Source organism: Hemitrygon akajei, chromosome 15, assembly GCF_048418815.1.
Source record: "Hemitrygon akajei chromosome 15, sHemAka1.3, whole genome shotgun sequence".
Lineage (NCBI taxonomy): Eukaryota > Metazoa > Chordata > Chondrichthyes > Myliobatiformes > Dasyatidae > Hemitrygon > Hemitrygon akajei.
In genome coordinates this window covers 30,152,625-30,296,803 of record NC_133138.1, presented here as the reverse complement: position 1 = coordinate 30,296,803, position 144,179 = coordinate 30,152,625, and the positions used below count along the sequence as shown (strand labels likewise).

General features: G+C 41.6%; 2 protein-coding genes across 3 annotated transcripts; one reads left to right on the top strand and one right to left on the bottom strand.

Moving 5' to 3' along the window:
* Positions 1–14,655: 14,655 nt before the first annotated feature.
* On the bottom strand, positions 14,656–60,203 carry LOC140739247 (uncharacterized). Its single transcript, XM_073067375.1, has 7 exons — positions 60,120–60,203; positions 55,243–55,342; positions 54,548–54,889; positions 45,871–46,140; positions 22,405–22,512; positions 20,012–20,110; positions 14,656–17,529 (listed from the first exon to the last, which is right to left on the bottom strand). The coding sequence occupies exons 2-7, from the start codon at positions 55,328–55,330 to the stop codon at positions 17,504–17,506; spliced, it is 933 nt and encodes a 310-aa protein (XP_072923476.1). The 5' UTR covers positions 55,331–55,342; positions 60,120–60,203; the 3' UTR covers positions 14,656–17,503.
* Positions 60,204–79,004: 18,801 nt separating this feature from the next.
* Positions 79,005–139,533, top strand: LOC140739578 (uncharacterized). Of its 2 annotated transcripts, XM_073067974.1 has the most exons (8): positions 79,005–79,090; positions 99,905–100,004; positions 106,925–107,266; positions 111,400–111,669; positions 126,363–126,470; positions 131,656–131,709; positions 137,919–137,962; positions 139,176–139,533. In XM_073067974.1, the coding sequence occupies exons 1-8, from the start codon at positions 79,034–79,036 to the stop codon at positions 139,245–139,247; spliced, it is 1,047 nt and encodes a 348-aa protein (XP_072924075.1). In that variant the 5' UTR covers positions 79,005–79,033; the 3' UTR covers positions 139,248–139,533. The 2 variants fall into 2 exon arrangements, with proteins under 2 accessions (XP_072924075.1, XP_072924076.1); XM_073067975.1 differs by lacking the exon at positions 137,919–137,962 and having other exon boundaries at positions 139,176–139,261.
* Positions 139,534–144,179: the final 4,646 nt, after the last annotated feature.

The following is a 144,179-nucleotide window of genomic DNA, read 5'->3' as shown; positions in this document are numbered from 1 at the left end:
TGCTGGATATGGGGAGCCAGAAGTTGTAGAGCAATATTGCACAATACAGGCACTTTGGCCCAGGATGTTCTGCTCACCTTTCAGTCTACTCCATGATCAATCTAATGCTTCCGTCCTGCAGAGAATTCCTTTCGTCTTTCATTATGAGCCTATCTAGGAGTCTGTCAAATGTCCTTACTGTGTCTGACTCTATGACAACACATGGCAGATCTTTCCACACACCCACTGGTCTATGACTGAAAAAAATCTCTGAGATCCCTATACTTTCCTATCATCACCACTAAATTGTTTCCTCTTGTATTAGATATTTCTGCTGGGAATCCATTCCATGTTTTAGTGATTACTCAGCCTCACCAGTGTCCATTGTTCCAGAACAATAATACTCTGGAAAGCAATGGAAGGCATCAGAGTAAATTGATATTTAATTTGCATATATATTGGTTAGAAGCAAGGCCTGCAAGTGGGCAGAAGAACCAGTTAACATGACTTGATATGGTGGTGTGTTGCTCTGTAGTGTTTGGCTTTTTATATCTACCAAAACATTTCTTTTCCTCTCTGCAGGGCTTTTCTGTGTTAGGACCGTATGTTTTTGTTTTTGTAACTGGGGGGAGGAATTAAGGAAAGCTTTTAAAAATACCATTATAAAATGAGCAGCTTGTGGAGTCTCTCTCTTTTATACTCTATGGAGAAGCATTTCGACTTTTTTGCCGAATTTTGGGCTTTTTGGGGTGGTGGGAGGATTGGAGTTAGTTTTGAATTATAGGATTAACTGCAGGATTGATTTTAGTTTCCTTTTTTTGTATTTTTTTCCGATTATGGAGTTCCGGAGCCTGCATGTTTTGTATATGGTTATACTTATTACCCCTAGTTTTGATTGGCCTGCGCTGGTATGCATGTATTTATGTGTTAAATAAAATAATTTTTAAATGGTGACTAAACAGATAAACATTACAATTTGGAATGTACGTGGTTGGAATCACCCTATTATGCGAAAGAAGACTTTAAAATGATTAATCAATTCCAACCCAATATAATTTTTGCTCAAGAATCGCATATCAAAACGGGCAATCAAAACAGATTTTTTTAAAATGTGGAAGAACCTTCAATTTCATGCTACTTGTCAAAATAGAACAAAGGGAGTATCTATTTTTATTAAATCTATTATTTTATTCATCGAAGAAGACAAAGTGGCAGATATTAATGGTTGATTTTTAATTGATAAAGGAACAATTTGTCATAGAAAAATTGTTCTGGTTAACCTATATGGAGCTAATGTAGATGATCCTTTTTTAAAAATGTATTTGCTTTATTGCTGGATTTGAACAAATATATGTTATTAATGGGTGGTGATTTCAACTGTTATTTAAATCCTTTGATTGACAAGAGTTCAACAAATCAGCAGCTTCCAAGTTGTACTGCATCACTTATTAACTCTTTTTTAATTGATTTTGTCCTGGTTGATATTTGGAGACATTTGCATCCTAATGAGAGAGATTATTCTTTTTTTTTCACATGTTCACAAAAAATATCCAAGAATCAATTATTTTATAGCTGATTCCTGATTTTTGTCCAAAGACTAGAAATGTGAATATGATGCTATAGTTCTCTTAGATCATGCACCTTTAAGTTTAGATTTTGAATTGCATGATGTTGTCATTGCAAATTTGCCTTGGCGTTTTCCAGAAAATTGATTACAAAGTTCAGAAGTTTTGTCAAATTTATTGAGACTCAGATAAAAGATTCTGTTCTTTTTAATATTACGGAAGATGTGTTGAAATTGATTATATGGGACACATTTAAAGCATATTTGCGTGGTCAGATAATTTCCTGTTCAGCTAAGCTCAAGAAACTAAACAAAAATAGAGTTAGATAAGACTTCCAAACAAATTAAAGACTTGGATAATTTTTATGCAATCTCTCCTAGCATTTTTTTTCAAACAAAGAGTTGAACTCCAATCACTATATAATTTATTATTAACTTATCCTATTGTAAAAAATTAAAAATTCAATTTTATGTGTTTGGAGATAAAAATAATAAGCTATTTGCATCTCAAAAGCATCTAGAGCTAAAAGACAAATTTTAAAAATTTGTAAGGGAGATGGTAGTTTAGCATGTACTTATGAAGATATTAGTAAAATTTTTCAAGACTTTTATATTGAACTTTATAAATCTCAGTTTCCAGTTGATTCTTCTAAAATGAATGCCTTTTTTTAACAAAAGATTGATTTTCTTTGAATCTCCGTTGAAGATCAACGAACTCTTGATGCTCTTATTACTGAAAACGAAATTCAGAAAACTATTTCTTCAATACAATCTGGTAAAGCCCCTGGAAAGGATGGTTATTCTGTAGGATTTTATAAAAATATTGAAAAATTGCTTTCTTCATATATGTTAGAAATGCTTGAAGATTCTTTTTTGATAGGAGAGTTACCTCCCACATTTTATGAAGCTTCTATTTCTTTAATTCTTAAAATAAAGACCCTACGGACTGTGCTTCATATGGACCTATTTAATTATTAAATGTGGATGCTAAAATTCTTTAAAAAATAATGGCTAAAAGGCTGGAGAATTTTAGAGCAAAAATTATCCCTCAAGACCAAACAGGTTTTGTAAAGGGCCATTAATCCTTCTCTAATGTTATATATATTCATCCTTTTCTAAGTCTCCCCAATGTGTTGTCTCTCTCGATGTTGAAAAGGCACTTGACAGAGTTGAATTGAAATACTTATTTAATGTTTTAGAGAAATTCAGCTTTGGTATTAATTTTAATAAGTCAATCAGAATCCACTATTGCTACTGTTATTACTAATAATTCTCCTTTTTTCAGCTTTCGCGGGGTATGAGACAAGGATGTCCGTTAAGTCCTTTGTTATTTAATTTGGTGCTGGAATCCTTGGCTATTGCACTTCGTCAAGCTAAAGATATTCATGGAATTCTCATACATGGGACTGTTCATAAGATCTCCCTTTATTCTGACGATTTCTTAGTTTATATTTTGAATCCTGAAGAATCCATTCCTAGTTTATTGAAACTATTAAACAATTTTGGAAAGTTTTCCGGATATAACCTAAACCTTCAGAAAAGTGAATTATTTCCCCTAAATGATTCTGCTTCTATATATGATGACATTCCTTTTAGAGTTCTGGACTCATTTAAATATTTAGGTATTATTATAACTAAAAATCATAAAGACCTTTATAAAGCTAATTTGGTTCCTTTAGTTGATTTTATGCAGCAATTATTTTGTAGATGGAATCCACTTACACATTCAATGGCCGGCCAGATGCATGCAATTAAAATGATGATTTTACCAAAACTTTTATATGTATTTAAAAATATCCCTATTTTTTTAACTAAGAAGTTTTTTCATCAGGTTAACTCTATTATTTCATCTTTTGTTTGGAATAATAAAAGACCAAAAATTGGTAAATATCATTTTCAAAAATTAAAAAAAAGATGGAGGTCTTGCTTTGCCTAATTTAAGAATGTATTATTGGGCTGTTAATATACGTTATATGTGTTTTTGGTTATATTGGGCTGATAAAAATGAACAACCACCTTGGTCTAATTTGGAATTGAATGCTGTGAAACAGTTTCACTTAACCTCATTATTCGGAGCTTCTCTACCTGAACAACTGGCCAAAATTACTAATTTAAATTTATACCCTGTGATTAAGCAGTCATTACGAATTTGGTTCCAGTTTTGTAATTTTTTAAATCTTAAAATATGTAGACTTTTTAGTTTAATTTATCAAAATTATTTATTTAAACCTTCATTCAGTAACCCTACCTTTCTTCTTTGGAGGAATAAAGGAGTTTATTCCTTCATGGATCTGTTCCAAGATGGCCGATTGATGTATTTTGAGAAATTAGTAACTAAATACTTTCTCTTGTATTCATATTTCCTGCAATAACTTCAGGCCAGAGACTTCTTACCAGAATATTTAAGTAATTTTCAATATATACAGGATTCTGACCTGTTAGATATTATTTTAAAAATGAATCCTTCAGTGAAGGGTTTTATCGGGAAAATTTATAATTTATTGTTACAACAGCACAATTACCCTTCACTTTAGATTAAGCAAGTTTGGGAGAGAGAGCTTAACATGACCTTGATAACAGAAGATTGGTTGCGGATTTTGAAGTTGGTTAAGTCTTCTTCGATCAGTGCCAGTCACTCTTTAATTAAATTTAAAGTTGTACATCATTACTATTTGACAAAGGAGAGACTGTCTAAAATGTTTCCTAATGTTGATAGTCAGTGTGATAGATGTAAAACTGAGACAGCCACATTGACACATCTGTTTTGGTCATGTTCTGTATTGAAACATTTTTAGGAGACTATTTTCTATACAATTTCTAAAGTTTTAAAAATTAATTTACAATGTAATGAAATAACAGTTTTATTTGGTATAATCCCTCAAAATATTCATGGTATTTCTCCATCAGACCAACATGTTACATTATTGGCCAGAAGGGCTACTTTGTTGAAATGGAAAGATGCTTCTGCTCCTACTTTGATACAATGGTTTTCTCAGGTGATGTTATGTCTTAGTTTGGAGAAAATCAGAAGTTGAACTTTAGACCCTCGATTTGAATTTGAGAAAAGTTGGGGCCCACTACTATCATCTGATTTGAGTTAACTAAAGTGATTTCCTTCCAAGTTGGATTTGAGTTGGCGGATTGATGTTTCCCTTTTATGGAAGATTGCAAGATGTATAGCTCTGGGGTTGTGCTCCCAAAGGGTTTTTTTTTTCTCATTTTCTTTCGGTTATTAGTGTTTTTTTCTTAGTTATGTTATATACCCCGTAACTGGGTTTACAGACCAGCAGAAATAGAAGAATCTGTTGGAGTCTGGTGGTACCGAAAACTAAAGGTGTTTATTAGTAAACTACACAATACAGTATCAAAAATGCAAATATATATATATAAAACAGGTTAGCAATAATAAACATAGAAGTATAGGAATAATAATAATAATAATAAACAAGTTCTATCAATGTCTAGGGGTAAATGAATTGTCATAAGAGAATATAGGGTTCAGTTCAGTTCAAGTGTGCTGAGGTAGTTGCGGTTGTTGTATTGTAAGTTGTTAGAGAGAGAGAGAGCGAGCGAGCAAGAGATTGAGCAGCTGCAGCCAGCAAACCTTCTGTTGTATTCTGAATCCGTCATATCATTGTGGTCATTCGGTTATGACCCCTCCATTCTTGGCTAGACCGTTCTTCCGTGGTGGACTCATCACTCTGGCATGAGTGGACACACACAAGCCCCCACCGGTCCTGCCGTCACACTGTCAGCTTTGTGACCGATCTCCTGATTCAGTTCTTGAAGCCCCCACCTTCCTGTGGGTGCACAATACTCGGTCAGTGTCCACTGGTGTGTCTGAGGATGTCTCCCCACACCTGTCTTTTATCCCCACTGACGGGGTATCAGCCATCCATCACCTCAAAATGACGATGTCCATCAAATCAGGCCATTCTGGCTGTCTCCTTAGGAATGTTAACGAGCAAAGTAATGTCCTTGTAGCAAAAGGTAAACAATCCAGGAAGAAGCCATAATACATAAATCAAATGTGTCTCTCTCTCTCTTATCTGCAGCAGATGTTCCTGTCTCTGTACTTCATCTCTCTCTCTCTCATTAGCAGCATATCAATAGTAATAGTTCATAGTTCTCGGGGGGGGGAATGGTTAACTCTGCACCCCATTTCCATCAGATCTGCTCAGCACTCATAACAGTTAGTAGGGGTTCTTTTTTTTTCCTTTTTTCTTTCAAAAATATTCTTAACATTTCATTTTTTTCTTCTTATTATTGATATATTGCTTAGCTTTATTAATCAGTTACTTGCTAATTTAAATCTTCATTGTATATAATGACATATTGACTTAATGTATCTTTTTTGTTGATCTTCAATAATAATTAATAAAAAAGATTTTAAAATGAAATGAATAATCACTCCTCATAGTTACAAATCATTGTCTATTTTAAACATATTTTTTATGATCACAAGACCCAGCTGGACATTAAGATCTTAAAGTACTGCAGGTCTACACCATCAGTAAGTTGTTCATTGGTGGAGAAACTGAATGATCTGGACATAGTGCATGTTGTGTTGCTGCCTGTATCAGAGGCATCGAAGAAGTCAGTCTAACAGCAAGTGGTTGTCTTAACCAATTGACTTGTGATTGCTTGACCCTGTAGTATATTGTTCACATGGAATGTGGCAAGTCTGATTCACTGTTTTTTTAGGAATTGGCAGGGGAGAATGGTGGGATAGCTGCATGGCCTTGGTCGTAGCGAGGACTATGCCTTAGGCTGCAGTGTCACATGTTTTACAGCCGCCCGGGGAAGAGGCATCGAAAGTTAGTGCGCTCACCAGAGGTAGTGTGGAACAGCATTCAAGCTGGAATCAGTGCTGCCCCAGTGTTCACTTGCCGGAAGTCAAGCTGTATTGTGTTCATCTGCAGGGTGCTTCAACATTCATGGACTCAGGGTCTTGACTATATATATCTTTTGTGAGACTGTATGTTACTGATATCTTATATGTGCTTGCTATCTTATATGTGCTGTATGTGCCCTCTGCTGTGTCTAACTGTTGGGACTGTTGGTTTTGCACCTTGGCTCGCAGTTTAGCTACATTCATGAATATCCATGTATGGTTGAATGAGCTTGAACATTGCAAGAGGGTTCAGTGGATCGTAACAGAGGGGTGAATTCTGCTCCTTGGACTTCATCTCGTTGGTTCACAGACAACATGAACCCCTCTATACATGCTCCAGAAACCGCCTGTTTCTCCTAAAACAATTCAAAAAAATTGTTCCAAACAGATCAGCACACCAGGTCAATGTGGTGGATAACTTAAAGTTAAAGATTAGATTGAAGATTATCTTTGTCATGAGTACACTGAGTTATTGAAATATACAATCAATTGAGTATTTGTGTAAAATCAAATCAGGGAGAATTGTGCTTGGCAGTGCAAAGTGTCGCCACACTTCTGAGTCTAACACAATAGGATGATTTGGCAGATGAATGTGCGACTGAGGAACTGGTGCAGGGGCCAGGGCTTCAAGGGGGACCAATATCCTTGTGGTCAGGTTTTCTAGAGCTATTAGGGAGTGTTTATACTAATTTGGCAAGAGGATGGGAACCAGAGCGATAGGGTTGAAGATGGGACAATTGGTATACAACTAGATGCAGTGTGTAGTGAGTCTGGTAGGGCAAAACTGCAGTCAGTGAGATGAGTTGCAGTGTATCATAGGGACAAAATCAAAAAGGGTGATGAATACACTGTGAAGTGTTTTATTTGAATGCACAGTATACAGAATAAGGTAGATGGTCTTGTAGCATAGTTAGAGATTGGTATTGGTAGGTATGATGTTAATGTCATCACTGGGTCATGGCTGAAAGAAGATCATAGTTGGGAGCTTAACATCCAAGGATACAGATTGTATCAAAAAGACAGGCAGGGAGGCAGAGAGTGGGGGATGGTAAAAAAATGAAATCAAATCATCAGAAAGATGTGACATGGGGTTGGAAGGTATAGAATCTTTGTGGGTAGAGTTAAGGAACTGCAAGACCCTGATATGAGTTATATACAGGCCCCCAAACAGTAGCCAGGGTGCAGGCCAAAAATTACAATGGGAGGCAGCGGGAGATAGAAAGCACATTTCAAAAGAGCAATGTTACGATAGTAATAGGGGATTTTAAAATACAGGTAGATTGGGAAACTCAGGTTGGTGTTGGATTCCAAGAGAGAAACTTTGTAGAATGCATATGAAATGGCATTTTAAAGCAACTTTTGTAGAGCCCACTTGGGTTCTGGATTTGGTGTTGTGGATTGAACCACATTAGATTAGGGAGTTAAGGTAAAGGAACCCTGAGGAGGCAGTGATCATAATATGGTAGAATTCACCCTGCAATTAGAGAGGGAGAAGCTTAAGTCAGATGTATCTGTATTACAGTGGAGTAAAGGGAATTTAGAGACACAAGCTCGACAAAGTTGACTGGAGTGGTGCATAGCAGGGATGACGGTAGAAGAGCAATGGCTGGTGTTTCTGGGAGAAATTCAGAAAGTGCAGGATAGATACTAGATACTATCCTCAAGAAGAAGAATTGTTCTAAGGCAGGAAGATGAAACCGTGGTTGACAAGGAGTGTTAAAGCCAACATAAAAGCAAAAGGGAGGGCAGATGATAGAGCAAACATTAGTGGGAAGTTAGACAATTGGGAAACTTTTAAAAACCAACGGAAGGCTGCTAAAAAAATCATAAGGAGGGAAAAGATGAAGTATGAAGTTAAGCTAGCCAATAATATCAAAGAGGATACAGTCTTTTCAGATATTCGAAGAGTAAAAGAATGGTGAGAGTAGATATCAGACTATTGGAAAATGATGCTGAAGGGGTAGTAACGGGGAACAAGGAAATGGTGGATGAACTGAATAGGTATATTCCATCAGTCTTCACCGAGGAAGTCACTAGCAGTATGGTGGAAGTTTGAGTGTCAGGGAGCAGAAGAGAGTACAATTGTTATTACTAGGGAAAAGGTGCTTGAGACTGAAAGGTGTGAAGGTAGATAAGACACCTGCACCGATGGACTACACCCCAATGTTCTGAAAGAGATAGCTGAAGATATTGTGGTGGCATTATTAATGTTCTTTCAAGAATCACTAGATTCTGACATGGTTCTGCAAGACTGGAAAATTGCAAATGTCACTCCACTCATCAAGAGGGAGGGAGGCAGAAGAAAAGAAATTAAAGGCCAATTAGCCTGATTTCAGTAGATGGGATTATGTTAGAGTCAATTATTAAGGAGGAGGTCTCAGGATACTTGGAGGCACACAATAAAATAGGCAAAGACAGCATGGCTTCCTTAAGGGAAAGTCTTGCTTGACAACTCTGTTAGAATTCTTTGAGGAAATAACAGGCAGGTTGGACAACGGAGAATTGGTGGATGCAGTGTACTTAGCTTTCAGAAGGCCTTCGATATGGTGCCACACTTGAGGCTGCCAAACAAAATAAAATAATCCCATAGTATATTACAGGAAAGATAGATAGATAGATAGATAGATACTTTATTCATCCCCATGGGGAAATTCAACTTTTTTCCAATGTCCCATACACTTGTTGTAGCAAAACTAATTACATACAATACTTAACTCAGTAAAAAAAAATATGATATACATCTAAATCACTATCTCAAAAAGCATTAATAATAGCTTTTAAAAAGTACCCAGACAGTGGAAAACATCTTGTATTGTCCCGGTACCAAAGAAACCACAACCAAAGGAGTTGAATGACTTCAGACCTGTTGCCTTGACGTCGCACGTGATGAAGACCATGGAGCGGCTGATAATACAGAATCTGAGGCCACAAACCAGGCACGCCCGGGATCCGCTTCAGTTTGCGTATAAGGAGAAGGTGGGAGTGGAGGATGCTATCACGTATTTGCTGCACAAATCACTCTCTCACCTAGATGGGGTCAGTTGTGCTGTGAGGATTACATTCCTTGACTTCTCTAGTGCCTTTAACACCATCCAGCCCAAGATCTTAAAGCACAAACTAACGGAGATGGGAGTAGACTCTCACATGGTGGATTGGATAGTGGACTACTTGACAGATAGACCTCAGTATGTGCGGTTGGGAGACTGTAGGTCTGACACAGTGGTTAGCAGCACAGGAGCGCCACAGGGAACCGTACTCTCTCCGGTCCTGTTCACCCTGTACACATCTGACTTCCAATATAACTCGGAGTCCTGCCATGTGCAGAAGTTCGCTGATGACACGGCCATAGTGGGGTGTGTCAGGAATGGACAGGAGGTGGAGTATAGGAAACTGATACAGGACTTTGTGATATGGTGCAACTCAAACTACCTGCGTCTCAATGTCACCAAGACCAAGGAGATGGTGGTGGACTTTAGGAGATCTAGGCCTCATATGGAGCCAGTGATCATTAATGGAGAATGTGTGGAGCAAGTTAAGACCTACAAGTATCTGGGAGTACAGTTGGACGAGAAGCTAGACTGGACTGCCAACACAGATGCCTTGTGCAGGAAGGCACAGAGTCGACTGTACTTCCTTAGAAGGTTGGCGTCATTCAATGTCTGCAGTGAGATGCTGATGATGTTCTATAGGTCAGTTGTTGAGAGCGCCCTCTTCTTTGTGGTGGCGTGTTGGGGAGGAAGCATTAAGAAGAAGGACGCCTCACGTCTTAATAAGCTGATAAGGAAGGCGGGCTCTGTCGTGGGCAAAGTACTGGAGAGTTTATCATCGGTAGCTGAGCGAAGGGCGCTGAGTAGGCTACGGTCAATTATGGAAAACCCTGAACATCCTCTACATAGCACCATCCAGAGACAGAGAAGCAGTTTCAGCGACAGGTTACTGTCGATGCAATGCTCCTCAGACAGGATGAAGAGGTCAATACTCCCCAATGCCATTAGGCTTTACAATTCAACTGCCAGGACTTAAGAACTTTTTTTAAAGCTATTATTAATGCTTTTTGAGTTAGTGATTTAGATGCATATCATATTATTACTGAGTTAAGTATTGTATGTAATGAGTTTTTGCTACAACAAGTGTATGGGACATTGGAAAAAATGTTGAATTTCCCCATGGGGATGAATAAAGTATCTATCTATCTATCTATCTATCTATCTATCTAAGTCCTGGCGGTAGAATTGTAAAGCCTAATGGCATTGGGGAGTATTGACCTCTTCATCCTGTCTGAGGAGCATTGCATCGATAGTAACCTGTCGCTGAAACTGCTTCTCTGTCTCTGGATGGTGCTATGTAGAGGATGTTCAGAGTTTTCCATAATTGACCGTAGCCTACTCAGCGCCCTTCGCTCAGCTACCGATGTTAAACTCTCCAGTACTTTGCCCACGACAGAGCCCGCCTTCCTTACCAGCTTATTAAGACGTGAGGCATCCCTCTTCTTAATGCTTCCTCCCCAACACGCCACCACAAAGAAGAGGGCGCTCTCCACAACTGACCTATAGAACATCTTCAGCATCTCACTACAGACATTGAATGACGCCAACCTTCTTAGGAAGTACAGTCGACTCTGTGCCTTCCTGCACAAGGCATCTGTGTTGGCAGTCCAGTCTAGCTTCTCATCTAACTGTACTCCCAGATTCTTGTAGGTCTTAACCTGCTCCACACATTCTCCATTAATGATCACTGGCTCCATATGAGACCTAGATCTCCTAAAGTCCACCACCATCTCCTTGGTCTTGGTGATATTGAGACGCAGGTAGTTTGAGTTGCACCATATCACAAAGTCCTGTATCAGTTTCCTATACTCCTCCTCCTGTCCATTCCTGACACACCCCACTATGGCCGTGTCATCAGCGAACTTCTGCACATGGCAGGACTCCGAGTTATATTGGAAGTCTGATGTGTACAAGGTGAACAGGACCGGAGAGAGTACGGTTTCCTGCGGCGCCCCTGTGCTGCTGACCACCGTGTCAGACCTACAGTCTCCCAACCGCACATACTGAGGTCTATCTGTCAAGTAGTCCACTATCCAATCCACCATGTGAGAGTCTACTCCCATCTCCGTTAGTTTGTGCCTTAAGATCTTGGGCTGGATGGTGTTAAAGGCACTAGAGAAGTCAAGGAATGTAATCCTCACAGATACCAGCATAGATGGAGAGAAGGAGTAGCAATAAAGGGGACCTTTTTTTGATTGGCTGCCAATGACTAGTTGTTTTTCTCATGAGGCAGGGTTGGGACCACTTCTTTTTATGTAATACTGTGTGTCAATAATTTGGATGATGGAATTCATAGCTTTGTAGCCAAGTTTGGTGATGAAATGAAGATAGACGGAAGAGCAGGTAGTGTTAAGGAAAAGGGAGGCTGCAGAATGACTTAGACATTTTGGAGAATTGGCAACAAAGTGGCAGATGGAACATAGTGTAGGGAAGTGTATGGTCATGCACTTTGGTAGAAGGAATAAAGGTATAGACTATTTTCTTAATGGGGAGAAGATTTAAAAAAATCAAAGGTGCAAAGAGATTTGGTAGTCCTTTTACAGGATTTCCTCAAGATTAACTTGCAGTTTAAGTTCATTGTGAGGAAGGCAAATGCAATGTTAGCATTCATTTCAAGAAGACTAGAATATAGAAACGAAGATGTAATGCTGAAGCTTTATAAGGTACTAATGAGGTCTCACTTCTAATATTGTGAGCAGGTGTGGGCCCTTTATAAAGCAAGGACATAGTTAGAGAGTGTTCGGAAGAAGTTCATGAGAATGATTCCAGAAATAAAATGGCTTTTGTATGAGGAGCATTTAATGGCTCTGGGCCTCAAATTGCTAGCATTTAGGATATATTGTATGTTGAAAGTCATAGATAGAGTGCATGTGGAGAAGTTATTTCCAAATGTGGGGGAGTTAGGACCAGATAGCACAGCCTCAGAATATAAGTATGTCTATTAAGAATTTCTTCAGCCAGAAGATGGTGAATCTGTGGAATTCATTGCCACATGCAGCTGCACAAGTCCAGTTCATTGGCTGTATTTATGGTGGAGTTTAATAGGTTCTTGATTCATCAGGGTGTGAAAGGTTACAGGGAGAAGATAGAGGAACTGGGTTGAGAGGGAAAATGGATCAGCAAAGATAAAATGTCTCAACAGACTTTATGAGTCAAATGGCCTAATCCTGCTCCTATATCTTATGGTCCTATTGTCTTATGCCCACAACTAATAAATCAATGAACATTTAAATTATTTAATTAAATTATTTAAATTACCTTGTGAACTTTATTCTTTGTCAGCTCTCATGGGTTCTTGCACTTTCCAGCTACTTGGTCATTAAGCTGAGTTTTGCAATTGCATTAATCTGCTTTGCAAGTTGATTCAGCATAGTATATATTTCAAATTTTTATTTATTTATGTAGAAATGCAGTGCAGAATCGCTTTCCTGGCCCACAGAGCTGCACCCCCCAGCAAACCACTGATATAATACTATCCCAATAAAAGGACAATTTAAAATTGCCTATGAACCTACTGAAGAATTCTGGAGTACTTCAAATCCTAGGTTCTTATGGAGTCAGGGATGAGGCATAAAGCATGGCACCTAACATAATACAGCTACTTTTATACCCAAGGTAAAGACAATTGCACAGATAAGGATAATCCAATTAGAAAATACTGTAATGAATCAGTCAATGTGAAAATACCCCTTCACAACAAAGAAGCTAAAAAGCTTCCAGAATTATACTTTGGACAGCCACCAGAGGAATATTAAACTATCATACATGTAAAGATTACTTAGAATACAAGCAGATAATTAAAGTTAAATAGTGAAGTTCAACAATCCTCCCTTTGATTCTAAATTCAGGAGGAGAAAAACTTTTGGTATCTACTATATGTGTAAAGCAAGCAAAAGCTACTTAGGTGATGAAACATCAAAGGATATCTATATTTTTCAAAGTATTATACTATATTATACTATATACTATAATTTGCCATCATATTTGACCTAATAAAATGAACCACTTCACATTTATCTGGATTGAACTCCATCTGCCACTTCTCAGCCCAGTTTTGTATCCTATCAATGTCCTGCCGTAACCTCTGACAGCCCTCCACACTAACCACAACACCTCCAATCTTTGTGTTATCTGCAAATTTACTAACCCAGCCCTCCACTTACTCACCCAGGTCATTTATAAAAATCATGAAGGGTAAAGGTCCCAGAACAGATCCCTGAGGCACACCACTGGTCACTAACCTCAATGCAGAATATGACCTGCCGACAGCCACACTTTTCCTTCTGTGGGCAAGCCAATTCTGGATCCACAAAGTAATGTCCCCTTGGATCCCATGCCTTCTTCTTTCTCAATAAGCCTCGCATGGGGTTCCTTATCAAATGCCTTGCTGAAATCCATATACACTACATCTACTCCTCTACCCTCATCAATGTGTTTAGTCACATCCTCAATAAAATTCAATCAGGCTCATAAGGCACAATCCGTCTTTGACAGAGCCATGCTGACTACCATCCAGAGCCATGCTGAAATAGATGACGAACAACAAACTGCCCTGCACTGACCCCTATGGCATTTCACTACTCACAGGCCTCCATTCAGAGAAGCAACCCTGTATTACCATTCACTGGCGTCTCTCACAAAGCCAATGTCTGATCCAGTGTACCGCCTCTTCCTGAATGCCAAACGACTGAACTACTTGGCTAGTCTTCCATGCGGGACATTGTTAACTGCGTTACTAAAGTCCACATAGACTACATCTGCCACCTCGTCTCCATCCACTTTACTGGTAACTTCCTCCAAAAAATGAATAAGACTTGCTAGACATGACCTGCCACGCATGAAGCAATGCTATTCTTAATCAGTCCATGTCTACCTAAATACTTTATATATCTAGTTTCTTAGAATAACTTCCAATAACTTTCCCACAACTGATGTCAGACTTACCAGTCTATAATTTCCTGGTTTATGTTCAGTGCATTTTTTAAGCAGCAGAACAACATTGGCTATCTTCCAGTCCTCTGGCACCTCTCCTGTTGCTGAACGTGTTTTAAATATCTCTGCTGGGGCCTCAGAAATTACTGCACTTGCCCCCTGTAGGGTTCAAGGGAACATCTTGTCAGGCCCTGGGGATTTATCCACCCTGATTTGCCTCAGGGTACCAAGCACCTCCTCCTCTGTAATTTGTACAGTGTCCATGGAATTGAAGCTGCTTTGCCTCACTTCTATAGATTCTGTATCCAACTCCTGAGTAAATATAAATGCAAAGAATACATTTTAAATGAAACTGTCTGTGATTTGGACAATGGGATTAATGGATTTGTGGCTAAATTTGCCAAAGGTACAAAGATAGGTGGAGAAGCAGGTAGTGTTCAGGAAACAGAGAGCCTGCAGAAAGACTTAGATAGTTTCGGAGAATGGGCAAAGAAGCGGCAGATGAAATACAATGCTGGAAAATGTATGGTTGTGCACTTTGATGGAAGAAATAAACGGGCAGTCAATTATTTAGATGGAGAGAGAATTCAAAACGCAGAGATGCAGAGAGACTTTGGAGTCCTTGTGTAGGATACCCTTAAGGTTAACCTCCAGGCTGAGTCAGTGGTGAGGAAGGAAAATGCAATGTTAGCATTCATTTCAAGAATTCCAGAGCAGGGATGTGATGCTGAGGCTTTATAAGGCACTGGTGAGGTATCACTCTGAGTATTGTGAACAGTTCGGACTCCACATTGGAGAGGGTTCAGAGGAGGTTCACAAGGAAGATTCCATGAATCAAACGGTTACCATACGAGGAACATTTGATAGCTCTGGGTCTGTACTGGGAAAGGATGCTTCCACAATGGGAAAGTGTAGGACAAGAGGACACAGCCTCAGGATAGAGGGGCTTTCATTTAAAACAGAGATACAGAGAAATTCCTTTTGCCAGTGGGTGGTGAACTTGTGGAATTTATTACCACAGGCAGCTGTGGAGGCCAGGTCATTGGGCATAATTAAGGCAGAGCTGATAGGTTTTTGATTGGACATGCATTAAAGGTTATGGGGAGAAGGCAAGGAAATGGTACTGAGAGGGAGAAAATGGATCATCCATGATTGAATGGCAGAGCAGGCATGAAGTGCTGAATGGCCTAAATCTGCTCCTTTGTCTTATGGTCTAATGGCGTTTTAGTATCCAACAGCCTTAGAAAGAATCGTAACCCTTTCAGGTCTTGGGAACAGGCAATTTCATAAACAATTCTGCTCTTCGCTTATCAATTTCTCTTTTTCTCGGTGTCAAGGTCATTCCCAAATAACTAACTTCTTGTTTCATCACCTGTGCTTTCTTAGGGGTTACTTTTACTCCCAATGCATGTGTAATAATTGCAGCAGTTCTGTCAATAGCTGATAATGTTCCTGCTTGCTTTTAGTCTGTAAGATTAGGTCATCTAAGTATTGTACCAAGCACTCAGGCTTTGAAAACTGTTTTAACCCTTCCCATAAACTCTGGTTAAATATAGATGGGGAATTATGGAAACCCTGTGGTAGGGCAGTCCATGAATACTGCTGTCCCTGAAAGGTAAATGCAAACTTGTATTGACACTCTCATTCTAGTAGGATAGGCAAAATCCATTATTTACGTCTACAATTTGAACCACTGTGCTCTTTCATTCTGTTTGACCATGTCTCTGGGTTAGTTGCTACAGTTGTGGTGGTTAACAGAGTTACTTTATTTGGTTCTCCATAGTCTATTGTCAACCTCCAGCTACTCCAACTGGTTTCCTTACTGGCCATAAGGGTGATTTATTAGTGGAGGTTACAGACCTCAGAACCCCTTGTTCTACCCCATACTCCGTATTACCTTACGTACATCTTCCTCTGCTTTTTTTGGGAGATACATATGGTGAGAAGGCAGGGGAGTGGGAAAGACTGGAAGTATTAGATCAGACCATGATTAAATGGTGGAGCAGACTCAATGGGCTGAATGGCACACTTCTGCTCCTATATCTTATGATCTTAAAATCTCCCCCATCTATTTTGGTTTCACACATGGATTACCATTCTAGTCTTCCAGAGGACCAGTTTTGTCCCTTGTAATCCTTTTGCTCTTTGCATATCTGTAGAATCCCTTAGGATTCTCCTTCACCTTGTCTGCAAGAGCATCTCCATGCCTTCCTTTATTTCACTTGCATTGTTTATACTCCAAAAGCACCACATTTGTCTGAATTGTGTACACCTGCAATGCACCCCCTTTTTTCTCTTAACAAAGGCCTCAATATCTCTTGAAAAACCAAGGTTCCCTCCAAGGTTATGTTTAACTTTTGCTCTGACAGGCACATACAAGCTAAGTACTCGCAAAATTAATTTTTGAAGGCTTCCCACTTTCCAAGTACACCTTCGCCAGAAAACAGCCTCTACCAATCCACACTTGCCAGATTCTTGTCAGTCTAGTTTCCATTTTTGGCCCATTGGTCATGATTATTTCCCTATCAGCCTCCTTGCAGCTGAGCCCAATCCTATACTGAATTCCGCTTAAGCAATCTTAACAAAGGTTCCAGACTGTAGGTGCAAAACCCACCTGAAATAAAAAGTCAGTCCCACAAATCACCTTGATATCACAAGTGACCTGGACTGGAGTTTCCATTTCTTAATGAAATCTATTGTTCATTGTTATAAATATCAGATGCCAGCTGAATAGGCAGCAACGTTACCTACAATGTTCAATTTGCAAAAGTCCGTGTTTTCCTGTTACAGAGTGTCAGCAGGAGACAAATAAAAATGCTGAAACAATTCAGATAATTTATTCTCACTCGCAGGTGTTTACTCAGGAGCGCAGACACCCTGCTTTAAAAACTTGGTGCCAAAATTACGTTAAAGCCGAGTATGGACAACAGACAAAAGCTCCGCAGTGGTTCTCACGTTAAAAATACATTTCACAAAAATGTTCCATTCTGGAATGTCACCTCTGGAGAGGAATTTACTCCTCCTTGCCATTCTCTGTGGATCTTTCATAATTTCATTTTTAGAGTTTGTTCAGAGATGACAAATGAATCATTTTCCTATGAAAGACGTGGGGTCTGAAAGAAGAAAAAATATCTGTTATTTTTAAACAATTTCTAATGTTATTTGCTTACCTCAAGAAAGAGTTGAAAGTTAGTGGAAGTTTCCAGAAATTAATATTTTAGGACCTGGGGTTTTCCCACCTGTATTCATTATATCTGACACTCGATTGGTCAATAGAGAACCATGACTTTGCCCTGTGATAATTGCAAACAAAAATTAAAGGATGCTATGGTGGATCACACCAACAAAGGAAGAGTCAAATTAAATAGAAATGTCAGAAACTTACTGCATTTCACATTTCCTGATAAGTGATCAGCTTGGCAAGGATTTCCAGAAAACAATTGTAATCTGTGTGACTGAGCTGCACACAGACCATTGCATTTATACAGTGTTACACTTCTGTAAAAGTTCTTCCCTGCCTGTTCCAAAGCTGACTTTCCAGATGTCTTCCACATCACAGGACTCTTCCAACAGACTTTTTTAAAATTTTGACCCCATGCCTTCCTTTTCCAAAGCTGTGAACTCCATTTCTGGACTTCCATTGAAATAATATTGTCAGTAACAGATCCAGTGTTGACATTATTAACTTTCAGGCATACCCGAACTGGTCAGAATCACATTTATCTGAAGTTACTCTTTGCCCAAACAAGGCAGTGATCATTGTCTTTGAGGTAACTACACTTTCAGACAGCAGTCAGACATAACCATATTGAGTAGAGCATCATTCCATTTAACCCTCTTTGCCTGGATACTGGATTTAACCCAAATTTTATTCACTGAACATGTGCTGCATTGCAACTGATGCCAAAATTGTCTATTATAATTGTGGAATTGAGTGAAAATACCTGAAAAGCAGCATTCTGAGATTTTGGACACAATGTCACACAGTAAGGAAGAACCTGTGTTGTTCCTGTCAGGGTCTGCACCAGGAATTTGGAAATCTTATGTCATTGCCACAGTGATTGCCAGGAAGGGCACCAAACCTTCAAACTCTGCCTTTAGCAGCCACAGAATAGCCACATGAAAGGCTGTCATGGGGGTGAGTGAAAATGGTGGTGAGGAGGGACAAGGTGATGTCCTGAGTGTCTGAGCACCCCATGTGATGATCTATCCCAATCCAACCATGTGCAGGGAGTGGACCTGTGACACAGTGAGGTGTGGGTTTATCAGGGAACAGAGATCACAGCCTGTGTTTGGAACAAAAAGGATTTGAACTGTGAAGCGATGCTCCTGATGAAATTTTCATTGACCACTGGGGCTGCACATGTCGTGTATCAAGGTCACAGTGCAGACCCTCTGATCTCTCATTGCCATTAGTTATATTAACAATGATGCTTTTTATATGTGACTGATAATTTTATTAAATATTTGGAACATTTGTTATTCACTATCTGGTGTCTTTTTATCTGGAGAGCCGATGGATCTGAAATGTGTCAACTAGAAATTTTGACCTTTGAGTTTAGTGTAACTAAGCCATCACACACTATTATTTATTTATTTATTTATTGAGATACCGTGTGGAATTGGCTCTTCCAAACATTCAAGCCACACATCAGCATCCACTAATGTAATCCCAGCCTAATCTCAGGACAATTTACAATGACCAATTAACCTACCAACTGGTAAGTCTTTGGACTGTGGGAGGAAACCAGGGCACCTGGAGGAAACCCATGCAGTTGGAGGAATGTACAAAATCCTTATGGGCAGCTGTGGAAATTGAACCCAGGTCATTGGTACTGTAAAGTGTTTTGCCAACAACTACGCTATCATGCCTATCTATCAGCTTTGGTATGTTTTTGATTACTAGATACAATTAACTTGGGTATGTTCCTTATTAACTGAGTAGAATCTTCTATGTGGTAGTGTGCTGGGATAGTGGCATCAGCATGGGAGATGTCAACAGGCTCAATAAATTGATTAGAAAAGTTGGTTCTCTTATAGGAGTCAAACTGGACACACTGGAGGCTGTAGTAGAAAATAGGACCCTATGGAAAATCCTGGAAATAATCCCCTCCTTTTAGACTGTTTGAGGTAACTTTTTAATCTTTCTTACTCTCTTCTAATAGTTGTGTATCCGTGCACTTGTAATGCTACTGTGACACTGTAATCTCCTTTGGGATCAATAAAGTATCTCTCTATCTATCTAATATCTGTGAAGAAATTTGGTCATTAAAATAAAAAAAAGATCATGGAGGTTTAGATGACGTAGGAGTTTATCTGAATAAAGACACAATGTTGATGGGTGTTCTGGGATTCCCATGTCACACTCACACCCCTGGTTTCTACAGTTCTCTGAACTATTTCTTACTCAGACTCAATTCTGAGTTCCTCCAGAAGTTTGCTTTTTCTTTCTTGGTTCCATCATCTGCTGTCTCTTCCTTTCCAAATTGTTTGTGTTTGACAGATAATTTTAATTACAAATGGGGGACAAAATTACCATTAACAACTGGGATACAAAGTTTGTAAAATTTCTCATACTTTTTGTCTCAGAGTTACCTTGCATCTGCTGGATTTCCTGAAGATTTGACAGTCGGTAAGATTCATTTTCTCTGCTTCCATTTGAATTTGGAGATGTCTGCCTTTGTTTTCTCAAACCTGTTTGGAGAGAGGGCACCTCAGTCAGTTTTCCATTTAACTTCCTACATTTAACAGTGAATTTTGCATTTGTGCTCCAAAGTCCCTGACTCTTCACAGCATTCATCAGTGTCCTGCCATTCACATTATGGGTCCTATCCTGGTTTAAATGTTGAAAACACAACTCCTCATATTTATCCAAGTTGAAGACCATTTGCTATTCCTCAACCCATCTTCTCAATTGATCACACTGTATTTCTAATACTTGTAACCTGCTTCATTATTAATAATATCACCGAATATAGTAACATCAGCAAACTTGCTACTTTTAAATTCACATCCAAAGGAGTTACATAACTAATAAACAGAAGAGGTCCCAATACTGACACCTGGGCCACCACTCTAGAAACAAGTGTCCAGTGGAAGAATCAACCATCAATCATTATCCTCTATTTTCTATCATCAAGCCAATTCGGAATCCAACTCACTCGCTTCCACTGAATCACCTATAATCTAAACTTCTAGATCAGGCTGAAATGCATGAATTTATCAAAGGTATCACTAATAGACAACATCCACTGTCCTCCCTTCATCTATCCCCTTAGTTACCTCTTTGAAGACTGCATTAGATTCCTCTGACATGACTTCCCATTCACAAAACTACGCTGACTGGGCATTGACTATTCAAGTGATGGTGGATCTTGTCACTCAGAATTCCTTACAGAAATAACCTGACAAATCCAGTCAGGCTCAGGTGTCTGTAGATCCCTGACCTGACTTGGTACCCTTTTTAAGTAATGGAACAATATTAACCACCCTCTTGTCTTCTGGAACATTGCCAGCAGCTATACTGAAGCAAATATCTTAACAGGGGCCTCCACAGTTTCTTCCCTGACCTCCCATAAAGATCAGGGCTGCACTTGTTCAGGCCCTGGAGATTTTCCACCATAATGCACTGCAATGCTGCAAATACTTCCTTCCTCAGAACATGCATCAGATCCAAGATTTCACTGCTTGAAACTTCATTTCTCTGGCATCCATGACATTCTCCTACATCAACACTGAGGAGAAAATAGAAAATAAAAGAGTCGACCATCTCCTCCAGCTCCACATGTAGGAAACCCTAATGATCTTCATGAGGACCGTTTCCCTCTGTGGACACCATTTTACTGTTAATATAATTGAAGAAGCTCCTGGGATTATTGTTAACACTTCCTGCCAATCCACTCAAATTCCTTTTTTTGTGGCCTCCTGCTTTCCTTATTAAGCATTCTCTTAAAAATTTTCTATCCATCAAAGGATTCATTTGTCGTCATTTGATAGGAAGATGCTGCCAGAAGATATGACTCTAGATAGAATTTTGTTAAAACTTCCTAACTTGACTGCCAATGCTGTTGCATTCAATGCTGACTGGCAACTCCTGCAAACACTGCTGGTGACAAACTATATCAGTCTCTGCTGCTCCTTTGGTTTCATCAGATGCATGGAGAGGGGGAGCTTGCTGAATTGGCAACAGCTTGCTCTCCATGTTCTACAGTCAAGGCTTGCATATCTATACAGCTGAGATGCAACATCCATGTTTGACCTTGAGTGATGGAGTCTGCATAAAAGCCCTCCACTTACCAATTTTCCCTTTGAGTTTGAATAGAGACAGCTAGACAACTCCAGCTAGATCCAACCTAATGCCCTCAAAGTGGGCCTTGACTCAGTTGAAGACTTTAACTTATTGACCCTGTTCTATCTTTCCCCATAACGATTTTAAAATAAAAGATTTATGGTCAAGTGACACAAAGTTTTCCCCAACTGCCACTTCACTTACTTGGCCTAGCTCGTTTCGAAGAAGGAGGATCAGTATTTCTCTGTCCCAAGTATGTTCTTTTATAGATTGGGTGAGTAAACTGTCTTGGATACACCACACAAATTTGGCTCCATCCAGACAATCTGCACTCTGGGTGGCCCAGTCATTACGGGGAGAACTGAAACCTCCTAGAAGAACTACTAGTTCTCATGATTCTGCCTGCAGTTTCTGTACGCATCTGCTCTTCAAGTTCCCTCTGACGATTGGAGGTTGGGATGGGGAGAGTCTGTAAACTTGCTGCAACAAGGTGACCATCCCATTCTGATTTATAAATTCTACCCAAACACGCTCATTGGATGATCCACCAGAATATCCTCTCTAAGTATTATGGATATTTTATCTCTTATCAAAAGGCAACACTCCCTTCATTCCGGTCTGTTCCTCTGTTATGACTAAATTGGATTTTGGTAGTCTTTTGAATTATGTTCTGTATTAATAACCTCTTCATGCACCTTACCTGAAATCTTATACATTCGTCGACAGAACACCACCGTCAGAATAGTGAAAATGAGAAGCACCAGACTCCTGGTAATAACAAGAATGATGTGTTCTGAAGCGAAATCATCTGTCAGAGGATAATCATAGATGTCACATTAATTTTGCTCTTTTTTGCATTACTTATTAATTTCATAGAATTCCTTATTGTAACTTACAGACTATTTTATGTATTGCACTGTATTGCAATAAAGCAACAAACTTTATATTATTCAGAGATGATAAAACTCATTCTAATCAAATTCTGATCTGACTTCACATGGAGTGAAGTTAATAAGTTGATGAGATAAAACATTCAATCATTCCCAAAGCAATCTGCCTCTCCAATTATATTTTGACCAATTCTTTAAAAGGGCGAAGGGTACATGTTTGCCTTATATTTGAATTTCACTCATCCTTATAAAAAAAACTGCATGACAGTGTACCTAAGTGAATTAACATATAACATATAACAATCACAGCACAGAAACAGGCCATTCCGGCCCTCCTAGTCCGTGCCGAACTCTTAATCTCACCTAGTCCCACCTACCCGCACTCAGCCCATAACCCTCCACTCCTTTCCTATCCATATACCTATCCAATTTTACCTTAAATGACACAACTGAACTGGCCTCTACTACTTCTACAGGAAGCTCATTCCACACAGCTATCACTCTCTGAGTAAAGAAATACCCCCTCGTGTTTCCCTTAAACTTTTGCCCCCTAACTCTCAAATCATGTCCTCTCGTTTGAATCTCCCCTACTCTCAATGGAAACAGCCTATTCACGTCAACTCTATCTATCCCTCTCAACATTTTAAATACCTCGATCAAATCCCCCCTCAACCTTCTACGCTCCAATGAATAGAGACCTAACTTGTTCAACCTTTCTCTGTAACTTAAGTGCTGAAACCCAGTTAACATCCTAGTAAATCGTCTCTGCACTCTCTCTAATTTATTGATATCTTTCCTATAATTCGGTGACCAGAACTGTACACAATATTCCAAATTTGGCCTTACCAATGCCTTGTACAATTTTAACATTACATCCCAACTTCTGTACTCAATGCTCTGATTTATAAAGGCCAGCGTTCCAAAAGCCTTCTTCACCACCCTATCTACATGAGACTCCACCTTCAGGGAACTATGCACTGTTATTCCTAGATCTCTCTGTTCCACTGCATTCCTCAATGCCCTACCATTTACCCTGTATGTTCTATTTGGATTATTCCTGCCAAAATGTAGAACCTCACACTTCTCAGCATTAAACTCCATCTGCCAATGTTCAGCCCATTCTTCTAACCGGCATAAATCTCCCTGCAAGCTTTGAAAACCCACCTCATTATCCACAACACCTCCTACCTTAGTATCATCAGCATACTTACTAATCCAATTTACCACCCCATCATCCAGATCATTTATGTATATTACAAACAACATTGGGCCCAAAACAGATCCCTGAGGCACCCCGCTAGTCACCGGCCTCCATCCCGATAAACAATTATCCACCACTACTCTCTGGCATCTCCCATCTAGCCACTGTTGAATCCATTTTATTACTCCAGCATTAATACCTAACGACTGAACCTTCTTAACTAACCTTCCATGTGGAACTTTGTCAAAGGCCTTGCTGAAGTCCATATAGACTACATCCACTGCCTTACCCTCGTCAACATTCCTCGTAACTACTTCAAAAAATTCAATAAGGTTTGTCAAACATGACCTTCCACGCACAAATCCATGCTGGCTACTCCTAATCAGATCCTGTCTATCCAGATAATTATAAATACTATCTCTAAGAATACTTTCCATTAATTTACCCACCACTGATGTCAAACTGACAGGTCTATAATTGCCAGGCTTACTTCTAGAACCCTTTTTAAACAATGGAACCACATGAGCAATACGCCAATCCTCCGGCACAATCCCTGTTTCTAATGACATCTGAAAGATCTCCGTCAGAGCTCCTGCTATCTCTACACAAACTTCCCTCAAGGTCCTGGGGAATATCCTGTCAGGATCTGGAGATTTATCCACTTTTAAATTTCTTAAAAGCGCCAGTACTTCCACCTCTTTAATTGTCATAGGTTCCATAACTTCCTTACTTGTTTCCCACACCTTACACCATTCAATATCCTTCTCCTTAGTGAATACCGAAGAGAAGAAATCGTTCAAAATCTCTCCCATCTCCCTCGGCTCCACACATAGCTGACCACCCTGATTCTCTAAGGGACCAATTTTATCCCTCACTATCCTCTTGCTTTTAATATAACTGTAGAAGCCTTTCGGATTTACTTCCACCTTATTTGCCAAACCAAACTCGTAACTTCTTTTAGCTTTTCTAATCTCTTTCTTAAGTTTCCTTTTACATTCTTTATATTCCTCGAGCAATTCCTTTACTCCATGCTGCCTATATCTATTGTAGACATCCCTCTTTTTTCGAACCAAGTTTCTAATATCCCTTGAAAACCATGGCGCTTTCAAACCTTTAACCTTTCCTTTCAACCGAACAGGAACATAAAGATTCTGTACCCTCATAATTTCACCCTTAAATGACCTCCATTTCTCTATTACATCCTTCCCATAAAACAACTTGACCCATTCCACTCTCTCTAAATCCCTGCGCATCTCCTCAAAGTTAGCCTTTCTCCAATCAAAAATCTCAACTCTAGGTCCAGTCCTGTCCTTCTCCATAATTATATTGAAGCTAATGCTATTGTGATCACTGGACCCGAAGTGCTCCCCAACACATACATCTGTCAGCTGACCTATCGCATTCCCTAACAGGAGATCCAACACTGCCCCATCTCTAGTCGGTACTTCTATGTATTGTTGCAAAAAGCTATCCTGCACACATTTCACAAACTCTAAACCATCCAGCCCTTTTACAGAATGAGCTTCCCAATCTATGTGTGGAAAATTAAAATCTCCCACAATCACCACCTTGTGTTTACTACAAATATCTGCTATCTCCTTACACATTTGCTCTTCCAACTCACGCTCCCCATTAGGTGGCCTATAATACACTCCTATCAGTGTTACTACACCTTTCCCATTCCTCAATTCCACCCAAATAGCCTCCCTAGAGGAGCTCTGTAATCTATCCTTCCAAAGCACCGCCATAAGATTTTCTCGGACAAGCAATGCAACACCTCCTCCTCTGGCCCCTCCTACTCTATCACACCTGAAGCAACTAAATCCAGGAATATTTAGTTGCCAATCACACCCTTCCTGCAACCATGTTTCACTAATAGCTACAACATCATAATTCCAGGTATCAATCCACACTTTAAGCTCATCCACCTTTCTTACAATGCTCCTAGCATTAAAATAGATACATTTAAGATACTCTCCACCTCCTCCTCTCTTTTCATCCCTAGCAATGCATTCAAATTTATTATCCTTTTCTTTCTTCTCCCCTACAACTTCGGGCTGAGCGCATCCCTCCTCCATCACCTGCCTGTCCTCCCTCACACACGGTCTACTTACTTGCTCTACTGGTGAACTAACCTCCTCTCCCATAGTTTCCTCAAATTGATTTCCGCCCCCCCATCTTACTAGTTTAAAGTCTGCCCCGTAGCCCTAGCAAACCTCCCCGCTAGGATATTGGTCCCCCCAGGATTCAAGTGTAACCCGTCCTTCTTGAACAGGTCACGCCTGCCCCAGAAGAGGTCCCAATGATCCAGAAACTTGAATCCCTGCCCCCTGCTCCAATCCCTCAACCACGCATTCATCCTCCACCTAATTCCATTCCTACTCTCACTGTCGCGTGGCACAGGCAGTAATCCCGAGATTACTACCTTTGCAGTCCTTCTTCTTAACTGCCTTCCTAACTCCCTATACTCTCGTTTCAGGACCTCTTCCCCTTTCCTACCTATGTCATTGGTACCTACATGTACCACGACCTCTGGCTCCTCACCCTCCCACTTCAGGATATCTTGGACGCGATCAGAAACGTCCCGGACCCTGGCACCAGGGAGGCAAACTACCATCCGGGACTCCCGATCACCTCCACAGAACCGCCTGTCTGAACCCCTGACTATCGAGTCCCCTATTACTATGGTCCTCTTTCTTCTATCCCTACCCTTCTGAGCTACAGGGCCGTCCTCTGTGCCGGAGGCCCGGCCACTGTCACTTCCTCCAGGTAGGCTGTCCCCCCCAACAGTACTCAAACATGAGTACTTATTGTCAAGGGGTACAGCCACTGGGGTACTCTCTAGTACCTGCCCCTTCCCCTTCCTGACCGTGACCCACCTATCTGCCTCCCGTGGCCCCGGAGTGACCACCTGCCTGTAACTCCTCTCTATCACCTCCTCACTCTCCCTGACCAGGCGAAGGTCATCGAGCTGCAGCTCCAGTTCCCTAATTCGGTCCCTCAGGAGCTGCAGTTCGGCGCACCTGGCGCAGATGTGGACGTCCGGGAGGCTCGGAGACTCCAGAATCTCCCACATCCTGATGTGGATCACAGGTGCTTGAGGGGTCCTTACTGCCGATGTGTGAATGGACAGCTGGTATTACTGGAGCAAAGGTGTGCGGTCAGACACAGCGAAGGCACAAGTATTCCCATTTGTAGTGGCCTTTGGTGAAGTTATTGTGACTGCCCTGGACAGTCTACTCAAATCAATATCCATCACTCACATTTCCAATCGCACAGTCCTGCTGATGTTGTAGGGATTGAAAAGGGACAAAGCTATTCAAATTAGGTTTAAAAACAATTCCCACAAGTTTTGCAACTGGCCATTGACTGGTTATTGGACTAATTGCAGTGCCTATTCTGTGCAGTAGAAATAGGTAAAACCTAATTTGCGAACAAATATATCACACTTATTATCAAGGTCTGGCAAAACATGCTTCTGACTCTGACATTTCAAATCTAAGGGTTTTATATTCTTTAACCAATACCATGGAATAGAGAAAGACTTAATTCCACTCCAGGACTTGATGTGACTAAGGAGGCCACTGCAGAAACCACAGACTCTTCAGCAGACATGTTATGAGCTACCTGACATGTTGGTCAGTGAGTGGTCTCTGAGGAGTTCTACTCCTTCCATTACTTACACAGAGCTTCTGTTTGCAGCCAGCACAGGGACCTGAGGTTCTCAACTTTCTCCACCTTGAGCAGCCATGGGCCAGAGTCCCGAGAGTACAAAGTACAAGGATCAAAGTAAATTTATTATCTAAGTCTGTATATCACCACATGCTACCTTGAGATTCATTGCCTTGCTGGTGTTCGCAGTAGAACACAGAAATACAATTGTATCAATGAAAAACTACAAAAGATGACATAATGGAAATAATAATAAATATGTAAATAAATAAATAATATAGAGAACATGAGTTACAGCGTCCTTGACAGTCAATCCATAGACTGTGGAATCTGTTCAGTGCTCAGGTGATTGAAGTTATTCAGCCTGGTTCAGAAGACTGATAGTTGTAGGGTAATAACTGCTGAACCTGCTGGTGTTGGACCTACGGCTCCTGTACCTCCTGCCTGATGACAGCAAGAAGAAGAGACCATGGCCTGTACGGCGGGATGCTTGATGATAGCTGCTGCTGGACAGTGCTCCTTGTAATGTGCTCAATTGTGCAAATGCTTTGCCTGTAATGGACTGTGATGCAAAGGGGATATTAGATCTTCTCAAGGAGCATTTAAACACAGACTTCAATCAATCGCTCTGTCCACTTGGAACCCTCTTCCCCTCACGAAGCTCAGCAGACAGTGTCTGTTTCAGATGGTGTCAGATGCATGATCAATATGTGCAGCTCTACAGATTGTAACTCATGGCTTAGTGGGATTGTGAAAGTTAATACCGTAGATTCCGGATTTTAAGCCGCTACTTTTTTCCCACATTTTGAACAGCTTTGAACTTTGCGGCCTTTAATCCGGAGCGGCTAATACATGATTTTTTTCATGCCGCCTCGTAAACATTTTGCCTCATAACAGTAGACCAATAAAATTGATGAGTAGTTCACAGAGGTCCAATGAAATTGTACGATAAATCAAGCGCACTTTCACAATTAAATTATTGTAAATCAGTCATTTGTACTCACCCTCATCAACATGGAAAACACTCGAAGCATTGTGCTGCCTTATGGCAGTTACTTAGTTTATAATATTTTCGCTTAGTAATTCATTTTCTAGTTAAAGTTAGAAGAGTTTTAACTATATTTGTTTTCTGTACTACATCGCGGGATGCTATGACGTCACACCCGGTTTCGCGGTGTCTTGTGGGAAAATGCCGGTTTGCGATGAAACGGGACGGAGGGAGGGAGCGCATTACGCGAGCGGCTTTGGATCTGAGCGAACGCTGCTTTTAAGTTAAAGGTGATCAATAACTTTTCCTGGTAGGCTGCAGTATATATATTTTTTAGGAGATATTGGAATGTTGTTCAGTAAAGAAGTATACGCAACGTATATTTAAAAGTAGCCGCGTTACGGGCACGGTTCGAAAAAAAGCATTTGCAATATGTATTTGTTTTTGTTACCATATGGATTTAATTAAAAGTTAAAAAAATCCTCACGTGTAATATCTTTCTGTGTAAATATCTCACATTACAACGTGGGACACCTGCGGCCGAAAATCCGGTGCGGCCTAAAATCCGGTGCGGCCTAAAATCCGGTGCGGCCTTTACAATTAAAAAATTGATTTTATTTCTAAAATTAGAGCCAGCGGCTTTTAATCAGGTGCGCTCTGTAGTCCGGAATCTACGGTAAGTTGTGAGCACTCTATGCTCCATGTTGGTGGAGGAAGCACTTGTGGGTTACCCCCAGCAGAATCCTGAGACGCAAAAGCCCGTCGTCATGCAAGGCCACTAAGAAGATTTAAAAAGCAAGGACTTTCAGTGGGAGATTCATTTGGGAGAAAAGCACAGACGCAGTAGCTCGTCATCGCGCAAGATCGCTGAGAAGATTAAAATACGAGGAGTTTCAGCATGAGATTCATTTGGGACATGAGTGCAGAGGCTTGGCATCACACAAGGCTGCTGAAAAGGTTCCAGGATAAAAAGGAGACACTGCCTAGCAGAGTGGTTGTCAAAGGAACGGTCAACAGAGTAGCGTGAGACAGGGTAGCAGGGCTTTGGTTCATTGGGGCTTCAGCGAGGATGGGCCTAGGCAAAGTAAGGAAATAAGGTACCTTCATTTCTCTTTTTTCCTCTGACTAAAGAATTGTGGGTATGACTGCCAGGCCAGTTTTCTGCTCTGAGTGTCAGCTATGGGATATCCAGGAGACTTCCAGCCACTCTGATGGCCACATTTGCGACGGGTTCATCGAGCTGCAGCTCTTTAGAGATAGAGTTAAGGAACTGGAGCTGCAGCTCGATGACCTTCAGCTTGTTAGGGGAAGTGGGGAGGTGATTGATAGGAGCTACAGGCAGGTAGACACACTGGGGCCACAGGAGACAGATAAATAGGTGAGGAGAGGGAAGGTAAAGCATCAGGTAGTGGAGAGCACCCCTGTGGCCATTAGCCTTTACAATAAGTACTCCATGTTGAGTAATGTTGCTGGGGACAACCTACCTGGGTTGTGTGGCTGTGCCTCTGGCACTGAGTCTGGCCCTGTGGCTTAGAAGGGTAGAGAACCAAAGAGGCTGGCAGCAGTATTAGGGGACTCTATAGTTAGGGGGACAGATGGCATTTTTGTAGGTGAAAAAAGAAGCATGGATAGTAGCTTGCTTCCAGGTGCCAGGGTCCATGATGTTTTTGAATACGCCCACAATATCGTTAAATGGGAGGGTGAACAGCCAGAGATCATGATACATACTGGTACCAATGACATAGGTAGAAGGTCCTGAAAGCAAAATACAGGGAGTTAGGAAGGAAACTGAGAATCAGGACCTCAAGGATAGTAATCTCGTAATTGCTGCCTGAGCCATGCGACAGTGAGTCTAAGAATAGAATGAAGTGACAGATAAAAGTTTGAGATATGTCTATTTTAAAGCAAAGAGTATCATAAACAAGGCAGATGAACTTAGAGCGTGGATCTAAGAACACATAGAACTCTATGTTGTGGTCATTATAGAGACATGGATGTTTCAGGGACAGGAATGGCTGCTGAGTATGCCAGGCTTTTGATATTTGAAAAAGAACAGGGAGGGAGGCAAAATTATCCACCATTGTCCCTATACCAAAAAAGACCAAGGTAACATGCCTGAACGATTGACGTCCTCTCACACTCACCTCAATAATAAGCAAATGCTTTGAGAAGTTAGTCAAGGACTAAACCCACAGCTTGCTTCCACCCAAACTGGGCTCCCTACAATTTGCCTACTGACATCACAGATCTACAGACGACACAATAGCCACTGCTCTACATACCGTCCTTACATATCTAGAGAAGAAGGATGCTTATGTAAGAATGCTGTTCTTGGACTATATTTCAGCATTCAACACCATAATTCCATCCCGGCTCGACAAGCAGCTCAGAGATCTAGGCCTTGACTCTGCCTTTGCAGCTGGATCCTGGACTTCCTGTCAGATCACTGGCAGGTGGTAAGAATGGGCCCCCTCACCTCCAACCCTCTGACTCTCAATACAGGAGCCCCTCAGGGCTGTGTACTAAGTGCCCTCCTTTACTCCCTGTATACCCATGACTGTGTTGCCTCCCACAGCTCTAATCTGCTAATTAAATTTGCCAACGACACTACATTGATTGGGCTAATCTCAAACAATAACGAAGTGGCCTACAGGGCAGAAGTCATCTCTCTGACACAGTAGTGTCAAGAAAACAATCTCTCCCTCAATGTTGCAAAAACAAAGGAGCTGGTTGTAGACTAAAGGAGGATTGGGGATGGGCTAACCCGTATTGACATCAATGGATCTGGGGATGAGAGGGTAACCAGCTTTAAATCCCTTGGCATCCACATGTAAGGACCTCACACACTCTGTACACACCAGTTGTGTGGTGATAAAGGCACAATGCTGCTCACCTCTGACGGCTGAGGAAATTTGGTATGGGCCTCCAAATCAAAGAACTTTCTATAGAGGCACAATTGAGAGCATCCTGACTGGCTGCATCACTGCCTGGTATGGGAACTGTACCTCCCTCAATCGCAGGTGGGTGGTGCGGACAGCCCAGTGCATCAGTGGTTGTGAACTTCCCATGATTCAGGACATTTACAAGAACAGGTGTGACAAGAGGGCCCGTAGGATCATTGGTGACCCAACCACAATCTATTCCAGCTGCTACTATCTGGAAACAATACTGCAGCATAAAAGCCGGGACCAACAGGCTCTGGGACAGCTTCTTCCACTAGGCCATCAGACTGACTACCTCACGCTGATTTGAGTGCACTTTTATGTTACATTGACTGTTCTATTTTATTATAAATTATTTTAAGTTACTATGATTGCACATTGCACATTTAGACGGAGACGTAACATAAAGATTTTTACTCCTCATGTATGTGAAGGATGTAAGAAATAAATTACGCCAATCAATTAGTGTCAAAGGTGCAGAAAGGGAGGAAGTCATGGAGGGATAATCTACTGAGTCAGTGTGGGTGGAAGTCAGAAAGAGGAAAGTGGGCAATAACTCTACTGGGTGTTTTTTATAGGCCACCCAGTTGTAACAGGGATATCGAGGAGCAGATAGGGAGGCATATTCTTTAGATGTGTAATAATAATAATAATGTTGTGATGGGAGATTTTAACTTTCTTAATATTGACTGGTATCTCCTTAGAGCAAGGGGTTTAGATGGTGGAGTTTGTCAGATGTGTTAAGGAGGGTTTTCTAATGCAATACATATATATATATATATATAATCCAATTAGAGCAGAGACTGTTCTTGATCTGGTATTGGGATGGGAGAGCATTTTGGAGATAGTAATCACAACTCTATCTCCTTTACCATAGTGATGGAGAAGGACAGGAGCAGACAATTTGGGAAAATATTTAATTGGGGTAGGGAGAAATATGATACTATTGGGCAGGAACTTGGGGCATAAATTGGGAGTAGATGTTCTCAGGGAAATGCATGGCAGAAACATGGCAAATGTTCAGGAAACATTTGCATGGTGTTCTACACAGGTATGTTCCATTCAGGCAGGGAAAGAATGGTAGGCTGAAAGAACCATGATGTACAAAGGATGTAGAAAATCGAGTTGAGAAGAAAAGAAAATTTTACAATAGGTTCAAGAAACTAGGTACTGATGGAGCTCTAGAAAAATACAAGTTTGCAAGGAAGAAACTTAAGAATGAAATTAGGAGAGGTAGAAGGCCATGAGAAGGCCTTGTCAAGTAGGATTAAGTAAAACCCCAAGTCATTCTATAAAAATGTCATGAGCAGGAGGGTAAGCTGTTTGGGAATAGGACCAATCAGGTGTGATAGTGGAAACATGCCTATGGAGTCAGAGGAGGTAACAGAGGTACTTAATGAATACTTTGCTTCAGTATTCACCAGAGTTTGCAAGGGAAAAGGACCTTGGTAATTGTGGGGATGGCATACAGCTGAATGAAATGCTTGAGTGTATAGACATTAAGAAAAAGGGTATTTTTATAGCAGTGATACCCTATGTATGTATGCTAGTTACAATAAATGCAAAGTTGAACTTGACTTCCTCCATATCAGAAATGTGCTAGGCCCTTATATGACCTGATTTTCAGAAATGAAAGCATAATTATTCCTAAGTGGTGAAGGAATAACATGTTAATCATATTAATTTTGCACATCTAGGAGTGATTAGTTGGCTCACTGAGAGAGGTGTTCTCTAATGATTGTGAATAAATGGGAGATCAGGATTTATGTGCTGAGATACAAGGTCTGCAGATAACTGGAAATGAATGACAGAGCAACAGAGAATAAGAGGTGACCTGATAGAGATGTATAAGTTGATGAGAGGCATTGATCATGCAATTAGCCAGAGGCGTTTTTCCCCAAGGCTGAAGTGGCTAACATGAGGGGGCATAGTTTTAAGGTGCTTGGATGTAGGTACAGAGGGAATGTCAGGGGTAAGCTTTTTCCCCCACACAGAGTGGTGGGTATGTGGAATGCACTGCCGGTGATGGTGGTGGAGGCGAGTACAATAGGGTCCTTTAAGAGACTCCTAGATAGGTACATGGAGCTTAGAAAAATAGAGTCTGTATGGTGCTGCAGATCTCTATGCTCTATGTCCTATGTTCTAATTTTGGCTTGTGATGCAAAAGATGCATTTCGCTGTGTGTTGATGTGCATGTGGCAAAGAAAGGCAATCTATTTGATGCATTTTGCTGAGACTGCCTTGGAATTGTACTTTGAAAGGGTGGTCCCACCCAATGACAAAACAAGGATCATCCAATACCAACCCCATTGTATAACACTGTCCACAGATAATAAAGGTTTATAATGATACCTGAGAAAACACAGATCACTTGCCAAATCTCAGAAGTCACCTCTCAGCTAGGACAGACCTTGGTGATGAAATTCATGACTGCTTTCTACGTACCAGCATAACTTTTGGTCAGTGGTTTCATCTGAGTGGTTTCATCTACCCTTCATCTGGATTACCCACAATAGAGGTAACTTTACAAGCATAAGATGGACCAGAGATATGAAAGAAATGTCTAATATTTGAAAGAAATCTCTAATTGTAGTAGGACATGTAATGAGGCAAGATATTAAAAAGAAAATTAAAATATCATTAAAATAAATATTAAAATATAATGAGTTTCCAGTACAGATCTCAAAGACTTGAAGCTAAGTCACTTACTATTCACCTGAAGATGATATGGAATAAAAACCTTGTGGCTGTTTTGATGAAACAAAACACACATCCATTTTCTTCAGACTTTATTGTCTTTTGGAATAATCAGCTGAAAAGAGTCGCCTTTATTCTTCTGTTCTGTGAATATTTTCTTTGTTTTAATATAATTTTTATTAAAATTTTAAGAGTCTTACATAGAATGAATAGAATAATAGAAATGAAAAGTAATATCAACCCTCCCCCCTCCCCTTAACCTTTTCCCCCTTAACATCCCTATCTAAAAAAAAAAGAAAAAAGAAAAAAAAGAGAAAGAAAGAAAGAAGGAAGAAAGATTGCCTGGATATCGGAAGATCCCCACATGCTCCATGGAGTTCAAAATAGCTTTAGTATATATCTTTGTTTATTTTTTCCCCAAATAGCTAATAATTTTATCTTTGAAGGACCTATATATTTAATCCTATCTTTTGTAAATAAGGGTGCCAAATTTTCAAGAATATATCATATTCATTTCTTAAATTATAAGTAATTTTTTCAAGTGGAATGCAGCTAAATATTTCATTATTCCAACGGTCCATAGTTAAGTATGAATCTGATTTCCAAGTAACTGCAATAGCTTTTTTGGCTACTGCCAATGCAATTTTTATAATTTTTTTCTGATACTTATTCAATTTAGGTTTCGGTATTATCCCTTCAATATCGCCTAATAAAAATAATATTGGGGTATGTGGAAGTTGTATTCCAATAATTTGTTCCAGTAAAAGTCTTAAATTTATCCAAAAAGGTTGAATTTTAAAACAAGACCAAGTACAGTGTAAAAAAGTACCAATTTATTGATTACATCGAAAACATTGGTCAGATAAATTTGGGTTTAATCTATTTATTTTTTGTGGTGTAATATATAATTGATGTAAAAAATTGTATTGTACTAATCTAAGTTGGACATTTATTGTATTGGTCATACAAATACAGGATCTTGATAAATGGATGATGTTACCAATAACATTAGTAGGTAGAGTTAATGCTGTAAAAATGAATATATTTCCTAGATTACAATATTTATTCCAAATATTACCAATACAACTGCCGCAGAAGTTTTTTCAAGAGTTGAATAAATGTGTGAGGAAGTTTCTTTGGAAAGGTAAGATGTCAAGAATATCGTTGGAAAAATTGACATGTACATTTGACCTAGGAGATTTACAACTCCCAAATTTTAAGAATTATTATAAAGCAAATCAACTTAGATTTATTGCATCTTTTTTTGATGAAGATAAACCAGCATGGATTAGAATAGAGCTAGATAAGATAGGAGAAAATATACCAGAAGATTTTATATATAAATGGTAATCCAAATGGAAACACGAAAAGAAAGAATCTCTTATATTAAAAGATTTGATTGATTTATGGAATAAGATAAATGTTGATGATCAGATAAAGAAATCTTTATTAGTAAAGAGAATCCTAATTCAAAATAGACTCATTCCTTTTACAATGGATAACCAACTTTTATATAACTGGTTTCAAAAAGGGATTAGATATATAGGTGACTGTTTTGAAGGAGGTATATTCATGTTGTTTGATCAACTAAAGAATAAATATAAAATATCGAACACCACTCTTTTCTGTTATTTTCAATTAAGGGCTTATTTAAGAGATAAAATGGGTCAAACAATGTTAATGCCGAAGCCTAATGAAATAGAAATTTTAATTCAAAAAGGAAAAATTTAAAAAATTACTTCTTGTATGTATAATTTGATTCAAAAACAGACAATTAAACAAGTAATTCATAAGTCAAGACAAAAATGGGAAACTGATTTGAATATTAAAATTGATGAAACAAGTTGGTCAAGACTATGCCTTGACAGTATGACAAATACAATAAATGTCTGTGAATATTTTCTCATCCACAGTTTCACCATCACTGTTGATCCAAACCAGTCTCATTGATTCACTGATCTCAGACTCAGAGCAGGTAAGGGTAATGTTGCCTGAAGCAGATCACAAATCATATGGATCACAATAGATGTGTCTGCTGTAAAATTGAAAATGGAGCTGGATGCAGGGTCAGCTTTGTCTGTACATAATTCCAGAGTCTGACTACAACAGACTGTTTTCAATGCTGCCATTAGAGAAGACCTCAGTGATGTTCCAGACCTACACAGGTAAAAAAAGTATCTCCCGAAGGCAAACTGAAAGTGAACATGACTTACGGAGGCCAAACACAGCAATTACAGCTTCATGTATTGACAAGTGGAGGGTCACTGCTTTTCAGATGTGAATCGTTGAGAAAAATCCAACCAGACTGGCACACAAATAAAGCTCTCAGTGTGACATCAACAGGCAACGGCACCCAAATGGTTGCACTGACCAGAGACTGGCGCAGCTGTTTAATGCTAATGAGAAGGTGTTTGAGAAGGAGTTTGGTGAGCTCAGTGGCATAAAGGCCAGAATTGAACTGGATGAAGCAGCAACACCAAGATTCCATAAAGCCCATCCAGTGCCTTACGTGATACATCCATAAAGTGGATGCTGAACTTCAGAGCTTGGAGGCACCTGAAATTCTCTCCACGGTTGAGTGGATTGATTAAGCTATACCCATTGTCCTGGTGATCAAGAAAGGGAAAGACCAGAGCTATTCTCATAAGTGTGGATTTCAAAGTGAGCATCAACCCAGGGCTGCATACTGCGCAGTATCCCCTGCCATGAATAGAAGACAGTTTTGCATCTTTTGCAGACACAGAGGGGTTTTCAAAGATTGACTTGTCACAAGCCTATCTGCAAATAGAGATTGAAGAGTCAAGCAGGAATTTCCTCATAATCAACACTCAAAAAGGACTGTTCCAATATAACTGGCATCACAACAGCTCCAGCAATTTGGCAAAGAGCAATGGACCAAGTGCTCCAAGATATCCCAGGAATACAATGTTACCTTGGTGACATCATTGTGATTGGCAAGAATGATGAAGAGCATCTACAGAACCTTGGTAAAGTGCTTTCCAGGCTGAGTGTGTATGGTCTGCGAGCAAAGAGAGAAATGTGAGTTTTTGTTTTGAAGAATAAATCTCATATTGTGAAGATGTCATTGACAAGTGGCTTACGTAAGTCACAAGAAAAGACTGAAGCAGTGCTACAAGCACCCAAACAGGATATGTGCCACTACTCAGCTCATACTTCTACCTCTGGTTTCTCCCAAACATTGCTACAGTGCCGCATCCATTAAATGCACTGTTACAGACAGGAGCAAAGTGGGAACAGGCAGAAAGATAAGAAAGCATTCAAGGAAAAAAACAGACTAATAAATCAAATGAATTTCTCACCCATTATGACCCATCTATGTCCCTCAGACTAGTGTGCATTTTATCCCCTTATGGCATGGGGGCCGCTTTGTCACACATTATGAAAGATGGATTTAAATGTCCGATTGTGTTTGCATCCGGATGAGCACAGAACACAACTACACCTAGATCAACTGAGAGGCCCTTAGTCTAGTATGGAGAATAAAGAAGTTCTACCACTACCTCTATGGGCAAAAATTTACACGAGTGACAGATCACCAGCCCCTTGTGTCCATTTTCACAATACAGGAAAGGAGTTCCAGTGATGATTCCTACTTGGGTACAACGTTGGACACTGTTACTAGAAGCCCACTCTTATGACACAGACAGCAAGGGTACCAAACAGCAGAGCAATGCTGACAATTTATCACATATTTCACTAAACAGTTCAACCAGTTGCCAGGTGAATCAGCAAGAAGCTTCGAGATAGGACAAGAAGTCTTAGGGCATAATTACCAAGAAGACAAGTAGCTACTCGGTAGGGTAGCTACAAGAACTGGACCATTGCTTCACCCAGTGGATGTTGGAGATCAAACATGGAGATGTCATATGGACCAGATATGGATAGTCAACCAAAGAACACACCTGATTCGATTGCATCAAACAAGACAGGCACATAACAGTCACTGGACTTAGGAGAAACTTTCTGTCTACATTTTCAGACCTGAGAAACAGTTGCATTGCTTGTGCGGTAAAGGGGCCATTCAACTGGCTGAGATAATTTGGTTAAGGATGGGGTGAGTTGTGAAGGGAGGGCTTTCAACTTTCTCCACCTTGTGTGCCCATTGGCCAGAGAATCCCAAGAGTTCAAAATTGAGTGCTCAAAGTAAATTAATTATCAAATTACCTATATGTCATCATATACTACCTTGTGATAAGTTTCTTGCACACATTCACAGTAAAATAGAGAAATACAAAGTAACCTGTGAAAAACTACCCTCAAACAGAGAGTGACAAACAACTAATCTTCAAGACAAACTGTGCAAGTAATAAAAAAAATCAGGAAATACTGTAAATTATACTGAGAACATGAGTTCAGTCTTCTTGAAAGTGAGTCCATGTGCTCTGGAATCAGTTCAGAGTTAAGGTGAGTGAAGTTATCCACGCTGGTTCAGGAGTCTCATGATTGAAATGTAAAAACTTTTCTTGAACCAGATTGTGTGGGATCTAAGGCTCTAGTACAACCTGCCTGATGGCAGCTTTGGGAAGAGAGTATGGCCCGGATGGTGGTAGACCTTGATGATAATGCTATCTTGTGGCAGTGCTCCTTGTGAATGTGCTCAGTGCTGAGGAGGGCTTTACCTGTAAAGGGCCGTGATGTAATGGGGACGTTGCTGCTTCTCAAGGAGCATTTACTCACTAACTTAAATCACTCCCTCTGTCCACTGGGTGCTCTCTTCCCCCACAGAGCTCACCATACAGTGTCTGTTCCAGGCTCTGATGTCAGATACATGATCAATGTGGGCAGCCCAACAGAGCTAACAAAGTGTAACTCAGGGCTCGGTGGTGATGCTGACCTGAGAGAAGGCACTACCATTGGTTCACTGATCCTTCTAGTGAGTTCCAGTGTTTGGGACATTAAATAGTGGCTATCATAATGCTTTACAGCACCAGTGAACAGGGTTCAATCCTGAGGCTATCTGTAAGTAATCTGTACATTCTCTCCATGATAAGTGTTTCTTCGAGTGCTCCAGTTTCCTTCCACATTCCAAAGATATATGGGTTAGTAACGGTTAATAACTTGTCAGCATGCTACATTGGCACTGGATAGTAGTGGACTGGCAAAATAGAAAGCTGAGAAGCAGGACATCGAGGGTAGTAATTTCTAGATTGCTGCCTGTGCCATGCACCAGTGAGAGTAGAAATAGGAGGATTTGACAGATAAATGCATGGCTGAGAAACTGGTGCAGGGGGCAAGGCTTCAGTATCTTAGATCATTGGGAGCTCTTCTGGGGGAGGTATGACCTGCTCAGAAGTGATGGGTTGCACCTGAACCTGAGGGGGACCAATAAGCTCATGGGCAGTTTTGTTAAAGCTGATAGGGAGGGTTTAAACTAATTTGGTGGGGAGGGGGGAGGGAGGACCAGAGTGATGGAACTCAGGATAGGACAAATTGTAAAAAAATACAGATAACATGCAGTCAGACTGTCAGGGAAGGAAGGCAGATGATGGGACATAGTCACAGCCAATAGGGTGAGTATCAGTACAGTAGGGATGCAAGATCAAAAAGGGCAGCAAATATGGTACTTAAGGTGTTGTATCTCAATACGCGGAGTACCAGAAATAAGATGGATGACCTTGTTGCACTATTACAGACTGCCAGGTATTCAGTGATGGCTGGGTATGATGTTGTGGCCATCACTGAATTGTGGCTGAAGGATGGTTGTAGTTGGGAGCTGAATGTCCAAGTTTACATGTTGTATTGGACGGATACAGGCAGAAGGTAGGAAGAGGGGGGAGGCGTGGTGCAACTGGTAAAGAATGGCATCAAATCAGTAGAAAGATGTGGCACAGGATCAGAAGATGTTGAATCCTTGTGGGTTGAGTTAGGAAACTGCAAGAGGAAAGGAAATTGATATACAGGCCTTCCAACAGTGGCTAGAAGGTGGACCACAGATTAAAACAGGAAATAGAAAAGGCAAATCAAAAGGGCAATATTATGATAGTCATGAGAGATTTTAACATGTAGGTTGATTGGGAAAATCAGTTTGGTAATGGATCCCAAGGGAGTAAGTTTGCTGAATGCCTAAGAGATGGCTTTTTAGAGCAGTTTGTTGTTGAGCTTTCTAGGGGATCAGCTATACTGGATTGCATGTTATGTAATGAACCGGAGGCCATTAGGGAGCTTAAGGTAAAAGAACCCTTAGGAACCAGTGATCACAATATGATTCAGTTCAATTTGAAAATATGATAGGGAGAAAGTAAAGTCTGACATAGCAGTATTTCAGAGGAGTAAGGGAAATTACAGTTGTATGAGAGAGGAGTTGGCCAAAGTAAATTGGAAGGAGCTGTTGGCAGGGATGACAGCAGTGCAGCAATGGTGTGCATTTCTGGGAAAAATGAGGATGGTGCAGGACATGTGCATTCCAAAAGTGAAGAGGTACACAAAAGGCAAAATAATACAATGATGGCTGACAAGGAAGTCAAACCTAATTTAAAAACAAAAGAAAGGGCATACAACAAAGCAAAAATTAGAGGGAAGATTGAGGATTGGGAAGTTTTTAAAAACTGACAGAGAGCAACTAAAAGAATCATTAGAAGGGAAAAGCTGAAAAATGAAAGCAAGCTAGTAAATAATATCAAATGGTTAGTGAAAGCTTTTTCAAGAATGTAAAAAATAAAAGAGAGATGAGTGTGGGCATAGGACCGCTACAAAATGAGGCAGAAGAAATAATAACTGGGGACAAGGAGATGGCAGATGAACTAAATGAGTATTTTGCATCAGTCTTCACTATGGAAGACAGTAACAGTATGCCTGATGTTGTAGTGTGTAAAGGAAGAGAAGTGGATGCAGTTGAGAAGGTGCTCAAAAATCTGAAAGACCTAAAAGTTCATAAGTCACCCGGACCAGAGGAACTGCAACCTAGGGTTCTGAAAGAGGTAGTGTTAGAGATTGTTGTGGCATTAGAAATGATCTTTCAAAAATCATTGGATTTTACATGGTGCCAGAGGACTGGAAAATTGCTAATGTCACTCCACTCTTTAAGAAAGGAGGAAGGCAGCCAAAAGGAAATTATAGACCAGTTCGTCTGACCTCTGTGGTTGGGAAGATGTTAGAGTCAGTTGTTAAGGATGAGGTGATGGAGTACTTGGTGACACAGGACAAGCTAGTACAAAATCAGCATTGTTTCCTTAATTGAAAATTCTGCCTGACAAACCTGTTGGATTTCTTTGAGAAGATTACAAGTAGGATAGATAAAGGGGATGCAGTGGATGTTGTACATTTGGACTTTCGGAAGTCATTTGACAAGGTGCCACTCATGAGGCTGCTTACCAAGTTAAGAGCCGATGGTACTACAGGAAAGTTACTAACATGGTTAAAGCATTGGCAGATTGGAAAAGGCAGCGAGTGGGAATAAAAGGATCCTTTTCGTGTTGGCTGCCAATGATTAGTGGTGTTCCATAGGGGGCAGTATTGGGACCACTTCTTTTATGCTGTATATAAATGATTTAGATGATGGAATAGATGGCTTTGTTGCCAAATTTGCAGATGATGCGAAGATTAGTGAAGGGGCAGGTAGTGTTGTGGAAACATGTAGGATGCAGAAGGAATTAAACAGATTAGGAAAATGGGCAATAAAGTGACAAATGAAATATAATGTTAGAAATTGCATGGTCATGCAGTTTGATAGTGGAAATAAATGTGCGGAATATTTTCTAGATGGGGAGAAAATCTAGGAACCTGAGATGCAGAGAGACTTGGGAATCCTTGTGCAGAACACCCTGAAGTTTAAATTGCTGGTTGAGTCAGTGTTAAGGAAGGCAAATGCAATGTTAGCATTCATTTCAAGAGGTTTAGAATACAAGAGTAGGGATGCGATGTGATAAGAAAATATGTGGTGATTGTGGCAGTGGGCCTGGTCCAGGAATCCAAAATGGAACGTCTCCATTTTGCTGTCATTACTCAATGTTGTCTTGACTCCATGAGACTCCTAAGAGACTCTGTGATGCAGCGAAAAAGGACGTTTCAATATTGATTCTGGGGACACAGAGTTTTCCCATGGTCCATATTACAATCCTGTTGGATTGGGCTGTGGAATTGTTATTTTTCTTGTAGTTTAACCAAGTTGTTATGCTTGTTTGTATTTTTATTAATCACTTGTATACATGAAGTGTTCAGTGGTTAAAGTTGACTCTATTTTTCTGGAAATTTTTAGTTTCAGAGGCAGATATCTTGAATCTGGCCATTTAATTGGTCAACTGTTAAATTATTGGATAAATTACAATTTCAATGGAATCATTGGTTTGGAATAAGAAGACCAGATCAACTTTGTTCACTCTCTTTTTTCCTTAGTTTCCCTTCCTCTGCTGTTACCCTGCTCTTCTCTTTTCCTCGATCTCTCACCACCCTTTTCCCCTTGTTTCCTTTGTTCTTGAAACATTTAATTAAATGTTTAATTAAATCTTTTGAACTTACAGTCCTTTAACATCATGGACTATGTTTACTGTGCTCATAGTCTGTTTTTTTTAAAATCAATTATGCTATTGTTTGCACTGTTGTAACTATATGTTGTAATTATGTGGTTTTGTGCAGGTATTGTAGCTTTAGTTTTTGGTTTTGTTTTTGTCTGGTGGATTTGGAGCTCCTTTCCAGGGAACGCACTAGACGGTAGCGCGATATTAATACACAGCAGCCTCTCCGGTCTCTGGATTGGGGATTGCCAAATGTTATGTGGATTTTCTGGTGTAGTCTGTTTTGTCATATGCTTTTGTGATATCATTCTGGGGGAACGTTGTCTCATTTTTTTTACTGCATTGCATTTGTGGTTTCTAAATGACAATAAACTGAATCTGAATCTGAAATATTCATAAGCAACAAATTCTATTTTTCTTTAACTTCTGAAGAATATTTGGATCACATCAGCATCTGGATCAAATAGCCACATAGAAGAGCTTCCCACACAGGATATAAAGAGTGGTCACTGCTGGCAAATAGAACAATTGAGCTGGCTTGGATCTGAGCAACTCCCTCTGAATTGAATTGAATTGACTTTATTTCTTATATTCTTCATATACATGAGGAGCAAAAATCTTTATGATATGTCTTCGTCTAAATGTGCAATGTGAAATTTACAATAAATTGTAATAAATAGTATGCACAACAGGACAGTCAATATAGCATAGAACTACAACTGTCTCAGCGTGAATTAATCAGTCTGATGACCTGGTGGAAGAAGCTGTCTCAAGTCCTGTTGGTCCTGGCTTTTATGCTGCAGTACGGTTTACCAGATGGTAGCAGATGGAACAGTTTGTGATAGGGGTGACTCGGGTCTCCAATGATACTTCAGGCCCTATATACACACCTGTTTCTGTAAAAGTTCTGAATAGTGGGAATTTCACACCTATAGATGCGCTGGGCTGTCCGCACCACTCTCTGCAGAGGTCTGCGATTGAGAGAAGTACAGTTCCCATTACCAGGGAGTGATGCAGCCAGTCAGGATGCTCTCAATTGTGTCGCTGTAGAAAGTTCTTAAAATTTGGGGGCCCATACCAAACTTCCTCAACCGTCTGAGGTGAAAGAGGTGCTGTTGTGCCATTTTCACCACACAGCTGGTGTGTACAGACCATGTGAGGTCCTCGGTGATGTGGATGGCCAAGAAACTTAAAGCTGTTCACCCTCTCAACCCCGGATCCATTGATGTCAATAGGGGTTGTTAGCCTGTCTCCATTCCTCCTGTTGTCCACAACCAGCTCCTTTGTTTTTTGCAACATTGAGGGAGAGTTTTTTTTCTGGACACCACTGTGTCCGGGTAATGACTTCTTCCCTGTAGACTGCCTCATTATTATTTGAGATAAGGCCAATCAATGTAATATCATCAGCAAATTTAATTAGCAGATTGGACCTGTGGGTGGCGACACAGTCATGAGTATACAGAGAGTAAAGGAGGGGGCTTAGCACACAGCCATGAGGGGCACCTGTGTTGAGGGTCAGAGGGGCAGAGATGTGGGAGCTCACTCTTACCACCTGCTGCCGATCTGATGGGAAATCCAGGATCCAGCTGCACAAGGCAGGGTCAAGGCTGAGGTTTCTGAGCTTCCTGTCAAGCTTGGATGGAATTATGGTGTTCAATTCTGAACTGTAGTCCAAGAACAGCATTCTCAGGTAAGTATCCTTCTTCTCCAGATGTGTAAGGATGGTGTGTAGAGCTGTGGCTATTGTGTCATCTGTCAGTTGGTTGTGTCGGTAGGCGAATTGTAGTGGGTCCAGTGTGGGCGGTAGCAAGCTGCAGATGTAATCCTTGACCAGCCTCTCAAAGCATTTGCTTATTATTGAGGTGAGTGTGACAGGACGCCAGTCATTCAGACATGTTACTTTGGTCTTTTTAGGTACAGGGAGAATGGTGAATGTTTTGAAGCAGGAGGGCACTCTACACTGGGAGAGGGAGTATTCCCTAACCCTCTCACTCACTGTCACACAGAATCAGAATTTTGTGACCATCAACACAAACAGTCCAGACTGGTAAACACCCTGAATCATGTGGAAAATGCAAAAGGCTGACGAAAAGAGAATCTGATAGGAGAGGAGACAGGATCATTGGACAATGGGAAGGAGGAGAGGCACCAAGGGGAGTTGTTAGCAGGTGAGGAGAAGAGAAAAGGTAAGAGGGGTTCTAGAGTGGGGAATGGAAAAAGCGGGAAAGGGAGGGGGGATATTACCAGAAGTTAATAAATTTGATATTCATGCACTCAAGTTGATGCTACCCAGATGGAATATGAGGTATTACTCCTCCATCCTTAGCAGCTTCATCGTGGCAGTGGAGGAGGCCATCAACCAAAAACCAACTGAACATGGACAATTGGAGTGGGGACTGTAATTAAAATGGTTGGCCACCAGGAAATCCTGTTTTTTTTTGTAGATGGAGCAAAGGTAAAGTGGTTCCCCAATCTACATCAGGTCTCACCAAGGCAAAGGAGGCCACATTGAGAGCACTGGGTATATCAGACAACCCCAACAGGTTAGCAAGCGAAGTGCTACTTCACCAGAAAAGACTTTCTGGGGCTGTTAATGGAGGTGAATGGGCAGTTATAGCAATTTTTCCACTTGCAGGGATAAGAGCCCCATATCCTGTCTCTGTTACTTCTCTCTGTTCACCAGCTGCCTTCCTCCTCTCTCATTCCAACCTATTCCAACTTTCCCTTTATTCCTCGTTATTATTCTCCATCCCTTTGCCATTCACACTAAGCAATACTCTGCTCTCCCTCTTCCCTTGGTTCTGCTCACAGCCAAATGCTGCTCTGAAGCCTGAGTCCACGGCAGATACATGACACAGCGTCAGGACTTTGTTAGAAGTATCACTGAGGGAGAGGGGACAGTTTGTTTTGCAGTGTTGACATGTGAACCACGACCCTAGTGCTGAGCATGTACAGCAAGTGCTGGTGGTTGTCATGGTGACTCCACTTTCTAAACAACATGATGCTGCATCAGGGTCTCAGACTGACATATTGAAGGACTGATGCTAAATTAAACTAACAAAATGTTTTAATGATCTGCTCTAATGGAAGTACCTCCCTCCTGTGTGCTCTAACTGTCACAGCCACAAGCTGACAGTTGCTGTACAGAGAGACTTTCTGGAATCTTCTTTCCATCTATTGCTGCAATTTACACAGGACAGTAGATCATGGACTATAATCTTTCAAGGGGTTCACTCCCAAAATTACATGAATCACTTATGATACAAGTGCAATTTTAGTATCCAACATTTGCTAACAATACTTACACATGTCTACAGTAAAATTTGCTTTGCTTGTGAAAACAATGTTTCCGTTTTCCCGCACTTCACATTGATACAACCTCCCATCCTCCACTGTAACGTGTCGGACCATCAGATAGACGGTGTTATTCAGCCGGATCTGATCAGTATTTCTCCTGTTCTGCTGGGATGAGCCCACTGGTTTCCAGCGGAGACTGACAGTATCTGGGAGTCTGGAGATGGTACAGCTGAGGGTGACGTCACTGCCCTCCACAGGTCTCTGTGGACTCGCCTCAACTGAGAAACAGACCAATGAGATTCAGAGTGAGTGGTGACATATACAGTCCAATGATCCTGCTCAAACTGAACTCAGGACATAGCCATCAAGGAAAACTGCAGATGCTGGAAATTTGAAATAGAAACTATTTTGATGATGTGTCTTTGATCTGAATTATTAATTTTCCCCTTTCCACTAGTGCTCCTGATTGGCTGAGTTTTCCAGCATTTTCTGTTCTGAGCTCAGAATGTTTCCGTTCTCCACAGTTCTGCAGTATGTGTGCATCCAAGTCATGGAATATCACAGCAGGGTCATTGAAACTCGGCCCAGCTCAAGCTGGATTAGTGAGGCAGAGCAGAAACCAGGACCTTTCCCTTGAACCTGCTGGTGTGTCAAAGTTCAGCTCAGGGACACACCATATGAGGGGTTTATGGCTGTCGACACCCCAGTGGGAAGGTGATGGAATCTCACCAGGGGAGGGTGCACTGGAAATGTAGCGACTGTCTTACCAAGATTAACATATTACATGGAAAAGGCACCAGTCTGACTCTGTCCTCAATGTGTCAGCACACTTTAATAAGTCCACCTGACGACACATGCCTAGGAGACTGTGGATAAACTTGACATCTACTTAAATTGGTAAGCTGCCGAAATATCCCTGGACAGATCTCCAATCATTGAGCCTCCATGAGGAAGAGCTCTTCAGGACAGGCTGGCTGTTTTCTAAATGCCTGCCCTGACTTTCAAACCCTCCTGGAACAGAGTAATAAATAATGAAATCCAGGAATGTGTAAGTTAAGGGACATTCTGCTGTGGAGAATTCAATCTGGTGCAATTTCACTACAGGATCGATGGTCTGGGGCCAGTTCTTTGGTCAGGATAGCACTTCAGGACCCAACTCTATTGTTCCTTAGTCTGTCCGACAGCAGCAGATAATGAGTCGGAGGAACTCAGCAGGTCAGGTAGCATTTCTGGAGAGAAATAGTTGTTGACTGTGCATTTCTCTGCATAGATGCTGCCTGACCTGCCAAGTTCCTCCAGCTTTTTGTGTATTTCTCCAGATTTCAGCAGCTGCCGTCTTCTATTTCTCCATGAGACAGTAGCTTTCCTTTCATTTAGATGTTAACACAGCACCAATCCAGCAAGTATCAAAGTTTATCTCCATCCCTGATCCTCAGACTGGAAAAGTCTGGGTTGTGCTGAGGGAGTTGGCAGCTCACATCACTACTCTGATTCCCCAGGGTCCTACACTCACCTGGATTAGATCTATGAGGACAAAGATTGGCCAGGACCATCCTGGAGGCAATAGGCTATGCCATATATGGTGCACGGTCTAATTGAATAGCCTTGTGTCATATAAATAGACAGACTAACCCCTCCTCCAGAACAGTGGAGAATTATCTACAGGAGGCAGAGTCACACTCCCAGGATTGTCCTCTGCTGAAGCTGCCAAACTGTTGGAATATAATGGGTGTTGAATTGCAATATTTTTGAATGGCATCAACTACAGTATATTAGAATTAAATGAATAGATATTTTTATTTCACAACAATTTAACAGATAATATCATTTGAAAATGCTTCTAAAATCAACAAATTTATCCAAACACAAACTCACAGAATCAAGTAACTTCCTTCCTCCCTTTCCACCTTACCACTGTAAATTCCCCAGTGAAATGAGTGACCTCACGGATCCCGCACCAGCATCAACCAGGGCACAAAAACCATCAGCAGTTTTCCTGCTGTCAGTGCCGGGGAATATCAGAGCATTCCTGCTACACCCTGGGTCTCCACGTGGCGTGCAGCGATGGGGGCTGCCGGCAGATTCACCTACAGGAAATGTCAGCAAGTCCCAGAATTTCAACTTGGGAAATGCAGGGGTGGAAGTCCTTAACTTGTTCGCATTTCTCGCAGTGAAGTGTGCTTACTTGAAGTGTGTCTGCTGGTGAATCTCCTGGTCTCAGCCTGGCGATTTTGATTCATGAACGCCAATGGGTTTTCAATGCAACTGAATTGATGAATTTATCCTTTTGTCTTTGGTATTTCTCCCTCAGCTGCTCTCATGAAATGAACTCTCTGGCAGGGACCAAATTCCACAGACAATGTACTTCCTCATTGACCTTGACCAAGTGAGCCATTGACACGGTCCACTGGGTAACACTGATTAGCAGTTTCAGTGTTCAGTCTCACCACAGAACGACCCTGCTGAGATTTATGTTTCTATGACAAGAGTCCTTGACAAGCCAGATACAAGGTATCTCTTTCAGGCACCCAGCACCTTTCCTCAGGTCTGAATCCTTCCCAGTCCATGAGATATTGCTGAATATCCTGAACAGTTCATGAATTCTTACCATGAAAACCCAGTCCTCAACTGTAAAACTGGATGGTGGCAGAGCTGATGGTGGTGGGGCTAAGTGACTGGTGCAAATAGTTTTAATCTCAATGTGTGGAAGATGGGATTGATCTTTAGGGTCTTGAGGAGCTGAAAGGCGTAAGCCATCGGGTTTACTTTCTTTATTGACTTCGAAGTGTCTAAAGAACCTGGGCGCCAAATTACTATACTCCAACTGGAGAGGCAAACCATGAGTGGACAGCCAGCCCTATTACCCAGGCTGCAAAGTCTTCGCCTTCAGTTCACCTTGGTTTCTGCCTTCCGGGTAGAAGCCAGGAAAATCTCTCTTGCTCAAAACTATTTCTGCTTGCAGCTTTGGATGAGAATTTCAGCTGCAGGGACACCAACCTCAGCCTCCTGTTCCGGAAACAGTGGCAAATGATAGCCAAACTGGCACTGTGTTGGTAACATCCCATGCGTGGAATGCCATAAGGTGTTGTGTGTGACCTCTGCCCACATCAAATGGTCGCACCATTCATCAGGTCGTTCTGAGGCCAGACATCTTTGGGTATATTCCAAAACTTAGTTGGTCTGCTCCGTCCGACTGTTGGAGGAAAGACTTGCTGCTGCCCCAATCAGCTTACAGAAATGGGATGTGAATTGTGGACCATGATCTCAGACAATGTCCACCAGGAATCCATTGATCCTGAAGACCTGGTCCAGGACAATTTTGTCCATCTCCACTGCAAATAATAAGTTATCCAAGACAATGAATTTGCAGGCATTTGAAAACCAATTGACAATTACCATGATGACAGTCTTGCTCTTGGATGGTGGAAGACCCATGACAAAGCCTGTGGTCTTTCTGGAACAGATAGGGGAGGAAGAGCCCTTGAGGTTGGGAATGGGGCTCCTTATTCCGTGCACATGCCTAGCATATCTGCACATACTGCTCAACCTCTTTCACCATTCTAGAACATCAATGCCTCCTCTTCAGGGTCCTGGCAATCCCTGGGTGATTGGTCATTCTTGATGAATGTCCCCTTTGAAGTACCTGGGACTTGATGGAGCTTGGGTTGGACAGCTGAACTGGAGGACTGTTCTTAGGAAGCTCCCCTTGTGCTTGGACCTCATGACCAAGAGCTTCGATTCTCCAATGGATTGGCGCTACCACATTGGCTTGGGGAGAAATAGTGGTTGGCTGCTCTTCTTGTTCAGATTCATCAAACTGACAAGACAAGGCATCTGGCTTCTGTTTTTTTGACCACAGTTGATAGGACAGATGAAATTAAAGTTGTTCAAGTACAATGATCTCCCCACCAGCCTGGAATTCAGTCTCTTGGCTTCCTGAATATAAGCCAGGTTCTTGTGATCTGTCTAAATGACCTGTAGTCAGTGATGCCACTCCTCCAAAGCTAACTTAAACGTATGAAGCTCCTGATTTCCAACATCATAGGTTCTCTCTGTTGGGGATAGCAGCCTGGAGAAGAATGCACATGGGTGCAGTTTACCATCTGAAGGAGACCATTGAGACAATACTGCACTCACTCCGATGTCTGAGGCATCCACCTAAAGGATAAAAGAAGGTGCGGTTTTGGAGAAACTATGATGGGAGCTGATGTGAACAGCTGTAGTCCAGACAAAAGGGCCCACAGATTTCTTTGCCCCATCAGCGGAACTGCCACTGAGCTGAAGTTCCTGATGAACTTCCGGTAAAAGTTTCCAAACAGCAGTAAACATTGGACTTGTTCGATACTAGATGATTGTGGCCGGCCTCTGACTGTCTGGGTCTTGCAAGGGTCCATCTTCAGATTACCATTGGAGATGATGAAATCAAAAAATGAAATGTCCTGAAGCTCGGACTTCTCCAGCTTAACATAAATTCCATGGTCTGAAAGCTTCTTTAAGATATCTATGACATGAGCAACGTGCCCCTCCATGGACTTTGAGAAGCTTAGGATATCATCTATAGTGGATACTATAGAGTGCAGAGGAGATTTACAAGGATGTTCCCTGGATCTGAGGACATACCTTATGAGAACAGGTTGAGTGAACTTGGCCTTTATTTCTTGGAGCGACGGAGGATGAGAGGTGACCTGATAGAGGTGTATAAGATGATGACGAGCATTGATCATGTGGATAGCCAGAGGCTTTTTCCCAGGGCTGAAGTGGCTACCATGAGGAGATAAAGTTTTGGGGTGCTGATAAGTACCAACGGGAATGTCAGGGGTAAGTTTATCACACAGAGAGTGGTGGGCGCATGGAATGCATTGCCGGCAGTGGTGGTGGAAATGAATACAATAGGGTCTTTTAAGATGCCTCTGAGATAGGGACATAGAGCTTAGGAAAATAGAGGGCTATGTGCTAGGGAAACCTAGGCAGTTTCTAGAGTAGGTTACAGGGTCAGCACAACATTGTGGGCCAAAAGACCTGTAATGTGTAGTAGATCTCTGTGTTCCATGCTCTATGTTCATCCAAGAGGATGAAGGAATTCTGATGGAGAGTATCCTGGAGTATGTCATTGATATATGCCTGAAGGACTGTAGGAGGCTCAAGGGCATAACCAGGTACTTATGGTCCACATTAGTGCATTGAATGTGGTTTTCCATTCATTCACCCTCCTTAATGGGAACCAGATTGTCTGCACTCTGCAGGTCTAGCTTCATGAATACTCTTGCCCCTTGGAGCATCTTGAAAGCCGAATTCATGAGGGGAAGGAGTAATGATTCTTGGCCATTATGCAATTTAACTCCCTTTAATCAATGCATGGCCACAGACCCCCATCTTTTTTTTTGTAAGAAGAAGAAGCCTGCGCCAGCTGGTCAGCTGGAGGGCCAAATGAAGCCCATAGAAAGAGATTCCTTTATATACTCTTCCATTGTACGTCTCTCTGGGACTAAGACAACATACAGTCCACCCTGTGGAGGATAAGTACCATGCAGTCGGTCCATAGCATAGTCATATGGTTGGTGCAGTAGAAGATTTGAGGCCTTTTCCTTGCTGAGGACACCCTCAAAGTCCTGATAGATGGAAGGGATTTCAACCAGCTTGGGTGTTGCAATATCCTCCGGACCTGCCTTCGAGAATGACTCCTGAGGCTTCTTAAGAGGTACAGACCTCAGAGTTCCTAACTTTGGTTCACAAAACTCATTCATTGAAACAGTGGCCAAATCAGAGTCCAAATCCCCGTCTATATCCTCAGGGGATGACAGCAAGGCTGGGAATAAGCTTCAAGGATCTGCGTAGAGAAGTCTTTCCTTTCCCCAAGACCTGGTGGCTGATATAGCTACAAGTTTTTCATACTGCCTGGGCATCTCCTTGGTCTTCCACTGAACAGGAGATTCCCTCTCTCTAGTTCTTGTGTGTCCCTGACTAGACAGGGCAGGACAGGTCTAGATCTCCAGAAGGCCTCAGGTTACCATGAACTGAAGGCTGCTGCCTTGTTGTTTGCTGATTTCAAACCATCTGGGGGTCGGAACACTACACCGCAAACAAGCACTCTTACATTTACTGGATTAAGTAAATATTCTCTCCCCCTCCAGACCGTGGATGTGTTCTGCTGGGATAACCAAGGGTATCCGAGATCAGGGATGTGATTGAAGGGTCAATAATGTAAAAACTATTGTATTCTACATGATCCCCTATCCTCATCTGCAAGACCACAATCTGCTGCTGGATTAGCCTGAAATCTAGCAGGCGGCAATCCAAGGCAATTGTGGGCATGGAGTGGCTCAACTCTTGCAGCAGTATGCCATGCCAACAGGTGGTTTTAAGTCCAGAAAATTACCCGCTGCCCTAGAGTCTATAAAAGCCTTCGAGCTCTTAACCCAGGTGAACGCCACCTTCTGCATGGAACCAGAATCCATGGGATTGGACACAGTGCTGCCATTGTCACAGTCCTCCCAACAATGTATGGTCTTAACAGTTCTCCTGCAGCCTGGGACACTCAGCCTGCAAGTGACCTTCTTCCCCGTGGTAAAAGCAGCTACCTTGACTCCGAAGCCGGGACCTCTCATCAGCAGAGAGTCTAGTGCAGCTGACCTGCATGGGCTCAACAGGACCTTGAGCAGGAGGTGGGCTGGTCATAGTCCAAGGTTGGGTAGTGGAACAGTGATGCATTAGGACCAGGCTTGGACTGGCACTCTTCGACCTCCTGAAGTAGTCCCACTGTTGTTCTACCAGGCGATTATCGAGATGAAAGGACTGGTTGACCAAATCCTTTAAGCACTCCATTCACTATCCCAAAACAAGGTCATCCTTCAGTTTACCTTGTAGTCTGTGGCAGTATAGCATATTCAAAGCCTCTCTATTCGAACCACTCTCCTGGGCCAAAATCTGAAATTCAATTGTGCAATTTACCTGACCATCCACCATGTTGAATCTTCATCAGGTGGTCAAAGGCTCAGCTGTCTCTGACAGAGTGATACGACAACTTCCTCATGGTGGCCATGAATTCTTCTGAACCCAAGCAAATTTTTGACCTGTGTTCCCAATGCATGGTGGCCCAAGACAGGATTCTTCCAATCAGAAGAGACATAATGAAAGCCACCTCTTGGCACTCCAAAGGGAACTGGGATGGCTGGACTTCAAACATGAAAGAGCATTGGATGAGGAAGCGAAGGCAAGAATCTGGGTCACCGTCGAATCTCCCAGGGTTGGAAGATGTACTGGTTCTGCAGTGCAATTGACCGGCATCTCTCCCTAGAGATTCTGACTTCCTTTTCATGAAAGTTGACAACAGTTCTTGACTGGGATGATTTGGAATCAAATACTGGAGTATCCAAAGCAAGGATCAAGGCACAGTATCAAACTAGATCGAGAGCTGAGCACAAAACAAATGCCAGATGATATCACTTGTAGGGCTTATGATTATTGAGGCTTCGTTCAGGTGCTATTTAAATGCTCAATTCTTGGCACCCAAAACATGATTGCTTACTAGCGGGATGTTCTTGAACACTTAAAGGAGCCAGACCAGATCTCCATACTCCATGGAGTTAAAGAGTCTAAACCCAGAAGCTGGCATGGTTGGGTGTGTCTCCTAACAGTTTCATAACACAGTTCAGTCTATATTATGTCCAGCAAACAGACCATGATACTCACAGTGGGGTAGATTCCTTGGCTTCCTGTTCTTGCAGAAAGTTGACAAACCATTTTATGTTAGAACAAATGTTTTTTCTCTTAGTTGTTTTTATGGGAGATTTACTCGAATTATTTGCATAGAGACATGTTATTGATCCTTGTCTGGCCCACTCACTTTTACTCTCAAGGTTTTCGTATTATTTCTGAATTTGTTTCCTCGGCTGTGTTTGAATCAAAGTGGACAATCCTGCAAGTTCAAATGGGTGTTTTCTAATTTTCAGATTAATGGTGCCAAAATCCAGATCCATCTGCTGGTAGAAGGGTCTGATTCTCCATTGTGACACCCTGTTCCACCAGGCCCTGTCTGTTCCTTGGAAAGGCCCCAGTTTCCAGAGGTCCTGCCATGAGTTGGTTTCCATTCCCAGACAACAGGGCCCTTCCCAGTTACTTTACCCTCAACAGCATCTCCAAAATGCACATTTCACACACTTTTTTCCCTCATTTCTCATATCCTCCCTCTTATTCCATGCTCCATAGTCCTCTCCTCTCAGCTTCCATCTGCTTCAGCCCTTTGCACCTTCCACCTATCACAGTCCAGCTTCTCACATCATTCCCTCCCTCCCTCACATACCTATTGTCCTCCTTCACATGGAGTCACTTAACATCCACCAGCTGTTGTTCCTCCCTCTACCCATCTCTTTTATTCTGGCATCTGCCCTTTCCCTTTCCAGTTCTTGTGAAGGATCCTGGTCTGAAACATAAACAGTTCATTTCTTTTTCTAGATGCTGCCTGACTTGATAAGTTTCTCCAGCAATTTGTGTTTGTTGCTTCCTTTCCTTGCTTTTTCTGGTAAAATAATCAAACACTATTTGCTTGAGTCAAGGATCTTCCCCCTGTTTTTTAATGGGAGATTCACTCTTCACTGGATGAATGAAATCTCTCAATTTTCACAATCCTTCATCATTTTACTGGAAAATATTTTCAGACTAACAGAGATCCTTGTCTGACCCACTCACCTTTGATTCCAAATAATTCATATTGTTTCAGGATTTGCTTTGTCGGCTGTATTTGGGTTAAAGTGAACAATCCTGCAAATTTAACGTTGGTTCTTTGAATTATCAGATTAACATTACCAGAACCCAGTCTCAGTTTCTGGTACAAGTCACTGCTTATCCTGTCGTTATTCCAATGTTCAGTCCACTTTCCTGAATTGTCTCTGGTGAAATTCCCCAGCTGGTGGGTGTGCTGCCCAGAATGTGGTTTCCATTCCCAGACAACAGTGCCATTCCCAGGATTGTCTGGTCCTTTCAACAGAATATTGTCTCTCTGATCCAAGAAATAATTCGGATTTCTGTTTTCTGTTGGAAAGAGAAACAACAAGGGAATGAATATTTAAGACACATTTGGAGATATTGTCAACAACCATATTAAAGGCGGCAGACAGTTTGGGCAGGATAAAGGTGAAGAGTTTCCCCCTGCAACATGTCCACTGGATGTCATTTCTAACTGTGGTAGGAGCTATGTTGGTGCAGAAGAGAAGAGTCCTGGTGGGAGGAGCTCAGAAATGGAGCTACGTTAATAATGAGATGGATTGTGAGACAGCAGCACGTTCAGGCACTCAGAGAGGAATGTGAATTTGACACGGGGGAGCGAGTTTACATTGATAATAATAAAACAATGTGATTGAGATCGGCAAAGAAAAATCACTTACTTTGAGTGGAAACAGGATGAAGAAGTAAAACAAAGATATTAATCATCAAAGCCGCTGGGAAACTTCTGCAGTGAAACCTCAGCCACATTTTGTGGGTTTCCTGTAAGAAATGAAATGCAGCTTTAGACGGAGCAGCAGGAACCCACCCAAACCCACAGACAGAACAAGTCAGCCCACTGAGTTTCACTGTAGAAATCTTCATGTGAGTTGCGCAGCTTAGCAAATTATTCCTGAATTTAAATGCGTTGTTTATGCACCCAGTGTCTACTTAGGTACACCTGTACACCAGCTCATTAATGGAAATATCTAATCAGCCAGTCATGTGGCAGCAGCTCAATGCATGCAGACCTGGTAAAGATGTTCAGATCAAATGCCAGAATGGGGAAGAAGCGCAGCTTTGGATTGAGAAGCAGGAACTAAGTGACTTTGACGGTGAAATAATTGTTGGTGCCAGATCTGGCAAATTGACTATCTGATAAACTGCTGATATCCTGGTGTTTTTGTGCATTGCAGCCTCTATAATTTAGAAGGAATGATGTGAAAAACAAAAAAAAATCCAGTTGGAGGCAGTACCATCCGGGTCTCCTGACTGCGTCCACAGAATTGCCTATCTGACCCCCTAACTATCGAGTCCCCTATTACTACTGCCTTCCTCTTCCTTTCCCTACCCTTCTGAGCTACAGGGCCGGACTCTGCGCCGGAGGCACGGCCATTGTTGCTTCCCCCAAGTAGGCTGTCCCCCCCAACTGTACTCAAACAGGTGTACTTATTGTCAAGGGGTACAGCCAACGGGGTACTATCTAGTACCTGACTCTTCACCTTCCCTCTCCTAACCGTGACCCACTTGTCTGCCTCCTGTGGCCCTGGTGTGACCACTTGCCTGTAACTCCTCTCTATCACCTCCTCACTCTCCCTGACCAGACGAAGGGCATTGAGCTGCAGCTCCAGTTCCCTAACACAGTCCCTTAGGAGCTGCAGCTCGGCGCACCTGGCACAGATGTGGACGTCTGGGAGGCTGGGAGACTCCAAGACCTCCCACATCCGACACCGAGAACAAAAGCTGCCCTCACACTCATAATTTCCGCTTTCCTCAAATAACAGGAAAAAATTGAAAACTGAACCTACCTCGCCTCGCCCGTTTCTGTTTAAGCCCATTGAGCCAAAGCCCTTAAGCCTTCACTCTGCTCCCGGCTTAGTCCGCTGCCCGCAAACGATGCTGCTCGTTGTATAAGGCTGTGTTCCTTTTAAATCTTCCGTGCTTCACTGCCCGACGTCACACACCTGCGCAGTCCCACCTCCCTTAACCCCGATGAGAAGAAAAAATCAAAATGGCTCCCGCAGCACTCCCTTCCAATTCTCAGACTTCCTTCTCCAAATGGTCAGCACAACAATAAAAAGTGACTTGACTTGACTTGAACTCCAGGAAAGGCAGACGAATTGTTTGCCCTAACCTAAATCTGTAGGATCGCTAACATCTACACTGACTCCTGCTATGTTTTTGGTGTGGTCCATGACTTTGGTACTCTGTGGAAGCGATGGGGCTTCATTACGTCTTTGGGTAAACCCATTAAACATGCCCACCTAATCACAGATCTTTTACAGGCAGTACAGATGGCATGAAGATCAGCAATATTCAAATATGAAGTTCATAGCAATTTGACAGACCCTGTTGCCCTTGGCACTAGAGCTGCGGATGGAAATGCCCAACGCATGGCCACCGGAGAAGTTTCCCTGAAGGCTCTGGCTCGAGTCTCTCCATCCACCACCATTTCACTCCAGGAATTGGCCACCACTCCACGGCAGGCCCCAGAGAGAGAGAGAGGTGGGCCAAAGCCGAATGTGCCCCTGATCCCCGGGGCATTTGGTGCCACTTGGATGGGCGACCTGCTTATCCCCAGAGTCTCCTACATACCCCTGTCTGCCTGTATCATGGGAAAGGATATGTTAGAAAAAGGGGCATTATACACAAAATATTACAACAATGGAGTAACTATCATTGCCTGACATGTTGTACAGAGCTGTGAGATATATCAGACAAACAGAGGGAAAACGCCAGTTAAGTTTGACCACTTACTCCCTGCGGAGACCACCTTTTCTAGACTACAGATCAATTTGTGCACAGGCCAACTAGTGGAGGGTCTAAACATTTACACATGTTTTCTAAATGGATAGAAACTTTCTTGACTTGCAAAAATGATACAAGGATTGTAGTCAAGACCCTCATGTCAGAGATTCTTCCCCGTTTATCAGGACACTGGACTAAAATGAGGCCTTGTCGGTAGTCTTCTCTACCTTGCAGAACTATGTCAGCAGGAGCACAAAATTAACCCCATTTGAAGTCCTAATGGGGCCACCCATGCCTGCAGGTTCCTGCCCTCTCAATAGGAGGAGAAAATACACCCTGAATCTAGACTGATGAGAAAAATTTAGAAATGGTAAAGACTTGCCAAGGAGAACCAAAGACAAGTAGAAGCAGCCTCCAGGGTCCTCCATTTACCTCTATCATTTATGTACTCGGCTGATTTCACTAAAATGTTGCAATTAAACTCACTTAGAGTCATAGAGTCACAGAGCACTAGAGCACAGAAACAGGAACAGCACTCCATCCAGTCCATGACAAACAATTATTCTGCTTAGTCCCAGCGACCTGCACCTGGACCATAACCCTCCATCTCCCTCTCATCCCTGTATTTATCCAAATCTCTCTTAAATGATGCAATTAAACCCACATCCACCACTTCTGGTGGCACCTCATTCCACACTTTGAGTGAAGTTCTCTGTTAGTTTTCCCGCAAATAAATCATTTTTCATTCTTCACCTCTAGTTCTAATCTCACTAAACGTCACTGGAAAAAGTCTGCTTGCATTTGCCCAACCTATACCCCTCATAATTAGTCTAACTCTATTAAATCATTCCTCATTCTCCTCCACCCCAGAAAATAAAGTCCTAACCTATTCAATCTTTCCTTATATCTTATGCCCACAAGTCCCGGCAAATTTTCTCTACATTTTTTCTAACTTATTGATACTTGTTTATTGACTAGGGCTCAGCATTTAACACCGTCATTCCTATAGTGCTGATCAAAAAGCTACAGACCTAGACCTCTGCAACTGGATCCTTGGCTTCCAAACTGGAAGAGCACAATCTGTACAGTTTGGAAATAACATCTCCACCTCTTTGACAATTAACCGTGGTGTTCCACAAGAATATGTGCTTAGCCCACTGCTCTACTTTCTCTACACCCATGATATGTGGCTCAGCTTAGCTCAAACAGAACTAAGAAATTTGCTGATGATACAACCATTGTTGGCAGAATTTCAGATGGTGGCGAAAGGGCGTACGATAGTGAGATATACCATTAGTTGAGTGGTGTCACAGCAACAACCTTGCAGAAAACATCAGTAAGATCGAAGAGCTGATTGTGGACTTCCGGGAGGGTACGATAGTGAGATATACCGTTAGTTGAGTGGTGTCACAGCAACAACCTTGCAGAAAACATCAGTAAGATCGAAGAGCTGATTGTGGACTTCTGGGAGGGTAAGATGAGGGAACACAAATGAACTTTCATAGAGGGATCCAAAGTGGAGAGCGTGAGCAATTTCAAATTCCTGGGTGTCAATATCGCTGAGGACCCAACCTGGGCGCAAAATATTGATGCAGCTCTAACGAGCCATTAAAATAGGCAAGACAGCAGCTATATTTCATTAGGAATTTGAGAAGATTTGTTTTGGCAACCAAAACACTCAAAAACTTTTACAAATGTATCGCTGAGAACATTCTGCACATTTGTCCTCCCAAAGTGCAACACCTCACACTTGTCCGCATTAAATCCCATCTGCCATCTGTTGGTCTATTTTTTCAGTTGGTTTCTATCCCACTGCAAGCGTTGATGGTCTTCCATGTTGTCCACTACCATTTCTGCTAGCAGTTTGTTCCACACTCACAAAATCTCTGACTGAAGAAATTCTGGAGTTACGGCTGCGGATCTGTGTTTTCATACAACACATTACAGGCCCATCAGCCTACAAAGTTGTGCCGACCATGTAACCTACTCTAGAAAATGCCTAGAATTTCCCTACTACATAGCCCTCTATTTTTCTAAGCTCCATGTACCTATCTAAGAGTCTCTTAAAAGACCCTATTATATCCACCTCCTTCACTGTCGCTGGTAACATATTCCACGCACCCAGCACTCTCTGTGTGAAAAACTTGCCTCTGAAATCCCCCTGTACCTACGTCGAATCACCTTAAAACTATGTGCTTTCATGCTCACCATTTCAGCCCTGGGAAAAAGCCTTTGGCTATCCACACAATCAATGCCTCTCATCATCTTACACACTTCTATCAGGACACTTCTCATCCTTTGTTGCGCCATTCATTTCACATTAAGGAGCTGCCTGTTTAATTTGTCTGTCATATTCAAATACACCCTTCTCAGCAACATGGTTTCAACTGAGTTTGACCTCACTACTCAGGTCATGAACTGAACAGGCAGCAGAACTGTGAGTGAGAATGAAAACCTCAAACACACCCAGAGTGTTGGCAGGGAAACAGGAAACATTAAATCCATTTTGACATTGAAGGTGTTGTATTGTCCAGACAACAAGAAGGAAAGTTTAAAATCTCGATAATGCGGGATGCTGTTAATTGATCTATGAGAACCCTCCATCATTGCAATTGAGAGAAAACTAAGGAAAAGAACAAGTAAATAATGTTTTAATGCACTTGTTTAATGGACAATGAGACAGACTGCAACAATAGAACTGATTGAAGGAGAGAAGTATCAAACACTACAAGCTAATTAAAATTGAGTTCATTGTTTGACCCCATTTAAACCTCTCCTTTCCTTGAAGTGAGATTGCGGTAAGGTCGCCTACCTTTGAGGAAGATGGTGGTAGCAGAATCCAGTTGCTGAGAATAGAAACTCTGGGCGCAGTGACACACACAGACTCTATGCTGTATGTGACAGCATTTCTCATAAAACCACAGGGCAGGGCAGCTTCCTCCTCCTCTTCAGCTCCGGGTTCGAACATCACTGGTGTTCAATATGCTTCAGCCAATGAAAACTCAGAATGACATAGCTAAGTTGGACAATCCAAAAATGGGAAGTTACTGAACACAGAAACATACAGCACAATACAGGCCCTTCGGCACAGAAAGTTGTGCTGAACATGTCCCCACCTTAGAAATTGTCCCCACCTCTATTTTTCTAAGCTCTATGTACCTATCCAAAAGTCTCTTAAAAGACCCTATTGTATCCGCCTCAACCACCTTTGCTGGGAGCCCATTCCACGTGCTCACCACTCTCTGCGTGAAAAAACTTAACCTCTGTACCTGCTCCCAAGCACCTTAAACCTGTGCCCTCTTGTGGCAGCCATTTCAGCCCTGGGAAAAAGCCTCAAACTATCCACACAATCAATGCCTCTCATCATCTTATACACCTTCATCAGGTCAACTCTCATCCTCCGTCGCTCCAAGGAGAAAAGGCCGAGTTCATAAGGCATGCTCTCCAATCCAGGCAACATCCTTGTAAATCTCCTCTACACTCTTTCTATGGTTTCTTCTAGTGAGATGACCAGAACTGAACACAGTAATTCAAGTAGGGTGTGACCAGTGTTCTATATAGCTGTAACATTGCCTCTCAGCTCCTAAATTCAATTCCACAATTGATGAAGGTCAATACATCATTTGACCTGTATTGCCTTCTCAACTACAGAGTCAACCTGCGCAGCTACTTTGAGCGTCCTATGGACTCAGACCCCAAGATCCCTCTGATCCTCCACACTGCCAAGAGTCTTACCATTAATACTATATTCTGCCATCATATTTGACCTAAAAGGGACTTGAAAGGGAATTAAAAGGGACTTGAGGAGCAAGTTTTCCACACAGTGTTCAAAGTTCAAAGTAAATTTATTATCAAAGTACATATATGTCAGCATATACAACCTGGAGATTCATTTTCTTGCAGCCATACACAATAAATCCATCACTGAATACATAATAGCATAATAGAATCAATGAAAGACCACATTAACTTGAGCGGTCAACCAGTGTGCAAAAGATGACAAACTGTGCAAAATTCAAAAATAAATAAATAATAATAGAAATCAATAAGCAATAATTATCGAGAACATGAGATGAAGACTACTTGAAAGGCAGTCCATTGGTTGTGGGAATATTTCAATGATGGGGAAAATGAAGTTGAATTTTCATCCTCTTTTGTTAAAGAGGCTGATGTTTGAGGGGTAATGATGGCTCCTGAACCTGGTGGTGTGAGTCCTGATGCTCCTGCACCTTCTTCTTCTTGGCAACAGTGAGAGGAGAGCAAGACCTGAGAGGTGGGAGTCCCTGATGATGGATGTCGCTTTCCAGGAGCAACACTTTATGTAGGTGTGATCAATGTGGGGAGGACTTTACCCATGATGGACTGGGCTGGATCCATTACTTTTTGGAGGATTTTCATTCCAGGCTGTAATACAGCCTGCCAATATACTCTCCACCACACATTTATAGAAGTGTGTCAAAGTTTTAATGTCACGCTGAATCTTTGCAAAATCCACGGTAAGTAGAAGCACTATCATGCTTTCTTCTTAATTGCACTTACATGTTGGGCCTAGGACGGGTCCGCTGAAATAAAAGCACTGAGAAATTTAAAGTTGCTGACCTTCTTCACCTCTGATAAGGATTAGCTAATGGGCTTCTGGTTTTCTCCTCCTGAAGCTAATAATCAGCTCCTTGGTCTTGCTGACATTGACTAGAGGTTGTTGCTATGGGAACACTCAGACAAATTTTCAATCTCCCTGCTATATGCTGATTCATCATCACCTTTGATTTGGTCTACGACAATGGTGTCATCAACAAACTTGAATATGGCCTTGAAGCTGTGCTCATTCTCACAGTCCTAAGTGTAAGGTGAGTTGAGTAGGGGGTTAATCACACAGCCTTGTGGTGCTCCTCTGTTGATGGAGATCATGGAGGAGAGTTTGTTGCCAGCCTGAACTAACTGGTGTCTTATGTGAGGAAATTAAGGAACCAATTGCACAAGAAGGTGTTGAGGCCAAGGACCAGGAACTCATTGATTAGATTTTCAGGGATGATGGTTTTGAATGCTGATCTGTATTCAATAAAGAGCACTGTGATGTACACGTCATTACTGTCCAGATGTTCCAGGGTTGAGTGAAAAGCCAATGAGATGGCATCTGCTGTGTTGCTTCAGGTGGCAAATTGGAACAGATCTAAGTTGCTTCTCAAGTAGGAGTTGATATGTTTCATCACAAACCTCTCAAAACACTTCATCATTATGAATGTAAGTGCTATTAGATGATAGTCATTGAGGTAGCTTACCATGTTCTTCTTGGGCACCCATGTACCTTAAGCCTGCTTGAAGCAGGTGGACACCTAAAACTTCCAAAGTGAGAGGGTAAAGATCTCAGTGAACATTTCAGCCCGCTAGTTGTCACCTATGTCGCTTGATTTAACTTTACAAGAGATGATAATATTCAGGCCCTGTCACAACTGTTAAGTATCCTCCGTTGATTTAATTATAGTCTGGAATTACCACTTTGCCCTTGAGCTAGCTTTGCAGAGATTGTACTTAGACTATAGGAAATTTCTGGGGAAGACTCTGAATGATTTTCTGGGGACACACTCATCTATAACTGCTTTAATAATGTCTGTGATGATCATGATAGATCCATAGATGAGTCCTTGAACACGGGCCTGTCCACTGACATGTAGCAATCCCGTAGCTGCTTCTCTGCCTCCCACGACCACCTCTGTTGTCCTAATCACTGGATCTTTGCTCTTTAGCCAAACTGATAGAAAATACAGAACAATGACTAGGAGGAAACAGTAAGTAACTGTGAATATTTAGCAGTTTGATCTACATCTGTTGGGCAATTGCAACTGAGTCAACACAAAATGAGGAACAAACTTCATTGCCCATTTCCTCATTTTATTCACTGGAAAGGTCTGATCAAATGGAAAATTAACATTAGTGGTGACAAAGATAAACTCAGTGGTCAGATGGGCATGGACTAGACAGTGCAGATATCTATGCGTTACAGTGTCTTTGGCAACAGTGGAAATTGACTAAAAGCAGATCAGCAGGGTGCAGAATATCACCCCATTGTGACAGCCAGGTCAATAGGTTTATTTAAAGTGAACTTGGATATGTTTTTGATGAGTAAGGGTGTCAAAGGATACTGGGAGAAGGCAGGAGAATAGAGTTGAGAGAGATAATAAATCAGCTGTGATGGAATAGCAGAGCAGACACGATGGATCAAATGGTCTAATTCTGCTCCTATGTCTTATGGCTTTATGGATAGACAACAATGTTTCACAGCTGTAGTTCAAGAAGTGCTCAGAATAGATTTTAAACTTTAGCTGATCATCACCCTGAACACCCTTAAACAGCTTTAGGCTTCCAATTTTAATAGCATTATTCATACATTCAAGATATTTCTTGATTTATTTAAAAGTAAGAATTATGTAGCTCCATTAACACTTCTTAAGAAGAAATTTGACTTCAGTGAATGAATTAACATTTTTAAATAAGATTTGATTTATTTGGGAGTAACCAGACCTTAAATAAATGAAAATTATTTTACAAATGCACATTAAATCTAATTGGCATTGGATCAAAGAAGATCACTATTTGTTCTCAAAAACTGTGACGTTCTTGGGGCAACTGTAAACTCACACTCAATATTGGATTAACTTTGAAAATCTTTTCTTAACTTAAATATCAAATCAAGCTCATTTGTGTTTTGTGGAGAAAGATAGGTTTACAGCTCTCTGTAGCTTATTTCAATCCTGTGCAGAAACAACAACATTCCCCCCATCCCAAGACTAAACGGTGATGAAGCCAGTTAGAATTCTCTCCATGGTACATCTGTAGAAATATGCGAGTGTCTTTGGTGTCATACCAAATTTACTCAAACTGCTCATGAAATATTGGTGCTGTCACGCCTTCTTTGAGCTGTATCAATACGTTAGGCCCAGGATAGGTTCTCAGAGATGTTGACTGCCAGGAACTTGAAATTACTCACCCTTTCCACTTCTGACCCCTCAAAGAATACTGGTGTGTGTTCCCTCATCTTACCCTTTCTGAAGTTCTTTGGTGTTACTGACACTGAGTGCAAGGTTGTTGCTGTGATACAACTCAACTAGCTGATATATCTCACTCCTGTAAGCCCACTTATTACTATCAGAATTTCTGCCAACAATAGTTGTTTCATCAGTGAACTTATAGATACTATTTGAGCTGTGCCTAACCACACAGTCACGGGTGTAGAGAGAGTAGAGCATGCCCTGAACCAACACAATCAGAAGAGATTTACATTCCCTTGAAGAGGTGACTGGACAAACCAGGTGGCATGTATGGACATTTTGGATTGACACCCTTCTTCAGGGTGGTGTATGGTAATACAAATTGGGGGGGGGGGGGGGTTGTAAACAAAGCAACTCGTAGCAGGACAGTGAGGGACAGAAAGGACTCATGAAGCATGTGCACTGATCCTGAGTCATATTAGGACATCTGAGCAAGATGGCCATGGAATCACCTGGGATTTCTGCCTGAACTAGCTGAGTAATTTTATACAGGAGCAGGGAAATACAATAAAGACAATTAGATAGATGCATGTATATACATTCAGCTTCTTAATTCACCCATCTTTCCAGCCCATCCACCCACCTCCTCCCTCAGCTGCTCTCACCTATCAACTGCCAAATTGTAATCAAGTTCAAGTTTAATTCTCATACAATCATACATGAATCCCCATGAATACAGCCAAATGAAACTGTGTTCTTCCAGTGTAAAGCACAGTATCAGTAGTCATAAACTGCACAGGGCAGGTATAAGATTCCAGTAAACATAAAGTCACAGGAAAAGAAACATAATATAACCCATGTCCCTGAGTCTATGGATGTTGTCAGCAAGAACATGTTCACAGCTTTTCGCAGATGAATAACACCCAATTTTTCTTCCACCAAACCTATATTGATGTGCAGCACTGATGCCAATGTGGACACCGTACCACACTGCCTCTGACCTTCAGACCTTTCTGCTTCCCAAAGCACCTCCTCTTTAGAAATAGCAACTACACTAATTTCTCCCACCTGACACATATACATTTCTGGCATACTGCTGGCATCTTCTGCAGTGAAAACTGATGCAAAATCCTTGTTAAGTGTGATCTCTCTTCATCCTCCATTACTACATACCTAGTGTCATTTTCTAGTGGACTGATACCCACACTCACCGATCTTTTACTCTTTATATGTTGAACAATTTTTGGTATCCTCTTTTATACTATTGACTAACGTCCCTTCTTTTATGCTGTCATTGACTTCCTTTGTCAGCCATGATTACTTCACCCTCATTTTAGAATACTTCTTTGGGATGAATCTATCCTGTCCTTTCCGAGTTGCACCAAGAAACTCCAGCCATATCTGTTCTGGAGGACACTGTTTCCTTTGGTTGTTTTCATGTCTGTACATGCATGGTTGTATGACTATTAACCTTAAACTTGAGTACAGCTGGCAGCTGATAGGAGGGAACAGGTGAGGGAGAAGGTGGGTGGATAGGCTGGGAAGACGGGTGAATTAAGGAGCTGAATGTGTATTCATGTGCTTAGCTAAATGGTTTTATTGTATTTCCCTGCTCCTGTATAAAACGCCTCAGCCAATTCAGGGAAAAATCCCAGATGATTCCTTGACCATCTTGCCTACCTGTTCTGATAGGGATAGGGATCAGTGCACATTCTCCATGAAACCTTTTTGCCCCTCACTGCTCTGATACGAGTTGTTTTGGTTACCCTCACAATTTGCATTACCAGACTCTTCTCTATTTTGAATTCTATTGTCCCCATGACAGATGTCAACCCTAGATGTTCATACATGCTGCCTGGCCACTTGAGAAGTCCATTCACATCTTCAAGGGAATGTAAAACTCTTCTGATTGTGATAGTTTGGGGCATGCTTTGGGATCAGTGGAAAGCAGTTGAGTTAAGAGCAGTTTGTGAAATTATGCACTATTTGCCCCAGTCCTTCCAACTTCACTTAAGATTAGAAATTCCTGTTATACTGTTCATGATTATCTGATTTCCTGATGCATTTTTCTTTGCTTCCCTGACATCTACTCCTAGTACAGCCCCACTGAAAAGTCTTCACTTGTAAAATATATTCCATTGCAGTCTGACAAACCTTATTGGAAATATTTAGTTTTCAATCCAGGGCTGTGGAGGCTGCTACAAAGCCAGCATTTAGTGCCTAACCCCAACTAATTCCAAACAGAGTGGATGGTCAAGGCATTTCAAGGGGCTCATAAAGGGCAACCACATTGCTGTAGGTGTGTATTATGATACGTGGGTTATGGGTTGGAGTTGCTTCGAATTTTCTCGCAATGATGTTTAGTCGGTGCATCAAAGTATCAAACTGAAAAACAATTAGTGAAGATTGTGAAAAGAAAACTGACAATATTTACAAAAAAAAGATAGCTACCAGAAAACAAAACAAAAGCCAGTTTGAACTCCAGACTGCTCGATCTCTCTCTACCCACAAAGTTAACTTGAGAATACACATGAATTAGAATACGACGCACTTCTCAATGTAGTTACAATCAGATTACAAAATAAACTGAGGTATCTATCTTAAAAGAGTGTAGAAGTAATATATACACATCACTTACACATTCCCATTTTTAAGAAAATGCAATATTCCACATGTTATGGCAGGAAAAACATCATAAAGCCAACCAATTATAAGAATATACCATTGACGACATTAAAATGGACATCGTGCAATGACAGCAAAGTGACAAGGCAATGTTTATGTGAATGCTCATGTGGACTGCCAACACAGATGCCTTGTGCAGGAAGGCACAGAGTTGACTGTACTTCCTTAGAAGGTTGGCATCATTCAATGTCTGTAGTGAGATGCTGAAGATGTTCTATAGGTCAGTTGTGGAGAGCGCCCTCTTCTTTGTGGTGGCGTGTTGGGGAGGAAGCATTAAGAAGAGGGACGCCTCACGTCTTAATAAGCTGGTAAGGAAGGCGGGCTCTGTTGTGGGCAAAGTACTGGAGAGTTTAACATCGGTAGCTGAGCGAAGGGCGCTGAGTAGGCTACGGTCAATTATGGAAAACTCTGAACATCCTCTACATAGCACCATCCAGAGACAGAGAAGCAGTTTCAGTGACAGGTTACTATCGATGCAATGCTCCTCAGACAGGATGAAGAGGTCAATACTCCCCAATGCCATTAGGCTTTACAATTCAACCGCCAGGACTTAAGAACTTTTTAAAAGCTATTATTAATGCTTTTTGAGATAGTGATTTAGATGCATATCATATCTTTTTTACTGAGTTAAGTATTGTATGTTATTAGTTTTGCTACAACAAGTGTATGGGACATTGGAAAAAAGTTGAATTTCCCCATGGGGATGAATAAAGTATCTATCTATCTATCTATCTATCTATCTATCTATCTATCTATCTATCTATCTATCTATCTATCTATCTATCTATCTATCATCAGAGTGCATTTATCGAACACTCTCCATCACATCCTGGAGTCACGTGTATGCCAGACCAGGTAAGATCTGCTCACCTGAAATATCAGAGTGAACCAGATGGGGTTTACGACCAGCTGGTAGCTTCAAGGTCACTATCACCACCATGTGACCATATCGCTGGCACTGATTCTGTCTTTGTGGCTCAGAAGGGAATGAAGAGAAGAGGAATAATGTAGGAGTAGGTGATTCAATTGTTAGAACAGCAGAGAGGAGGTTCTGTGGATGTGAAAGAGACATTTGGATGATAAATTACCTCCCAGGTGCCAAGGTCAGGGACACCTTAGGTCAGGTCCAGAGTATTCTAAAGGGGAAAGTAAACAGCCAGAGGTTTTGGTACATAGTGGTGAAAGTCTGCATAATAAATAAAAATACAAAAAGATTGGAAAGGATAAGAATTTAACTTCTGGTAACATGGAGGTATAATTGAAAATGGTGCTGAATACATTACTGAAGATGTTATATTTGAATGCACACAGTATATGGAATAAGGTTGTTATCTTGTAGCATAGTTACAAACTGGCAGCTGTGATGTTGAGTGCATATCGCATACCTGAGTCATGGATGAAAGAAGATCGTAGTTGGGAGCTTAACATCCAAGGATTCACATTGTATCAAAAGGACAGGCAAATAGGCAGAGGGGGTGGTGTGGCTCCATTGGTGAAAATTTAAATCAAATCCTTAGTAAGAGATGACTAGGATTTAAAAGATGCAGAGTCCTTGTGGAGAGCGTTAAGAAACTTCAATGTATAAAATGACCCTGATGGGAGAACAGAAGCCATGAAGTGGGATACAGATTACAATGGCAGATAGAAGAGGCATGTAAAAAGGGCAATGTAGTTATAGTCATGGGAGATTTCAATACGCATTTAGATTTGGAAAATCAGGTTGGTGCTAGATCCCAAAAGAAGAGATATGCAGAATATATACAAAATGGCTTCTAGACATGCTTTTGGCTGAAACCACAAGGGAAATGAAAATTGTGCATTAGGTGTTACATAATGAAACAGATATGCTTAGCAAGTGGAGCAGCTCTATCAGGAGGTAGTGATGATATTATGATAGAAATCACACTACAATTTAAGAGGAGTAATTACAGTGGAGTAAAGGGAATTACAGAGGCATTAGAGAAGAGCTGATCAAAGTTGATTGAATGGGACACTAGCAGGGATGATGGCAGAACAGCAATGGCTTGTGTTTCTGTCTGCAACTCGGAAGGAACAGGATAGATTTATCCCAAAGCAGAAGTGTTCTGAAGGGAGGATGAGGCAACCGTGCTGACAAAGGAAGTCCAAAACAGCATAAAAGCAAAAGAATGGGCATATGATATAGCAAAAAATAGTGGTAATATGGAGGATTGGGAAGTTTTTAAAACCAACGGAAAGCAAATAAGGCATTAGTAGTGATCTTTCAAAAATCACTGGATTCTGGAATGGTTCTGGAGGATTGGGAAATTGCAAATGTCACTGCATTCTTTAAATAGGGAGGGAGACAAAAAGAGTATCTTACAGGCCAGTTAACCTGACTTCATGTGGCTGGTAAGAAGTTGATGTCCATTACCAAGGATGAAGTTCCATAAGACCAGAAGTCCTATGACATTCGAAGCAGAATCTGGCCTTTTGGCCCATTGAAGCTGTTGTGCCACTTCATCATGATGGATCCATTTCCCTCTCAATACCAATGTCTTACATTTTGCCTGTAATCTTTCATACTTGACTAATCAAGAACCTGTCTACCTCTGCCTTAAGTACACCCAATGATCTTGCTTCCATAGCCACCGGTGGCAGGGAATTCCACCCTCTGGCTAAAGAAATTCCTCCTTATCTCTGTTCTAAATGGATGCCACTCTATTCTGAGGCTGTGCTTTCTGGTCTTAAACTCCCCCACCAGAGGAAACATGCTCTGCACATCCACTCTATCTAATCCTTTCTACATTCAATAAGTTTCAATGAGATCTTCTCCCCTCACTGTCCTAAATTACAGTGAGCAAAGGCCCAGGGGTATCACTCACTCCTCATACAATAAGCCTTTCATTCCCAGCATCACTCTTGTGAAATCCAATAGAACATTTTCCAATGTCAGCACATTCTTTCTTCAATAAAGGGCCCAAAACTGCTCACAAGTCCAAGTGAGGCCTTATATCCTTTCTATTATATTCTAGTCTTCTTGAAACGAATGCTAACATTGCATTTGCTTTCCTCAACAATGAGTAAACTTGAAAATTAACCTTTATGTACTTGTAAAAACGTTTTCTTTATCAATTAAGCGAACTTGATATTGTTAGCTAGCATACTTTCTTACTTCATCTTTTCCCTCCTAATAATTCTTTTGGTTGCTTTCTGTAGATTTTTAAAAGCTTCCCAATACTCTATCTTCCAGTTAATTTTTGCTTTGCTGTATGCTCTCTCTTCTGCTTTTATATTAACTTTAATTTTCCTTGTCAGCCACAGTTGTACTGTTTTGCCATTTGAATATTTCTTTGTTTTTGGAAAACAACTATCCTGAACATTCCTCATTTATTCCCAGAAACTCAAGCCATTGCTGCTCTGCTGTCATCTGTACCAGGATCTCCTACAATTTGGCCAACTCCTCTCTAATACCATTGTAATTTCCTTTACTTCACTGAAATACTGCTGTGCTAGACTTTACTTTCTTCCTTTCAAATTTCATGTTGAGTTCCATCATATTATGATCACTGTCTCCCAAGGGTTCTCTTACATTCAGTGATTAGAATGTAGAAGAACTCTTAGGAGATAGCTCCCTAAGTGTTGAATGTAAAAGGTTTATTACATAAGACCCAACCTAGTATAGCTGATCCCCTAGTAGGCTCAATAACAATCGCATAAAGCCATCGCATAGGCATTTCACAAATACACTCCCTTGAGATCCAATACCAACATGATTTTCCCAATTCCCAGCATGTTAAAATCTCTCATGACTATCATAACATTGCTCTTTTGACATGCTTTCTTCTATTGCCTGTTGTAATTTGTTGTTCACATCCCAGCTACTGTTTGGCAGTTTGTAGATAACTGCCATCAGGAGCTTTCTACCAATGCGGTTTCTTAACTCAAACCACAATGTTACGACATCTTCTAATCCTTAGTCACATCTTTCTCATGACTTGATGCCATTGCTTAGCAGCAGAGCCTTGCCACCCCCTTTGCCTACCTTCCGATCTCTCCAATATCATGTGTAACCTTGACCATTTGGCCCCCAACTACAACCATCCTTCACCCACAATTCAGTGATGGCCACAACAGCATAACCAACAATCTGTAAAAGTGCAACAAGATCATCCACCTTATTTCTTATACTCTGTGCATTGTCATACAACACTCTGAATACTATATTTGCTAACCTTTTTGGTTCTGCATCTCTAATGTACCGATACTGATCCTGTTGGCTGCAATTTTGTTCTGTCATCTGCTTGCCCTTGACCCCCACACTATCTTTGCTTTTTTCCCATCTCCCTTCTAAATTAGCTTAAACTCTATCCAACAGCTCTAACAAACGTGCTCACAAGAATATTGGTCCTTCTTGGATTCATGTGCATACTGTCCCTTTTGTACAGGTCATTCTTTCCCCAGCAGATTTTCCGTCTGATTAGACTCCAACTTCATGGCATGAGCATCCATTTCTCTAACTTTTGTAGTTTCTCCCCCACCCCCGCCTTTTTTCTTTTCCTATTCCCAATTCTGCTTCCCCTCTCATTCACCCCTCATAACCCATCACCTCATTCTAGTACCCCATCTCCTTCCCTTTCTTCCATGGTCCTCTATTCTTCTTCATCCTTTGTCTTCTTCCAACGATCAACTTGCATCTTCTTAATTCATCCCCCATCCCTCACCCATCCACCTTCCTCCCCCACCAGATCTCACCTATCACCTGTCAGACTGTACTTCTAACAACTCTCCACACCACCTTATACTGGCTTCTTTCCTTTCTTTTCCAATCCTGCCCAAAACATCAACTCTTTATTTCCCTCCATAGAAGCAGTCTGACCTGCTGCGTTTCTCCAGCATTTTGTGTGTGTTGTTCCTTTTGAGCATTGCCGAAACGTATACATGAGGACACTTGGCCACAGTCTATAGTCCACTGTGGAACTGCTTCCTGCTTGTCTCCGTGTGATACACACATGATACAGAAATAACTGTATCCAAGGTCCTTCGTTAGATAAATAGTTTGGTTAGTTTAACTTACAAGTTATCATTCAAACACTTGATAGGAAGAGTTCACTGAGAATATTGTACCCAACAAAGGGAAAAGGGATCAGACAATATCCCAGCCATGGTTCTGATTCAGAGTTATTTGCATCTCCGGTAATGTTGCACCAGTACAACGTTGTACCAGTATCCCTGTTCGCCCATCGCACTATCACTTGAGCCAACAATGATATCTAACCACACATAATTACATTAATATTTCTTGACATTTTCTCTCAGCCACAGTAAAAGCTGCTTTGCTTGTTCCAACAACGTTTCTGTTTTCCCACACTTGACACCGATACAACTTCCCATCCTCCACTGTAACATGTTGGACCATCAGATAGATGGTGTTATTCAAGTAGATCTGATCAGTGTTCTTCCTGTTCTGCTATGAGAGACAGACCAGTGAGATTCAGGGTGAGTGGGGACATGTACACTCCAACGATCAGGTTCAAACTGAGCTTAGGATGGGCCCATTATCAGCACTTGGACCTCACTCACCTACTAAGTCAGGCGTATGGCAATGTGCATCCAAAACATGGAATTACACAGTAGCAGCAACACTTTGTGATGTGAGACAGACATTTCCTTTGAACCCACTGGAGCATCAGTGTTCATTTTAGGACAGAGTTTCTCAAAATGTTAATATCATGGACCAATACTATTAAGCAAGAGGTCTGTGGACCCCAGGCTGGGAACCCCAGTGACTTAGGGGGACACAGTTTGGAGAGTGTTTGTGGCTGTCAATGCCACAGTGGGTATGAGGGTCACTGGCAAACTCAAGTGCAGGAATCACAGAGACTTCAGCAATTCAAACAAAACTAAAAATTTATTACAGAAATTAACCAGGATTAAAAAAAAACTAAGAGCTCATGCAAACTTTACAGAATCTTGAAAAACAGAAATCACTCATGATACACTGAAAAACTTGGTCTGAGTTTCACCTGACAAGGAATCACAATGACCCAACAGAGAGAGTTTAGCATACCCTCTGAAATACACCCTGCAGCACATAATAATTCCAGAGCAATCAGATGACTTAAGTGTCCAGACAAAGCAATAATCCCCAAAGCCAACAACAACAATACAAGACATTGAAAATCCCGTGCTAATTAAATTATCCCAAATTAAATAAAAGTGATAAATACAAAGAGAGACTAACAATCCCCATGACCCCAAAGACACCTGCAACACAAAATGAAAACCCAGAGCAAGTCCAAAGACAAACAATTAGACATAAAATGTGAACAATCCCAGGAACACTGAATACCCACAATGCGACACTGGGAAAATACTGACTGCATGTAAACAGAAAAGAAAGCTCTTTGTTTTCAAACACAGTGGTGACAGTGGGGAGCTGATGGAATCCCACTAAAGGATGGTCTGCTGGAAGTACAGCAACCACATTACTGGAAAAGTCACTTTGTCCTAAATGTGCCCGCTCACTTCGGTAGTAAACCTGATAAATATACTGGAAGCTTGTGCACAAAAATCTACATCAAATGACATTACAGTCCCAGAATTAGTGATGAACTAAAATTTGCCACAGCAAGGTCCAATCATTGAGTCTTATTGAGGGACAGCTCTCAAGGAGAGGCTGGTTCTACAAATGCCCACCCTGACTCTTGGAAAATGGCAAGAAATAATCAATTCGCAGACAATGTAACTTAACTGACGTTTTGTTGTGGTGTACTCACTTTGATACAATAGAGTCTCACCTCAGCTACTTGGGTCCGGTGCCTGTGGAGTTGTGTATAGTCCTAGTACTTCAGGGCCCAAGTATATTTTGACTCAGTTCATCTGACGGTGACCTTCATCACATTTAAATGTCAACACATCACTGACCCTGCGAGTACCACTGTTTAGCTCCATGCCTGATCCTCAGATAGATCCCTGATCTCTGGTCCAGGATGTAAAGAGGGGAGTGCCAGTCACTCTTGTGGCTCAGATTCCCAGAGTTCTACACTGAGCTCAGCTCAGATCTTTAATGCTGAACAGAACAATATCATCCTGGATCATTGATTCTATTGAGTTTCTTGGATTTAATGAGTATGCCGACAAGAAATCTAATCTCAGGGTTGCATATGGTTTCATATATGTACTTTGATAATAAATTTACCCTGAATGTTGAACTTTGAACTTTCCTGTATATCTGCTCATTCATGCAAAAATCTAATCAGTCAATTGTGGTAGTAACTCAATGAATAAAGGCATGCAGACATGGTCAAGAGGTTCAGTTATTGTTCAGACCAAACATCAGAATGAGGAAGAAATGTGATCTAAATGACTTTCACCATGGAATCATGTTGGAACCAGATGGGGTGGTTTGAGTATCTCAAAAACTGCAGATCTCCTGTGATTTTCACACAAAACCGTCTCTTGAGTTGACAGAGAATGCTGAAAAAAATCAAAAAACATCCAGTGAGTGGCTGTTTTGTGGGTGAAAATGCCTTATTAATGAGAGAATTTAGAGGAGAATGGTTCAAGTTGATAGGAAAGTGACAGCAATTCAAGTTTAAGTGTAGACATCATTCAACATTACATGAATACAGTCAAATGAAACAGCATTCGTCAGGGCCAAGGTACAAAACATACACAGCACAAAACACAAACTGATGGTGCACTTCCTGGCAGTCTGCAGACAAACTACACACACAAGCAATCCAGCTTTCCATTCCACCAACTGAGCACTAGAAAGCAGTACCGAGGGGAGAGACCAGCCCCCAACCAAACATAGATGCTGTGATACATCTCCTCCACTGTCTCCTCTCCTGTACTACAGCAGCGGACAACCCCACAGCTTCAGGCCTAGTCCTCGCTGCAACTGAAGCCACGTAATTTCCCCACCAGTTGTTGCGCCAACAAATAGGGAAATAGGCCTGCGGAATCTCAATGTTAACAAGAGAAACATCCAAGACAATCACCCACTGTTACACTGCACACTGCCTTTTCAAACGAACTCTGATACTTTCAATGTCTCCCTATAGCAGGCAGCAACACAACCTGCACCTCCACCAGCAAGCAGCTCACTGATGGGGTAGATCCTCAGTGCCAAAAGTTCTTGAAGTTCAGGATGGTCTTGAGACTAGGCTGCGGTTAAATTGGTGGTGTTGTTGGGGGTAACGTTGCTGGGCAGCATGGCTCGAAGGAATGGAAACTCCTACACTGCACTGTATCTCAGTAAATAAATACATGCACTGTTCAGTGTTGAGGTCCTGTTTAAACCATTGCTTCACTTGAAGTGAGATTGCAGAGAAGTTACATACATTGAGGGAAGATACTAGTGAAGGTGTTCAGAGACAGGGACACACAAGCTGAGCTCCCCAGGCTCAGTAATTGATGCCATTTCTGATGAAATGACAGGATGTGTGAGTTTCCTCTTCTTTTACAGCTCGGGGTTATACATTATTATCATTGAGTGCGCCTGACATAAGGTGCTAAACTGGTTGAAAAGGAAAGCAGAGGGAAGGTAAAAAGTGGACCTGAATTTCAAAGGTTGCTATTTGATCTCAAATAGTGGAGTTTATTCAAGATAGTTTACGCTTTACACTGAGGGTCAGTTATCATCAGGGTTTTCAACTTTGACCATCAACCTCTACTTCAGGGTCCCCTGACTTTCACTGGTCCTCGGGCCTCCTGCCCACAGACCTCAGTCACTGACCATAGGGATCACTGGTCTTTGACTTCAGTGCACTCTGACCTGGACTCTGCCAATGGCTGCAGCCACTGACACTTCACTCCTTCCTCTGCCTTATAACTCCCCCTCATCCCTGTCTGTAAACACTAATCTGACCCCTAACTCACTGAGTTGTCCCCAAAACCGTCCCTCCAAACAAAAAAAAAACTCAGTCTAAGCCACAGCCTCAACAGACTTTGCTGTTCAGCGCCATCCTGGTTTTAGGAGGGATTTGGGCTCATTTTCTAGAGAATGGAGGGTTTGAGATTTTGTGTTCTTTATACGTACCGTGGGTTACTAATAACAAACCATATTCTGGAAGAATTGAACTTTTATTTATTACAGCAACAAAACTACGTTTTACACTGCCGTGCTTCTTGATCATTCTATTATTTTTGCACATTCTCCAAACTCTGTCCAATCATGTTCTGACACGTGATATCACCACATCTTCCTTTTCATAAAAAGAAAAACAATTAGCAACATTGTTAAGAGCAAATGCATAATTTAACATGTCTCTATCAGTCTCTCTGGGGGTTTACGAACACGAGTTGACCTTCTCAGTGGTTCACACAGTTCTTGTGTTTCGTTGTTATTTCTATGTTTAGTCAGGTCTGCGTCAGTTAACTGAAACTGAGCAGCTGGCTCTTTCTTAAGGTCTTTGCTATTTCTTAACACTGCTCCCTCTTCTGTTTGGAGGGTTGTACCTCTTCAAGTACTGTAGCTTTCTTAATTCCTCCCACTTCTTTTCTTCATATAATTCATTCGTTGACAGTGTAATATCTTTTTTTTTATGCTGAGACTTCATCATTTCAATAAAACTTCTCAATTCCTTCACTTGTGCTTTCACTTCTTCAGTTGGATTGTGATTCTTTTCACTTTTTGGGTTCAGATCAGCATTGTACTGTACTGGCAAGTTTGGCCTCCGTCCTCCTGAAGAGGTGAGATTGTGATGGAATGCATGGCCCATTGATGCATGTGCATTACTTCCAGAGGGCAAAATTGTAACTCCTGGTTTTTGTGGCAATGCGTTCTCTGATGCTGATAATGAAGGGATGGGTCTGGGAGCTTTCTTTATGACTTCTTTTACTTTTTCTGTGTTGGAATCAAATTCTGTTCTGTCTTGCCCTTTCATCAAGTCACTGCATTCTGAATCTGTGTCACTATCCAGGCCTAATACACTTTTCACCAAATTCAGCAGACAGACACAAACTAGGCTGTGGTGATCACTGTGGGTCAGAGTGTCTTTGGCAACAGTGGTAATTGAGTGAGAGCAGATCAGTAGAGCCTGGAAGTTCACTTCATTGTGGCGTCAAGTCAATGGGTATATTTAAAGCGGAGCTGGATAGGTTCTTGATAAGTAAGTGTGTTGAAGGTGATGGGGAGATGTTGGAAGAATAGAATTGAGGAAGATAATATATCAGCTGTGCTGGAATGGCAGAGCAGACATGATGGATCGAATGATCTAAATCTGCTCTTGTGTCTTATGGATTTATGGAGAGACAGCAGTGTCCACCACTGTAGTTTTTCAGTTGAATAAGTGCTCAGAATAACTTTCAAACTTCAGCAAGCCAACACCCTGAATCAGAACTGGCAGAAACATCTATAAACATCTATTTTTAATTGCATTATTTATACATGTTATCGTCCCGTCCGGAGCCCGCATTCCGGGTCTGCGGACTCTGGACTCCGGATCTTGCAGCCATCCCTCCTGTCACTCTTAAGCCAAATAGGATCATCTTGGCTTAAGAAGGTGCACCTGTTGCCTATCAGCTGGCAGGTGGATATAAGGGACTCTAGGACAGAGTGTGTGTGTGTTGTCCTGCTTTGAACCTATTTTGTCCTGTTTGCCTTGTATGAGCTGGGTTGCCATGTTCCAAGGTGTTTTCTCTGATTGGCTCTGTTCATTCTGGTTGTCCTGGCTTGGAGGGCCCACGGCTTCATCCCCAAGTTCTGTGATTCAGCCTAGGAGTCACTCCGGACCAAGTACCCTCCCGATCCCTTGCCTCCGTCAGGTAGCAGGGCGGACTGCTGTTGCCCGGCGGGGGTACTCTGTCCCCTTCCTACCCCTCACCTTTGATGGGTTGAGTCTGCTACCTGCCCAGGTGTCCCGCGGCTTGCCCGGGCCTCTGTGTTCCCGCCTGGGAGGCGGCCCTGCCCGGGAGTATGTGGCCCACCATGAGGTCTCTGCCTCTTCCTACCCCTTGATCCCTATGGGTTGTGCCAGCACCTGCCCAGGTGTTCTGTGTCTTGCCCAGGGCTCCGTGTTCCTGCCTGGGAGGCGGCCCTGCCCATCACTTATGTGGCCGCCCAGGGGGCTCTCCTGCCTAGCCACGGACTCCGGGATCCAGCCTAGTCACGGACTCTCTCTGAACCTCAGGATTACCTAGCACACCCCGTCTCTTTTGCATGACCTGGTCTCCCCATCAGGTTCTATCCTTTGGTTGTTCCTGTCCTGCCCCTGGTACTTCAGTGCCTGCATCCTGCACTTGGGTCCAGCCTCCAGTCCCCTTGTGACAATACATTTAAGAATATTTCTAGATTTTTTTAAAGAAAGAAATGTACAGTTCCATTAACACTGTTTAAAAGGATAATTGGCTTCAGACAATAAATATTCTTTAATAAAAATTTTAATAAATTTAATAAAATCTTTAATAAATTTATTTGGGGTAACCAGAACTTGAATGAAAATTACTTAACAAATCAACTTTCCTTTAATTGGCATTGGAGTAAAGATGATCACAAGTTATTCTCAAGAGCTGTGAACATCTTGCGGCAACTTGTGAGTTCATTATGGGAAACATTAAAAGGCACAGGAGAAAACTGGATCATTACGAAGATGGTGGATAGAACTTCTGCCTGGGGTAAAACTGTAAATTCACAGTCAATAGTGGACTAACTTTGAAAATCTTTTATTACCTTAAATATCAAATCAAGCTTGTGTTTTCTTCAACCCATAGTTCACCATGTTTCTGAATACAGTTTAAATCTGCCAGAGCACCACAGTTCATTAATAAAGCTAGAACCCAACAAAATGGACCATGATCCTTCCATTATGACATATTCTGTCATTTAGCATCATCTTACACATTTGATACCCTCCCAAAGCCTTTAAAATAATGATGTTCCAAGTCTAAACTCTTTCAAATCATTTTTGATTTCAGTGACTTTGCATATTTGGATTGCCCAAAATAGCTACTTCAAGCTGAGTTTTCATAGACTCAAACACACGACAGTGATGCCTCAACCCTGAGCTGAAAAGGAAGAGGAAGCTTGTCTGCCCTGTGGTTTCATGACAGACACTATCACTTACAGTGCAGAGCCTGGTATACTCGGTCTATGGTGTGTCACCGTACTCAGTCTCTGTGGACTCCTTCATCAGTATCTTCCCAAAAGGTAGGCAACATCATTGCAATCTCACTTCAAGTAAAGGAGAGGTTTATATGTGGTCAAATAACTGAACTCAGTGTTAATTCTTTTGTACTGTTTGATACTTCACTCTTTCAATCAGTTCCACTGTTGTAGTCTGTCTCACTGTTGATTAAATAAGGGCATTAAGACATTATTTATTTGTAATAAACTCTTCTCGGTCTTCCAGCTGCATACAAGTATTTGATTATAACTGTCATTTCAGTGTCATCTTCATCATGGACGATCCCTGGGCATGTCTCGTCTGGTGGCAATTATACCCCTGTAGTCATCCTTCCTGATTGTTTAGTCCTCATCAAATCAGGTTTTGCTCTGACACCTTGTTTACAATTGAATTCCAGTTCTTACTTATGCAAAACCTTTGCCCTTGTTAAAAATTTTTTACTCTAGTTTTATTTCAATGGCTTCCATAACTAGGCAGTACCAAAAGCCATTGGCGTGGCACAATAATTTTGTGCCGTCAAATTCAATCCTATGGCCATTGCGAATGCAATGTTCTGCTACCGCTAATTTCTCTGGGTAACCCAAACTGCTACATCTCCTGTGCTCCTTGTTGTGGGTTTCCATAGTGCATCCTTTCTGTCTGATATAAATTGCTTCTCATTCCCAGGGAATCCTGTAAACGCAAGCCAACCTGAGCCTTAGATCATCTTTGACCTGCATAAAATGTTCTTTGATCTTTCTTATAGGTTTGTGGATGGTATTAATCTGATATTTCTTCCGGATCCTGGCGATCCTTTCAGAAACTATAGGAATACAGGGAAGACTGACAGTGGAGTTGAGTTACTCCTCATTGTTAGGTGTAAGGGTGTATTCAAAAAGGTCAACGATACCCTTATCAAACCTTGACCTTCCAATTTTTCAGGAGCAGCAGGTACAGTCTCTATGATCATATCAACAAATGCTTGAACATCAACAGTGTCCCTGTGACTATCTTTTGCTGTTGGATCCATAACTCTGGAAAGTGTGTCAGCCAAGTACATGAATCTTCCAGATGTGTATGACACATTGAATACATACCTTTGCAATTTGATCATAATTTGCTGAGTTCGCAAAAGACAATCACTTAAAGGTTTGCTGAACATTGCAATCAGAGGCTTATGATCAGATTGAGTATGAATTTTCCCATGTATTTGACCATTCCCATGAACCTTTGAACATCCTTTTTACATTGTGGTCTTGGCATGTTCTCAATAGCAGAAACCTTCAATGGATCAGGACACACACCCTCATTGCTGATGATATCACCCACAAAGGTAAGTTCAGTTACTCTTAGCTGACATTTGTCTTTATTCAACTTCAGGTTTGCCTTGAATGTTGCCCCAAAGACTTGTCTGAGTCTGCTGTCATGCTATTGTTTAGATGATCCCCGAACAATAATATCATCCACAGAACTACCCACACCCTCAATGTGCTAATATATCATGTGAATGGTTTTATGGTACACTTCAGGAGCTGATGCAATTCCAAATGGAAGCCGAAGAAAACATTATCTGGCAAAAGGAGTGTTAAAGGTATACAACTTTGAACTTGGTTCATCTAGTTGAAGTTGCCAGAAACCAGAGGATGAATCTAATTTACTAAACTACTTTGCATTAGGAAACTGTGACATAATTTCTTCACGAGTAGGCAATTTGAAATGCTCTCTTTTAATGCTTCAATGCAAGTCTCTTGGATCTAAGCAAATCCTCAGTTTTTCATTTTTCTTATCAACAATGACAAGTGAATTGACCCATTCAGTTGGTTCATCAATTTTGTTAATGATTCCTAGCCATTCCATTCTGTCAAGCTCTGTTTTGAGTTGATGATGTAATGCAAAAGGTACTTTTCTACATGGATGGCAGTGTGTTGTCAAGTTTAATCACGTGCTCTCCTGGAAGATAACCAAGTCCTTTGAACAAGTCCTCATACTCTTTCATCAAGTCACTGTATTCTGACTCTGTCACTTTGCAGGAGTAAAACTCCTTTCATCAAATTCTGTCTCTCACAGGCAGATAAACCCAATATTGACTGTACATTCTTTGGAACCAACACAAATGAAAGCGTGTGCACGATATTTTTGTGTGATACTTTTGCCACACATGTTCCTTTAACTGGAATGTCTGCACCTGAATACCCAGTCACTTTTATATTTGTCTGATGTAACTTTGGTCTTGGCTTTAATGCATTAACCTCAGATTCTGCAAGAACATTTACTTGTGCTCCAGTATCCAGTTTAAAAAGAATATTGTTTTGGTTCACTTGCAATGGAATAGTCCAGTCATTCTTACTTTGCTTGTTTTCACAAAGCACATCTATATAAAACTCCTCAAGTTCATTTTCAAGATCTGCATTTACGTGTTTTATTTTCTTTCTGCTTCTGCAACAGCATGAAAAATGTTTACTCTTACTGCAGTCGTTGTACATTTTCCTATATTTTTGACACTGTTTTGGACAATGCTGCCACCCACAGCGATTACATTGCTTTTTTTCTCTCCGATGACATCTTGCTCTCTTTTGTTTTTGTTGTTGTTTTATTAGTTTTTCTAATAGGTTCGCACTTCATAACGTGTCTACATTGCAGCTCTCAATGAAAAGTACATTAGCCTGTGATGTCATGGCTTCTGAAGCTATACAGAGCATCAAATCTTTTTCCAAGTCTAAGTCTTGTACTCTTAAGAGTCTTTCTCTCAGACCATTATCCAGAATGCCCAAACAATTCTGTCTTTAATGAGAGAATCTGTCAGTCTGTCAGTTCTCCAAAATTGCATGTTTTACCCCGGTGTCTCAACTTAGTAGCATTTTGATCAATAGTTTCACCAGCTCTCTGCGTACATGTAAAAAATTTATGCCGCTTGTATGTCACATTATGCTTCAGTATACAAAATGCTTCAAATTTGTCCATTATCGATTTTAACTTCAAATTACCTCCATTTAAAAAAAAAGATTATATACCTCAATTGCATCACATATTACGTGGAGTAGAAGCGCAGCTTTTGTTTATTCCGGTTGTTGATCTGCATTGATTGCCGATAAATACATATAACCATATCACAATTACAGCATTGAAACAGGCCATCTTGGCCCTTCTAGTCCGTGCCGAAAGCTTACTCTCACCTAGTCCCACTGACCTGCACTCAGCCCATAACCCTCCATTCCTTTCCTGTCCATATACCTATCCAATTTTACTTTAAATGACAATATTGAACCTGCCTCTACCACTTCTACTGGAAGCACGTTACTCACAGCTATCACTCTCTAAGTAAGGAAATTCCCCCTCATATTACCCCTAAACTTTAGCCCCCTAACTCTCAACTCATGTCCTCTTGTTTGAATCTCCCCTATTTTCAATGGAAAAACCCTATTCACGTCAACTCTATCTATCCCCCTCATAATTTTAAATACATCTATCAAGTCCCCCCTCAACCTTCTATGCTCCAAAGAATAAAAACTTACCTTGTTCAAGCTTTCTCTGTAACTTAGGTCCTGAAACCCAGGTAACATTCTAGTAAATCTCCTCTCTACTCTCTCTATTTTGTTGACATCTTTCCTATAATTCGGTGACCAGAACTGTTCAAAATACTCCAAATTTGGCCTTACCAATGCCTTGTACAATTTTAACATTACATCCCAACTCCTATACTCAAAGCTCTGATTTATTAAGGCCAGCGTACCAAAAGCTTTCTTCACCACCCTATCCACATGAGATTCCACCTTCAGGGAAATATGCACCATTATTCCTAGATCACTCTGTTCTACTGCATTCTTCAATGCCCTACCATCTACCATGTATGTACTATTTTGATTATTCCTACCAAAATGTAGCACCTCACACTTATCAGCAATAAAATCCATCTGGCATCTTTCAGCCCACTCTTCTAACTGGCCTAAATCTCTCTGCAAGCTTTGAAAACCTACTTCATTATTCACAATGCCACCTATCTTAGTATCATCTGCATACTTACTAATCCAATTTACCACCCCATCATTCAGATCATTAATGTATATGACAAACAACATTGGACCCAGTACAGATCCTGAGGCACACCAGAAGTCACCGGCCTCCAACCGGTCAAACGGTTATCCACCAGTACTCTCTGGTATCTCCCATCCAGCCACTGTTGAATCCACTTTACTACTTCAGTATTAATACCTAATGATTGAACCTTCCTAACTAACCTTCTGTGCGGAACATTATCAAAGGCCTTACTGAAATCCATATAGACAACATTCAAAGCTTTACCCTTGTCAACTTTCCAAGTAACTTCTTCAAAAAATTCAATATGTCAAACATGACCTTCCATGCACAAATTCATGTTGACTGTTTCTAAGCAGACCCTGTCTATCCAGATAATTATAAATACCATCTCTAAGAATACTTTCCATTAATTTACCCACCACTGATGTCAAACTTACAGGCCTAATTGCCAGGTCTACTCTTAGAACCCTTTTTATACAATGGAACAACATGAGAAATATGTCAATCCTCCGGCACCATCCCTGTTCTAATGACATTTGAATTATTTCTGTCAGAGCCCCTGCTATTTCTACATTAACTTCCCTCAAGGTCCTGGTGATTATCCTGTCAGAACTTGAAGATTTATCCACTTTTATATTCCTTAAAAGCACCAGTACTTCCTCCTCTTTAATCATCATAGTTTCCATAACTTCCCTACTTGTTTCCCTTAGCTTACACAATTCAATATCCTTCTCCTTAGTGAATACTGAAAAAAAGAAATTGTTCAAAATCTCCCCCATCTCTCTTGGGTCCACACATAGCTGTCCACCCTGATTCTCTAAGGGACCAATTTTATCCCTCACTATCCTTTTGCTATTAATATAATTGTAGAAACCCTTTGGATTTATTTTCACCTTACTTGCCAAAGAAACCTCGTATCATTTAGCTTTTCTAATTTATTTCTTAAGATTCTTTTTACATTCTTTATATTCGAGCACATTATTTACTCCATGCTACCTCTATTTATTGTAGATATCTCTCTTTTTCTAAACCAAGTTTCCAATAACCCTTGAAAACTATGGCTCTCCCAAGCTTTTAATCTTTCCTTTCAACCTAACAGGAAGATAAAGATTATGTACTCTCAAAATTTCTCCTTTAAATGACCTCCATTTCTCTAATACATCTTTCCCACAAAACAAATTGTCCCAATCCACTCCTTCTAAATCCTTTTGCATCTCCTCAAAGTTAGCCTTTCTCCAATCAAAAATCTCAACCCTGGGTCCAGTCCTATCCTTCTCCATAATTATATTGAAACTAATGGCATTGTGATCACTGGACCTGAAGTGCTCCCCAACAGATACCTCCATCACCTGACCTATCTCATTCCCTAACAGGAGATCCAACACTGCCCCTTTTCTAGTTGGTATCTCTATGTATTGCTGCAAAAAAAAACTATCCTGCACGCATTTTAAAAACTCCAAACCATCCTGTCCTTTCACGGTATCGGCTTCCCAGTCTATGTGTGGAAAATTAAAATCTCCCACAATCACAATCCTGTGCTTACTACAAATATCTGCTATCTCCTTACAAATTTGCTCCTCCAATTCTCGCTCCCCATTAGGTGGTCTATAATACACCCCTATAAGTGTTACTACACCTTTCCCATTCCTCAATTCCACCGAAATAGCCTCGCTAGACGAGCCCTCTAATCTATCCTGCCAAAGCACCACTGTAATATTTTCTCTGACAAGCAATGCAACCCCCCCCCCTCTTGTTCCCTCCGATTCTATCACACCTGAAGCAACGAAATCCAGGAGTATTTAGTTGCCAATCACACCCCTCCTGCAACCATGTTTCACTAATAGCTACATGATGATATTTCCAGGTATCTATCCATGCTCTAAGCTCATCCACCTTTCTTACAATGCTTCTAGCATTAAAATAAATGCATTTAAGAAATTCTCCACCTCTTCCTCTCTGTTTATCTCTAACGGTGCAAACAACTTTACTATATATTTTTTCTTTCTCCCATACATGTATTCCTACATTCTGGCTCCCCTCCCCCCTTGTCTCTAATTTAAATCCACTGGAGACTCTCTAGTAAACATACCTGCAAGAATATTTGTCCCTCTCCAGTTCAGATGTAAACCGTCCCACCGGAACAGTTCCCACCTTCCCTGGAAAACTGCCCAATTATCTATAAATCTGAACTCTCACTCCTGCCCCATGTCTTCAGCCATTTGTTGATCTGCGCTATATTACTATTTCTAAACCCGCCTGCACGTGGCACTGGTAGCAATCCTGAGATTGCTATCCTGGAGGTCCTGTCCTTTAAATTGGTGCCTAGCTCCCTAAATTCACCTTTCAGGACCTCCTCACTCTTCCTACCCATGTCGTTGGTCCCTACATGGACCACAACATCCGGCTGCTCACCCTCCCTCTTGATAATACTGAGAACTTAATCCAAGATATCACAGAACTTGGCACCAGGGAGGCAACAGACCATCTGGGATTCTTGATCTCTTCCACAGAACCTTCTATCTGTCCCCCTAACTATCAAATCCCCTATCACTACTTCTCTCCTCTTTTCCCTCCTTCCCCTCTGAGCTGAGGGTCCAAACTCGGTGCCAGAGATGCAACCACTGCAACTTGTCCCTGGTAGGTCATCCCCACCAACAGTATCCAAAACGGTATACTTATTATTGATGGGAACGGCCACAGGGGTGCTCTGCTCATTCTGTCTAATCCCCTTCCCTCTCCTGACAGTCACCCAGCTACCTGGTCAAGGTCCACATGAACCTTGTCTCTGTATAAAGACTCTCTGGGATACTGGCTCTCCATTCGCAGTGGTGCTAACACCTAATGAGTCTGCAGCAGCGCATGTGTCCTGCACCTGGGTTCATCTCCAGCTACATCCATGTGACAGTTTGAACTCTTTTTTCCAGAAAATTATCCTTGATTCTCCCGTGTTAGGAAACATATTATTCTTCCTTCTTTCTTTTTCAATAGTTTTTATTAATTTCTTACATAAAAGAATACTGGGTACAGTAAGATATATAGTATATAAGATATATAATATATATCGATGACAATATAATGAAATCACAGATGAAGTGTAATTACACCATATCCATATAGATTAAATTTAAAAATTGAAAAGAAATAATTTTTATACAAAAATTTAAACCCACTACCAGAAAAAAACAGCTGTTTGGTTAAAAGAAAAGAAAAAGGAAAAAATCCTTACTTATAGTAGAACATATTATTAGCCAACATCTGTGCTTAATAGCAAATCAAAGTTTTTGTAAGTAATTCAAAAAAGGTCCCACAATGTTAAAACATCTTGTCTAGGCTCAGAAATTGAACAGCAAATCTTCTCTAAATTTAAGCAAGGCATAACATCATGTAATCAATGAGTATGAGTAGGTGGAGCAGCATCCTTCCACTTAACATAATGCTCTCCTGGCTATAAGAGAAATAAAGGCAAAAAATATGCAAATCATGTGTCTCCAAAATACTATCATTTTCTCCAACAATACTAAATAAGGCAGTCAAAGGATTAGGTTTAAGATTTACTTCAAAAAGCACTGAAAACGTTTGAAATACTTCCTTCCAATATTTTTCAAGACTTGGACAAGTCCAGAACATATGGATTAGTGAAGCTTCTCCATCACTACATATATCACAATCGGAAGATATATCTGAATAAAAACGAGATAGCTTATCTTTAGACATATGGGCTCTATGAACCTCTATGAATTGTAGGAGGGAATGATGGGCACATAACAAGAAAGGATTAACCAATTTAAAAATTTGATTCCAAGTGTCCTCAGAAATTGAAATCTGTAAATCTTGTTCCCAAAGATTTTAAATTTTATCTAAAGGAATAGTTCTAATTCCCAACAACATACCACTCTCTCACCTAGATGGGGTCAGTTGTGCTGTGAGGATTACATTCCTTGACTTCTCTAGTGCCTTTAACACCATCCAGCCCAAGATCTTAAAGCACAAACTAACGGAGATGGGAGTAGACTCTCACATGGTGGATTGGATAGTGGACTACTTGACAGATAGACCTCAGTATGTGCGGTTGGGAGACTGTAGGTCTGACACAGTGGTCAGCAGCACAGGAGCGCCACAGGGAACTGTACTCTCTCCGGTCCTGTTCACCCTGTACACATCTGACTTCCAATATAACTCGGAGTCCTGCCATGTGCAGAAGTTCGCTGATGACACGGCCATAGTGGGGTGTGTCAGGAATGGACAGGAGGAGGAGTATAGGAAACTGATACAGGACTTTGTGATATGGTGCAACTCAAACTACCTGCGTCTCAATGTCACCAAGACCAAGGAGATGGTGGTGGACTTTAGGAGATCTAGGCCTCATATGGAGCCAGTGATCATTAATGGAGAATGTGTGGAGCAGGTTAAGACATACAAGTATCTGGGAGTACAGTTGGACGAGAAGCTAGACTGGACTGCCAACACAGATGCCTTGTGCAGGAAGGCACAGAGTCGACTGTACTTCCTTAGAAGGTTGGCGTCATTCAATGTCTGCAGTGAGATGCTGAAGATGTTCTATAGGTCAGTTGTTGAGAGCGCCCTCTTCTTTGTGGTGGCGTGTTGGGGAGGAAGCATTAAGAAGAAGGACGCCTCACGTCTTAATAAGCTGATAAGGAAGGCGGGCTCTGTCGTGGGCAAAGTACTGGAGAGTTTAACATCGGTAGCTGAGCGAAGGGCGCTGAGTAGGCTACGGTCAATTATGGAAAACCCTGAACATCCTCTACATAGCACCATCCAGAGACAGAGAAGCAGTTTCAGCGACAGGTTACTGTCGATGCAATGCTCCTCAGACAGGATGAAGAGGTCAATACTCCCCAGTGCCATTAGGCTTTACAATTCAACTGCCAGGACTTAAGAACTTTTTTAAAGCTAGTATTAATGCTTTCTGAGTTAGTGATTTAGATGCATATCATATTATTACTGAGTTAAGTATTGTATGTAATGAGTTTTTGCTACAACAAGTGTATGGGACATTGGAAAAAATGTTGAATTTCCCCATGGGGATGAATAAAGTATCTATCTATCTATCTATCTATCTAAATATTAGATATAGTGGCATTATAGAAGGGTTTGAAATTGAAAATCATATCAAGTAAATTTTTATCTGGACTTTTAGAAAATGTATGTACTTGAGAATGCAAAAAGTCTCTCATTTGTAAATATTGAAAAACATGAGTTCTGGGTTGACTATACTTAACTGACAGTTGTTCAAATGATGAGAGACTATCTCCAACAAACAAATCATGAAAACATTTAATACCTAATCTATTCCACTCTTTATAAACTACATCAGACATAGAAGGTTTTAAAAAAAAGTTAGAAAAAATGGGATGGAAAGTGAAAAACTCAATAAACCAAAATATTTTCTAAATTGTACCCAAATCCTCCAAAGTGTGTTTAACTACAAAATTATCAGTTAAATTACTTAAAGATAAAGGAATTGAGGATCTGAGAAGAGAAATGATAGAAAATTTATTAACAGAGTTAGTTTCTAAAGAAACCCAGAACAGACAGTCCTCTTGATTAATAAAATATAACCAAAACCTAAGAATTCATATATTGACTGCCCAGTAATAAAACCAAAAATTGGGTAATGCTAAAGCTCCATTCATTTTAGCTTTTTGAAGATGAACTTTATTTAATTGAGACATTTTAGTATTCCATATAAAAGAAAATATAATAGAATCCAAAGAATCAGAAAAGGATTTATGAGTAAAAACAGGTATGGCCTGAAATAAATATAACAATTTAGGCAAAATATTTATTTTAATAGAATTGATTCGGCCAATCAACGATAAAGAGAGGGGTGACCAACTTGATAGTATCTTCTCAACATAGCTCAGAAGTGTAAAAATATTTTCTTTAGAAAGGAATTTGTAATTCCTAGTGATTGTTACGCCCAAATAAGTAAAATGATTTCTTACAATTTTAAAAGGAAGGTTAGTATTAATACCAAATTATTCAAAGGAAAAAGTTCACTCTTATGAAAGTTAAGTTTATATACTAAAAACTGACTAAAGCTAGAGAGTAAATAAAGTAAAGAAGGTAAAGAAGACTCCATATTAGAAATGTAGAGCAAAAGGTCATCAGCATAAAGTGAAACTTTGTGGGTGATACCCCTCCTTAAAATACCAGTGACATCATTAGATTCCTGGAAAACAATAGCTAAATCAAAAAGCAAAGGACTCAAAGGACAACCTTGACTATTCCACGATGAAGTTTAAATACTTTAGAGTACTGAGAGTTAGTAAGAACCTGAGCAGAGGAAGATAAATAAATTTAATCCATTGAATAAAATTGGGCCTAAAGTTAAATATTTGTAAAGATTTAAATAGATAATTCCATTCAACCCAATCAAAGGCTTTATCAGCATCTAAGGATATTACACATTCCAAATTCTCTTTAGAAGGAGAATAAATAACATGCAGTAAATGACAAATATTAAAGTGGGAGTATCGAATTTTGATAAACCAGTCCAATTATCAGAGATAATAGATGGCAAAATATTTTCAATCCTATGAGCCAAAAGATTAGATAAAATTTTAGTATCACCATTAAGTAAGAAAATAGGTCTATAAGAAGAGCATTCAATTGGGTCCTTATTCTTCTTATGAATAAGCGAAATAGGGGCTTCATAAAAAGATTGTGGCAACTTACCTAATTTTTAAAAGTCAGAAAGGACTGAATATAAATGAGGTATAAGCAAAGAGGAAATATCCTTATAAAACTCTCCAGAAAATTCATCAGGAGCCGGAGCCATCCCCGAGTGCAAGGAGTGAACAACCTCGGCAATTTCCTCATAAGAAATAGGTTGATCCAACTATTTTCAAATATCATCAGAAAGTGTAGGAATGTTTAATCGATCTAAAACATTATTCATTAGAGTATTATCTTTAGGAGGATCAGAACTATAAAGTTTAGAGTAAAATTCTCTAAAAGCATTGTTTATTTCTAAATGATCAGATGCTTTATCACCATTAGCTTTACAAATTTCTTTAATTTGATGTTTAACTGTAAGGGTCTTTAATTGGTTAGCTAACAGTTCGCCCGTTCTTTTCTCCATGAACATAAGACTGACTTTTATCTTTAAAAATTTGGATTTCAATTGAATAAGTTAAAAGCAGATCGTATTTAGTTTTAATTTCAACACACCTTTTATATAAAACAGGACCTGGAGCCAAAGCATATTTTTGGTCTAATTGTTTAAACTGATTGGCTAATTCAATTCTCTCCTTATTAGCTTTTCTCCTAACACTTGCGGTAAAGGAGATACTTTGACCTCTAATATAAGCCTTAAAAGCATCCCATAAAATATGACTGGAAGTCTCTTCTAGCATAATCTCTTCAAAAAAAAGAATAATTTGCCTCTCAAAAATTTTTAAAAAATCTTTATCTGATAACGAAGTTGGATTAAAACACCAGAATCTGTTTATTTTTGAGACACCTGGAAGATTTAAAGATAAAGACACAGGAGCATGATCTGAAACAGCCATTTCTTTATATTCATAGGACCAAACCAATGGAATCAATTGGCTATCAACAAACAAAAAATCAATCTTGGAATACGAATGATGAACATGAGAAAAAAATGAGTACCCTTTATCTGTTGGATGCCAAAAATGCCAAATATCAACAATATCACATTTCATTAGAAAAGATTGGATAAAGGAGGCAGATCTACTACAAGTCAATCATTTAGAAGAAGAACGATCTAAAACAGGACCGAAACAGCAGTTGAAGTATCCTCCCAAAACCAAAGAATATAAACATATGTCTGGTAAAAGCAAAAATAAAACATTCAAAAAACCCTGGATCATCTATATTTGGGACATACAAATGAGCAAAAATCATTAATTTATTATCTAATTTCCCTGACACTATAACAAAACGTCCATTTGCATCAGACACTACAATATGTTGAATGAACAAAACTGAATTGTCTATAAGAATCAAAACTCCTCTTGCCTTCACCTGAATGGAGGAATGGAAAGAGACACCTTTCCAACAGCTGAAAAGACATAACTTAACACATTTACAAACGTGTTTCTTGTAAAAAAAAATAACTGAGACATTCAAATTCTTAATATAATTAAATATCCCATTATGTTTCACAGGATGATTTAATCCTTTCACATTAAATCTGAGTAAATTGATTGCATGATCCATTTTAACTATTACTTAAAAGAGAGGTTAGATTAAAAACAGCAGGAATATATATTAAATCCAAACAATGAGCTTTAACTTAAAGTAACCAAGCAACAAATGAAGCTAAGAGAACCAAACAGCTGATAGAATAAGAGAAAACCACCCCCACCCCCTGCCCAAAGAGAGAAAGTCGACCAAAGTTACAGGACAGGCTTTTCTTTTTTAGTAGCTTTAGCACAACTCATCAAAAAGCAATATTGCGTTTAAAAGTAAGTTTTCAAAACAAGCTGGAAGCAGTAAATTAAAAAGAGTAGGAGCACCTATAAAAGCGCTGCTACTTTATCAACAGCCAGCAGTAGTCTCATTATTCTTCTAGACTGACTTCTGACACCATTTTGTGTTCTTTATATTCATACGTACCGTGGGTTACTAATAAAGAACCACCTTCTGTTTAAACTAGAACTTTTATTTAACAACAGCCACAATATTTTAACAATACCATGTTTCTCGATCTTTCTGTCATCCCTGTGCATGCTCAGAACGCTCTCTAATAACATTCTTACATGTCATATCACCTCAAAGATGTCAGACAATGTCAGGAATCAAAAGGTTGAGTATGGTGTGACTAATGTCCTGAGCTGTGTATATTTCAATGCCAGAAGTATTGCAGGAAAGGCAGATGAGTTCAGGGTATGAGCAACACTTGGGAGTTATGATTTTGTAGCCATTATTGACACTTGGCTGCAGGAGGGTCAGGACTGGCAGCTCAATATTCTTGAGATCCACTGTTTTAGGCATGACAGTGTGGGAGGGAGTAAAGAAGTGGTGACATAACTAGTCTGGGAAAAAGTCCATCAGTGGTCAGTCTGGACAGATTGGAGAACTTGTCTAATGAGTCAAACATGGGAAACTGAGCACTAAGAAAGTTATGACCATGTTAATGAGGCTATTTATAGACCACCCAGAAGTACGAAGAATTTAGAGGAACAAATTTGTAAAGAGATCACAGACTGCTGCAAGAACCATAAGGTTGTTATAGTCAATGATTTTAACTTTCTACTTTTTAACTGGGATTCCCCTACTTTAAAAAAACTGGGTGGGATAGAGTTTATCAAATGTCTTCAGGAAAGTGTTCTGAATCAGTACGTAGAAGTCCTAATGATCCTTTCCTTAATCAGAAAAAATCTGGCAAGTATGGATTGAAACATGCTGTTGTCTGGCAAAGGTTTACTTGCTAAGTGGGAGGCCTTCAATTGTGAAATCTTGTGAGTAAAAAGCTTGTATGTGCCTGTTAGAATAAAAGTTAAAGATAAAAGATGGAAGGAACCTTGGTTTTCAAGAGATTTTCAGCTCTGGTTAAGAAAAATTAAAAGGTACATTGCAGGTAGGAACAAATGCGGTGACTATGGAATATAAGAAATGCAAGAGAACACTAAAGAAGGAAATCAGGAGGGCTAAAAGAAGAAGATGAGATTGACTTTGCAGACAATGTGAAGGAGAATCAGAAAGGATTTTACAAATATGTTAAAAGCAAAAGCATGGCTTAGTGTGTGGTATGTCATGTCTAACCAATCTTTTAGAGATTTTTGAGGTAGTAACAAGGAAAGGTGATGAAGGTAAGGCAGTGGATGTTGATTACATGGACTTTAGCAAGGCATTTGACTAGATCCTATTTGGGAGGGTGGTCAAGAAGGCTCAGTCACTCAGCATTCAAGATGAAGTTGTATAACAGAGAAAAAATATGAACCATGTGAATCATGGTATTTCACTCTCCTCCCACTAAAATAGTCATGTCCTCATGACTTTGATGAAATAATTTGTCATCCTGTTATTAATAGCACGCTTTCAAAGGAATTTTGTGATGCCAGAACCTTCAATCCATTTATAAAGGGTAGTGACATATCTCACTAGGGAAATAGCCCTAGCACTCTGTTCCCCCAGTGCTACATAGTTCAGCCTATCTGGGGGTCTTCTGATTCCATGAGACCACCGTACCCTGTCATCTACATATCAGGTTCTGACACTCTGTGGGATAATGCTGGTCTATCTGGTGAGGCCTTCCCGGGTCTATAACTCATGCCCTCCTGCAACTTGGATCCCTCTGCCACTTGGCTGATCCTCCCTTCATCCCTTTCACGGTCCTGCTGAAACCCAGCCTGTCCACAGATAGTGCCCCCAATTTCACCTGACTCAGCATAAGAAGGGTTGGGAATCTCTTCCTCAATCAATGGGGAGTTAGCAAAAGGCTGCACATACCACACCCCGTTTCCTCATCTTCCGAATCAGTATCCTATTCAGGGGTGGAGGCCAGTCTAATCTCTCCTGCTGTTGGTTCTTCAGTCACTCTGTGTCCCCACACAGTCATCTTACTAGGTGTAGGCTCCAGGCAGGCTCTGGGTCAACATGAATCTCTTGTCCCAGTGGTTGAAGCTGCTTCCAATGAAGAATCTTGACAGTCCCATTCCCATCCTCTGGTTTCACCCAGAAAACTGGCACATTTGGCATCTTACTCTCCACTACATAGGGCATAGCCACCCAGCAGTCAGCCAATTTGTACTTCCCAGGTAGCCCTAAATTCCTTATAAGGACTTGGTATCCCGGCATGAGTTGGGAGAACCTAACCTTTTGGTCATACATCCTCTTATTTCTTTGATTCTGCTTGGCAGCCGCAAACTCAGCTAATTCATGAGCCCTTTTCAGCTCCCTTCTCATTTCAGACACATACGTCGGATAAGTCTTCAGTGGTAGGTCTTCCTTGCCAGTCCTAAAAAAAAATCGATGGGCAACCTCTCCTTGCACCCAAACATCAGATGACATGGCGAGTGCCCAGAATCTTTTTTTTCATGTACAGTTGTAGCAGTGGACCGGACATCCAATATGTCAATTCCACTTGTTCTTGTTAATTTCCAAGGTTCCTAGCATGTCTAGCAAGGTTCAATTAAACCTCTCAGGCTGAGGATCATCCTGTGGATGATATGGAGCAGTCCTCGACTTCTCAACTCCAAGCATGCTCAGTACTCATGTATGAGCCTACTCTCAAAATCCATCCCTGATCACTATGTATCAACCTGGGCAGGCCATAATAAATGAAATACTTCCATAACACTTTGGCCACTGTGGATGCCCTCTAGCCCTGGGTAGGGAAAGCCTGCACATATCTGGTGTAGTGGTTTGTGATGACTAGAACATTTGCCACAATGCTGGCATCTGGCTCTATTGACAGGAAATCCATGCACACCAGGTCAAGCGGCCCCGCACTCTGCAAATGGGACAATGGAGTGGCCATTGTAGGCAATGTCTTCCTCCGTATACAGCGAATACACCACTTGCACTGTTCTTCGACCTTCGGCTTCAACCGTGGCCAGTAGAACAGATCTCTGAGCAATCCATAGGTCTTTTAAATCCCGAAATGGCCAGAATCATCATGAAGTGATTTCAATACAATCCTCTGATACTTCTCAGGCAGAACCAGCTGGGAACACTGTGGCCAGTCTGGAAGCGATGTGACCCAGTATTGGATCTGGTTCCACAACTCAAATCCAGGTCATTCTCTCAGTAATGGAGGCTCCACAGCATGTTTCATCTTCTCCACTTGGGCCATGTCTCCCTTTTCGACCGCTCACCAAACGTTACTGATGCCTGGGTTATCCCGTTGAGTAGCTGCCACTTCAGCAGGACTCAATTCTGGTAACTGGTCTGTCTTGAGAACAAGTCAGGTCACAATAAGCTTGTGGGATGGCCTCATCAGAATCTGCCAATTGTTATACTGCTCAATCCTGCCCTTGCCTCCCCTCTGCCTTCACCATGATGGAAAACTGGCACATGGCGTTCACCCCTGGGGAAGGAACACTCTCCCACTCTTTGACCCTGTCCAGCCCTTCATGCGCACATCAAGACAAAGCATCAGCATCAATGTTCCTACTTCCTGGCTGGTACTCAGTCTGAAATCATAGACAGACACCACCGCCAACCACTGACGGTCTGTGGCATCCAGTTTGGCTGAGGTCAGGATATAAATTAGGGGATCATTATCTATCTTCACTTCAAACTTGGCACCATAGAGGTAGACACTCAACTTATCCACCACAGCCAATTTCAATGCCAGGAACTCCAACTTATGCGAAGGATGATCTTTCTCAGAGGGTGATAGACTCTGGCTGACAAACACAACAGGTCTCAACCCTGTGCCCTGATCCTGATACAGAACTCCCACTAACTCTTCTCTGCTGGCATCTGTATGCAGTAAATATGATAATCAGGGGTATGCAAAAGCCAGCACAGGTGCCTGTGTCATAAGCTCCTTCAGTGACAGAAAACCCTCTTGACATTTTGCATCCCACCTCGGTCCAAAAGGCTAAGATACTCTTTACCCTCCTCTCTTTCTTCCCCAAGGGAGGGTAACCACATAGTTGCTGATTTAAGGGTGACTCACTTTTGTATAGCCCTTCATGAACCTTTGATATTATCCAGAGAACCCAAGAAACGAGCACAAAGCACTTACAGTCTGGGGTCTTGGCCATGTGGTCACTGGCACTATCTTAGACAGATCCGTAGCTACTCCCCCGTGAGACTATGTGCCCAACATAGCTAACAGATGTTTTGCAGAACTGGCACTCATCTAGGGAAAAGTTAAAACTTTTCAGCCTTCAGTAGCCTTGCTTCATGTTCCTCCAAGGTGGATCCAAACACTATGAGGTCATCCAGATAAAGCAATACCTCAAGCAGGTTCATGTCCCCCACTGTTTTCTCAATGAAATGCTGGAAGGTTGCAGGGGCTCCTGATATGCCCTGGGGCATCCTTTCAAACTGGAAGAATCCTAGTGGACATATAAATGCAGTTTTCTCTTTGTTGGCCTCACTCTTGGGGATCTGGTAATATCCACTCCTCAGGTCCAGCACACTGAACCACTTCGCACCACTCAGACAGGTCAATGGGTCTTCGATTTTCAGGACTGTATACTAGTCGGGGACGGTATGCCTGTTCAGAGTCCTCTCGTCCGCACACATCTGTACATTCCCACTTTCTTTTCCTGGCCACTGCTATTGGGAACGCATAGGGGCTTCTGGACTCAGTGATGATCCCAGCTTCTTTCAGCTTACATAACTACTGCTGAACATCTTCCAACTCTGCAGGGGCCAGTTGCCGTGACCTTTCTCTGAACGGAGTGTCCTCGGTCACCCGGATAGTGTGGTGAGTGCTTTTGGAACAACCCACATCACACTCGTCAGTTGAAAAGACACATTCCAGTTTCAACATCTTTTCTATCAACCTCCTTCTCAAACTCACAGGTACTGGGAAGTCCCCAAAGTTGAATGACTCAGCTGTCAACGTTACCTTGTTCGAAGAGAGTTTGTCCCTGGGTTGTCTCACAGGGACACCAGACATTACTGTCACTGGGAAAAAGATGTGCCGGGGCATCCCCCACGTGAAGGTGACCTCCCTCTTCATAGTGTTCTTGGCAGTCACTGCCATCCTGTTCACCTGTACAACCAAGAGCTTCTGCAGTTCAGGCCTCACCAGTACTCAGCAGGCACGCCCGACTCCTCTTCATGGTTTTCCGGAGCATCCACCAAGAGGGCCTCGGCATCAGGCATTCTGGGAAATTTGGGGTTTCCCATCACTCTTTCTACTTCCCCAGGCTGTAACACACTGGGCTTTGACTGCATGAACCACACAGTCCCTCATCTAAATTCATTACGTGGCCCAAGACAGCCATGCACGCAGCTCGAAGCACCGGTTGAATGGACAATGTTCTCAGAAAGCTCTCTCCAGCTCTCTCATTGCAGTCTCCCATGAGTCTCCTCACAACGAGAGTATCTGTCCCCACAAGAATTGAAACGCTGCCCTTCTCAAGGGGGTCTGGACAAACCAGCACTGATGTATCAAGGTCCTCAGCCACTCCCACATCTGCCTCCGAAAACTCCAGCTTCAATAGCCAGTATACGGATAATCACCTGCACTAGGACCCCAGATCTCTAGTGCACTGAGTGGCGTCAATGGTAAATGCGTCAGATATCGGTTGTAAATGAATAGTACAGCAAAGTGACCTGCAACCCTGTGTCGAACAGTGCTCTAGCATAAATACCCTCTATCTGTAGTGATACACTGGAACTTGGCCCCACTGAGCTTTCAGGAATAGGGTTTTTTGCTTTAGCATTTTCCTTGATATATTGCTGGGAACATGTCCCCGCCCCCCCCCCCCCCCCCCCCGATACACCAGGCCGTTCCCTCACTGGGTCTCTTCTAAGTTTCCCGATGTCTCTCTCTGCTTAGATACCTGGGGACTCACTTTCCCAGGGGTTTCCCGTCATTCACACTCTCGTCTGAAGTGTTCCTCTTCACCACAGTTAAAATAGACAATACCGGTCACTGCCCTTCTCGTGGGACCATGGCCACGGGCAGCCCTCTGCGTAGTCCGTCCCTTAGAGGGACCGCCTCCCTATCAGTTCCATCATACGGGGGGGGGCACACCCACTGATAACAACCAGGACATCAGAGTTCTCAACTCTGCCACGATCTCCTTTATCACTCCCCAGGTTGGGTTTCCGAGGTCACCTCGACACAGGGGGCCACTGCCGAGGACTGTACTCTGTTGATGGAGCCCCCCACCCCGCACCTCTGATGCGTCCTCCTCCTCCCATACATCTTTAATCAGCTCAACAACGAGGGGGACAGCACGTCTTTCCAGATAGTCGGAGACCCCAAGCGATCAGGTCCTGGGACCGGGCACCTTTCTCTATTTGGTCCATTCTTCACTGATCCTCCTCAGCCGTCTGAATGGCCCCTCTATGCCGCAAGCAATTTAGCTGCCTCCCTATCTGAAAGAGGTAGGCAGAAAGCTTCTCTCCCTTCTGGCAGGTGATCTGAAACCCCATCATGAGTTCCATTGGGTTTCCTGTCATGCCAAATGCCTTTTCCAGTGTTTGCATGCAGGCCGCAGCAGAGGCAAGGGGGTACTGCCTTCACAGCTCTCTCAAGGTCAGCAGCCCTCCGCCTCAAACTCTCAACTAATCTCTGTCTCTTTACATCATCAGAGCACTGCCACTCATTTAACAATTAAGAGGTCTGTTCTGCCCAAGTCTCATTCTTTTATTCCCCTCGGGGCTTGATTCAAGAAAACATTCTCAGCTTTCGATAACTAGGACCCTCTACCCGGGCACTGGACCATTTATTTGCCTGGGAGGTAAGGGCTGATACCAACTCAGAGTTCTCACTCTACACTGGGGGACTCATTAGACATTCCAAATCACACTACTCCCTCCCCTCACTCCGCAGAAATGAGAAAACTCTGTCTTTGAATTCTACGGGAGACTCGGCTTGCGATTTGGCCCTCTCCCCTACACTCTCCTCCTCCCATAAAGTATAGACAGACCACAGCCCCCTCTCTCCCGGGGCCCAAATAGTACCAGGCAGTTCCACGCCATTATGTCAGCACTAGTCTGAACCAGAACAAAGCCTTTACCCGCCATTTTGTTAAATCTCCACCCCACAATAGTAACATTTCCTACAGCTTTAACAGTACTTAAAATTCAAATTAACATGGCGAGCTATTGGCTAGAGCTGATGGGACTAGGCAGAATAATAGTTTGGTATGGATTCGATGGACTGGAATTCCTGTTTCTGTGCTACAGTGCATTGTGACTCTGTAACTCTACGTGAATTCAATTGCAACATTTCAGAGAATTTTGCATGGGTACATGGATGAGAGAGGTATGGAGGGCTGTGGACTGAGTGCAGATAGAGAGGAGTAGACAAAGACCAGGCTGGCTCAGACAAGATGGGTCAAAGGGCCTGATTCTGTGTTGTAGTATCTGTGACTCTATTACAGCAGTGACAATATACCAGTGGCAGAGCCCACAAAACGAAATTTAGAACTTCAGTTCCCAAGTGGTCCACGGTCAAGATTTTCTCAGTGTTATACCCAGTAAAATATCTGTCAATGACCAAAGCAATAGAGCTCGCTTTTTGCCAGATAATTCCAGGCCCCAGTTCCAGCCTCAATATCTCTGTCCTCAGGTGGAAATGACAAAGAAATCTAGAACTCAAAGCGAGTCAGGTTCATGGTGACTTGAAACCAATCTTGGAAAAAAATACTCAGTTTTATTATATTCTGTCCACATCCAGCCTGGACTACATACTGTATGATTCACAGTAATATCACTGACACTGAAGTGGTCTCGTAGTTCCCTCAGTTCAAGTGTGCCATTCTCCTCTGACCTCTCTCATTAAAAAGCATTTTTTCCCACAGAATTGCCACTTTTTTTTTAGTTTTTGCCACACCATTCTCTGTAAACTCTAGAGACTGTTGTGTGTGAAAATCCTGGACAACCAATAGTTTTTGAGATATTCAAACCACCATGTCTTGCATCAACAATCATTCCACAGTCAAAGTCACTTAGACCACATTTCTTGTCCATTCTGATGTTTAGTCTCAACAACTGAAACTCTGACCATGTCTGAATGCATTTAATTGCTGCCACATGATTGGTTGATTAGATATTTGTATTGATGAGCAGATGTGCAGGTGTACCTAATAAAGTGGCCACTGCCTGCTTCAACACCTTTAAAATGGGCTGAGTGGAGCTGTCTGTGTGTTTCTGCTGCTCAGTCTAAAGCTGCATTTCATTTCTTACAGGAAACCCACAAAATGAGGCTGAGGTTTTACTGGAGAACTTTGCCAGCGTGTTTGAAGTTTTATTTCTTTGTTTTACATCTTCATCCTGTTTCCACACAAAGTAAGTGCTTTTTCTTCACTGATCACAACCACTTTGTTTTATTATTGTTGATATAAACTTGCACCCCAGTGTCAAACTCACATTCCTCTCTGAGTCCCTGAATGTACTGCTGTCTCCCAATCCATCTCTCATTAACAGAGCTCCATTTCTGAACTCCTCCCCCAGGACTCTTCCCTTCTGCACCAACACAATTCTCACCACAGTCAGAAGTGACATCCTGTGAGCATGTTGCAGAGGGAAATTCTCCTTCTTTATCCTGTGCAGCCTTTGATACAGTTTCCCACAACATCTCCTCCAACAACTCCCCACCACAGTTCAGCCAAGTTGAACTGCTCTCCAATTGCTGGTCCAATTGGTGCTAAAAATTCACCTGCAATCTCTTCACTTCACCTCCTGCATAGTTTCCCCTGTCTCCCTCTGACAACCTATACTGGGATCCTCCTATTTCTCATCCTCATCCATTCTTTGATGACACCATCTGAAAACTGTTTCTTGCTTTCACCAGTCAGTTGCTGACATCATCTTGTGCTTGTCAACTGTTATCTGTGATGAGAAAATATTACACATACATGCACCCCTCCTACACAACACAATAACTGATATAATTGTTTTCTGTCTCACCACTAGCTCTTTTCCTGCCCCACCATGCCATCTATCTCCTGCCTACTGTCTGAGGCTGAAGGTGTCAATAGCATACACAACGCTCTAATGTCCACAAAGACAGTGGGAGACAAAGATTAAAACATGGATTAGATTATGAACAGTGTAAAAGCAACTAGTACATGCGGTGGTATGTTTAATCTCTTCAATATTGACCAAGACAAGGTAGTGCTAAGGTTTAGTTATACAGTATTAGTTATGTATAACAAGCACAATTTCTTGACAGTATATAAATATTGCCAAAGAGGCCAGACTGGACATTGTATTGGAAAATGAGCCTTTCCAGATGAGTTTTGGAGTGGAGAGGATTGAGGTGGGAGGTTGGTGGAGCACTTTGGGAACAGCAATTACAACTAGAAAAATATTCAAATAGTTATAGATACGCAGAGGACTGGGACTCGGGGCAAATTGCTAATTCAGGGAAAGGTTAATTACAGCAGTATTAGGCGGGAGTTGGGAAAAGTTGCTTGGGAGGAGCAGTTATTGGTAAGTCCATATCAGCCATGTGAGAAATTGTTAAAGGCCAACTGGTTCTATGTTCCCGTGAGAGAAAAAAAGGTTAAACATTAGATGACAAGAGATGCCTGCACATCTGTAGATAGGAATTTCCCACTATTCAGGGCATTTAAAAAGACAGGTGTGTAAAAAGGGCCCGAAGGATCATTGGGGACCCAAGTCACCCCAACACAAAATGTCCTGGCTGCTACCATCCGGGAAATGGTTCTGAAGCATAAGAGCCAGGACCAACAGGCTTTGGAACAGCTTCTTCCACCAGGCCATCAGACTGATTAATTAATGCTGACACAACTGTATTTCTATGCTATATTGACTATCCTGTTGTACATACAATTTATTATAAATTACTATAAATTCCACATTGTACATTTAGACAGACACAATGCAAAGGTTTTATTCATGTATATGAAGGATGTAAGTAATAAAGTCCATTCCATTCCAAATTTAGTTATAATGGGAAAGGAAAATATGTGAGGTTTAGGAATCTGATATGGGAATACAAAGGGCATGGTAACGAAATTAAACCAGAAAGCAAAAAGGCAAAAAAACTCCATGAAATGCCCTTGGTGAATGGGATTAAAGGGAATTGCAAGGAGTTTTACACTAACATTAAACACAACAGAATAACTCGAAATAAGGTAACACCATTCAATGACAAAGGAGTAAATTTTTGCCTGAAGCCTTTGAAAATGTACTTTATTTGTAGTTTAAAAAAAATGGCATTTTGGTCTGTTACAAAAGGAACCTGTAATGTACCAGAGTATTTGCTAATAGTGACCTTGCAACATTTTGCCAATTGATCTTGAGGATAAGGCAAACTGCAGAAAGATGAGCAGATGTATTACTGAAAGAACGGCAATTATGCTGATCCATTCTGAATTCATGCTGTTCGTTATAAGATGTAGCCAAAAGGTGATTGACAAGCACAAGGAATTTTGCATCAGTATTCATTGAGGAGAAGAACATAATGGAAACTGAGACCAGGGAAGAATTTGCTTATGTTCCCAGGCATGAGGTGTTTAGTCCCTTTGAGAGCAGTAAGGCAAATGATGTCCCAGGGCCTGCTGGGTTCTTTCCAAGGTTTTTACAGGAGGCAAGGAAGGAGATTCCTTGATTCAAATCTTGCCACACAAGGGCATAAAGGGCTGGAGAATAGACAACATCACTTCTCTACTTCCAAAATAGAGACAATACAGGAAATTATTCAGCAGTGAACTTCATATCAGTGGTAGGAAGATTATTGGAGATGGTTTTTTAGGGAATAGGATGTTTTCACATTAAACCAACATGGATTTATTAGCAATAATCAGTGTGGTTTTGCAATGTGGAAGTCATGACTTACAAATGACAGTTTTGTTTTGAGTTGACACAAAGATAATTGATGAGGGTAAAGATGAGGATATGTGGACTTTAGTAAACTTTTCAACAAGGTCCTATATGGTAGGTTGGTCCAGAAGATTAAGGCACATAGAGTCTGTAGACTAAATTTAAAACTACCTTGTCTATATAACTATATAATACAGAGAGCAGCTGAGGACAGTGTTAATCTGTGTTTTCCAGAGGGATATTGGCTTCTGCTGTGTACTTTGCTTGAGGAAAACATGGCTGTCCCAACCATTTTGGATGGAGTGTTGTAGCTCAATGGCTTCACCTTTTAAAGTCTTTTAAAGGCACAGCAGGTGGAGTGTGCTTTCTGATTAACTCATCGTGATGCACAAATCTGGCAATTCTATCTCATTCCTGCTCAGCTGATCTGGAACATCTAGTAGACAAATGTTGTCCATTTTACCTGCTGAGTGATTTTACCACTATCATGCATTCCATCTGAGGCCATTAACAAGCAGGCACTGGAAGAGCTGAGCAATGTAATCAGCAGGCACCAAACCTTGCACCCTGATAACTTACCTATCATAGTGGGGGATTTCAACCAGGCTAGCTTGAAGAACTCTCTGAACAACTACCACCAACATGTGACATGTAGAGCTACAGGAGCTACCACATTTGGAAAAACTATTATACCGCCATCAGAAAAACTTACCATGCCATGCAACGCCTACACTTTGGAAAGTCTGATCACTTGGCTGTCCTTTACTCCCAATGTACAGGCAGCACCAGTGGTGAGGGCCAAGAAGGTGCAGTATGTTCAGGAAAGCAGAGGAGCACTTAAACAACTGCTTTGTATAAGTGGGCTGAACAATATTCAGGACTTCATCTCCAAATCAGAATGAATACACCACTGAGTTCATCAAAATCCATGTGAATGAGTGTATGCCTGCAAGAACTTACCTGAGCTACCCAAACCAAAAGCTGTTCATGAACCAGGTGACTCAAAGTCTGCTGAGGACCACATCTGTAGCATTCAGGAACAGTGATCCAGAATTATACAAGAAGTTCAGTGATAACCTAGGGAAGGCCATTTTGAGGGGAAAACCAATTCTGATTGAGGTTAGCGACAGAATAGGAAGCACATCAGCTCCTGCAGGGTTGGCAGGACATTATCTCCTTCAAAGTGAAACATAATATCATGAGTGGATGCTCCACTTCCGGATAAGCTCAACGCCTTTTCTACAATCTTTGAAAAGGAGAATAAAACTACATCTATGTGAATGCTGCAGAGTGACCCTATGATCACTGCCTCAAACACCAGCATCAGAACATCATTCAAGAGGATAAACTCCCCACAAGACCTTAGGCCCTGATAATGGACCTTGCAGGGCTTTGTGAACCTGTCCAAATCACCTGATGGAAGTGTTAAAAAGACATCTTCTATCCCTCACTGCTGAAGTCGGAGGTTTTCATTTGCTACAAAAGAGCAACAATCATATTGGTGCCCATGAAGACCAGGTTGAGATGCCTCAACAACTATCGCTCAGTTGCACTCACATATACTATGGTGAAGTGTTAGAGGGGTTGGTCGTGGCTATAATCAACTTGGAAAATTTTCATTTGGTGCTGAGGAGGCATACAGGTGTGAGGCAGATCAGCTGGTTGAGTGGGGTTGCAGGAACAACCTTGCAGTCAACATCAGTAAGACCTGTTACATACCCATGGGTATCTTGTACTTGTCACGTGACAGTGGTGTTGAAGCTATACTGGACTTAAGGTAGTGGTCTTGTGATGGTGGAGTGATGTCATTTTCCCGCCAGTAGAGGTCATGTGACAGGTTTTTTTTACAGGGTATAAAAGGAGGACCCCTTCCTGTGATGAGGGGCAGTTCGTGGCTGGATTTGCCATTTTGACTCCATGCCACTGCGAGGTCAAATATTATGATGCCGTTTGGTTGAAAGGTAGAGTTTTAGTTAATGCCTAAAGTTTAAAAGGTAATTGCCGGCAGTTTCTTTATAATACGGCCAGTTAAAAATCAGTGGAGAGTGAAGATCGGAATTCGGGAGCTAAAAGATCGAGGAAAGTCGATTTCAACGGTGAAACAGGTTCGACCTTGTTTGATCCTCATTCGGAAGGAATTCGTTGGCTGTCCCTGTGGTAACCCCTGTGAATAGCAGAAAGGGTTGGGTACAGTTTTGTAAAGGAAAGGTCAGTGCCTTTAAGCCGTTTCATTTTCATCTTCGTAAATTCTCCGGGAAAAGTATAGTTCGGCTGGGAACCGCAACAACACAATGTGAAAGAGAATTTAAATCATCTAAAAAGTCTCTCCTTTAATGGACTGTAAGCATTTTGAACTTTTGCAGTACTACTTTGAAGAACTGTTTTTGCAACATCGCTTTAAGAACTGTTTTCGCTTTATTCCTTTAAGAACTGTTTAAGCTGCCGCACAGCAGCTGATTTCCGGTTACATTAGTGGTTTGTTTACTTTTGGGGGTTTGTTTTTCAGTGTTTAATAAATGTTTTATTTGTTATAAAAACCCTGCCTCACTCATATATTTATTGTTGCTGAATCCGTAACAGACCAAGGATTTGATTATGGATTTCAGGAACAGAAAGTTGAGGGAACATTGAGGGATCTGCAGTGGAACGTGTGAGCTGTTTGAAGATCTAGGATGTTAACAACTCTGAGGATCTATCCTGGGCTCAATGTTTTGATGTGACAACAAAGAAGGCACAAGAATGGCAATATTTCATTAGGAGTTTGAGGAGAATTAGTATGTCACAAAAAACACTCACAAATTTCTACAGATGTACCATGAAGAGTATCCTAGCTAGAAGCGTAACCACCTGGTATGGAAGGGCCACTGCACAGAATTCGAAGAAGCTGCAGCCAGCTGCATCATGGGCCAAGTTTCCCCAGCATCCCGGACACTGACAGATGATAGGGCAAAACTGGAAAGGGAGGCAGATGATAGGACAAAATTGCAGCCAACAGGGGGAATATCTGTATTAGTGATGCAGAATCAAAAAAAGTAGCAGATACAGTACTTACTGTATCTAAATAATGTACTAAATTCTATCCCAATGCACGGAGTATAAGGAATAAGGTGGATGATTTTGTTGCACTTTTATATATGGTTGGATTTGATGTTGTGGCCATCTCTGAATTGTGGCGGAAGGATGGTTGTAGTTGGGAGCTGAATGTCCAGGGTTACACATTGTCCCCAGAGGGATAGGAAGGTAGGCAGAGGGGCTGGCGTGATTGGGTCTGTACTCACTGGAACTTAGAAGGATGAGTGGGGATCTCATTGAAACATTTCGAATGTTGTACAGCCTAGACAAAGTAGATATGGAAAGTATGTTTCTCATGGTGGGGGAGCCTAAGACAAGAGGGCACAGCTTCCCAATAGAGGGGTGTCCATTTAAAACAGATATGTGGAGAAATTTCTTAAGCCAGAGAGTGATGAAATTGTCGAATTTGATACCACAGGGACTGTGGACACCAGGTAATTGGGTATATTTAGGGGGGAGATTGATAGGTTCTTGATAGCCTATGGCATCAAAAGTTATAGTGAGGAGGCTAGGGAGTGGGGCTGAGGAAGCGAAAAAAGAATCGCCTATGAATGAATAGCACAGCACTCTCAATGGGCCAAATGTCCTAGTTATACTCCTATATTTTATAGTCTTGTAGTCTTATGGACACCTTAAAATTGTGATGTAATTTACTGTTTTTAGTATTCTGTATTGCTGCCACGAAACAACAAATTTCACAAAGTATGCCAATGATATCAAACGTGACTTTGATTCTGAATGTATATGCTAAATGTCACTCTAAACACTCTTCGGTGTACTGATTAACAGAAGGATGAAAGTCCATATCTCTGTGAAGTGGTAGCACATGTAGATAGGGTGGTAATGAAGGCAGATGACATGCTTGTCTTTATTGCTCAAGATGTTGAGTAAAAAAATTGGCAGGTCAGCTGTGTAACTCTTTATTTGGGCCACATTTGGAATATTGTGAACAATTCTGGTGACCACATTCCAGGAAGGATAAAGGAGAAGGTTTATTCTGTCTCGAGTCTTCCCTGACAAGGGCTAAGGGTACGTACAGGATCCACCTGATACCCACACATCTCCAGAAATCCTAACACAGGACAGAGTAGGTGGAAACCCAGCACAGCCATCTCCCACCTCAGTCAGTCTTTCACTCACTCCTCTCATGTCAACAAAATATCCTGGGATTCAGCCAGGTTATTCCAGACAGACATTTTCACAGGCTGTGTCTGCCTCACTGAAGAGTCTGTAGAAGTAAAAAAAAAAGAATGGAAATAATGAACTTCAACATAAATTACCTACATGGGAAGAAGGAAATGTGTCTTAAATATTCATTCAGTTGTTGATGTTTCTCTTTCCAACAGAAAACGGAAATGAGATTTATTTCTTGGATAAGAGAGAGAACATTGTGTTAAAAGGACCAGACAATCCTGGGTATGGCACTGTTGTCTGGGAATGGAAACCACACTCAGGGCTGCACACCTACCAGTTAAGGACTTTCATCAGAAGCCGCACAAGCAGTTGGAGTGGAAATTGGAACAATGACTGGAAAGGCAATGACTTGCATCAGGAACAAAGATTGGATTATGATAGTATTAATCTGATAATTATATGTTCTAAATTTAAATTTGCGGGGATGTTCACTTTGACCCAAACACAACCAATGAAGAAAATCCTACAACAATATGAAGTATTTGGAATCAAAGGTGAGTGGGTCAGATAAGTTCTCTGTTTCTCTGCAAATGATTTCATGCAAAATACTGAGAGATTGAGAGATTTGTGAGAATTCATTCACCCAGTGCCAAGAGTGAATCTTCCATTAAAACAAATATAGTGATGATTTTTGATCACTGCCTTTGAAATTTTTGACAGGAGCAAATAGCGTTTGATTATTTCACCAGGAACAGCGAGGAAAGGAAGCAACAAACACAAAATACTGGAGAAAGTCATCAGGTCAGGCAGCATCTATACGTTGAAAAGAACTGTCTATGTTTCTGGCTGAGACTGTTCACAAGGAAATATATGGACAGGAAAAGGGCAGAAGCCAGAATAAAAGGATGGGGTAGAGAAGGAGCAACAGTTGGTGGGTGTTAAGTGAATCCACGTAAGGGAGGAGAGTGGGTACGTGGGGAAAGAGGGGAATGAGAAACTGGGCTGTGATAGGTGGAAGAGGCAAAGGGCTGAAACAGAAGGAAGCAGAAGGAGAGGACTGTGGAGCATTGAATAAGGGGGAGGAGATGAAAAATGAAGGAGGAAGATATGGGGAACGTGAAGTTCACAGGGGCTGGTGAGGGAAAGATACTGGGAAGGGCCTTGTTTTCTGGGAATAGAAACCCCATTCAGGGCAGGACATCTGGAAACTGGGGCCTTTCCAAAGAACAGACAGGGCCTGGTGGAACAGGGTGTCACACTAGAGAAGCAGACACTTGTACCAGCGGATGGATCTGGATTCTGGCACCATTAATCTGAGAATTAGAAAATACCCAATTGAACTTGCAGGATTAATCACTTTGATTCAAACACAGCCAAGATAACAAATTCAGAAAGAATATGAAAACTTTGAGATTAAATGTGAGTGAGCCAGACAAGGATCAATAACATATTTCTATGCACATAATTAGAGTAAATCTCCCATTAAAACAACTAAGGAAATAACATTTGTTCATTGGTTCTAACATAAAAATAGATTGACAATTTTCTGCAAGAACAGGAAGCCAAGGAATCTACCCCACTGTGAGTATTATGGTCTGTTCATTGGCATGGTGTAATATGGACTTTTGAGTAGATGGAGCTCATCAGCCTGGGAAGGCAGTCCACCTAAGAGAGGGAAAACTCCGATTTCAAACCTCTTCTGCCTTGCGGCCATACCCACTCATGGGAAAGGCTTTGGGAGTAAACCCTGAGGACAAATCTGGAGCTGGAGTCGCTAAGGCTGTCCAACATTGCCTTCAACCTCATTCTGGCAACTCCTGCGATGACACTAGTGCCAAGCTGTATCAGCCCTTGCCCTTCCCTTGGACAACATTGATGTTGTGGAGAGGGGAGACTTGCTGCGTGGGCAACTGCTGGTCTTCCATACAACCTTGCCCAGGCCTGCATCCTCGAAACCATTCCAGGTGCAGTTCCATGGTCTCACGAGACTAATGGATGTGCCCACCAATATGGACTAAATTGTGTTATGAAACACATCGATGATGTGTAATAAATCTCAGCACAGTGGGTCTGGGGTGAGACTGGACACTGAAACTGATGATCAGTGTTACCCAGTGGACCATGTCAATGGCTCACTTGGTCAAGATCAATGAGAAAGTCCATTGTCTGTGGAATTTGGACCCTATCAGAGTTCACTCCATGAGGGCAGCTGAGGAAGCAGCAATAAAGTCAGAGGGATAAATGTATTAATTCAATTGCATCGAAAACTCGCATGCATGAATCCAAATCACCATGCTGAGACTGAAATATAATTGGTACCATTCAGCAAAATTCCAACAGTTGGCAGCTTCAGCAGAGGACAAACCTGGGAATGTGACTCTGCCTCCTATGGATAACTCTCCACTGTTTGCAGGAGGTGCTAGTCTGCCCCATCTGTTTGACACAAGACTATTCAATTAGCTCGTGCACCATATATGGCATAGTTGGTTGGCCACAGAATGCTCTCAGCTAATCTTTGTCCTTATAGATTTAACCCAGGTGAGTGTAGGACCCTGGGGAATCAGAGCAGTGAGTGTGAGTTGGCAAATCCCTCAGCACAACCCAGACTAATCCAGTCTGAGGACCAGGCATAGGGCTAAACATTGATAGGTCTAGACATCTAAATGAGGGGAAGATCACTGTCTCATGGAGATGCTGAAATCTGGAGAAATACACAAAGCTGGAGGAACTGATCAGCTCAGGCAGCATCTATGCAGAGAAATGCACAGTCAACATACATTTCTCTCCAGAGATGCTGCCTGACATGTTGAGTTGCTCTGGCTTATTATGTGCTGCCGTCGGACAGACTAAAGAGCAGTAGAGTTGTCATGAGATACCATCCTGACCAAAGTACTGGCCCCACATCATTGTTCAAAGTGTATAATTATGCAACATTGTTTCACCACATCAAAATGTCTGTTAGCTTGCATGCTCCTGGAATTCATTATTTCTAGCCATGTTCCAGGAGGGACTGAAAGTCAGAGCAGGCATTCAGTGAACCAGTGTCTCTTGAAGAGCCCTTCCTCATGTTGGCTCAATGAAAGGAGAACCGCCCAGGAACCATTTTAAAGAATTAAAGTCATGGAAATGTACACCAAGGAAACAGGTCCTTTGGGCTATCAAGTCCATGCTGAAAATACTTAAACTGTCTACTCCCACCAACCTCCATACCCCTACCATCAATTTACATATCCAAACTTCTCTTAAACATTGTAATTGAGCTCACATGCACCACTTGTGCTGGAAAATCTTTCCACCCACTCACAACCCTTTGAGTGAAGAAGTTTCCCCTCATGTTCCCCTTAAACTTTTCACCTGCCACCCTTAACCCATGTCCTCTGGTTATAGTCCCACCCAACGTCAGTGGAAAACGCCTGCTTGTATTCACCCTATCCATTCCCCTCACAATTATGTGTGTACCTCTACCAAATCACCTCTCAGTCTTCTACATTTAACGGAATAAAACCCTAACCTATTCAATCTTTCCATATAACTCAGATCCTTCAGACCCAGCAACATCCTTTAAAATTTTCTCAGTACATAGAAACATAGAAAGACCTACAGCACAATACAGGCCCTTCAGTCCACAAAGCCGTGCTGAACATGTCCTTACCTGAGAAATTACCTAGGGTTACCCATCGCCCTCTATTTTTCTAAACTCCATGTATCCATTCAAGAGTTTCTTAAAAGATACTATCGTTTCCGCCTCTACCATTGCCAGCGGAAGCCCATTCCATGCACTCACCACTCTCTGTGTTTTAAAAAAAAAACAAACAAAAAAAAACAAACTTAACCATGACATCTCCTCTGTACCTACTTCACCTTAAAACTGTGCCCTCTTGTGCTCGACATTTTAGCCCTGGGAAAAAGCCTTTGACTATCCACATGATTAATGCTTCTCATCATCTTATACACCTCTATTAGCTTACCTGTCATCCTTATTTCCACATTTGCTGTAGGCTGGTGACCAAAACTGCACAAAACACTCTGCATTATGCCTCATCAACGTCCTGTACAATTTCAGCACTCTGCAACTGTAATGACCTGAGATGTCAGTTTTATCCACAGTCTCCTTGTCCATGTGTCAGGTTGACTTACTGAAGTGTGCTGGCACATTGAGTTCAGAGTCAAACTGGTGCCTTTTCCATGTGATATGGTAATCCCAGTCAGACAGTCGCTACATTTCCAGCGCACCATCCTTTGGTGAGATTCCATCACCTGCCCACTGGGGTGTCGACAGCCACAAACCCCCTCAAACAGTCTGTCCCTGAGCTGAACTCTGACACTCCAGCGGATTTGGGGAAAGGTCCCGGTTTCTGCTCTGCCTCACTAACTCAGGCTGAACTGGGCTGAGTTTCAAAGGTCCTGCTGTGCTATTCTACGACTTGGATGCATGCATACATGAAGAACTATAGAGAACGTAAATTTCCTGAGGTCAAAAACAGAAAATGCCGATCAGGCAGCACTTGTGGAATGGGGAACAGATAAAGATACTGGTCAAACACACATCATCAGAATAGTTCCTATTTCAGATTTCCAAGATCTGCAGTTTTTCCTTGATGATCACATCCTGAGTTCAGTTTGAGGCCGATCATTGGACTGTGCATGTCACCACTCACTCTGAATCTCATTGGTCTGTTTCTCACAGTTGAGGTGAGTGCACAGTGGACTGTGGAGGGCAGTGACGTCACCCTCAGCTGTACCATCTCCAGACTCCCAGATACCGTCAGTCTCCACTGGAAACCAGTGGGCTCATCCCAGCAGAACAGGAGAAACACTGATCAGATCCGGCTGAATAACACCATCTATCTGACGCTCCGAAACGCTACAGTGGAGGATGGGAAGTTGTATCATTGTGAAGTGCGGGAAAATGGGAGCGTTGTTTTCACAAGCAAAGCAAACTTTACTGTAGACACGGGTAAGTGTTACCAATTACGGGATACTAAAATTGCACTTTATCGTAGGTGGTTCATGTAATGTGGCGAATGCACCTTTGAATGATTGTAGTCCATGATCGACTCTCCTCTGTAAATTGCAGCAATAGTTATAGAGAAGCTTCCAGAAAGTCTCTCTGTGGAGTAGCTGCCTGCTTGTCTCTGTGCAATGGTCACAGCACACAGGAAGGAGGTTCTTCTGTTAGAGCTGATCATTAAAACATTTTGTTAGTTTAATTTACCATCTGCCTTTCAGTATTTTACACCGAGATCCTGATACAGCATCATGTCTTGGTGTTGCATAGAAAGTTGAATCACCGTGACAACCACCAGCAGTTCCTGTTCACACACAGCACTGTGATGGTGGTTCACATGTCTACACTGAGCGACAAACTGTCCTCTCTACCTCAGTGATACTTCCAAACAGATCCTTTCCCCTGTATCACTGATTCTCTTGGGAGGTTCACAGAGTCAAGACAACATTGGGTAATGTCAGGTAAATGGAGACTTTCCATTGGATTCCTGGACCAGGCCCACGGCCACAATCACCACACACCTTCTATCCTGTCCACACTGATGAATGCTAATCCCATTTTAGACATTAATGGCAAAGTCCCAAGAGTGACTGGGCATCAGACCACTGTAGTGTCTCCAACCCAAAAACTGTCAGGCAGTTAAAAGCTCTTAAAATTAAATGTTAATGACAAATCTTTTAAAATCTCAAATTGTAAAACAAAAGCAACATGCTTAAAGCATGAAGTTCAACTGAGAAATTCCTTCTCCTTTCCCATCTTAAATCAAACCTCTCCTGGGTCAGATTAGAGAGTGATACTTCAGTGTAATATTGGGAATCCAAGCAATTAGTGTTGTAACTGTGAATGAGTCATGTGGAGACTGGAGAGTCTATGTAAAATGTTTTTGTTCAGCATGACAAGACATTTTAGAGAAATCCTCAAAGGAATCTCACTGAGCTCAAAGTACATTGGTATTTTCTACTCCTTAAACTCTAAAATAATAGCATGTGATTAAATACAGTTTTACATTGTCTCCTTCAACAAAGGGGATGAAAGGATTAATGTATTAGGAGCGTTTGATGGATCTGGGTGTGTACTTGGAGTTCAGAAGAATAAAGAGGGATCGCATTGAAACCTACTAAATACTGAAAGACCCATATAGAGTGGTCATAGAGAGGATGTTTGCAATAATAGGGAAATCTAGGACCAAAGGGCACAGCCTCAGAAATGAAGGACATTCCTTTAGAACAGTGATGAAGAGGAATTTCTTTAGCCAGGGTGTCATGAAACTGTGGAATTCTTTGTCACATCAAGCTGTGGAGGCCATGTCATTGGATATATTTGAAGGGGAGATTGATTAATGCCATAAAAGTTACAGCTCAAGTCTTGAGAATGGGGTTGATATGGAAATTAAATCAGCCATGATCAGGAGTAGACTCAATGAGCCAAGTTCTGCTCCAATGCCTAATGCTCTTATTTGTGTGTATACAAGTCTTGTATAGAAATGCATGTGTAGAATGGGTGAAAATCTCCACTGACAATGTACATTTGAATATTCTGTGGACAATGTGAAGGCTTCTTAGGATGAAATGCCAGGCAATCATAGTTTTTTTAAATCACTTTGTTGAAAGTTGGCTCTCTGCAGACAATAGTGTGTATTAATAATGCCTTGGACTAGATGAATAAAAGTGGTTCTTGTTACCCCCAACCCACAGTAGATTCAATTGCACCATGGCAGAGCAGCATTTAGTATGACTATATTACAGCTTGCTAAGTCGGATTTGTTATGTACCCCGTAACGGGTTAAAAAGAACCAGCAGGAAAGGACACACCTGGAGACTGAGTCTTCCGTTATAAACTCTATTTTATTAGTAACTACGTGATAAAGTAATATAAAACAAGATACAGTAAACAGGTTAGCAAAGTATATGCATATATAAGTGAGTAAATAAAATTCCCAAGCTTCTTCCAGCTCAGGTGATTAGATGATACCGTTTACGATGGTATGGTAAGTAGTCAGTTCAGTTCTGGAATTTGAATTGAGTAGAGTTGGAGAGAGAGATGAGATGTTTTGTCTTCCCAGTGCCAATGCCGTCGATCTCCCACATCGTCCTCTTGCTTCCAAAACTTATTTAAAGTCACCAGCTGTGACCACAAAAGGAGACTGTCTTCTGTGGTGGAGTCATCAACCCAGGCCAGGGTTAACTGCACCGATAGCTCCCCACCGGTCACTCCTTTGTCCACGCTGTGAGCAAAAATCCCACGTTTGTCGTGAGCACACAAAGCTCAACTAGTGTCTTTCTTGGTGTCTGGCGTGTCTGATTACAAAGCCAATTGACCTTGTATACATTCCACAAGTGCTGAACACTAGCTGTCCCTCATATAATTCTGCCTTTCAGATTCTGGCAACCCACAGACTTTCTCTCTCTCCATTGCTGAAATAGCACACACGCTGTTTGCTCTCTCTCTCTCTGTTTTTTAAAGGAACAGTTCACTTTGGTTAATCCTTCAGATCTCAGCGCACCTCCCACCTTTTAAGAAAAATTGTAATGAAGCAGCAAAATTTTTGTCTTAACTATCGATTATACAGCTTAAAGCAATACCTGTGTAATTATCAGGTAACATAGCAAAGCATTACAAACTTAAACTTAACATCCAGACAGTCTGTTGTAACATTGTCAGTACCCTTCAAAGTTTTATTTCCATGTCATACTCTTGCAAGATCAGTCTCCAGTTAAGTAACTTTCTATTCTTATCCTTCATTTTACTCAGAAACACTAACGGATTATGGTCCGTGTAAACCACAGGTGGTTTCTGCACAGGACATGTAGACATCAAAATGTTGCAATGTTAAAGTTAGTGCTAGCAACTTTTTCAACAGTTGAGTAATTTTTCTGATGCATATTAAATCTCTTTGAGAAATAAGCTACTGGATGTTTAATTTCATCATCATCCTTTTGCAACAATACTGCCCCAGCAGCTCCATCACTATCGTCTACCGTGATGGAAAATGGTTTATTGAAATCTGGTGCTTTGAGCACAGGGTGATAACACAAGATGGTTTTCAGGCAGTCAAATGCCTCTTGGCAAAGGTCATTCCACACAAATCTTTCACTCTTCCCTAGGAGTTTCGTTAGGGGGAGAGCGATGTCTGAGAAGTTCTTACAAAACTTACGGTAATACCCAACCATTCCTAAGAACTTTCTTAACGCTTTCTTGCCAGTCGGAATGGGAACCTCAGCAATAGCCTGAACCTTGGCCTGCACAGATGCCAGTTGGCCCTGGCCTACTATATAGTCAATATATGTGATAGTGGCATGGCCAAATTCACTTTTAGCAAGGTTTACAGTGAGATTTGCCTTGGACAGCCTTTCAAACAGTTTCTCTACTGCTGAGATATGTTCTTCCAGGTGTCATTCCATACAAGCGAATCATCAATATAAACCCCTGCATTTTCTATACATTGAATCACTGAATTCATCATCCTTTGGAATGTTCCTGGAGCAGTTTTCATCACAAAGTGTAAAACATTGTACTCATACAGTCCAGATGGTGTCACAAATACACATATTTCTTTAGCCCTTTCTGTCAAAGGAACACACCAGTAACCTTTAAACAGGTCAATCTTTGTAAGGTATTTAGCCTTCCCCACTCTATCAATACAATCATCCACTCTTGCGATAGGATAAGCATCTGTCTTAGCTACTACATTAACTTCCCTGTAGTCAGTACAGAATCTCATTCTCCCATCTGGCTTAGGGACAATCACACAGGGCGATGCCCAGTCTGAAGTGGATGGCCTAGTTATGCTGGCTGTTATCAAGTATTCAATTTCTTGTTCAACCATTTTACTTTTGTCTTGGTTCATTCTGTAATGGTGCTACTTAATGGGATCAAATTTATCTACTATTATGTCACGCACCGCAGCTGTGCACGGTCTGGGAATGTCAGGGGATAGATCTTTATACTTGTTAATTAAGCTCTTCAGTTGTTTTTGCTACCTTGGCTGCAAATGATGAATCTTTCTGTCAATATTTTTCAAAACATCAGAATTTCTGAGTCTTGTGGAAACTACATGGAGCTTATTAATTAAAATTATCTGGTATCCCAGTACCAGACACCACAATCTCCTCTTTGTCATAACAGTACTTACAGGTGCTTGTTCAGGGTCATGATAACCCTTGATCATATTTATATATATGAGCTGTGTAGCCTTCATTTGGTCAGGAGTTCTAATAACATAATTCAAAGAATCAATTTTCTTAATTATATCAAATGGTGCACTAAATCTCGCTTGAAGGGGGTTGGTAAGGAGGAGGAACAGCACCAAGACCATTTCTCCAACACGATATCTCTGTTCCCTCGCTTTCCTTTCATACCACTGCTTCATGGTTTTCTGTGATTGCTGTAATTTCTGCTTTGCAAGGTCACAAGCCTTGTTAAGTCTGTCTCTGAATTCCAAAACATAACTAAGCACGCTCATACACACATTCTGATCTGACCATTGCTCTCTGAGTAGGGTCAAAGGTCCCCTAGCTTTGTGACCAAAAACAAGTTCAAATGGGCTGAATCCCAAAGATTCTTGAATCAAATTTCTAACAGCAAATAGGAGTAGGGGAACCCCTTCATCACAGTTTCTTCTATTTTCCACACAGTACATTTTAATCATCGTCTTAAGAATGGAGTGAAACCATTCCAAAGCCCCCTGGGACTCCGGGTAATATGCAGATGGTGCAATATGCTTAGCTCTCAACTCTTTAACTATCCCTTGGAATGTTTTCGAAGTAAAGTTATTACCCCAGTCAGATTGAATTTCTTTAGGTAGACCTACCAGTGTGAAAAATTTTATAAGGGCTTTTACCACAGTCTTGGCCCTGATGTTTCTGAGAGGCACCACTTCAGGGAACCGAGATGCAGCACCCATGATCGTTAGCAGATATTCATAGCCAGCTGCAGTCCTTGGCAATGGGCCAACACAATCCACTATGACCCTGGAAAAAGGTTCACCAAAAGCAAGTGTTGGTCTAAGTGGTGCTACTTGAATCACCTGGTTAGGTTTTCCCACAACCTGACAGGTATGGCAAGTCTTGCAAAAATTCATATCCTTTCTTAAATTAGGCCAGTAGAATTCCTTCATAATCCTGTTCACTGTCTTTCCCACTGCAAAGTGTCCACCTAAAGGTATACTATGAGCCATATTTAAAATCTCAGCCCTGTAAACTTTCGGGACCACAACTTGATCTTCAATGGCCCAATCCTCACTTGCAGTCACAGTAGGTGATCTCCACTTCCTCATTAACACCCCATCCTTAAGATAATGTCCTACTGACTCTCCCTGAACCTCCTCTTCTGTGAGAGCTGTCTCCTTTAACACAGCAATTTCAGAATCTCGACTTTGTTCTGTTATAAATTCATCGCTGCACAAGGACAAACCTTCGTCATCCTTCTTACTACCCAAATCCTGATGTAATATGGAAGGTAGAAAAGTCTCTGACAAATTCTCATAAGTTGAACCCCTGTCTTTTCTATTTGTATCAGCAGCCTTTTTAGACATGCTTGGGTCACTGTGCATACAGGGTACACATCAGTATCTGTGTGTGGGTCGTCAGCTTCAGGTTTTCCCGTTAGCTGCACTACTGAATAAACATCCCCACCTGCAAGGTCATTACCCAGCTAGACATCAACATTGTCTATTGGCAACTCAGATCGTACCCTGATCTTAACAGGTCCTGATACTAATTTGCATTTCAAAATTACCTTATGCAAGGCATGGACTCAGTCCCCTTTCCAAATCCTTTAATAATATTGACTTCATCAATTTTTCTCTTATCACCAAAGTCCAAAACACTATCCAATATTAGTGACTGAAAAGCCCCAATATCTCTCCAGATTCTCACTGGAAATGGGATTCACCCCTCTTTTACAGACACAAACCCCTCTGAGATAAACCGCTCAAATCCCTCTTGCACTCGGTCAGACCCCTTCTTTCTCTGCGGCATCTCAACTAACTGAACACAACCAGTTGGGATTGTCTCTTTTTCCTTTTCTTTTTCCCTTTACATTGCAAAACAATTCACTGCCACATGACCAGGCTTTTTACAATAGTGGCAGGTAAAACTGGAAAACTTCCCTTTTGACTGCTTTCCTTCCTCCTTACTCTTGTCACTAGTTCCCAGTTTACACTCTGCTTTAACCTGTGGGGTATCTTTGTTATCCCTGCTGCTCCTTTGTTAGCTTTTGCTTGGAAAAAACTTTATATTGTGTGTTAAAGCATACTCATCTGCTAACCTAGCAGACTCTGACAGGGTCTCAGCCTCTTTTTCATTCAAGTATGTCTTGCTGTTGTCAGGGACACAGTTTATAAATTCTTCAATCAGCATCAACTCTCTTAAATTGTCAATATCCTCATCCGCCCCTTTTGAGGTACACCAACAATCAAAGTACACCTGTTTTTCATGGGCGAACTCCACATAAGTTTGGCTCCCGGACTTCCTTAAATCTCTGAACTTTTGTCTATATGCCTCTGGAACCAACTCATGGACTTTAAGCACAGCATCCTTAACTGTGGCTTAATTCTTTGACTGTTCAAGGGTCAGGACAGAAAACGTGTGTTGAGCCTTCCCATTCAACACACCTTATAACATGACAGCCCACTCATCCCTCGGCCATTTCCGAGTCTGGGCCACCTTTTCAAACTGTAGGAAATACCGATCGAACTCAGCTTCATCAAATGGCGGTACTAATTTAATTTCTTGGCTGATATTAAATGGTACCACCAGCTCATTACCATTACCTGATACTTGATCTTGTCGCTGCCATTTCTCTCACTCCAACTGTCTCTGGTTTCTGCTTCTTCTCTCTCTAACTTCATTTGTTCCAGTTGCAACTGGATCTCCTCTGTACCTAGAGGGAACGTTTTTAACTCCTCACTAAAGTATTTCGTAGAAATATAGTGCCTGACTATTACCCTTCAGAGTTCCCCCTTTTCCATACACTTCTTAGCCTCTCTAAGTTTCAATGCATTAACAACTTCCCACAAATCAGCCTTCTTAGCTCTCTTCAAAGCCACAGGGTCTGGCCCTGCCGGAAATTCCTCAACAGCCATTTCTGCTGTTTTCCACTCACAGTCAGTCAAAGGCAGATAATCACTCAATCAACATGCCCCCCAAATTTTCATTATAACTCCCACCAATTTTGTTCATCTCCCGGACGCAGGCCCCAATTTTGTTATGTACCCTGTAACAGGTTAAAAAGAACCAGCAGAAATGGACACACCTGGAGTTTGAGTCTTCCGTTACAAACTCTATTTTATTATTAACTATGTGATAAATTAATATAAAACTAGATAAGGTAAACAGGTTAGCAAAGTATATGAATATATTAGATTAGATTATGAGGACACTCAGTCCTCATTTATTGTCATTTAGTAATGCATGCATTAAGAAATGATGCAATGTTCCTCCAGTATGATATCACAGAAACACAAGACAGACCAAGACTAACTGACAAAAAACACATAATTGTAACATATAGTTACAACAGTGCAAAGCAATACCATAATTTGATAAAGAGCAGACCATGGGCACAGTAAAAAAAAAAGTCTCAAAGTCCCCAATAGTCCAACATCTCATGCAGACAATAGAAGGAAGAAAAGCTCTTCCTGCCATGAACCTCCAGCGCCGTAAACTTGCCGATGCAGCACCCTGGAAGCACCTAACCGCAGCCAACTCTAAGTCTGTCCGAAAACTTCGAGCCTCTGACCAGCCCTCCGACACCGAGCACCATCTCTGCCGAGCGCTTCGACCCCAGGCCCGGCCACCAAGCAACAGGCAAAGCCGAGGATTCAGGGCCTTCCTCTCCGGAGATTTTTCGATCACACAGTAGCAGCGGCAGCGAAACAGGCATTTCAGAAGTTTCACCAGATGTTCTTCCGTGCTTCTCACATCCATCTCCATCAAATCAGAATTGTGCACGGCATCCTACTTGACAGATAACAGATATTCATCCCAGAGTGACCGCTGCGTGCTGCGTCACGCCACCATCTTCTCTGGATTATAAGTGAGTAAATAAAGTTCCCAAGCTTCTCCCAGCTCAGGTGATTAGATGATAACATCTTGCTATGGTATGGTAAGTAGTCAGTTCAGTTCTGGAATTTGGATTGAGTAGAGTTGGAGAGAGAGAGGAGATGTTTTGTCTTCCCAGTGCCAATGCCGTCGATCTTCCATGTCGTCCTCTTACTCCCAAAACTTATTTAAAGTCACCAACTGTGACCACAAAAGGAGACAGTCTTCTGTGGTAGAGTCATCAACCCAGGCCAGGGTTAAACGCACCGATAGCTCCCCACCAGTCACTCCTGTGTCCACACTGTGAGCAAAAATCCCACGTTTGTCATGAGCACACGATGCTCAACCAGTGTCTTCCTTGTCTCTGGGGTTTCGTGTGTCTGATTATAAATCCAACTGAACTTGTGTATATATATCACAAGCACAGAACACTAACAGTCCATTATATAGCTCCGCCTTTCAGTTTCCAAGGCAACTCACAGACTTTCTCTCTTTCTGTTGCTGAAATCGCACACAAGCTGTTAGCTCCCTCGCTCTCTTTTTAAAGGAAGAGTCCACTTGGAATAATCCTTCAGATCTTGTCACAGACTTCAGAGTTCAATCCTGGTGCCATATTCATGGAGTTTGCACGTCCTCCTCATCAACGTGTGTTTCCTCCTGGTTCTCTAGTTTCTTCCCACATTCCAAAGATGTTAGTCATTGTAAATTGTCCTGTGATTAGGCTACGGTTGGATATGTGGGGGTTGTTAGGCAGAGTGGCTCATTGGGCGGCAAGGGACTGTTCTGTGCTGTATCTGCAAGAAAATAACCATAACATCTGAAGGATGTCCCACGACTAATAGTCCCTACCTCTGAGGCTTGGCCGTAAAACCCATGTGAACAAAGTGAACAAATACACTCTGTCGCCGTTCTGTTGAGTGAAATTATTGAATCAGCCAATCATGTGGCAGCAACTCAATGCATAAAAGCATGCAGATATGGTCAAGAGGTTCAGTGATTGTTCACACCAAACATCACAATGGGGAAAAAAAGTGACGTAATCTGAATGACTTTTACCATTGTTGGTAACAGACGAAGTCGGCTTGAATATCTCAGTAACTCCTGATCTCTGGGGATTTTTACACACAGCAGTCTCTAGAGTTGACAGAAAACAGTGCGAAAACAGCAAAAAAAAACTGACAGTTTTGTGGACAAAAATCCTTGTTAATAAGAGTTCAGAAGAAAATGGCCAGACTGGTTCAAGCTGAGGGAAAGGAGACAGTAACTCAAATTACGATGTGTTACAAGAGTGCTGTGCAGAAGAATTTTTTGAACACACAAAGCTTTGAACCTTGCTGTGGATGGGTTATGGCAGCAGTAGACCATGAACATACGCTCAATGCCACTTCATTACTTACAGGAGATACCTAAGAAATCTGTGAGCTCCTCAATGAATAAATCTACTTTTTTTTTTATCATGGAGAAAGACATAAGGACAAGGGAACTCAAGAAAGTTAATGGGCATGTCTCGTGGATATTCCACATTACAGTGCAGGAGACACTGAGAGTATCTTTAAATGTATGAGGTTAGCTTAATCTCCAGGTCTTGATCTAGTATATCCAAAGGCACTGATGGATAGTAGAGAAGAAATTATGGAGCCACAGTTGAAGTAAATACATTAGTGTTAGTGGTAGGTGAAGTGACACATAACTAGATGGTGGATAATATTGTGTCTTTATTTCAGGTAGGCTGCAGATTAAAACTGAGCAAATATAGACCAGTAAGCTTAACGTCTCCCATGTATAAACTACTGGAGAGAATTCTGAGGGACAAGGTTAGCGTGTATTTGGAAAAACCCGGATTGATTAGGGAGAATCAACATGGCTCAGTGTGTGTGAGATCATGTCTCAAAAATCTTTAAAAAAAATAACAGAGGTAGATGAGGCAGAGAGTTGATGTGGTCTATACTAACTGCATAAGTGCTATGGTCAGCTGTGGTACACCACTTGGCACTGACATCCAGTCAGAAAATGCTTAGTTACCATGATTCTCTGTCTCCTATCACCCTGCCTATTATGTTCCCAACTTTCCAAAGCATTTTGAATTACTTCCAAACCAGCCTGTCATGTGGGGCATTGTAAAAGCCTCTCCAAAATCCATGTGAACTTCATCTTCCATGCTGCTTTGATCAATTTTCTTATAGTCATCTTATTTCATTACTTGTTATAAAATAATATTCTTGTTTAAAGCATTGTGTGAAACTAAATGGTTCATGAACACTTGTGGAGCTGTAATGAGTTCTTCAAGACTGTGTGTGGCGCCAGAGAGCTGATTATTCCAACAGATGATAAGGTCCAAAGAAAATGGACGTGTGTTTTGTTTCATAAAAACAGACCCAAGGTTTTTTACATTGAAGTCTTCGCGATCTTTCTTTCAAATGAAAGACGTTTCTGTCATATCTCTGGGTCCAGCACATGCTTGTAAGATTACTTGTCTGGTAGGTAGACCAGGCCTCAGGTGGGATCACAATAGATTAAAGAGCAAAAGTTGTCCTGATACATAGAAAGCAATCATGATGATGCACCATCAATAACTCTCTGAGATTTGAGGTGAGATATCGGCTTTTATTGACTGGAAGAAAGAACAAGCAGCAATTGACCACCGTGCTACATCCTGGAGACAGAGGGCAGGGCTCAGGCCTCAATCGCCTTTATACCGGGGTCTGTGGGAGGAGCCACAGGAGCAGTCAGCGGTGGGGCATGTCTAGACAGGTATATGTAGTTCACCACACATGAATTTCGTTACCGATGTCTGTCCTTTCTGAGAGGTGACCTCTGAGACTTGACAAGTCAGATTCAAAGTCAGATTCAGATTCAGTTTATTGTCATTTAGAAACCACAAATGCAATGCAGTTAAAAAAAGAGACGATGTTCCTCCAGAATGATATCACAAAAGCATATGACAAAACAGACTACACCAGAAAATCCACATAATGTTTGACAATCCCCAATCGAGAGGCTGCTGCGTATTAATATTGCACTACCATCTTAAGTGATTCATATTTTCCAGGTTATCACTGTGAACTTTTCTTATCAGTGGACAATGTTTTTCTGTGAATTAGATAATGGAGGATTTATTTTCCTAGATGCTGCCTGGCCTGCTGAATTCCTCCAGCATTTTGTTTGTGTTGCAATGGAGGATCTTTGTCTTGTTGTTGGTCAGGACAATCCTTTCAAAAGATAACATCAAGGCAGACTCAGCAAAATCCGCCTGAAAGATTAGCTTTACTAATGACATGTACATCAAAAGATGCGGTGCAATATGTTGTTTGTATTTCGACCAACACAGTACGAGGATGAGCTGGGGGGCAGACCACAATTTTTGCCATGTTTCCAGTGCCAACATAGCATGCCCACAAATCAATATTCATTACTAACCCATATGTGTTTGGAATGTGAAAAGAAACTGTGAGTACTGTATACTGTGAGTACTTAGAGTACTGTGTCCAGTTCTGGTCGCCTCACTATAGGAAGGATGTGGAAGCATTGGAAAGGGTACAGAGGAGATTTACCAGGATGCCGCCTGGTTTAGAGACTATGGATTATGATCAGAGATTAAGGGAGCTAGGGCTTTACTCTTTGGAGAGAAGGAGGGTGAGAGGAGACATGATAGAGGTGTACAAGATATTAAGAGGAATAGACAGAGTGGACAGCCAGCGCCTCTTCCCCAGGGCACCACTGCTCAGTACAAGAGGACATGGCTTTAAGGTAAGGGGAGAGAAGTTCAAGGGGGATATTAGAGGAAGGTTTTTCACTCAGAGTGGTTGTTGTGTGGAATGCACTGCCTGAGTCAGTGGTGGAGGCAGATACACTAGTGAAGTTTAAGAGACTACTAGACAGGTATATGGGGGAATTTAAGGTGGGGGGTTATATGGGAGGCCAGGTTTGAAGGTCGGCACAACATTGTGGGCCGAAGGGCCTGTAATGTGCTGTACTATTCTATGTTCTATAAACTGGAGCACCCAGAGGAAACATGTATCATGGGGAGAACGAACAGATTGTTTACAGATAACCTCGGGAATTGAACCCTGTTCTTTGGTGCTGTAAAGCATTATGATAGCCACTATGTTAAAATGCCAACCACTGGAATGCACTGGACGGATTAGTGAACCAATGGTAGTGCCCTCTCTCAGGCTAGCATTGCCACTGAGCCCTGAGTTACACTTTGTTAGCTCTGTGGGCTGCCCACATTGATCATGCATCTGATATCAGAGCCTGGAATAGACTCTGTATGCTGAGCTCTACCAGTGGACAGTGGAAGTGATTCAAGTTGGTGATTTAATACTCTGAGAAGCAGCAACATTCCCATTATATCACAGTCCTTTACAAGTAATTCCTTCCCCACCATTAAGCACATTCACAAGGAGCACTGCTATGCATCACTGTCCAGGCCTTACTCTCTGTCTGGCTCACTGGTGAATTCAAATGCAGGAATCCCAGAAACTTTGGTAATTCAAACAAAACAAAAGATTTATTATAGAAGTTAACCAGCAAAACTAACAAAAACTCAGGCAAACTCTACAGAATCTTGAAGAACTGAAATCTCTCATAATACAAAAAGGAACTTGGTCAGTGTTTCACCAGACCATGGTCCTCAACAACCGAGCAAAGAAGGGTTGGCATGCTCCCCGCCCCCTACCCACAAGGTACGCACGGGACTAATCAGATAGCCCTGGTGTCCAGAAGAAGCAATAACCCCAAAGACAACAACCACAATACGAGACATTGAAAATCCAATGCAAATTACAGCAAATTGAATAAATGTGATAAATGCAAAGAGAGTTTAACGATCCCCATGATACCAAATGAGACACCTGCAATACAAACTGAAAATCCAGAGCCAGTCCAAAGACAAACAATTAGACATGAAAGGTAAGCAATCCAAGGAACAGTGCATCCTCATGAGGTGACACCAAGAAAATACAATCCACATACTGACTGATAAAAACAACCCCTAGTTGTAACATTCTTCAAGGAGGTGGTACAGGAGCCTTAGATCACACACAATCTGGTTCAAGAAAAATTATCACCCTTCAACCATCAGGTTCCTGAAGCAGTGTGGTTAACTTCACTTACCTTAACCTCTGAACTGAGGGGAGAAAGAAGTACAGGATGGAGGGTGATTGATGAAACTGGAAGAGGAGCAAGTGTGAAGTAAAGAACTGCAAACTTGATTGGTGAAAGAGATAAAGGGCTGGGGAAGGGGGAAATCTGATAGGAGAGGATAGAAGACAATAGAAGAAAGGGAAGGAAGAGGAACACTAAGGGAGCTGATGGACAGGTAAGGAAATAGGGTGAAAGAGGGAAACAGGAATGGGGAGTGGTGAAGGGGTGCACAATTGCCACATTCGAGAAATCAATTTTCATGGAGGCTACCCAGTCAGAATATAAGATGTAGCTCCTCCAACCTGAGTGTGGCCTTATCGCAGCAGTAGAGGAGGTCATGGACTGACATGTCGGAATGGGAATAGCAGTAGATTTGAAATGGCAAGCCACTGGGTGATCCCACTTTTTCTGGTGGATGGAGCATAGGTGCTCAGCAAAGCAGTCTCTCAATCTATATCAGGTCTCAACAATATACATGAGGCTACACCAGGTGCACTGGATACAGTAGATGACCCTAACAGACTCACAGGGAAAGTGTCACCTCACCTGGAAGGAACGTTTAGGGCCCTGAATGGTAGTGAGGGAGGTGTCGCACTTGCAAGGATAAGTAAAAGAATGGAGATCACCGGGGAGGGACAAATGGACAAGGGAGTTACGTTGGAGGCTATCCATACTGAAAGGGGAAGGTGGGGGTGAGGGACAGAAAGATGTGAATGGTGGTGAAACCCTATTGGAGATGGCTGAAGTTACAGAGAATTACATGCTGGAGGCAGAGGTCAGTGGGGTGGTAGGTAGTGGCCTGGAAACACTAAGCAGGTATGACACTATCTGTGGAAACTGCAAACAGTTAACATTTAAGGTCAAAGACTCTTCCTTGGAATCTGATCAAAATTTTTCCAAAGACTGCTTTTCAAATCTGCTGCAGAAGTTTCCAAATATACTTCCTTGGAATCTGACTGTGGTTTTTCCAAAAGTCCTGAAACATTAATTCTCCCAGTTCTCTTTCCACAAAAGCTATCTAACCTGCTGAATGTATCTTGCATTTACAGCTCCCGTTCAGAGGGGATAGAAGTTCTGGGGCAAAAGCCACCTCACTGTGGCAATTCCTATTCCAGTAGAAACACAGACTATGATGGACATTCCCCTGTTGAACAGTGGGAAGCCTCACACATGAACTGGATCCCTGTCAGCTTACATATTCCCAGACATCTCCTGCCAGAAAGAGATGCCCGATTGAGATTGGGACCTAGATTCCACTGTAATTCATTTCTTGACTCTCTCTGATGGTTACTGAGGTCGGTGTAGTTCTTCAATATTCAGGTTAGTTAACCTTGATCAGAAATTAAACCCAGAACCTGTGATCTAAATTAGTCAATGTTATTTCTCAGCCATTTAGACAGCTTTTGAAGGATGTTAGCAAAATAAGTGAGAAATCTGTGCTTATTGTTTTGACAGAGGATCACGGTTTTAAACACACCACTGTTGTAATTACTGGTGGACTGGCCTTTCTCGTCATTATTATCCTGGTGATGGTGTTGTGTCTAAGAAAGCGCAAGGTTACAGGTAAGGTACTTGAAGAGGAATATGATTCCAAAGTCAGATATTAATATATCATTAAGGATGAATCTATTGACTATAGAAACATCAATTACATATTGTCACATATTTTTAACTTGTAAAGATTTGAACTAATGGGCAGTTGAAGTACATTTTGCTAAATGCAAGAAGTTCGAGAAAAAAGTGGAAAGCATTTTGAAAGCTGTCCTCTGTCTTTACGGGTTTGGGAAATCCAAAACAGAAATCGCAACAAACAGTGAGGAACACAGAAGATGATTCTAATCTTTATGCAAATCCAAATGAAATTCAGTCCATAGAAGGTAACATCAAGACAGAGGCATCAAAGCAACTTTACTTTTATGTCCCATTAGCTCACAGCAGTTTTATCTTGACTAAGTAACTTAAAAGTTATTTTCAAACACTGAAATATAATGGCATTATAAGACCAAAAGATATAGGAGATAGATTAGACCATTTGGCTCATCAAGTTTTCTACACCATTTCACCATTGCCAATCCACTTCCATCTCAGCACCAGTCTCCTGACTTCTCCCAGTATCCCTTCGTGACCTGGCTAATCATCATTCTATCGACCTCAGCCTCATGCTGGTAGCTGTCATTATTAATAGAGCACTTTTTTCCCAAAGATACCCAATGTTGCTTCTTGAAAATTGAGCCAAGGAAATGAAATGATTATTTTCCAGGAACTAATGAGATGCCAGAGACTGAGACCAGCTATATTGCTGAATATATGTCTGTGAGTAGGAAGGCAATACAAAGAGGTAAATAGATCAATCTCTTATTCATTGAATGTCTCTCCTTGTACTTTTGTGAAATTACTAACTCGACAGTTTGTAGGTTTGCAATTAAAATGTATATTTGGAGGAATGGAATCTCAGGCACGAAACTGATAGATCAATCCAATGCCCTGTCTAGTGCCTACTACCCTTCACTCCCTCCCAGTCTTCTTCATACAACACAGACCTCACTCTGCATTCTACAACAGTCCAATATAGATAAACCACAACACTTTACCGTATGGACAATCCGCATACAAATCTTGTTGCTGCCTGTGAGGAGTTTGTACTTTCTCCCTGTGACCACGTATTTCCTCCAGGTGCTCCAGTTAACTCCCACAATCCACAACGTACTGGTTGGTAGATTAATTGGACATTGTAAACTGTCCCATGGTTAGGCTCAGATTAAATCAAGGAGACTGCTGGACGACACAGTTCAAAGGGCCAGGAGGGCCAGTTCCGCACCGTATCCCAATCAATAAATAAATAAAAAGACCCAACTTGATCAAACTTCTGGTAAATGGAGAGCATGGTTGGTGACAGCAGAACAAGTCCACATCACCTGCCCTCTAAAAGTGACCATCCATTTAATGAGATCTCATCCACTGTTGAATACCTCCAACATGCTTCAACAGTACTTCAATGTTTCTGGAATCACTGCACATGATCAGTCAAAGTGTCAGTATAGTGTGAGAATGCCATATTAGACAGCCTTGTTTTCTCCAGAAATTAGGTGATATTTCTGAATAGGCATGAACAGCAGAACAATCTTTCTTGAAAAATCAGAATTTTTTTAATAAATCATACCACTTTTTTTAATGTGAAAAATCTTTTTTCCCAAATTCCAGCTTTCTCTTCATATTATTTAATCCCTCTGGTTGAAGTCTAACTCTATGAATATATTTAACGATTTGGCTTTAACCAATGGAGAATTCACCTGGTTCATTATGATTTGGGAATTCCTCATTTCAGTCCTGAGTGACCCCTGTCTTTAAACTCTGTTTATGTCTTGGACTCTCTACTGTAGGAAACATCCTTTCTGCAGCTACTTTGTTGGAATCTAAGAGAATATAAGCTGAATTAACCCAAACTACCCACATACATCTCAATTCCAAGAGGCCATGTGACCATACAGATTCCCAACTTCTAATCTCCAGCATCCCAGAGGCAGGGTTTATATACTGGAGAACCATATATCCTGTGGAAATAATATCAAGTCAAAACTGAGAGAAGTGGCTGAATGAAATCAGAGAGAAAAAAAGAGATAAATTAGTCATGGTCTTCACATAATGCCCTGGTTAAGAATTCTGTTGCTAGGCTGTAGAAATTTTATTTTGGCAGTTTCTGGAAAAGCTGTGTTTACTGCTGGTAGGATGTTTCAGTTTCAGCTAGAGATAAGAAGCCCTGCAGTTCAACTTAGGAATGTTGTGTCAGCCAATCAGGATGGCAGAATCAGGAGAAAATTCTAGTCACTGAGATGGAGAGTGATTTGTGATCGACAGCAGTCTAGTACGGGATATTCTTTTTCGGAGAGGACAGGAGGGAAGATGCCTGAGAATCCCATGGGAAGGAGCACCTCCATTGCCTAAATATTTTGTGCCAATGAGTGGCTCCAAGGAGGAAGGACCATTTCTCCCAAGACAGAGCCCATTTGTTCAAGATGGATTTTGAGTGAAATTCGGAATGTAGTGTGTACTTTCATGCAGATCATGGGTCCGGCGCTTGAGTAAAAGGCAACTCCAGGTTAAGCTCCACCTTTATGTGCACATTCAGCTGGTTTAACTATAATACACCCTTTCAATTTTTTTGTTTTTTTCTTTCCTACTAACTTTTCAATGAAACTGACATTTGTAAATATACTTTATTTATAATTTTATGCGGTGTACAGTCTGTTATTTTTTGCCAACCGACAACTGTGTATGGGCGGTATTTACACAGCATTTGCTCAAATCAAGGTTTTGTTAAGGGGAACATCACTGCTTTCCTGTTTGGTTAAACCCCAAAACATCCTGACCCTAGGTGTGTATTTTTTGTGAAAAGTGGTCTCCTTACTGCTGAATCATGTGGCTGTTAGCAGAGCTGGCTAATGAGCAAAGTTTTCATAGGAGCCCAGTGAATAAGGTGAGGGCTACATTAATATATTCTGTTTAATAAATATGGAACAACGCAATGTGTGTTAGACGATAAGATATTGGAGCAGACCTAGGCCATTTGAGTCATTGAGTATGATCTGCCATTTCATCATGCTGATCAATTTCTGTCTCAACCCCAGTCTCCTGTCTTCTCCCTGTAACTCTTCTTTTCCTGACTACTCGGGAACTCTCAACCTCTGCCTAAAATATATGACCATAAGGCATACAAGCAAAGTTAGGCCATCTGGCCCATCGAGTCTGCTCTGCCATTCAATCATGACTGCTCATTTTTCTCTATCTCCTCCTCAACCCCCTTCCCAGCCTTCTCCCCATAACCTTTGATGTCATGTCCAAACAAGAACCTATCAATCTCTGCCTTAAATACATCCAACAACCTGGCCTCCACAGCTGTATGTGGCAAAAAAATTCACAAATTCACCAGCCTCTGGCTAAAGGAATTTCTTTGCATCTCTGTTTTGAAAGGGCGTCCCTGTGCCCTCTTGTCCTAGCCTCTCCCACCATGGGAAACATCCTTTCCACATCTACTCTTGTCTAGGCCTTTCAACATTTGAAAGGACTCAATGAGATCACCCCTCATCTGTCTGAATTCCAGTGATTACAGACCCAGAGCCATCAAGCGTTCCTCGTATGAAAACCCTTTCATTCCTGGAATTATTCTTGTGAACCTCCTCTGGACCCTCTCCAATGTTAGCACAGCTTTTCTAAGATGAAGGGCTCAAAACTGTTCACTTCAAGGCAAAGCCTCACCAGTGCCTTATAATACCACAGCATCATACCCTTGCTCTTGTATTCTAGACTTCTTGAAATAAATGTTAACATGGCATTTGCCTTCCTCACCACTGACTCAACCTGCAAGCTAACCTTTAGGGTGTTCTGCACAAGGACTCCCAAGTCGCTCTGCATCTCAGACTTCTGGATTTTCTCTCTGTTTAGAAAATAGTCCACACATTTATTTCTACAATACTCAATGATTTGGCCTCCATTGCGACCTGTGGGAATGAATTCCACAGATACACCACTCTACGGCTGAAGAAATTCCTCTTCATCTCTGTTCTAAATTGATGTCCCTCTATTCTGAGGTGATATCCTTTGGGATGCTATGTGGCAGTATCACTATAACACCACATTGTACTGATTAGCACAGTACTTTACAGCACGAGCAGTAAGTTTAGGGTTCGATTCCCATCACTGACTGTAGGGAGTTTATACGTTTTCTCGGGATTTCCTCGGGTGCTCTGATTTCCTCCCACATTCTGGAGATGTACAGGTTGGGGTTAGATAAGTTACCTTTGTCTGATAAGCTAATTCCCTTAGAAATAGAAAATTCTGGATTCAAGTCCATGTTGAATGTGTAATCTAGACTGATACTTCACAGATGCACTCACTGACAAAAGAGCTGACATATGGTTGAAACAACTTTTGGTTGGAAGGGGAAGATGATGTGATGGAGAGCAGAAGTGAAGTTGATGAAAATTGTTCCCTAAGCTATTTGTTTGTTGTTTGTTTGTTTGTTTATTTATTTATTTATTTATTACATCCAAGGGAGTAAAAATCTTCATGTTATGTCTTTGTCATATAGTACAAGCAATAAAGAGGGGAAATGTAGGAGGATATTGCCCAAACACTAAAATTATATACATAATTGTTTTGTATACATGCATACAACTATTAACAACATAAATGATTTAATATATTTGACACATTAAATATTTTTATCTTACTGAACTGTGATGTTTCCACTTTGGAAATAATCCATTACTTGATTTGCATGTTAATGCCTCCTGATAAAGTAGCAAATTCCTTGTAGACACAAGATCTAAAAGTGTGGAACAGTAAAACAAACTGCAGGAGGAGCTCAGTAGATTGAACAAACTCAAATCAATTGGGACAGCACTGTAGTGAATAGATTTGCTTAACGCTTTACAGCAGTAGCAATTGGATTCAATTCTGATGCTGTTTGTAAGGAGTTTGTACATTCTTCCCATGACTGTGTGGGTTTCCTCTGGGTGCTCCAGTTTCCTCCCATATTCCAAAGACTATGTTCACAGTTGGTAAGTTGTGGGCATGTTATGTGGTGTGGAAAGCACGACAACACTTGTAGGCTGCCACCAGCACAACTTCGGACAGTGTTATTTGTTTACACAAACAACAAATTTTACTGCATGTTTTGATGTTTCAATGTTCATGAACAAATAAAACTAATCTTTATATTTATCATCTTTGTTTCTATTTGTCCCTGCAGACACACAGAAAAATATTCATTATGCATCCATCTGCTTTGAGAAAAATGCGCCAGGTGATAAAATTGTTTGATTTTTTTTATTTTTTATCAGGATGAGGATTGTTGGTGATGAGTCTGAAATGCTTTGGGCCCCTGATATGGCCGCCCTGGGTTAAAGCTTCTCACTCACCCCATTAACACACCGTGGGACAGTCAGCTGAGGCTCAGTCCATAACCCAGCCTTTTATGAGCAGGTTCGGTCTCCCTCCACAGATCTGGGCTGATATTGCAACACAACTGTGCAGTGTTGCTGCTGGTCAGATGCCAAATCAAGGCAGATTTGTGTCCTCAAAGGACATATAAAGTCAGTTAACACAATTCTAAATCAGTAAAAGTGACGAATGTCTGATCTCCTGTCCATATCATCACATTTCACTCTGTCACTTGTGTCAAATCAACCTCATGGCATAATGGCAAACTGTTTGTGTCAAATCAATTCAATCAAAAAAGGAACTTCCTTCTGGCCAAATATTTTAATTTCGATTCCCATCCCAATTCTAAAGTGACAGTTCTCGGCCTCCTCTTATGCCAAGATGAGGCCACCATCAGGGTGAAGGAGCAACACTTTATATTCTGCCTAGATAGTCTTCAAACTGATGGCATGAATATTGATTTCTCCTCCTCCACTCTTTTTCTATTCTTCACTCTGGTCTCATACCCCTTCTTACCAGACAATCCTCTCCTCTTTCTCTTTCTCCTATGTCCACTCTCCCTTCCTATCGGATTCCTTCTTCTCCAGTCCTTTATCTTTTCAACCCAACTGGCTTCACCTTTCACGTTCTAGCTATCCTACTTCCCCTTCCCCTACCTTATTTATTTTGGCATCTTTCCCTTTCTTTTTCTGTCCTGAAGAGGGTTCTCAGCCCAAAATGTTGACTGTTTATTCATTTCCATAGATGCTGCCTGATCTGCTGAGTTCCTGCTGCACTTTGAGTGCGTTGCTTTGGATTTTCAGCATCTGCTGGCATTTTTTTGTTTAATATTTCACTGTATATTTCAATGCAAGTCTCTAATCTCTCACTCTTCCGTAAGACCTCAGAACCATAAGAGATAGGAGCAGGATTAGGTCATTTGGTCCATCAAGCTTGCTCCTCCATTTAAATAATGGCTGATCTTTTTTTTTTACAAACAGTCACCCTGTAACCCTTAACTCCCTTACCAATCAAGAACCCATTAATCTCTTCCTTAAATATACCCAATTTGGTCACCACAGGCCACAGTGGCAAGAAATTCCACAGATTCACAACACTCTTACTAATGGAAGCACCTTCCCATAACCACTCTCTCCAGGCCTATTGGTATCTGATTTGTTTCAGTGGCATCTCCCCTCATTCTCTTGAACACCATTGACTTCAATAGAAATAAAACAGGAAAAAGTTCTTGTTTCCCACTTCCTTATTTCCCAGTGGACTTACTGAAAAAATGCTCACATTCACAACTCCTCATTGACCTGGAATCATCCAAGAATTATGAAAAAGTTTATCTCATTTGCAATCATCTCTTTAGCTCACTGTGGTCTATGCATATTTTTACCTGTATGAATTGATACAAGATTTCTGGAAATTCAAAATTCAGAAGTTCAAAGTTCAAAATATATTTATTATTGAAGTATGTAAACTATACACAACCTTGAGATTTACGCCTTACAGGCAGCGACAAAACAAAGAAACTCAATAGAACTCATTAAAAGAGGACCATCAAACATTCAATGTGCAGAAAAATAACAACAATTTGTGGAAACAATAGAAGTAAGCAAATAACTTTCAGAACTGAAGTTCATGAAAATCAGTCCACAACCAGGAAGCAATTCATCACTGCATCTGATGCAGGGGGCCATGAGTTGCAGGCATGCCCTCAGGTCAGTGCAGAGACAAGTAAATTACACTGTGTACTGAGCTGAACTGGCCTGTCCCTTGCCTCTGGCCCATCACACTGACCGTTTCAATCTAGTTCGGCACTTAAATTATCCAAACCTCATGTCATTCCTCATTCTCAGACCCGGGCCCTGCTACTTCTGTTTGGCCCATGCTCAAATTTTCCAATTCAGCTGGACGCTTAATCGATCAAATCAATTAATCTGAGCAATTACATTTTGATCAATTAAATCGAGCATAGAAACATAGAAAACATACAGCACAATACAGGCCCTTCAGCCCACAAAGCTGTCCTGAATATGTCCTTACCTTAGAACTACCTAGGATTTACCCATACCCTCTATTTTTCTAAGTTCCATGTAGCCATCCAGGAGTCTCTTAAAAGACTATATCATTTCTGCCTCCACCACCGCCACCAGCAGCCCATTCCACACACTCACTACTCTGCATTAAAAAACTTACCCCTGACATCTCCTCTGTACCTACTTCCAAGCACATTAAAACTATGCCCCCTTGTGATGCCCAGTTCAGCCCTGGGGAAAAGCCTCTAACTATCTACACAATCACTGACTCTCATTATCTTGTACACCTCCATCAGGTCACCTCTCATCCTCCGTCACTCCAAGGAGAAAAGGCCGAGTTCACTCAACCTACTCTCATAAGGCTTGTTCCCCAATCCAGGCAACATCCTTGTAAATCTCCTCGGCACCCTTTCTAGTTTCCACACCCTTCTTGTAGTGAGGCGACCAGAACAGCTTTGTGTGTCCTGTGGGCTTGGACCGCAAGATCCCTCTGATCCTCCAAACTGCCAGGAGTCTTACCATTAATGCTATATTCTGCCATCATATTTTCCTACCAAAATGAACCACCTCACACTTATCTGGGTTGAACTCCATCTGCCACTTCTCAGCCCAGTTTTGCATCCTATCAATGTCCCATTGTAACCACTGACAGTCCTCCACACTATGCACAACACCCTTAACCTTTGTGTCATCAGCAAATTTACAAACCCATCCCTCCACTCCCTCATCCAGGTCATTTATAAAAATCTCAAAGAGTAGTGGTCCCAGAACAGATCCCTGAGGCATGCCACTGGTCACCAGCCTCCATGCAGAATATGACCATTCTACAACCACTCTTTGCCTTCTGTGTGCAAGCCAGTTCTGGATCCATAAAGCAATGTCTCCTTGGATCCTATACCTCCTTACTCTCTCAGTTAGCCTTGTCAAATGCCTTTCTAAAATCCATATGCACTACATCTACTGCTCTACCTTCATCAATGTGTTTAGTCACATCCTCAAAAAATTCAAACAGGCTTGTAAGGCATGACCTGCCTTTGACAAAGCCAGATGACTATTCCTAATCATATTAGCCTCTCCAAATATTCATAAATCCTGCCTCAGGATCTTCTCCATCAACTTACCAACCACTGAAGTAAGACTCACTGGCCTATAAATTCCTGGGCTATCTCTACTCCCTTTGTTGAATAAGGGAACAACATCCACAACACTCCAATCCTCCGGAACCTCTCCCGTCCTCATTGATGATACAAAAATCATTGCCAGAAGCTCAGCAATCTCCTCCCTCGCTTCTCGCAGTAGTCTGGGGTACATCCCATCCACTCCCGGTGACTTAGCCAACGATGCTTTCTAAAAGCTCCAGCACATCCTCTTCCTTAATATCTATATTCTCAAACTTTTACAGTCCACTGTAAGTCATCCCTACAATCGCCAAGGTCCTTTTCTGTAGTGAATACTGAAGCAAGGTATTCGTTAAGTACCTCTGCTACTTCTTCTGGTTTCATACACACTTTTCCACTGTCACACTTGACTGGTCCTATTCTCTCATGTCCTATCCTCTTGCTTTTCACATACTTGTAGAATACTTTGGGGTCCTTAATCTTGTCTGCCAAGGCCTCTCATGGCCCTTTCTGCCTCTCCTAATTTCATTCTTAAGCTCCTTCCTGCTAGCCTTATAATTTGCTAGTTTCCTATCATTACCTAGTTTTTGAAACTTTCGTAAACTCTTCTTTTCTTCTTGACTAGATTTACAACAGCCTTTGTACACCACGGATCTTGTACCCTACCATCCTTTCTCTGTCTCATTGGAACGTAACTACTTAGAACCCCACACAAATATCCCCTGAACATTTGCCACATTTCTTCTGTACGTTTCCATGAAAACATGTTTCCAATTTATGCTTCCAAGTTCCTGCCTGATAGCCTGAAATTTCCCCTTACTCCAATTAAACATTTCCCTAACTTGGCTGTTCCTATCCTTCTCCAATACTATGGTAAAGGAGAGAGAATAGTGATCACTATCTCCAAAATGCTCTCCCACTGAGAGACCTGACACCTGACCAGGTTCATTTCCCAATACCAGGTCAAGTACAGCCTCTGCTCTTGTAGACTTATCTACATATTGTGTCAAGAATCTTTCCTGAACACACCTAACAAACTCCACCCCATCTAAACCCCTCACTCTAGGGAGATGCCAATCAATATTTGGGAAATTAAAATCTCCCACCACAACAACCCTGTTATTATTACTCCTTTCCAGAATCTGTCTCCCTATCTGCTTCTCAATGCCCCTGATACTATTGGGTGGTCTGTGAAAAACACCCTGTAGAGTTATTGACCCCTTCCTATTCCTAACTTCCACCCACAAAAACTCCGTTGACAACCCCTCCATGACTTCCTCCTTTTCTCCAGCCAGGACACTATCTCTGATCAACAGTGCCATGCCCCCATTTCTTTTGCCTCCCTTCCTATCCTTTCTGAAACATCTAAAGCCTGGCACTTGAAGAAGCCATTCCTGCCCCTGCACCATCCAAATCTCTGTAATGGCCACAACATCATAGCTCCAAGTGCTGATCCACGCTCTAAGCTCATTTGCTTTATTCATGATACTCCTCGCATTAAAATAGACACATCTCAAACCATCAGACTGAGCGTGTCTCTTCTCTATCACCTGCCTATCCTCCCTTCCGCATTGTCTCGAAGCTTTCTCTATTTGTGAGCCAACCTTCCTTTCCTCCACCACTTTAGTTTGGTTCCTACCCCCAGCAATTCAGTTTAAGCTCTCCCCAGTAGCCTTAGCAAACCTTCCAGCCAGGATATTGGTCCCGCTCGAGTTCAAGTGCAACCCGTCCTTTTTGCACAGGTCACATCTGCCCCAGAAGGGGTCCCAATGATCCAGAAATCTGAATCCTTGCCCCCTGCTCCAATCCATCAGCCACACATTTATCCACCACCTCATTCTACTCCTATCCTCATTGTCACGTGGCACAGGCTGTAATCCCAAGATTGTTACTTTTGTCAACTTCTTTCCTAGCTCCCTGTAGTCTGTTTTCAGGACCTCCTCCCTTTTCCTACCTATGTCATTGGTACCAATATGTACCACGACCTCTGGCTGTCCTCCTTCCTACTTCAAGATATCATGGACGTGATCAGAAACATCCCGGACCCTGGCACCTGGGAGACAAACAAGAATCCGCGTTTCTTTCCTGCTTCCACAGAATTGCCTATCTGACCCCCTAACTATAGAATCCCCTATCACTGCTGCCATTCTCTTCCTTTCCCTACTCTTCTGAGTCACAGGACCAGACTCTGTGCCAGAGGCGCAGCCACTATTGCTTCCCCTATATAGGCTGACCCCCCCCCCCCAAAAGTACTCAAGCAAGAGTTCCTATTGTAGCTTTTTAAACAGCCTCTAGTATCTGCCTCTTGCCCTTCCCTCTCCTGACTGTTACCCACTTCTCTTGTCTCCTGTAGTCCCGGGGTGATTACCTGCCTATAGCTCCTCTCTGTCACCTCCTCACTCTCCCTGACCAGGCGAAGGTCATCGAGCTGCAACTCCAGTTCCCTAATGCAGTCTCTAAGGAGCTGCAGCTCAACGCACCTGGTACAGATGTGGTTGTCCGGGAGGCCGGGAGTCTCCAGGACCTCCCACATCTGACACCAAACACAAAAAACCGGCCTCTCACACATATTCTCTGCTTTTATTTTAAACAGATAACCTACCTGGCCTCGACCCCTTATCGCCTAAGCCCCATTGAGCCAAAGGCTTCCTACTCTGTCTCCCACTACTCCATCACCCGCTCCTCCAACACCCGCTCTGTAAATCTGTCTTCCTTTTAAACTCTTCCTGCTGTTCTCACTGGCCGACTTCCACATGTTTGCGCAGTCGTGCGCCATTCTTATTGCTTTGCTAACATTATTGCTTTGCTAATCTTTGTCAGGAAGAGAGTGATACAGTCAATTTAGGACACTTGCATTCTATTTGTCACTTCCTTTATCAGTGTAATCCACTACTGTCATCTTTTAATTGTGATGTTTGAAATTATCACAGGGGAGAGACATGGCACACTATCCTCCAATCAAGTGTCAGATACTGTAAGTACATTGATTCTGTTGGTGAAATCCCAATTCCAACAAATATTAACTTCCAAATCAAATCTGTAGAGTTCTTTTCTGATCTAAAGAGATAAGATATCAACTGGCTGAAATATACACTCAACGGACACTTTATTAGGTACATCCTACACCTAATAAAGTGACCACTGAGTGTATCTTCATGAATTCTGTTGCTGTTCTGCACATCAGCTTTGTGATTTTTCTCCATTGGGTGGGGTCGACCATGGATGTTGTGTCCTAGCTGTTGATGTCAATAGGCAAGTCAGGGTGATATGCTACAGAGAACAAGTGGTTGCCCATGCAGCAGGCTTCTGCTCTCCATGCATCAGATGAATCCAATGGATCAATACAGTTTGACACCAAGAGCATTGGAGGAGTTGCCAGACAGGTTTGAACACAATGTAGTACTGCCTTGGGGACTCCAACTCTGGATTTTTCCCTCAGTGTTTACTCCCAAAGCCTTTCCATGAGTGGGTATTGCCACAACACAGTGGAGATTTGAGATAAGAGCTTTTCTTCTCCTAGATGTGTTGCCAACTGCAGCTCTTGAGCCCCATCTGCCATGAAGTGTCTGTTTTCAAGGTGCCAGTAACCCTCCTTTGCCCCTTCTCCTGTTAGTACAAAATGGTTAAATGGCTCCACCAGGCTCAGTAGCTAAGCCACACGTGAAGACCAGGAGTTGGACTTGTTTCTCAGAAACTGTTTGAGATGAATGCTATTGGGAGCATTTAATATGTAGTGGGAGCTTATCCCTAATACTATCCCCATACCCAAGAAGACTGTGTCGCCTTTCTGTCAGCTTGAACCTGCCTGGCCATTCTCTGACCTCTCTCATTAACAAGGCATTTTAGCCAACAGAAATGCTGCTCACTGGATGTTCTTCTTTTTAACAGCATTCTCTGTAAATTCTAGAGACTGTTGTATGTGAATATCGCAGATCAGCAGTTCCTGGGATACTCAAACCACCCTGTCTGGTACCATCACTCCACAGTCAAAGTTACTCAGATCACATTTCTTCCTGATTCTGATGTTTGAACTGAACAACAACCGAAGCTTTTGACGGTGCTTGCATGCTTTGATGCACTGAGTTGCTGCTACATGATTGGCTCATTAGATATTTACATTATTGAACAGATATACTGTACCTAATACTGTGGTCACTGAGCATAACTGATATTTCTTTCTCTTTCAGAACCTGCCTTCTTCAAATGAAAATGCCTTATCTGTTATCTATGCACAGATACCAAAAAAAACGTATGAATAATCTGCAAAGGAGTGGATATGTGGAAAGTAGAATATGTTGAAATCATTTTTTATATTTTCGATTTGCGATGCACTTTCACGAATGTATTTGCCATGAGTTAACATAATTCAAAGATTCAGTCATCTCATTATCACTTCTGATTTATAAATGAGAATCATATCTCTGAAAAAAATTTCAACATTTTGTTTCAGCTTCTATAGATACGATGTGAAAAAAAAATACAGCTTCATTACGCAAGATAGATTAAATAGAGTGGGCACATTTGTTAAAATACAACTAGAATGAATGGTGGGCATGTTATATTGGTGTCAGGGACATGGCAACACTTGTGGGCTGCCCCCTGCACAATCCTTGGTCTGTGTTGTTGTTTATGCAAAATGCAACATTTCACCTCAGGTTTTGATGTTTCAAATTATATATGACAAATAAAAGCCAATCTTTAGTATTTCCAAACTTGTCATGACAAACAGTAATGATTTAAACAAAACACAATGGGGTTACATTAAAACACTAGTCCTTCATAGGACACTAACCTATTTACACCAATTCTGGGCTTTCTGTATATTTAGTCATTTAATCTATGCTGGTGAATGGATAAATCCACCTTCCACTTCTGGAAGGTGGTGGTGAGCTCCATTCTTGAATCATTGTGGTCCTATAGGTAAGGACACTCTCAATTATTAGTAAGTGGGTCAATGATTTTGACCCAGAAGTAATAGAAGAATAGCGATATACACTCAGTCACAACTTTATTAGGCACTTCCTTTATGGTCTTTTGCTGCCGTAGCCCATCCACTTTAGGGTTCAATGTGTTTTGCATTCAGAGATGTTCTTCTGCATACCACTGTTGTAACGCATGGTTATTTGAGTTACTGTCACCTTCATATCAGTTTGAACCAGTCTGGACTTTCTCCTGTGACCTCTCTCATTAACAAACAAGAGAAAATCTGCAGATGCTGGAAATCCAAGCAACACACACAAAATGCTGGAGGAACCCAGCAGGCCAGGCAGTATAAATGGGAAAAAAAAGCACAGTTTATGTTTTGGGCCGAAACCCTTTGGCAGGACTGGAGAAAAACTGCTGTGGAGTAGATTTAAAAGGTGGGGAGTTGGGGGAGACAAACACTCAGTGATAGATGAAACCTGGAGGGGAGGGATGAAATAAAGAGCTCAGAAACTGATTGGTGATAGAGACAGAAGGCCAGGGAAGAAAGAAAAAAGGGGGAAGGTGCTCAGAGGAAGGTGATGGACAGACAAGAAGATAAGATGAGGGAGGGTAAAGGCGATGGGGAAAGGTGAAGGAGGGGCACTACTGGAAGTTTGAGAAATCAATGTTCATGGTATCATGTTGGAGGCTACCCATATAACCTCCAACCTGTTGGCATCAACATCATTTCCTCAAACTTCCAGTAATGCCCCCGACCTCCCACCCCTCCTTCATCATGCCCATTGCCTTTTCCCTCTCACCTTATCTCCTTGCCTGCTCATTGTCTCCCTCTGAGCTCCTCCCCACTTTTCTTTCTACCAATGCCTTCTGTTCTCTCCTATCCGATTCCCCCTTCTTCAGCCTGTGTCTCTTTCACCAATCAATTTCCCAACTCTTTACTTCATCCCTCCCCCTCCTGGTTCCACCTATCACCTGGTATTTCTCTCTCCCCTCCACCCACCTTTTAAATCAACTCCTCAGTTTTTTTTTTCCTCCAGTCTTGCCGAAAGGTTTTGGCCTGAAACACTGACTGTGTTCTTGTTCGTAGATGCTGCCTGGTTTGCTGAGTTCCTCCAGCATTTTGTGTGTGTTGCTCAGATTTCTTGGGACTAGGAGTAGCAGCCAATTGATGTAGTCAGGAATTCCTGCCAATTCAATTGCGAAGCACTGAAAAATTACTTTGAAATCAGAATAGAATTAACTCTGTATTTTGAAGATAAAAGTTTGCACTTCTGGATGTTGCAGTTCAGAAGATCCTGATAAATGTTCAGCAGGAATTCTCTCTTTGCAGTCTGATGTTGGATTCCTCCTGGTGATGTGGGAAGCTGCAGCAATTCTCCAACATTTAGGGTGGGAAACCACAGGCACAAACAACACCAGGAACAGATGAAGACACAAGAGACTGCCGATGCTGGCTACAGGGTTTTGCCCTGAGACATTGACAATCCCTTTCCTTCCACAGATGCTGCTCTACCTGCTGAGATCTTCCTGCATATTGTTTGTTGCTCAGGGACATGGACAAACCTATGGTGTGAGGTCCTTCCCTTTCCTGATCAATTACACTCCATATACCTGGGATCATCTTCCTTGCACACCTCTGAAAGCTTCCAAATGCAAAGATGGGAAATACTGGAAAGATACAGAGAATCAGGCAACATTATCATTCCAATAAAGAGTCACAGGCTATAACAATAACCCTGTTTTCTTTCCTCGCACACTGCCTAATCCACTGGGCACGTCCAGCATAATTTCTGTTTTCATTTCAGAATTTCAACATTTTCAGCTTTTATGACTTTTACATCTAAAGGAAAAGGTGACCTTCTTGTCACTGGGTGACAAAAGCAATCCATGACATTATGGCAAGGACTCTACTCAGTCTCAGATTCCTGTGGGAAGGTTGAAGCCCATCTGCATGGTGGAGCTGAAATCTTGAAGTTGTCTGTGACTCATGCACTGGACTCTCGGTCTGCGTGAAAGCACACACTACCTTCCCAAGTTCACTCAAAATCCATCCTGAACAAACCGGCTCTCCCATGGAAGTATTGGCCCTTCCTCCTCAAAGCCATTCTTCTGCACAAAGCACCCGTGGAACAGGAACAACATCCTCCACCATCTTCCCTCTTGTCTTCTCCCAGCTCCCGTCAACAAACACCTCTCCACCCAGTATTCTTTAGAATCTTCCCCAAATTCTACCATCCTGATTGGCTGACACCACATTCCTACATTGAACAACAAAGCCCCTTATCTCTGCTCAAACCAAAACAAGCTGAAAGCAGAATAGAGTGCTCTTACAGAAATGCCAAAATGAAATACTTACAGGATAGCAGTAAAAATTTTAACCAGGCTGTTACACTTGCCTAGCCTTTCTTATGGATTTCTACTGGACCCAGCGGATTAATGCAATCACAAAGAAGGCATGTGAGTAGCTCTACTTCTGTAGGAAGTTGAGGAGATTGGGCATGTCACAAAAGAATCTTGCAAATTCCATCAGCTGTACAGTGGAGAGCATCACATCCTGGTATGGAGGGTCATAAGAGGTTGAAGAGGGTTGGAGACTAAACTGATTCCATCATGGTTACAACTCTCCATGCCATACATAAATCTTCAGGATGTGGTGCCTCAAGAAGGTGACATCCATCATTAAGGATCCTCACCATCCAGGGTATGTCCATCATCAAGAGGAGGTACAGAAGCCTGAAGACTCACACTCAATGATTAAGGAACAGCTTCTTCCCCTCTACTATCATATTTTTGAATGGTCTACGAACTCATGAACACTACCTCATTATTTGTCTTTTGCATTATTTCTTCATTTTCACTTTCAAGTTCAAGGTCAGGTTCATTTATTGTCATTCAACCATACACATGTATACCACCAGACAAACCAATGTTCCTCCAGACCAAGGTGTACAACACAGTACATACAACTCAAACATATAATGATTAAAGTAATATTATCATAAGTAAAATAACAAATAAAAAGTGCATTTATGGATCTAGCCAGTTAAAAATTAGACAGCCTAATGATACTGGAACTTCATATGTGATTAGATCTGGGTAGTGGCAGGGAGTTCAATCATCTTGTGGCCTGGGGGGAAGAAGCTGTTTCCCATGCTAATAGTTCTTGTTCTAATGCAATAACTTCTGCCTAATGGCTGGGGATCATAGAGATTGTTGGTCAGGTGGGAAGATCCTTAACACTGCTAAGGGTCCTGTTTATGCAGCCTTCCTGATAAATATCTATGATGGGTGGAAGAGCGACCCCAATGATCCTCTCAGCAGCCCTCACAAACCTTTGTTGGGATTTGCAGACGGATACCTTGCAATTCCCATATCAGACGGTGATGCAGCTGGTCAAAGCACTCTTGATGGTGCTTCTGTAAAATTGGCTGGAGTGGTTGGAGGGGTGGGAAGCCTCCCTTACCTCAATCTCTTCAGGAAATTGAGAAGTTGCTGTACTTTCTTGAGGTGGTGTTGAGAAAGCAGGTGAGATTGCCTGTAATGTGCACTCCCAGAAACATAGTAGTTCCAACTCTGATCAATCCTAGCTTCCTGACTTCCCTTGCATTCTTGATAATCTTTGTCCAGCTCCTAGTACTTCAGTGTTTGTGTCTTGCATTTGGGTCTGTTCTCACCGCCCCCTTGCAACAGAATGACCCAGTCAGATATGGACCCAGCAACACAGACACTGTCATTAAACTCATGCCATCCAGGGTCCCCTCTTGTTGAAACCCCCCCAACCGCTCCGGTCATCAATAATCTGGGCAAGCCTGTTGGTCGCCTGGAGGCTCCCATGGGGAAGGGGGGGTACTCGCATGGTCTGGTTCGTACGTCCGCGTTCCGGATCACGGTCCTGTCAATGGATTCCGTACTCCGGTTATTCCATTTTTCCCTTGTTCCGTTGGGTGCCTTAATTGAGGCACCTGAATCTCGTTTTTGTTTGGCAACATAAATAGCTCTGGGGAACCAGTGATTCCTTGCTGGACCATTCCTGTCAGAACCCTGTGAATTACCTCATCTGTGAACTCATCTGCAACTCCCCGTCAAGTAAACCTGCCAGAGTGAGGCTAGAGCCTTGTTGTATCAAGATAAGGAACAGTCTATTGTAGTGTGGTCTTGTCTCTTCATGTCCTCACCTTCGCTAGGTAGGTCTGGCTGTTTGCCACTACCTTGAGTTGGGAACCATCTCTTCATGTCCACACCTTCGCTGGGTAGGCCCGGCCATT

Coding starts and splice junctions, on each gene's coding strand:
- LOC140739247 (XM_073067375.1), bottom strand. CDS start 55,330: ATGTGGCTGAGGTTTCACTGCAGAAGTTTCCCAGCGGCTTTGATGATT. Junction 54,890..55,242: donor TCATCCTGTTTCCACTCAAA/GTAAGTGATTTT, acceptor TCTTTCCAACAG/AAAACAGAAATCCGAATTAT. Junction 20,111..22,404: donor ACGAATGTATAAGATTTCAG/GTAAGGTGCATG, acceptor CTCTCCAAACAG/GTTTGAGAAAACAAAGGCAG.
- LOC140739578 (XM_073067974.1), top strand. CDS start 79,034: ATGGTGTGTCACCGTACTCAGTCTCTGTGGACTCCTTCATCAGTATCT. Junction 100,005..106,924: donor TCATCCTGTTTCCACACAAA/GTAAGTGCTTTT, acceptor TCTTTCCAACAG/AAAACGGAAATGAGATTTAT. Junction 126,471..131,655: donor AAGAAAGCGCAAGGTTACAG/GTAAGGTACTTG, acceptor TTGTCCCTGCAG/ACACACAGAAAAATATTCAT.